Source organism: Pelophylax lessonae (genome assembly GCF_965119305.1).
Source record: "Pelophylax lessonae genome assembly, contig: HAP1_SCAFFOLD_496, whole genome shotgun sequence".
Lineage (NCBI taxonomy): Eukaryota > Metazoa > Chordata > Amphibia > Anura > Ranidae > Pelophylax > Pelophylax lessonae.
This window is the reverse complement of record NW_028119848.1, coordinates 1-104,000: the sequence shown is the minus strand read 5'-3', so window position 1 is coordinate 104,000 and position 104,000 is coordinate 1. Positions and strand designations below refer to the sequence as shown.

The 104,000-nt window shown below is 45.1% G+C and overlaps 3 protein-coding genes across 3 annotated transcripts; all 3 read left to right on the top strand.

Annotated features, from left to right (window-relative positions):
* Nucleotides 1-27,778: 27,778 nt before the first annotated feature.
* LOC309543902 (olfactory receptor 10A7-like) lies at nucleotides 27,779-81,368 on the top strand (the record flags this gene model as incomplete). The annotated part of the gene is made up of 2 exons (XM_082276316.1): nucleotides 27,779-28,437; nucleotides 80,432-81,368. 2 exons carry the CDS (start codon nucleotides 27,779-27,781, stop codon nucleotides 81,366-81,368), a joined length of 1,596 nt encoding a protein of 531 aa, XP_082132442.1.
* Nucleotides 81,369-86,948: 5,580 nt separating this feature from the next.
* Nucleotides 86,949-87,878, top strand: LOC309543901 (olfactory receptor 10A7-like; the record flags this gene model as incomplete). The annotated part of the gene is made up of 1 exon (XM_082276315.1): nucleotides 86,949-87,878. One exon carries the CDS (start codon nucleotides 86,949-86,951, stop codon nucleotides 87,876-87,878), a length of 930 nt encoding a protein of 309 aa, XP_082132441.1.
* Nucleotides 87,879-93,457: 5,579 nt separating this feature from the next.
* Nucleotides 93,458-94,387, top strand: LOC309543900 (olfactory receptor 10A7-like; the record flags this gene model as incomplete). Its single annotated transcript, XM_082276314.1, has 1 exon — nucleotides 93,458-94,387. The coding sequence occupies one exon, from the start codon at nucleotides 93,458-93,460 to the stop codon at nucleotides 94,385-94,387; it is 930 nt and encodes a 309-aa protein (XP_082132440.1).
* Nucleotides 94,388-104,000: the final 9,613 nt, after the last annotated feature.

Below are 104,000 nucleotides of genomic sequence, written 5' to 3'. Positions count from 1 at the left end.
TGGTCAGAGACTGAGGGCATGATACAGGAGATGGTCAGAGACTGAGGGCATGATACAGGAGATGGTCAGAGACTGAGGGCATGATACAGGAGATGGTCAGAGACTGAGGGCATGATACAGGAGATGGTCAGAGACTGAGGACATGATACAGGAGATGGTCAGAGACTGAGGGCATGATACAGGAGATGGTCAGAGACTGAGGGCATGATACAGGAGATGGTCAGAGACTGAGGGCATGATACAGGAGATGGTCAGAGACTGAGGGCATGATACGGGAGATGGTCAGAGACTGAGGGCATGATACAGGAGATGGTCAGAGACTGAGGACATGATACAAGAGATGGTCAGAGACTACAGACGTGATACAGTAGATGGTCAGAGACTGCAGACGTGATACAGTAGATGGTCAGAGAGTGCAGACGTGATACAGTAGATGGTCAGAGAGTGCAGACGTGATACAGTAGATGGTCATAGACTGCAGACGTGATACAGTAGATGGTCAGAGACTGCAGACATGATACAAGAGCTGGTCAGAGACTGCAGACGTGATACAAGCGATGGTCAGAGACTGCAGACATGATACAAGAGATGGTCAGAGACTGCAGACATAGTACAGGAGATGGTCCAGAGACTGCGGATGTGATACAAGAGAAGGTCAGAGACTGCAGACATGATAGAAGATAGAAGGACACTAGGGGGGCTGGAGAGCACAGGGAAAGCAGATAGCACTGGAGGAGCTGAAGGGCAAGGGGGGGGGGGAACTGGAGAGAATTAAGGGGGGGTTTGGAAAGCATTGCAGGGGGGTTGGAAGGCGCAGGGTGTGGATAGCACTGGGGGGGGGGGGTGGTGGTCAGGGAAAACCAGGGGGATGGAAAGCATGGGGGGGGACTGGAAATCACTTAGGGGGGAGCCAGGGAGCACAGGGGGGTGGAGAGCACTGGGGGAGCCAGAGAGCATAGGGGGAGATGAAAAGCACTGTGGGGACTTGAAGAGCACGGGGGGGCTAAAGAGTACAGGGGGTTAAAGAGCACTGGGGGAGGGGGGCTACGATCACTGGGGAGGGGGGCTACGATCACTGGGGAGGGGGGCTATGATCACTGGGGGGGGCTAAGAACACAACACTGGGGGGGGCTAAGATCACGGGGAGGGGCTAAGATCACTTGGGAGGGGGGCTACGATCACTGGGGAGGGGGGCTACGATCACTGGGGGGGGGGCTAAGATCACGGGGAGGGGGGCTACGATCACTGGGGAGGGGGGCTACGATCACTGGGGGGGCTAAGAACACAACACTGGGGAGGGGCTAAGATCACTGGGGAGGGGGGCTACGATCACTGGGGAGGGGGGCTACGATCACTGGGGGGGCTACGATCACTGGGGGAGGGGCTAAGATCACTGGGGGGGCAGTAAAAGAAGTTGAATAGGAGGGGGATGGGACAGCTCAGCTGCATATAGAGAAATTGATGCAGAATGCCTGCAGAAGGGAGGAGAAGAATCCATCCATCCAGCGGCATAAGGAGACATCAAATCCTCTCTATATGCAGCCGAGCCGAGCCGAGCCGCCCCACCCCCCTCCTATTCAGCACAGGCTGCAGTGGCAGTCACTTACCTTCTCTCCTCGCAGCCGCCCCCCGCGAGCAGCCCGAAGTCGGGCTGAAGGAGCTCCCATCTGCAGCGGCTTCAGTGATCATCGGCGGCCGCGAGGGAAGGAACACACAGACACACACTGACTACTTGACTTCCGGACCGGCTCCGCGGCCAATCAGCCTTCTGCTCAGGGGGGGGTGTGACCCACACCCCCCCCTGAACAGAAGGCTGATTGCCCGCGGAGCCGGTGTAGCTGGCAAGTACACCGGCCGGCGGCCGCCCACAGTGAGGGAATGTCTTCTAGTGTCTGTGAGTGAATCTGATGACTCTGAGCGCCGCGGCCCACCGGGACACTGCCCGGTCCGGCCCTGGCTGACAATGACACGGGGCCCCTGGACATTCGGGGCCCTGGGCATTTGCCCAGTTTGCCCCCCCCCTAACGCCGGCCCTGAGCAGACCGACTCTCTGTGGACGGCACCAATGGCTAACCCCACTGGAAGGGTCTCATGAGTCACGTGTGGCGGCAGAAGGGGTCTGCCGTCTATCGCCTCAAGAGCCAGAGGAGAACCTCGAGCCTGCAGAGGAATGGAATTGGCGGCAGCGAACACACTATCAATGAACAAACCACCAGCACCAGAGTCCACCAACGCCTGGGTCGTCACCGAGCCCCCGACCCAGGAGAGGACAACAGTGATCAGTGGTTTGTCAACACGGGAAACCGGGGACGAGGAGACTCCACCCAAGATCTGCCCCTGACAGGATCTCAGGTGCGAGCGTTTCCCGGACGGTTCGGACATGCCAACCGAAAATGCCCACCGAGACCACAGTACATGCATCGGCCCTCGCGTCTCCGGAGTACCCTCTCCCCCTCGGACAGGCGAGCAAAACCCCAGCTGCATGGGTTCACCCCCAGACAAGTCATCCCCAGGAGGCGTGGGAGGAGAGGGAGGCACGGGTGGGACAGCAAAGGTAGGCGCCAATCTGTTAGGAGGCCTCCGCAGACTCTCCTTAAAGGAAGGTCTCTCCCTGAGTCTGGTGTCAATCAAAATCAGGAAAGAAATAAGAGACTCAAGCTCCACTGGTAGGTCCTTAGCTGCAACCTCATCCTTCAAGGCATCCGAGAGACCATGAGAGAAAGCAGCGACCAGAGCCTCATTATTCCAGCCCACCTCTGCTGCCAGGGTACGAAACTCAATGGCGTATTCAGCTACGGATCGTGAACCCTGTCTGATGGACATAAGGAGCTTCGCAGCAGAGGCAGCATGAGCCGGCACATCGAATACCTTCCGAAGAGAAGCAACAAAACCGGAAAACTCGGCAACCACCGGATCGTTGTTCTCCCATAAAGGGCTGGCCCAGGCCAAGGCCTTGTCCGAGAGCAGAGAGATTAAGAAGCCCACCTTTGATCTCTCAGTAGGAAAGGCATGTGGCAGCAACTTGAAATAAATGCCCACCTGGTTAAGGAAACCTCGGCACTGAGTTGGCTCTCCCCCAAAGCGCTGTGGAAGGGGGGCAGAACCGGACATACCCCGAAACACCGCAGGCGCAACAACAGGTGTCGGGGTAGACTCTGGCGCAACAACCGGAGCGGCAGTAGGAGCGGGCCCAGGAGCGACAACCGACCCATCGGCAACAGGAGCGGAATGAGCCGTGCGTTCAAGCAGGGTTTGCAACGCCACGGCGAACTGACCCAACAGGTGATCCTGCTGATCAAGTCTGGCAACCAGCGTGGGTAGTGAGGATGGCCCTGTACCGTCAGAATTCATGGCCTGTGGTACCGTGCGTTCAAGCAGGGTTTGCAACGCCACGGCGAACTGACCCAACAGGTGATCCTGCTGATCAAGTCTGGCAACCAGCGTGGGTAGCGAGGATGGCCCTGTACCGTCAGAATTCATGGCTTGGTCCTAATGTCACGGAACCATGAACCAAACGTACAACAACAGATAAGTGAAAATAAGAAGGCTTTATTGAAAATCAAGCTGTAAAGCAAAAGTCCAAACGGATGGAAACCAAAGCAGAGTCCTTGCGAAGCCAGAGGTCAGGATCCAGGAGGGTAGTCAGACGAAGCCGGAATCAGGAACCAGCAGGGTAGTCAGAAGAAGCCAGGATCAGGAACCAGCAGGATAGTCAGACGAAGCCAGGATCAGGAACCAGCAGGGTAGTCAGACGAAACCAGGATCAGGAACCAGCAGCAGCAGCAGTCTTAGAAGCATGTGAACACAGGAGGACCAAGCAGGGAACTGAAGCCACAGACCACCTATATATAAGAGCTAGGCATCCAGCTCCTCCCAGTGGGAAGGAGGAGCCGCAGGGTGGGAGGCTACAAGAAACCCAGAAACCAAGATGGCCGCCAGCACATGTCAAACGAAGGAGAACAGCAAGAAGGTAAGACCATGACAAATACTACTATGTACATTCGTATTTTTTATGTTTCTTTTTTTTCTTCTGCTTCTAGCCAAAGCGGACGGCCGGCACCCTCTTGTGCTTTTGGTGAAGAAGGGGAGGAGGAGGACTGCCACACTCAAGTATGCCTTACGAGACAGCGAGCCATTTCAGCAGCTGGAAATTGTGGATCGTAAGTAGAAAATAAAAATGGTAGAAATTTCAAATCTCTAATCACATTTTACAGAGCCCCCTTTACATCGGAGTCTCCAGACTTACTACACTGTAAGAGGGAAGTGTGAAGACTCTGATGTAAGGAGAGTTCTGGGAACCATTATTTGAGGGGGGAAGCTGGGGACTCTGGTGTAAAAGGGAACTCTGTGGTCCCCAAAGCTCCCCCATACATCTGAGCTTACAGAGACCCTCTTACACTTCCCTTCCTCAGTCCACCACACTCAAGGGCACAACAAGTCCCACTGCAGAAGGCTACCTGCTTGGACTTGTAATGCTCTCTGTAGGGGAATGAGGAACTACTGCCTGCTATGCTAAGACTTGTAGTGCCCTCTGTTAGGGACTAAGGATTCCTCAGTCCTCAACATTCTAGGGCACTATAAGTCTCAGCATAGTGGGCTGTCATACCTCAGTCCCTCACAGCTCGGGTCAAAAACAACACAGTTAAACATCTAAAGGACAACTCCAAACAAAACTACCAATAATGGACAGAGTCCATATGCTCTATAATGTCAAAGACCCGCTACCACTCACCTTCCACCTCCGGTGCTGTCATTGTGTAGGGCAAAGGGCTCCATCTACACCATGTTTGGCTTTCAGGTCAGATAGGCAGGACTTGCTCAGCTCCACTCTCTTCCCTGGCAATTGACTCTGGCGTCATTGTGGATCTTTCCTCCTCTAGAAAACACCCAGGGGCCCTCTCCTTGTCCCCCAGCCACCCAGGGCCTTCTTCTCCTCCTCCTCCACCAACCATTTTCAGACTCTTCCAACTTCCCTGGGGCTACTCAACCCCTTTGCATAGTGGACACCACAAATCTATGACCAGCCTGCAAAATATCAAGTCTGGGCCTGGTTACCTGTATGTTCCGGGTCCAGGGCGGAGCTCTCCTCCCAGAGCAACAACTGATGATAGCAGAGTGAGTTGACCGGCCAGTCACTTCCTACTGGTGCAGGTACACACCTACCGATTCCTCAACATCTTAGGATAACATGATCAGACGGCCAATCCCCAGTCAGAGAAGGAGGAGTAAGTGTCAGCGGACAACAGACACCTGGCAGACGCAGTGAAGGGACTGCAGCACACTGCTGCAAATTTTAGATCCGAGGATTGAAAGCAATCTTTTACTTGGGAGATTTCCCTGACTGCGCCCTTCGAAATGTTGGTGCTCCGCCACTGGCCGCAAGGCCCCTGTAGGTGCGAGGCCTTAGGCGACCGCTTAATTTGCATGGTGCCCTCCTGTTTTAAAACATGGTCAATGCATCTCATTGGTGTAAGTGCACTTCTATGTTCTGAATTGTAGGGGCATTGAGTATGGTGCTAGCATGATGAGAGGTTACTGCATATTTTTTGTCCATAAATAATATATAATGTTTTTCTTTTATTTTAGAAACCAGTGATGAGGATGTGGAGGCTCAGCCTTCTCAGGCCCACTGTATGTGGATGTGCTGGTGTGTTGTGTATTAGGTCTAACTTGGAGGAATGATTGTTTGTTTTGTTTTCTTTTGTGGTTGATGTCGCTTCAGCAACAGAGGAGCCTCAGGCAGGGCCAAGTCACCTGGATCCGGGCCAGGAGGACGAAGAGGCCAATTTCTCCTGCAATGAGGAGGACCTGGGCTCTCCTCAAATGGGAAGTAAGTATTCTACATGTGTTTGTGTGTTCAATGTGTCCTGGGAAATATAAGGGCTGTAATATATATATTTTGCCATTGGGGTTATGTAGCAGCTGACATTGAGGATGTTTGTTGTGGAGGACTGGGGAAGAGGGGCCGCTGCTTACCCAGTCCAATGTAACTACTACCTTCAATGTTTCCCAACTACTTTCTGTGTGCCTTTATCAAATAGCTTTGGTTCAAGGATTGTATTTGTGTCTTTGTGTTTCTAGGAGATACGACGCCATCCCCCCATGAAGGGACACCATCCCCCCATGAAGGGTCTCCCCCATCCTCCCCCACTCCAGGCTCCCCTGAACTAGTCTGTAAGTACCTAAAATTAGATTCTCACATGAATTGTGTGTGCTAGGATGATGTGTATCTAGGATAATCTAAGTTGGAGTCAAAGCAAGTGTAGTTTTGCTATATGTGACAGGAAGGTTGGTCATGAAACACTCTTGCTTAACCTTCATGTTTGAAAGGTGGTTTTGGGGAGCATTACAGGACATGTTATCTTTTGTAAGTTATCTCAAGCCACCCTATTCTAAATTGGTGTTAGTTTCTCTACATTGGAAATGGTGTGCTTTGTACTTGTAAATTTTTTGGGGACATTGTAATTTAATCATGTCCTGATTTAGTCAACACTGAAAATGTGTGTTTATCAATCTTTCATAAATACTCTTCCTCGGTAATGTACCACATTCCAGTTCACAATTTGTGTTCTTTTTGTGCAGTTTCTCCTGAGCCAGCAACGCCATCCACTTTGGGGGCCCAAAAAAAACCTGATGATGGTAAGTTGTGTACTTTTGCAGTAATGTGTCTACTTAGTAAGTGGAGAAATGCTAACTGTGTATGTTCCCGCTCAGGCTTCAAGTTGTTCTAAAGGCAGCAGGTTCTTTATGTGAATGCATTCTATGCATTAGTATTCCAAGTGATAGGTGTGCATATTCCCCCTAAGACTTACTGGGACCATTTTCTTACTGTCCAAAATTTTGCACAAATACTTGTCTGGAACAGACTCCCCCTCCTCCTTAACTGAGGTGACAGCATGCGAATATTGCCTCCTGATGCTGTCACTCCTAATCATTGAGACCATCGGAAGGGAGGGGGGCAAGGCTGGCTCACAGCCTAGTGCCTAAACAGGTACAGGGTGCTTGGCTTCATCTCATGTGCCTCCATAGCAAGCTGCCTACTGTGGGGTCAACCAACAGGAGGGAGGTGCCTAGAGGTGTGTACAGGGGCCATGTAAAAAGGAGGATTGTGATTTCTCTCGTCCCCAAAAACCTAGAGAGTGTAAGTCTAACCTGATTAGTTTTCCGCAGCCCTCCAAAAATGATATGTTTCCAACACTTAGAACAGGCAGGGCTGAGGCACAAAAAACATCCGAAAAACACAATCAGCACAAAAGCAGGGAGTACGTATCCTTAACGCTACAAGCTTCACCCAGAAGAATGACGCTTGCACTGTACAAATCTGCATCACCACCATATCAAAGTCTAAATAAAACTTTCAGGGAAATGTGGAGGGGTAATGAGTGGGTGTTAGAGCGTTTTCATGACTGCGTAACCTACAGTTAGCGTGATTCGATTTTTAGATAAATTTTTTCTTTTCTCTTAACACAGCTGGGATGGCGGAAAAACAAAAAGGGGAGCAGACACATCTACTCCGGCCACAACTGGCCCTCCGAATTCCAAAGGGTAAGTCTCTACTATGTGTCAGGTTCAATCTATAGACAGTAAGAGGGAGAGAGAACGCTACACAAACTCCAATGGTGATAGAGATAAATGTGTGCACATGTATCGTGTTGACCAATTGAACCCAAAACACCTTACATTCTTCTAAATGATTGCTTGTGTTGACATGAAGAAAAGCCTTTTACTTAGCTTTGGTGGAACTGCTACTAACATTCCAAGCCATCTTATGTAACCTTTTGAACAATTTGCTGTGAAAGTTTGAGTTTAAGGTTTACACCAGCAATTTAGCATATTTGCTTCAGAGTGTTGATAAAAGCCAACCAATAGACTCCTAAGCATATTTGTTGAGGCACATTAATTACAATCGTTGTTTGGATCATTTTGCATAAAACTAATTGTCATGTCTTTTTCTACCCAGGGCACACCCACCTCACCTATGAGGTCCTTTTGGATTATGTGACGTGGTGCATAGACCGCATTTTAGTATTGGAAGACATTTATGGGGTGGATCCAGACCCTGAGGAGCCATTCGTGAGGAATGTGACACCGTTAAAAAGATCTTAGTTTTTATTTTTTAATTTGTTTCGTTAATTTTACACAGAAATGTCACACTTCTCCATTATAAAAAAAAATCTACCAAAAAAAGCAAAATATTAAAAACCCTTGTTTTTGGGATCCAAAAAATTAGAAAAAACAAAAAAAACCCTTTTTTGGGACCAAAAAAATTAGAAAAAACAAAAAAAACCCTTGTTTTTGGGACCAAAAAAATTAGAAAAAACAAAAAAAACCCTTGTTTTTGGGACCAAAAAAATTAGAAAAAACAAAAAAAACCCTTGTTGTTTTTGGCAACAAAAAAATTAGAAAAAACAAAAAAAACCCTTGTTGTTTTTGGCAACAAAAAAAACCAAAAATGTTTACAAAAAAGCCTTGTTGTTTTTGGCAACAAAAAAAACCAAAAATGTTTACAAAAAAGCCTTGTTGTTTTTGGCAACAAAAAAACCCAAAAATGTTTACAAAAAAGCCTTGTTGTTTTTGGCAACAAAAAAAAACAAAAATGTTTACAAAAAAGCCTTGTTGTTTTTGGCAACAAAAAAAAACAAAAATGTTTACAAAAAAGCCTTGTTGTTTTTGGCAACAAAAAAAAACAAAAATGTTTACAAAAAAGCCTTGTTGTTTTTGGCAACAAAAAAACCCAAAAATGTTTACAAAAAAGCCTTGTTGTTTTTGGCAACAAAAAAAAACAAAAATGTTTACAAAAAAGCCTTGTTGTTTTTGGCAACAAAAAAAAACAAAAATGTTTACAAAAAAGCCTTGTTTTTGTGAAAAACTAAAAAAAAATTGTAAAACCAAAAAAAAATGTTTATATAAATAAAATAAAAGTATGTTGCTCCTTGCAACATAAATGTTACATTGGCAATTTAGTTCATTCTATTATATATTTTAATATATTTTTTGTACGCTACAGTTGGTAGACACCCACATGTGTTATTAAAACGTTTATTTTATTACCAAAGTTTTCTTTTTGGTGTACACATCGAATGTCTTTTGTGTTGTATTTGTTTAGTCGAGTGGTGTGGTCTGTAATTGTTAGTATGTTGGCTTTGGTTTATGTTAGCCTTGAGACTTGTTTTGAAGCTACATTTGAAGGGAGACCTTTTCTTGGGGCATTATGTGAACATTGAGTTTTCAAAATTTACATGAAATCATATGTTTGGAGATAGAGAAGCACGTGTGTATAAATGCCTACATTAACCAGGGCCATTACTTGGCCACCAACACTCCTAAAAAACCAAAGATCAAACACAAACTAATCATTTTGCATAAAATTTAATTTCATCCCCAAAAAAAACACTATAATAAATCATATTGTGCCACCCTCAAATTAAACAAAAAAATGGCCCCACAAATTGGCCAATGTAACAATCATTAACAAAACTAACCCAAATAAAACAAATAAAAAAAAATTAAGTTGGTGGTGGTGGTGGTGGTGGTGGTGGTGACTGAAGCAGTGTGGTGAGCACTGTTAAGGTTCCTGCCATCAAATGGTGGGCCAATAGTCCCATCTGGTCTGGGGTTAGCCGTAGAGTTCTGGTCAAGTGGCCCATTAGGATCAGATCTTGTGTCTGAGGCTGCTGATGATGCAGGGTGTTGAACCCTGGAAATGTCCCAGACTGAAGATCTTGTGCCAATAGTCTAATCTGCTCTGTGCTCAGCCTAAGAATTTGGGGAACGTGTGCCATTACCATGAGATGGGATAGTTGCTGCCCCGAGGCTATTTGATGCTGCTGGTGGTGCAAGGGTTGTGAAGATGTGTGGGGAGTGGTGGTTGATTGGTTGTTGTGGTCCACGGTGCGGGGGGAAACGACATGTCGCATTGGTGAGAAAAAAGGAGGACGGCCTGGGGAGGAGTGAAGTGATAAAGGTGTGTAGGGAATGTAGTCAGGTGGAAGGGGTATTGTGGAACCAGTGCGCATTGAGGTTGTGCAGGAGGATTGCTCATTGAGGGGTGTGGGAGTCCGAACGGAGTGTGAAGTGCTAGGAGTGGCTACAGGAGGAATTGTCCCATCCCCAGCTGCCTGAGAAGTGGCCAACACTGGCATTACCCTCCCACTACCACAACCTGCAGTGGCAGGTGAGTGAGATGTTTGGGAGGGCTCTGCCAATGGGGCATCTTCAGATCCAAACAGGCATTGGCGTGTGGCCAGCACCTGAGTGTCAACACTTTGCCGATCCCGTTGATGCTGGTCTGCTAAACTTACCAAGCTGTTACGCATATCCTGTTGAACCTGTACCATTGTTGCTACAGATTCCTGTATGAGCCCGAGCAGATGTACTACCTCAGTAGATTGCTGAGTACGCCTCCTTAACTCATTTTGGATCCGATACTCATCAAGCAGCCTCTCGGCTACATCCAGCATAGATGGACGAGTTTGGGTAGGTGACAATCCCTCTGCATCTAAGGCTACCTGAAAGCAGAAGAAATAGACCAAATCATTATCAAACATCATGACTAAATATTTCAGATTAGTTTGACAAATTAAAGTGAAAATAATCAGCGCAATCCTCAAAATAAAGTGAAAAACACAAAGCTGCAAGCAATCAGTGCCAAACACAAAACACCCTCAGTAATCAATAAAGTAATATTGCTGCGCTAAGTGAATAAAAATATCGCTTAAATATGTGACAAATAATGCTGTGATAATGGTAAATCAATAACACCTGAAAAAGATAACAAATAATATTGTGATAATCATAAATCACTTGAATAAAGTGTCCCAATAAGTGAGCAGTGACTTTGAATAATATAACAAAAGTCCCAATAAACAGTGCAGTTTCAGTGATATAAAGATAAACAAATCTTCATCTGTGCAGAATGTGCTGCATGCTTCACTCTCAGTGCTCCAGTGACAGATAGTGAGATTAGCAGCTCACCTCAAATGGAGACTCAAATGAGTCAAGTCAGGCACATAAAGCAGTATTCACAATCGCCTGGTGATCACCTCTGCCTTCACCTCCAACCAATCTCTCAAACTCCAGGGATGTGGTGGATGAAAAACAAATAAAGGAGATCTAATGCTCTCTGTGTTGATTGGGGGGTTATTTATTATCAGTATATATATTGCACTTACATAGACGGGCACTTCAGCCGTGCCAGCTAGCAATTGCCTCCAAACACTTCCTGGTACCTCTGGACCAGCGTAATGACGTGCAGGCTCCTCCCCCGTACGCGTTGCGTCATCGACTTCGTCAGCGGGGTGGAGCCTAGCGTCACTGGCGGTCCTATATAGTTCAATTGCGGCCATAATCCCGCCCCACTCCTGGCGTGGAGGCCGCGCCGTCACGCGCCATATTTAGTACACTGCCAACACTTGCCATCGCAAATCTGGCTAGTCTCAGACAATCTATGCACTAGAGATCCGATCGATCTATTTAGCAGCGATGCCTGATACTTGTCTTTAACTTTATTCAGAAATATCTTTCCTGAAGAGCCTGCTCGTATCACGCCCTCCGGTGGTCCAAGGAAGTACTACATATATATGGCAATGTTGATTAACACAATACTACAACTTTTAGTAACCTTAATGATGGGTATTTTATATTAAAATAAGTGCATAACCTTTAATCAAAAACGGGTAAATCTAAAATATACCTCAATAAATACCACATATTAAAATTACACATATATTAAAATTACTACATCCTAACACTTAGACATATCAAAATAAACATATTGTTAAAATGAACACATTAATTGTACATTTTAAATGCAGAGGCAGTGTGAATAATATTGTCAGAAGTACCCTACTAAAATCCGTAACTCCAACCTAAGAACACCCCATCATATAGTTGGGTGTGAGATAAATTAATATAAATTCACATAATAATATTACAATAATAAAATTACATAGATTAACTTGTATGGGACAAGTGATCCCTAAATGATCAATAGATAAATACGCATAAATGTTAAAATATTATTAAAAATCTAAAAAATATATATACAAAAATATAAAAAGATAATATATAGTGATCATCAAAATATGGGGGAAATAACGACAGAAAGAGTGACTTTATAAATATGTACATAAAATTATATATGAAATGAGTATAAATAATTTATATAAATATAAATTCATAAAAATTATTTATCGCTGATGAAACAATTTAGGTCGAACTCGATGTTCAAACCTCTTGGCGCCAGGACCTTGGTCTCATATATCCAATAGGACTCCCGTTTACTAAGTTGTCTGATGTAATTGCCTCCCCTCCAGTGTCTAACCACCCGTTCTACACCCCAGAATTTAAGGGACCTGGGGTCCCGATTGTGGACCAATCGGAAGTGTTTTGAAACGTTGTGGTTGATGGAGCCTTTTTTGATGTTTTTCACATGTTCCCCCATCCTAACACTTAGACATCTGGAGGTGCGCCCTATGTACTGCAGTCCACATCCACACTCTAACATGTACACTACTCCTACAGTGCCACATGTTATTAAATCTTTAATTGGATATTTTTTATTCGTGCTGTTAGAGGTAAATTCTTTCCTCTTTTTTTGGTTGTTTACTGCATGCCTACATGCAGGACATCTCCCGCATGCATGAAAACCTGTTAAAAACGAAAAAAGCCCCTCCTTCTTTTGTATAGGTGGATCGATGGCCCCTGGTGCTATCATATCTTTCAGAATAGGGGCCTTTCTATACACGAATTTTGGTCTTTCGGGCAATACTGGTCCTAGTATTCGATCTTTCCTTAAAATGTCCCAATGTCTTCTTACAATCTTCTCGACTTGTTTATATTGGGCATTATAGTCGAGAATAATCCTGAACCCATCCTTGGTTGAATTCTCTCTCCTTTCACTGTCCGTTTTCCTTATCAGGGCATTTCTATCCATTTCTTGGACTTGTTCTCTGGCTCTGTTTACGTCTTCCACTCGGTATCCCTTTTCCACAAATCTTTTGCCCAACAACTCTGATTGGGTGATGTAATCCAATTCTTTGGTACAGTTTCTCCGTAACCTAACGAATTGTCCTTTGGGAATATTGCACAACCACAACTTGTGGTGACAGCTATCTACTGGCAGATAAGAATTTCTATCTGTCGGTTTAAAATGGTTTTTAGTAAAAAGGCATCCTTGATGTTTAAAAATTCCTAAATCTAAAAACACAATATTGTCATCTTTAATATTCCAGGTTAGCTGTATGTTCTTATTGTTTCTGTCCATTTTCTCTTTGAATCTGTTAAAAGAATACTGGTCACCTTTCCAGATGATTAAAAGATCATCGATAAACCTTCTGTAACAAATCAATTCTGATGGCCTATCTTTTAAAATATATTCTTGTTCCCAATGGGCCATAAAAATATTGGCGACGCTGGGGGCAAATCTAGCCCCCATAGCGACGCCTTTCGTTTGAAGGTAATAGTTGTGGTCGTACCAAAAATAATTATGCTGAAGACAAAAAGCCAGACATCTTAAAAGGAACCTTCTGTGTTTAGACGTGAGATCCGATTGGGACAAGGCCCATTTAGTGGATGCTATTGCTTCTTCGTGACTGATGATCGTATATAGGGATCCAACATCCGCTGTTGCCAATATACACCCTTCAGTGTCTTCCAATTCATCAAGACACTGGATAACGTGTTTAGTGTCTTTGGTGAATGCCCACGTATGATTAACTAATGGCTGAAGAAAATTGTCGATGTATTGGCCTAATCGTTTTTAACAGGTTTTCATGCATGCGGGAGATGTCCTGCATGTAGGCATGCAGTAAACAACCAAAAAAAAAAAAAAAAGAGGAAAGAATTTACCTCTAACAGCACGAATAAAAAATATCCAATTAAAGATTTAATAACATGTGGCACTGTAGGAGTAGTGTACATGTTAGAGTGTGGATGCGGACTGCAGTACATAGGGCGCACCTCCAGATGTCTAAGTGTTAGGATGGGGGAACATGTGAAAAACATCAAAAAAGGCTCCATCAACCACAACGTTTCAAAACACTTCCGATTGGTCCACAATCGGGACCCCAGGTCCCTTAAATTCTGGGGTGTAGAACGGGTGGTTAGACACTGGAGGGGAGGCAATTACATCAGACAACTTAGTAAACGGGAGTCCTATTGGATATATGAGACCAAGGTCCTGGCGCCAAGAGGTTTGAACATCGAGTTCGACCTAAATTGTTTCATCAGCGATAAATAATTTTTATGAATTTATATTTATATAAATTATTTATACTCATTTCATATATAATTTTATGTACATATTTATAAAGTCACTCTTTCTGTCGTTATTTCCCCCATATTTTGATGATCACTATATATTATCTTTTTATATTTTTGTATATATATTTTTTAGATTTTTAATAATATTTTAACATTTATGCGTATTTATCTATTGATCATTTAGGGATCACTTGTCCCATACAAGTTAATCTATGTAATTTTATTATTGTAATATTATTATGTGAATTTATATTAATTTATCTCACACCCAACTATATGATGGGGTGTTCTTAGGTTGGAGTTACGGATTTTAGTAGGGTACTTCTGACAATATTATTCACACTGCCTCTGCATTTAAAATGTACAATTAATGTGTTCATTTTAACAATATGTTTATTTTGATATGTCTAAGTGTTAGGATGTAGTAATTTTAATATATGTGTAATTTTAATATGTGGTATTTATTGAGGTATATTTTAGATTTACCCGTTTTTGATTAAAGGTTATGCACTTATTTTAATATAAAATACCCATCATTAAGATTACTAAAAGTTGTAGTATTGTGTTAATCAACATTGCCATATATATGTAGTACTTCCTTGGACCACCGGAGGGCGTGATACGAGCAGGCTCTTCAGGAAAGATATTTCTGAATAAAGTTAAAGTCAAGTATCAGGCATCGCTGCTAAATAGATCGATCGGATCTCTAGTGCATAGATTGTCTGAGACTAGCCAGATTTGCAATGGCAAGTGTTGGCAGTGTACTAAATATGGCGCGTGACGGCGCGGCCTCCACGCCAGGAGTGGGGCGGGATTATGGCCGCAATTGAACTATATAGGCTCCACCCCGCTGACGAAGTCGATGACGCAACGCGTACGGGGGAGGAGCCTGCACGTCATTACGCTGGTCCGGAGGTACCAGGAAGTGTTTGGAGGCAATTGCTAGCTGGCACGGCTGAAGTGCCCGTCTATGTAAGTGCAATATATATACTGATAATAAATAACCCCCCAATCAACACAGAGAGCATTAGATCTCCTTTATTTGTTTTTCATCCACCACATCCCTGGAGTTTGAGAGATTGGTTGGAGGTAAAGGCAGAGGTGATCACCAGGCGATTGTGAATACTGCTTTATGTGCCTGACTTGACTCATTTGAGTCTCCATTTGAGGTGAGCTGCTAATCTCACTATCTGTCACTGGAGCACTGAGAGTGAAGCATGCAGCACATTCTGCACAGATGAAGATTTGTTTATCTTTATATCACTGAAACTGCACTGTTTATTGGGACTTTTGTTATATTATTCAAAGTCGCTGCTCACTTATTGGGACACTTTATTCAAGTGATTTATGATTATCACAATATTATTTGTTATCTTTTTCAGGTGTTATTGATTTACCATTATCACAGCATTATTTGTCACATATTTAAGCGATATTTTTATTCACTTAGCGCAGCAATATTACTTTATTGATAGTTTGACAAATTAACACCCCAAGCAGAACATTGAAAAGTTTGATGTGCTTCTAATAAGTACTTGTTCATTTTAAGATTATACAAGCTAGCAACACTTCTGATAATGGGTACATATTATATTGGTATGACTAATATGACAAAGGCAAAAAAGATTCAACATGAAGGTGTTCCCAATTAACCCTGGTGTGGTAGGTTGTTTATGCTTTTGGTAAATCGGTTACTACACCAATGACTTTATACATCTACGTATGTTGTCTAAAATCTTGCCATCAATCGGCTACAGGACAACCCAACCAAACGATACCCATGAATTTGGACCTGGAAAATCAAAGACTGGCTGGACTTTAAAGATCCTGGATGTTTTTGGAACATTAGTGCCACGCCAAATTATAACATAATTCCCTGATGTTCAAGATAGAACTCTTGTTGTGCTGGTGCATCGTCAGAATGTCATAGCACTAATTTAACACACACAATGTAAGCCACATCTAGCCCAAAATCATTACTACCATTGAAATGTTACATGTGCACCTTGTTCCCTTATATCACATACCACAGCACTGGATGCAGAATCGTCGCCAGCTTCTGATCCAACTCCAGCTGCTACGTCAAGAGGGGCCTGATGTTCTTTTAAAAAAAAAAAAAAAAAAACATGTTTAGTACATAACCTTAGGCAGTAATGATTATGGCCAGATTGCCCTCCTAGCTTCAGGAATGAAGCATTGAGGCCAAACATTCAAAAGTGCTTTCCTGGGCTCATAGGACACTTGCTAAACCCTCCCAAAGGTTAAGAAGGCTTGGTCTGCCTACTAATGACGGCACCCATTAATGCTGTCAACTGTGTTTTGCAGGGTAAACATCTAAAAGGCAACACTCTTTCATAAGAAAAAACATGTGTGTTAATGGGGTTAATAAGATTGCAAAAAACATTATTTGGCTAGACATATCAACACCTTCCTCCAGGCCTTGCTGCACTGGGTGTGTTCCCTGCTGCGGATCTTCTGTAAATGACATAGCAATATGAGCTATCTTGGCAAAAAAAAAAAACATCTACATTGTTTGGCACAGTATGATATTGGACCTACCAGGAGGAGGGTCAGCACTGATGTCAACACCTGTGAGTCCGTCTGGTTCGCCAAGCTGCATGGGCTGTGGAGGGGCTGAGATCCGTGCTACAGATGAACAAATTGCAGGTTGGGGAAAACAAAAAAAGGACAATTGGAAGGGCAAGTATCAAATTCTATTCATGTCACACATAGGATAGTAGTTAATCTTTTCAAAACAACTCACACAATTGACATCCAAGATAATATCCTACCTCGGTGCAAAGCATCCGAATCTAAGTCCTCTCTGGGAAAGATGGTATCGGGTCCTATGATCTTCAAGAAAGGTAATTGATAATCCCAGAGAGAACTTCGTGCACGTTCATCCAGCCGACCTTGTCGGTCATAAAGACCCTCCGCAGCCCATGCAATTAGCTTCTTCCGAACGGACCCACAGATGTCGTTGACCTTCTTCCGCACACTGTTACGGTGGCGAGGTGCTTCACCCAGTGCATTTACAGCATCCCGGATTTCATCCCACAATCTGTTCTTCTCTGTTACTGAGTAAGACGTGGCCCTGGTCCCATGTATCGCCTGATATCTGGCCATATAGGCGTGGACCAGGGCACAGCACTGATTGTGGGTGAAACGGGGAAGCCGGGATAATGTGGACAAGCTGACTCTGGTGGACAGACCCTCTCCAGGACTACTGTCAGAAGAGCCAGCTTGTCCACTTGGTGTGTTACCACCTCCCCCGGCTTCCTCCTCCGGGATGGGGATGGTGGACTCCCTCATGGATACAGCTGGAGCCTCCCTCACACCAGAGCCAGACGATCTGCCCACCCTGCCCCCCCTGGCCACCCTGCCCCCCCTGGCCACCATGGCCACCCTGGCCACCCTGCCCCTTCTCCTCAGCCTTCCAGTGGGTGGGGCCATGGGAGCACGAGGTGGGCAGAGAATCTGGCTGTCCAGCAGCAGCAAAGAGCCCCAAACTCCTAAATCTGAAATGACAAAAGATAAAACAGAAAAAAACATGATTTGCAGATTGCTCTTCATATACAGTATAATTAGTGAACAGTTACAGAACACACTTACCTAATGGCACAAACAGACTTGGTGGTGGTGGTGGTGGTAGTGGGCAAAGAGCAGAAGAGGCTGCAAAGAAATGGAAAAAAAACACATAAGAAAACGCATATGGGTACAAATCACACGAGGCCCTCCAAACACTTACCTAATGGCACAAACACGGTGGTGGTGGTGGTGGTGGCAAAAAAAGCAGAAGAGGCTGCAAAGAAATGGAAAAAAAAAACATAAGAAAACGCATATGGGTACAAATCACACGAGGCCCTCCAAACACTTACCTAATGGCACAAAGACGGTGGTGGTGGTGGTGGCAAAAAAAAAGCAGAAGAGGCTGCAAAGAAATGGAAAAAAAAAACATAAGAAAACGCATATGGGTACAAATCACACGAGGCCCTCCAAACACTTACCTAATGGCACAAAGACGGTGGTGGTGGTGGTGGTGGCAAAAAAAAGCAGAAGAGGCTGCAAAGAAATGGAAAAAAAAAACATAAGAAAACGCATATGGGTACAAATCACACGAGGCCCTCCAAACACTTACCTAATGGCACAAAGACGGTGGTGGTGGCAAAAAAAGCAGAAGAGGCTGCAAAGAAATGGAAAAAAAACCCATAAGAAAACGCATATGGGTACAAATCACACGAGGCCCTCCAAACACTTACCTAATGGCACAAACACGGTGGTGGTGGTGGTGGTGGCAAAAAAAGCAGAAGAGGCTGCAAAGAAATGGAAAAAAAAAACATAAGAAAACGCATATGGGTACAAATCACACGAGGCCCTCCAAACACTTACCTAATGGCACAAACAGACTTGGTGGAGGGGGGGGGGGTGGTGTAATCCTTTATAGGCAAAAGGAGGCTGCAAACATTAAACATACATGAGAAATCGCATGACCTACATACGTGCACATAATAAATTACAGTTATCAGGAAAGCAAAAATGGTGTCTTTGGAAGCTGGGAAGGTAAGGGGGCAGGTTTAGATGCCAAATCTAGACTGCACACCTTTAACAAACATGAGAAAACACATGTCCAAACCACATGCACATGGGGCCAACTGCCAATGATTAAAAGACACTTGAGGGGTTCCCAAGCTATTGTGGGTTGGAGCGGATTCACCATAGACAACTTAAGCACACCCAAGATAAGTACAAATTCTCTCCTTCCTTTTTTTTGGGAGAGAGAGATACAATTGTCTTACCTCCAGATAATGTAGGTTGTGGGTCACAGGGTCTTGCTAGCACATAAGAAACATCGATCTATAACATCCAGCAGCCATATTGGCCATGTGCTCCTTTTATAGCTGGCTCACAGGTGTGATAATTAGCGGCCGTTTCTATATATATCTGCGCATTCGCGAATTTGCGCGTTCAAAATGGAGGACGATATCCCAGACGCATTAGATGGTGCAATGTTGGCATTCATCGGTGCCTTGTTTGAGGAGGCCCTAGCACAGGAGGCAGCAGAAGGTGGGGAAGCTGCAGCAGCAGCACCTCCAGCAGCAGCACCTCCAGCAGCACCTCCAGTCCGTGTGCCCTTACCTCGCCAGCCACGCATTTTTGCTCCAAGGATCTATTTGGACAAGCTGCGGGATTCTGATGTCAGGAGGAAATTCCGGCTCGAGCGAGGAACTATTCTCCACCTCTACCAGCTCATAGCAGACAAAATTGACCCGGACACACAGCGCGGCCATGCGGTGCCCGGCATGGCCAGATTGCTGGCCACTTTGTATATTTTAGGGCGTGGCAGCTTCCAAGCCACTTCGGGAAGTATCATGGGCATTAGCCAGCCCACAGTTTCAAGGTTGTTCATGTTGGTCATTAATGCCCTAGTCGATATAGTGCCCAATTTTATCCACTGGCCACAGAATGAAAATGAGTGGAATGAAGTCAAGTTGGGTTTCTACCTGCGGGCACACATGCCGCAAATACTAGGGGCAATCGATGGCACCCACATAGCCATTAGGCCACCAAGGAGCCACGAAAGTGAGTACCGGAACCGCAAGCAGTACCACTCCGTGAACGTCCAATTAGTTTGTGACGCCAAACAGCGCATCATGAGTGTCAACACTGGTCACCCAGGGTCGTGCCATGATTCCAGTATGTTTAGAACCAGTACTCTGTACGAGGCGTTTGAAAGTGGCCAAATGCCCCAAGGGTGGCTTATTGGTAAAGTATTTTGTCTTAACAACATAAACTGTAAGATTACATAGACATAGGAATAAGCTACATCGGTGTACACCCTGATTTAAGCAAAGCCTACCTAAAATGGATGTGTTAGGAGTTGGCAGACTGTTCACACACAACCAGATCAGCAGCTTAGCAGCTCACAAAAGAAAGATTTGCAAAGTTGTCTTTGAGTCCAATGAAGGTGGTTAACCAATGTGTAAATGGTGTCCTCTAGCCACCCAAAGAAAACCTACAAATGATTCCAATGGTATTGCCATATCCCCAAAATACTTTGCATAAGTGAGTCAATATTGGTTTCCTCATTCTAGTTGCAGATATATTCCAGAAGTAATACCTAGGCTAATGTAATAGGAACAAAATAGGGGCCAAGTTGGAACTTGCAAGAGAAACACACCACTTTGTGTGTCCTTTTTCCCATTTGTATTAGTGATTTAGGCAGTTAGACAGAGTTGAGATGTTTCATATGAGTTTTTGCAAACAGACGAGCAGGTTGTTTAGTAAAATGCCTAATTGTCTCCCATTTTGAGGAGTCATCTAAAGTCACATGATATGAAGAACTAATGTATATTTTTCTTATTTTTCAGGGGATGCTGGTTACCCGCAGCTGACGTGGCTGATGGCTCCAATCAGGTACCCCCAGGGCCGAGCAGAAATGAATTACAACAGGGCCTTGCGGAGAAGCCGGAGTATCATCGAGTTGACCATAGGTCTTCTCAAATCCCGGTTTCTCTGCTTGGCCCGGCCTGGGGGTGAACTCCTGTACTCTCCTACAAAGGCTTCCAAGATCATCATGGCGTGCTGCGTGTTGCACAACATGTGCGTTGCCCGGGATGAATCTTGGGAGCTGACGGAGGAGAGGGAGCCAGAGGTCCGTCAGCCGGCGGCCCCCAGGCGGCGGAGCACCGCTGCAGGTTTTGCCACCCGGAATACCCTGGTTGCTAGCCACTTTACATGTAAGTACTGTAACCGGTCAAGATAGGGCATGTGTATTAATTAGCTAGTTAGCAGAGGTGCCACTCACAGGGAGACAGAGGGTCATTATCATCTGCCAATGATACTTGCCATTGTAGATAAAGTGTAGTCAACATTGGTAAAATTGTGTTACTTGAGCAAAAACATGCACCTCTAACCATAAACATGTTGGTATTGTGAATAGTGTAAAGGGCTGAGAAGAGCTGGCAGGTGTTTATTTGTGTCTATGCCACCTGTGTAGTTATTGATAACATGAACGGCTGCTTGGTATCTTATGGTGTTGTAATTTTCCAGAAAGTGAACATCTTGGAATCATGGCATGTACCATGAGAAGCCTGTGGTGATGGGCTGTCTGGCGTCACAGGTGTGTATTCAAATGTTTACATTAATGATTTCTGGTTTGTGTAAGTTGGCATAAAATGTGTTATTTCACTCGTGATGTCGAAATTAAATGAAGTTCAGAATGAAGCAAACAGGCATTAAGATGTGATTTTCATAATGAAATGTCTTATCCTTTGTTTTATTTTTCCAGGAGTGGTACTGCTTGTGGGTGTAGGTGGTAGAAACCCACCTTGATGGACTCCACTCATCTTCTTTTGTGGTCAGTGGATATTTGGTAAGGCACATGGCCAAAAGCAGCATCGATGACCAACATGAACACCCTGGAACTTCAAAAGTGGCTTGGAAGCTGACCAGCAACCTTGCCATGCCTGTCCCCTATGAGCTGGTAGAGGTGCAGAATGGATTCTGAACTCTGCATGAAGTTGTGGAAGACATCAGAATCCCGTAGCCATGGAGCAAAGATCGTGGTCTGGCGCTGTAAAGGCACACGGACTGGAGAGTGACAATATTATTTTGCTGCATCCCTCCTTATGCTGTCATTCTCAAATAAATAAAGACTTTAGAATTGAACATGTGTTTTTTTGTTTTGTGTGGGTGCCTACAGACAAAAGGGCCATCCACACTGTAAGATTTAGAGAAGACTTTATCCTTCAGATTGACATTTTCTATGTAGTGCAAGGGCCTGCCTGATTGCATCCAAATTGAAAGTGTTGAGGTTTGACCTTATATTATATGGTTTGGTTAAGTCTACAGGAAAAAGTCTAGACAAATTGTTAGTGTATGGCCCATTAAGCTGCCAAGGCCGGAGTTTTGCACTTTGCATGCTGCTTGTACTGGTGATGTGAGGGGTTGTAATGTAGAGTAGGGATGTGACAGTGTTGTGTTGAGGTGTGAGGCAAATGTAGTGTTGGACTATGAGGGTCTGTGTTGTTGAAATATGGAGAGAGTCCAATATCAGACACCTATGTTTATTGGTCAAGAAATTGTAAGAACCATGGTAAATATGTAAAGAATTGCATCTCGAGAAAACTAGGACCACACTCAGAAAATCAAAATTGTGTTGTTTCCATTGATGTGCTTGAAATTTGGGTAGGACACCCCCCCCCCCCAAATTCAAGATAGTTTAAAAAAACTGTTAAAAAAATGAGAGTGAAAAGAGATCCCAAGTATAGTGATGTGATTTGAACCCATGACGTTGTTAACTGCAGTGAAGTTGCAAAGCACTTAGCTATTGTGCAGAATAAAGCTGTATGGTGGAAAAAAAGGAGTGTGTTAAGGCTAAAAAGCACATATAGCTAAAGAACTAAACATTGTATGGAATCTGGGAAGAAGACCATGGTAAAATTGTGTGGTTTCATCTTGCCCTGAAGTAGGGTAGGGGTTTGGTCACTTGCCTTTGGTACTTTCAATCATAAGATCGATTCGACACACAGACAAGATCATAAAACCACTTAAAATGCTGTAAGCTTGCAAGCGCTTCTGAGTGTAACATTATTTAGCAATATATATGATGTAGTCCGTTACATTTTAGCAATATAAACAAAAAAAGAAAATAAAAAAGTTAGGTGGAGATGGTAAGCCTCAAACCTACAGCAGAGGGAGATGAATTACAGACGTGTGATGTGTGCACTAATCCACTAGCCCACATTGCTATGTGAAACTGCTATAAGCACGAAGGCATAAGTTTGCGAATTGGCGAAGCCGCGATCGTAAGTGAATACCGCTGACGGCGGAATTCATTATTGCTGTTTCACTAGCCAATTCGCCGCAGCGCCAGTTAATTGATTTGGACGCGGCAAAACTGAAACACGTCATAGATGTTTGAAGCTGCAGTTTCTTTAAATCCGGCCCCCCATCACACAAAAAAAGTTCTTAAAAATTGTCATTTTTGATAGAGAGCCAATTATTGAAAAAAAAAAATTCTTTGGATTTAGTGTCTGGGGGGTCTAAAAAGTGTACCTGTGAAGTTTCAGCTCTGTGGCATGTGCAGAACCATAAAAAAAAGATTGTTTGTATTAGAACACTTATAGAACAGGTTAGTGGCTTCTCGCTTTTCACACCTTGCCGGTTTAGTAGCAAGCGTTTTTTTGGGCATTTTTTGGGTTCTTTGGAGTCAGGAAAAACATCTGAACTTGTGTATAGTGGTATATATACCACTATACACAAGTTCAGATGTTTTGCCTGCCTCCAAAGAACCCAAAAAAATGCCCAAAAAAACGATAGTGTCAAAAAAAAAAAAAGCCCAGGTATGTTGTTGCAGGCATTTTTTGGGGTTTTTTGGAGGCAGGCAAAACATCTGAACTTGTGTACACACACATACTTATATGTATTTTACACTTAGACATATATAGTTGTTATAGGAGCGTAACCATATTAGTGTAAATGATTTCATTAGCGCAAGCATATATTTCTGCTACTATCACACCTATATATGTCTAGGTGTGTATATACATATAAGTATGTGTGTATATATACCCGTATACACAAGTTCAGATGTTTTGCCTGCCTCCAAAAACCCCCAAAAAAATGCCTGCAACAACACACCTAGGCGTTTTTTTTTTTTGGCGCTAGCGTTTTTTTGGGCATTTTCTTGGGTTCTTTGGAGGCAGGCAAAACATCTGAACTTGTGTATACGGGTATATATACACACATACTTATATGTATATACACACCTAGACATATATAGGTGTGATAGTAGCAGAATTATATGCTTGCGCTAATGAAATCATTTACACTAATATGATTACGCTCCTATAACACCCATATATGTCTAAGTGTAAAATACATATAAGTATGTGTGTGTACACAAGTTCAGATGTTTTGCCTGCCTCCAAAAACCCCAAAAAAATGCCTGCAACAACACACCTGGGCGTTTTTTTTTTTTTTGACGCTAGCGTTTTTTTGGGCATTTTTTTGGGGGTTTTTTGGAGGCAGGCAAAACATCTTGAACTTGTGTATAGTGGTATATATACCACTGTACACAAGTTCAGATGTTTTTCCTGACTCCAAAGAATCCAAAAAATGCCCAAAAAAACGCTTGCTACTAAACCGGCAAGGTGTGAAAAGCGAGAAGCCACTAACCTGTTCTATAAGTGTTCTAATACAAACAATCTTTTTTTTATGGTTCTGGACATGCTACAGAGCTGAAACTTCACAGGTACACTTTTTAGACCCCCCAGACACTAAATCCAAAGACAAGAAAAATATATATCACAGCGCAAACAATAGTGAATCATATATAATAATTAGGTAATTACGTTCTACTCAAAAACTCATAAAGTGCACCGTGCAATTATGTGCAAAAATGGGGCTGGAGTGTAGAAACCATGTAAACATATACTATGTAAATAAAGTGCCAGTCCAGATATAATAGTTCTTTAAGATCTCAGTAGATGCTAAGATATACACAGTCCCAAAAAATGTCCCACGAAAGTGCTGGAGTGCCAGGAAGAAAGTGCACAAAACATGCAATCTTTTGTGGTGCAGTGAGCAAGTGCCGGTCCTCCCCCTTTGGGTGTTCACTTACCGGACAATGGTGACCCCTATGCTGTATAGCTATAGAGATCGACAGGGCTTATGTCCTAGTAAGGAACCGGCTATCACAACTCCTCCAAGGCGAATGTATCTCCACAGATGTAAATGCCCCGATACATGTATTGGAGAAAAGGATGCTCACATAGTGTAAATCCGATATAAGGTTTTTATTGTGCAAATAATAGAAATAAACTCACATTTCGTTGCTATGTTAAAGGCATATATGATAAAATTCTCGTCCTTCCTGGTAGCTGGTGCCGCTAGAACGCCCCGTGGTTTCGGCGTGCGTTCCACCGCACCGGAAGTGACGTATCGCTAAGACGTAGACCGGAAGTGCGTCGACGCGTTTCGCCCTCCTCTTCCAGGCGTTTTCACAGACGTATTTCCGGTCTGCGGCGATGGGCAGTGTTTATGTATTGCTCCATTTGACAAATGACGAACTTCCTGTTCCTGATGGGTGTATGCGGCTTCATCTCCACCCAACAGGAAGTAATGGAGCCGCCATATTTCTATTCCCTCATCAAAATAAACAAATACAAACATACAATAGTTTATAAAATCAATGAAATACGGGCCAAAGTTTTACAAATATGCAGCTTAAATGTACATCAGGACACTTATCAAAAAACATGGTAATGGTTTTTTTTTTGGGGCAACAATCGACCATACATTATCGACATCCAAAAGACACCAAGTGTGTTGATTTCTCAATCCTCATAACACACATTTCCATTTTTTAATACAATTTCCATTACAAATATGTGACAATTGAAGAAGAATGGAATATTATATGAAAAATATATTACACTAATTAAATATTCCATTGTGGATCCCTATTAAAAATACATAAAATATATAAAAAAATATATAAAAAAATATATAAAAAAATGTAAATTCAATAATTATTCCAAAATTAGTTAAAAATCATTTTAAAATATTTTAAAATATTTTAAAACGTAAAGGAGCATGGGGGACTAACTGGAAATTTGTGTTACCAGTTTGACAGAAAACAGTTTAGGTCGAATTCCACATTCAATCCTTCAGGCTGCATAGTTTTTAGTAAAAAAATCCATTTGCCCTCATTCTGTGAAATTCCCTGTTTCATATTACCTCCCCTCCAATTGGGTTTAACTCTGTCAATCCCACAAAATTTTAAAACTGAGGGGTCTTTGTTATGTACCATTCTAAAATGGTTAGACAAACTATGTTTTCTGAAACCGGTTTTGATATTTGTTACATGTTCCCTTAAACGTGTCCTTAGCTCACGGGTTGTACGACCCACATATTGGAGTTTGCATGGACACTCCAATAAATATGTTACGTGGGTAGACATGCACGAAATGAATTTATCTATTTTAAAGTTTTTTCCTCTACTAGTGGATGTGAATTGTGTGGTTTTGCGGGTTCTGTGTTTTGATGTTTTACATATTACACAACGCCCACATGTAAAGAAACCAGTTTGATCTAAAAATGTTTGCATGGTTTTAGGTGGGTTTACTACGTTCTTGGCTAGTTTGTTTCTCAAAGTGGTGGGTTTTGTGTAGATAAAAACAGGCTTTTTGGGTAGTACTTTTTCAAAAATGGGGTCTTTCTGTAAAATATGCCAATGTTTTTTAATTATGTGTTCTAGTTGTTTATGTTGCCTAGAGAAACCAGTCATAAAAGCTGTCCCATACTGTTTGTCCGAACTTTTTGGGCGGGTTTCCAACATTTGTTGTCTGTTGGATTTCTTGACTTCTTCTTTTAGTTTTTTCAAGGCCTTCATCTTGTATCCCTTCTCTTCAAATCTCTTTAGAATCGTGTCAGCCTGGATTTCATAATCCTCATCATTATCACAATTACGTCTAATTCTTATTAGCTGACTTTTTGGAACTGTATTCAGCCATCTTGGATGGTGACAACTGTGTAACGGAATGTATCCGTTCCGATCCACTTCCTTGAAGTAGGTTTTTGTGCACAGTTTTGTATCCTTTTTATATATCACCAAATCCAGGAAGTTTACATGTTCCTTATTCCACTGATCCGAGAAGGAGATATCATATTCATTTGTTCTGATTTCTGACATAAATTCTTGGAATGACTCCATGTTTCCATCCCAAATGATCAGAATATCGTCAATGTAGCGTTTATATAACCGTAATTCCGGTCTGGGTTTGCTAAAAATTACTTCTTCCTCCCATTTACTTAGGAAGATATTAGCCACCGAAGGGGCATATTTTGCCCCCATCGCCACCCCTTTGATCTGCCTGAAATAATCACCACTATGCCAAAAAAAGTTTTCACTCATGGCCAATTCCAATGCCTGTAGTAAAAATTCAACTTGTTCTTGCTCCATGTCTGAGCCTTCCAGGGCCCACCTAATAGCTTGTAATGCATGTTCCTGACAAATGTTCGTATACAATGAGTCCACATCCACACTGGCCAATATCTGTTGGGGATTGGTGTTAACTCCCTGTAGGATCTGTATTACCTCCTTGCTATCTCGCAGGTAGGCTGGGAATTTTTTTGCTAGAGGTTGCAAAAAGCAATCAATGTATTTCCCTAATCTACTAAACAGGGAGTCAATCCCTCTTACAATGGGCCTTCCCGGGGGTTTAACTTGATTCTTATGTAAAATCAAGTTAAACCCCCGGGAAGGCCCATTGTAAGCGGGATTGACTCCCTGTTTAGTAGATTAGGGGAATACATTGATTGCTTTTTGCAACCTCTAGCAAAAAAATTCTCAGCCTACCTGCGAGATAGCAAGGAGGTAATACAGATCCTACAGGGAGTTAACACCAATCCCCAACAGATATTGGCCAGTGTGGATGTGGACTCATTGTATACGAACATTTGTCAGGAACATGCATTACAAGCTATTAGGTGGGCCCTGGAAGGCTCAGACATGGAGCAAGAACAAGTTGAATTTTTACTACAGGCATTGGAATTGGCCATGAGTGAAAACTTTTTTTGGCATAGTGGTGATTATTTCAGGCAGATCAAAGGGGTGGCGATGGGGGCAAAATATGCCCCTTCGGTGGCTAATATCTTTCTAAGTAAATGGGAGGAAGAAGTAATTTTTAGCAAACCCAGACCGGAATTACGGTTATATAAACGCTACATTGACGATATTCTGATCATTTGGGATGGAAACATGGAGTCATTCCAAGAATTTATGTCAGAAATCAGAACAAATGAATATGATATCTCCTTCTCGGATCAGTGGAATAAGGAACATGTAAACTTCCTGGATTTGGTGATATATAAAAAGGATACAAAACTGTGCACAAAAACCTACTTCAAGGAAGTGGATCGGAACGGATACATTCCGTTACACAGTTGTCACCATCCAAGATGGCTGAATACAGTTCCAAAAAGTCAGCTAATAAGAATTAGACGTAATTGTGATAATGATGAGGATTATGAAATCCAGGCTGACACGATTCTAAAGAGATTTGAAGAGAAGGGATACAAGATGAAGGCCTTGAAAAAACTAAAAGAAGAAGTCAAGAAATCCAACAGACAACAAATGTTGGAAACCCGCCCAAAAAGTTCGGACAAACAGTATGGGACAGCTTTTATGACTGGTTTCTCTAGGCAACATAAACAACTAGAACACATAATTAAAAAACATTGGCATATTTTACAGAAAGACCCCATTTTTGAAAAAGTACTACCCAAAAAGCCTGTTTTTATCTACACAAAACCCACCACTTTGAGAAACAAACTAGCCAAGAACGTAGTAAACCCACCTAAAACCATGCAAACATTTTTAGATCAAACTGGTTTCTTTACATGTGGGCGTTGTGTAATATGTAAAACATCAAAACACAGAACCCGCAAAACCACACAATTCACATCCACTAGTAGAGGAAAAAACTTTAAAATAGATAAATTCATTTCGTGCATGTCTACCCACGTAACATATTTATTGGAGTGTCCATGCAAACTCCAATATGTGGGTCGTACAACCGGTGAGCTAAGGACACGTTTAAGGGAACATGTAACAAATATCAAAACCGGTTTCAGAAAACATAGTTTGTCTAACCATTTTAGAATGGTACATAACAAAGACCCCTCAGTTTTAAAATTTTGTGGGATTGACAGAGTTAAACCCAATTGGAGGGGAGGTAATATGAAACAGGGAATTTCACAGAATGAGGGCAAATGGATTTTTTTACTAAAAACTATGCAGCCTGAAGGATTGAATGTGGAATTCGACCTAAACTGTTTTCTGTCAAACTGGTAACACAAATTTCCAGTTAGTCCCCCATGCTCCTTTACGTTTTAAAATATTTTAAAATATTTTAAAATGATTTTTAACTAATTTTGGAATAATTATTGAATTTACATTTTTTTATATATTTTTTTATATATTTTATGTATTTTTAATAGGGATCCACAATGGAATATTTAATTAGTGTAATATATTTTTCATATAATATTCCATTCTTCTTCAATTGTCACATATTTGTAATGGAAATTGTATTAAAAAATGGAAATGTGTGTTATGAGGATTGAGAAATCAACACACTTGGTGTCTTTTGGATGTCGATAATGTATGGTCGATTGTTGCCCCAAAAAAAAACCATTACCATGTTTTTTGATAAGTGTCCTGATGTACATTTAAGCTGCATATTTGTAAAACTTTGGCCCGTATTTCATTGATTTTATAAACTATTGTATGTTTGTATTTGTTTATTTTGATGAGGGAATAGAAATATGGCGGCTCCATTACTTCCTGTTGGGTGGAGATGAAGCCGCATACACCCATCAGGAACAGGAAGTTCGTCATTTGTCAATCAGATGGAGCAATACATAAACACTGCCCATCGCCGCAGACCGGAAATACGTCTGTGAAAACGCCCGGAAGAGGAGGGCGAAACGCGTCGACGCACTTCCGGTCTACGTCTTAGCGATACGTCACTTCCGGTGCGGTGGAACGCACGCCGAAACCACGGGGCGTTCTAGCGGCACCAGCTACCAGGAAGGACGAGAATTTTATCATATATGCCTTTAACATAGCAACGAAATGTGAGTTTATTTCTATTATTTGCACAATAAAAACCTTATATCGGATTTACACTATGTGAGCATCCTTTTCTCCAATACATGTATCGGGGCATTTACATCTGTGGAGATACATTCGCCTTGGAGGAGTTGTGATAGCCGGTTCCTTACTAGGACATAAGCCCTGTCGATCTCTATAGCTATACAGCATAGGGGTCACCATTGTCCGGTAAGTGAACACCCAAAGGGGGAGGACCGGCACTTGCTCACTGCACCACAAAAGATTGCATGTTTTGTGCACTTTCTTCCTGGCACTCCAGCACTTTCGTGGGACATTTTTTGGGACTGTGTATATCTTAGCATCTACTGAGATCTTAAAGAACTATTATATCTGGACTGGCACTTTATTTACATAGTATATGTTTACATGGTTTCTACACTCCAGCCCCATTTTTGCACATAATTGCACAGTGCACTTTATGAGTTTTTGAGTAGAACGTAATTACCTAATTATTATATATGATTCACTATTGTTTGCGCTGTGATATATATTTTTCTTGCATTTGTGAATTTTGGGTCACCACAATTTATGAACAGCTGCATTCTAGAAATTTTAAACATTTTAATATTGTTATCAGTTTTTTCACTTATCTTTGCGCTGTATTTGCACTGCACTTTAACAGATTTGGTCACTACCATTTTGAACAGCTGCATTTAAGTTCACCAATATTTCAGTTAATATTTATTTAATTTTTCCTGAGCGCGGTACACACTTACCTACACACTAAATCCAAAGAATTTTTTTTTCAATAATTGGCTCTCTATCAAAAATTACAATTTTTAAGAACTGTTTTTGTGTGATTTTGTGTCTGGGGGGTCTAAAAGGTGTACCTGTGAAGTTTCAGCTCTGTAGCATGTCCAGAACCAGAAAAAAAGATCATATAGGTGTAAAAGGAGGGTCCCACCATCCCTGCTCTACTGAAAAATTATCTTTTTTTTATGGTTCTGGACATGCTACAGAGCTGAAACTTTACAGGTACACTTTTTATGCCCCCCAGATACTAAATCCAAAGATTTTTTTTTTTTTCAATAATAATTTTTAAGAACTTTTTTTTGTGTGATTTTGTGCCTGGGGGGTCTAAAAGGTGTACCTGTGAAGTTTCAGCTCTGTAGCATGTCCAGAACCATAAAAAAAAGATCATTTGTATTAGTGCAATTATAGAACTGTAATATGGCTTTGCTCTTTTCACACCTTGCCGGTTTAGTAGCAGGCGTTTTTTTGGGCATTTTTTTGGGTTCTTTAGAGGCAGGCAAAACATCTGAACTTGTGTATAGTGGTATATATACCCGTATACACAAGTTCAGATGTTTTTCCTGCCTCAAAAGAACCCAAAAATGCCCAAAAAAATGCCTGCTATTAAACCGGCAAGGTGTGAAAAGCGAGAAGCCACTAACCTGTTCTATAAATGACAAAATACAAACAATCTTTTTTATGGTTCTGGACATGCTACAGAGCTGAAACTTCACAGGTACACTTTTTAGACACACCAGATACTAAATCCAAATACATTTTTTTATTTTTTTTATTTTTTATTTTTTTTTAATTTTTCAAATAATTGGCTCTCTATCAAAAATGACAATTTTTAAGAACTTTTTTGTGTGATTAATAGTCCCTGGGGTATGATCCAGAACCCTAGGCACTTTTTAGGGGCATTTATTGGGTTTTAGGGCTTCAAAATTGTGTTTTTTGATTACTGAAGTTCAGGTCCCATTGATTTCAATGGGGTTCTGAAATCCGGGCCAAACTTTCGGGAAGTTCGGATGTTCTGGCCGAACCGAACATTTGAAAAGTTCGATCATCCCTATCCACGACTGGAACGCATAAAGTGGCTACTTTTTCTGACCTTTCCCAGTAAGCTATCAACATTTTCACATGAAAGATCTGCTAGAATCTTTCATCCAAACATTTAGCCACCATGTATGTAGCGTCGCAGAGCTGTGTCACCACCTGGTAAAGTCCCTGCCAAGCAGCCTGTAACTTGTCCTGCTTGGTCGGCATGGAGGTAAGAACCTTCTGCCCTATCTCCAGAGTGCGGTTCTGGGTGGTACGATCGTACTATGATTTCTGCCGCCTCTGGGCAGCCTGAAAGTTCTCGTGGACAGTGTCTATGAGCTCCTTCAGTCTGTTACTGAACTAAACAACATATGCTACGATAGAGATCCCCTCGAAATCAATCCCTCCTTCCCCTTACCCACCTCCCATACGGTAATTCGAACAGGGAGAATGATAACTGAATGGGAGGTGTGGCAGGTATCTCTTCCAATCCCCGTGAGAGGTTGCGAATGTCCGAAGCAGCTGCTTCAGTGTTCCGTTGATCTGTGGGTGATATTGGTAGCTCTGTAGGGGCTTTATCCCACACAGCCTCCATAACTGCTGAGTGATCGCAGCAGTGAACTGGGTCCCCTGGTTGGAGATGATTTCCTGAGGGAAAGCCAACCTAGCAAAGATCCAGAGCAAGGCATCAGCCACGGTCTCCATGTGAATATTTGCTAGGGGATGGCTTCCAGGTATCTGGTGGCATAAGCCACCATGGTAAGGATATATCTGTTCCAATGGTCCTACTAGGTCCATGGCAACTTGGCTAAAGGGTTCATCAATGATATGTAAAGGGTGTATGGAAGCTTTCAGTTGGTCCCATGCTTACCCACCCACTGGCATGTGTCACAGGTCCAGCAATGCTGCTGAACATCCCCCATAATCCCTGGCCAAAAGAAGTACTTCTATTCCACCCTCTCCCCCTCTAACCCCCCGGGGTCTGATCCCCAGTACAGTCTAGTCCAGGGGTGACAGAACTTACATGGGTCCCGTCCTCAAGGAAACATGCCTCCATCCAGGCTTGCTGGTGTGTGGCAACAGACCAGGTTTCCGAGGATATATCCAGGGAAAAGGCTGAATTTAAATATTGTAAGTCAATGCCCAACAAAACCTCAACAGGTAAGTTCTGCTATATTCCAACTTCCACTTCTTTGGACCCCAAACCCCAATCAAGGTGAAGTCAGGTAATGGGGACCTGCATAACATTTACTGCTTCCACTCTCACTTCACAAACCACCCCCTCTGCTTAGCCGGGGTTATCTTCCGGGGCTGCATCAGGGTAATAGTAGCCCCCATGTCCCGCAGTCCCTTTGCACCCTGACCAATAATCCATACAGCTTGCCGATACTGCAAGTTATTATACTTAGCGGCAGCTTCCACAGGGTCGAAAATCCCAATATTCTCCTAATTTAGGTAAGTGACATCATCTCTTTCCAGACAGTGTGCAGCAGCCTGGGCCAAGGGACTTGCAGTTCCACGTGTCTTTGGAAGGATTTAACAGACAATCCCTCCTAACATGTCCCATTTGGTCACATCTGTAGGAGCAGACTTTTGTCCTCCGTGAAAATGACAGCTGACCGGGGTGGGAGAGCAATAGCTGGTGTGGAGGAGCAGAGCTCCACTGGATGTTGGGGAGCAGCCGAGTGGGGCTCTTAGACTCTGGTTGTATAGTCCGCCTTGAGTAAACATGCTGTATCGGTCGGCTTGGGTGGCAACTTTATCCAGTGTGAGAAGCTGCCAGTCCCATACCCAGTCTCTTACTGCAGGTGGGGCATGATCGTAGAATTGTTCCAGGAGGATTAGCTGGAGCACATCTGCCATGGTAGCTGCTTGGCACCTGGTCATCCAACTCTCCACTGCTTGGGTCATTTGATGAACCCACTCTGTGTAGTTGTCCCACCAGCAAAAAAGCAGCAAAACCTTAAACGGTGAGCCTCTGGAGTAATTTTTTTTCTTTAAGCCCGTGGTGTGTGAACACACTCAAAAGACATACACCCGGTGCATAAAAAGTGCACACACGCAAACGTGGGAAACACAAAAACTGCACAGGGTGTGCGAAATGGTCTAGCCTCCAAAGAGGCTGGACCCTGACCCAGATCCCCCGGGGCGCAAGACTCCTGACAGGGACTGAGGTACTTCCAATGGTCTGCCTGGCCGAAACCAGGCAAACACCGTTCTCTAGGGGGATTGCCAAAACAGCCCTCCCCAAGTACTAGGTGGGGCTCCCCCGAAGGGAGACCCCATGAGAGAGGGAAAACTAAGCCAGAAGGCCATATCCGCCCCTCCCAAGACTTTCAAGGCTGGGCCCGAGGACCCACACCCTACTCGTCATGCAGGAAGAAAAAGGTGAAAGGGAAGTGACGCACAACAAAGAAAACCACACACAAACAAAAAAGTGGGGAAGGGGAGGTGGAGAAGTGCATAGGTGCCAATGTGAAATACAATAGCAGGCCTTCCAGCCGGAATAAAAAATTCCTCTGATCTGAGCCAAAAGGCCTGTCCCAAGAGGCAGGTGTGAATAAAGTGTGTATGGTGCAGTGACCAAGGTGCCGAAAAACTCAAGGCGAGCTGCCCCTCACCAGTGAGAATTAAGGCACCCCTGGGCTACCACCCCAGGGGCACGTATACCACTGGCTTTTTTCGGTCTCGGCCCCCGGCCAGACCTGGTGTAGCCCATCCCTACCAGGTGGCTTGGAACATGGCCAGCTTAGGGAGAGCTTGCCTTCAACTGGGGAAAAAGGCCCCTTATCCTAAGGCCAAGTTCAACCCTAGAGGAAAAAGCCCTCCCACCGCCATCCCAATTTCTTACCAATTACATCCAGGAGCAGTACTCAGGACTTCCGGCTTTCTCGCTCCCTTCAAACTGATAGGGGCGGATCCCATTCAAATCAGAAGGCAATGGACCCATCTGGCTTTCTCTGACAGTGCCTACTTCCCAGTCCCCCAGATTCTCCTGGGTGCCCTGGTTCATTTCAGCCCCTGCCCCTACTAACCTTCAGGGTCCATACCAACTGATAAGAACAGATACTACACTTGATCTTAGCCAAAAGGCCCAGAAGAACCTCTGGAGTAATGTTGAAGCCGACTAACAGTCTTTATTTTACCCAGTCATAGCCCTGGCTGATCTTGTCAGGGACATTTTTGTATGTCACCGCTGCCCTTCCTGTGAGCCAGCTGACCTGGAGCGTCACCCAATCTGCTTCTTCGACAACTTGGAGCCCGCATTACTGCTCAAACATCATCTTGGAACATGCAGAAGGTGGCATAGGGTAGCTTTTTGGGGCCTCTTGAGCTTCCCGGTTGGGTATAACTGGCATGCTTTATTCCCACTGGAGTTCAGTAAGGTCACATTATCCTAAACAATGCACATTTTAAACAGTAATATCAAAAGTACATCTGCAAGTACATTTATTTGACAGCTAGCAGCTAACAGTAACCTAATTAAACAGTGAAAAAAAAAGCAGAATATGATCTGCCACATTGAACGTCTGGTTGCCTCCATGCAAAAAAGAAAAAAAAAACAAAAAGTGGGACTTTGAGTGAGGTCAACCAGGCATATGATTTTAATGAAAGAGTACATGATCAGGTACACTATAAAATATGACAAAAGACATAAGCAGATACATTACAGAGAAATGACATGTGATTGTTTATACAATTCATAATGAGTGCAATTTGTTACAAAATTACAAGGATCAAACAGATCTCTCAGAGGTAATTTCTTGTGTGAATTGTCAATTTTATCCCTGGTGCCCCCCTTTTCGTGTTGGGCCTTTATTCATGCCTCAGCCCCGGGTCAGAATTTTTCTGGGTCTTCTCTGATTTCCCTTTCCAACATTGGACTGTCTTTTGACAATTGACACAAGTTAAGGTAGCGTTCATCCTATCATATACTTTTCCTATCTAACCTTACCTCTCTGATATTATACTGTACTATAATTATTTTTTCCTATCCTCAGATACATAATCTTTTAGCAAGCTCCTGATGAATGGACGGAGGTCCATGAAACGAGCCTACATAAACTCAGATGTCATATCACTATTTTGATACTTTTTAGAGATTGTGAGCATATGATAAATCATGAGGCCCTGTCGAAATTACCTCTGAGAGATCTGTTTGATCCTTATAATTTTGTAACAAATTGCACTCATTATGAATTGTATAAACAATCACATGTCATTTCTCTGTAATGTATCTGCTTATGTCTTTTGTCATATTTTATAATGTACCTGATCATGTACTCTTTCATTAAAATCATATGCCTGGTTGACCTCACTCAAAGTCCCACTTTTTTTTTTCTTTTCTTTTTTTGCATATAATTCAGGGATTGAGGCACTTTTTTGTGTATAAATGGGTGGATAACACACCCGAGTTTTTATGATCTGCCACACTTTTTAATTATCCCTTTTCCAAAATAGTTCATATTTCCCTTTTCAAACTGATTTATACTATTACAATTTTTTATTTATCTTTAGTTAATTATACCCTTCATTATTTTTTACAATACTGTTGTGTCCACCTAGTAATTAATCCTCTGTGATTATATACTGCAGCTCCTTCTTCCTTGTCATCCAGTGTGGAATGGGAGGCATAATGAGATGGGTTGGGAGTCTCACTCCGGGGCTGCGATGGGTGACCGACAGCCTCTTCCCTCTGCCTGTCTCTGCTCAGCATCCAGGCTGGGGGCGGGGCTTCATGTCCCCCATCGGTGCCATGCTCGGGTTACCGGGTGCGTGGCGTTTCTCTACGTCATGCTTCCGGGATAACCCTTCTTTCAATCTACACCGGGGGCGGTCCTCTGTGACCCAGTTCCGGTCTGATTGGCCGGATGTAGGAGGTTCAGCTTCCGTCCCTATATATCGGCGTCCTGCATGGTGTTGGCATGGACTTGCTCTCATGCATCGGGACACCCGGCATCTATGGTAGCGGTTCTGTCAGGAAAGGAATCACCATTCAGCAGCAATAGATCGCTGGATGCAGAGCAGGTGTGTCACCACGCCCATCTCCCCAGCCCTGGCCCTATATAAGACGCTCTTCCGGTGTGCTCAGTGCTGGTTTATCGTCAGCTCCTGTACCCGTGACCTGTCCGTTTACCTGTGTTCCTGTTTTGACCCGGCTTGCTTCTTTGACCTGTCTGCATCTTCTCCCTTGATCGACCTTGGCTTGCCTGACCACTCTTTGCTCTGACACCCCTGCTGGATCTCCTGTGTACCGACCTTGGCTTGGATCTCACGGACTCTCTCTTGTCTTGCCCCTTTGCTACTTTCCACTTGGCTCATTACTTCCGGACTGATTAACTGTGTATGACCCTCGGCCTGGCATTAACCTTGTGTCTTTTTCCACTGAGCACCTTTAGATCTCCTGGAAGCGGTCCTGGGTGTCCATACCATACCATCCATCCATCCAGATTTCACCAGCATCCAGTGCTCCTTGGGACGTGTCATCTCCTGTCTCACCTCCAGGGGTGATCCGCACCGAGCTGCAAGGGAAGCCCTCTCAGCACTTCGGCCTCAACCAAGGTACCTGACAGCATAAACCAGCCATGTCAGAGGCCGACAGAGGTGCTTCCCCGCTCGAGGCTTTATGCCAACAGGTTTCAGCCCTAACCCAAGCCGTACAAAGACTGCAAGATGGCTACTTCCAACTGGAAGGTCGGGTAGTAAACCTAGCCGGCTCATCTCTTCCGAATGATCCTAATCAGCCTGCCACTAGCTCTTTGCCGGCTCCTTCTCAACCGGATCAAGCTAGCTCCGCCCATTCAGCTTCAGCTCCGCCACCAGAGCCACGGGTGCCCACGCCTGAACGCTTCCGTGGGGAGCGAAGGAAATTTAGGGCTTTCAAAAATGCCTGTTTATTATATTTGGCTCTTCAGCCCAGGACCTTCTCCTCGGAATCCATTAAAGTGGGGTTTATAATCTCCTTATTAGATGAAGAACCCCAGACTTGGGCACACAACCTCCTTGAACAGAAGAGTCCTACCTTGAACTCAGTAAGCTCCTTTTTTGAGGCCATGGCCCAGCTATATGAAGATCCTCAGCGCACGGTCACAGCAGAGTCTGCTTTACATGCCTTACAGCAGAATAAACGCCCGGCCGAGGACTACACTGTAGACTTCCGTAGATGGGCAGCCGACACGGACTGGAATGAGGCGGCATTGAAATACCAGTACCGTCATGGCCTCTCTGAAGCTCTAAAAGACGAGCTTGCTCGGATAGAGACACCTGCATCCCTGGAAGACTTGATCTCTCTAGCCATCCAAATGGACAGGCGTCTGCGGGAACGACGCTCAGAACGCCTCCAGGGGGCCCGAGCTTCTTGGGTAATGCCTAAGGTCCCGTTTGCCGCCTCTCCTCCCCCTGCACCAGCTATGAATGCCTCTGCGGACGGTGAACCCATGCAGATTGGACTAATTTGTTCCTCCCTAACAACCGAAGAGAGACAACGTCGCCGCCAGGCTAACCTCTGTCTATACTGTGGAGCCTCCGGCCACTTCCTCCGCAACTGCCCCGTGAGGCCCAGTAAGTGCTATTCACGGTCTGTCTTGAACTGTCAGGTCTCTGAGCCATCCCCTGCTCACCTTATCCTTCCTATCTCCTTACAGGTAGCAGAAGAGAAGATCCAGCTCACGGCAATTGTTGACTCCGGAGCTTGCAGTTGTTTTCTGGATTGTACACTAGCAAGGAAACTGGGGGTCCCCCTACAAATTAAGGAGCAACGGCTTCAAGTCTTTCTGGCCGACGGGTCCCTGCCTAGTTCCGGACCTGTGACCAGAGAAACCTATCCGGTACTCACTACCACAAACTCGGGCCATCAAGAGCTCCTCCGCTTTGATGTCTTGTCCTCTCCCTTATTCCCGGTTATCCTAGGCCTTCCATGGCTCCAGGCTCATAACCCACAAATTGACTGGGTGAAGAAGAGGATTTCCTTCTCGTCCAAATATTGCCTGGACCATTGCTTTCCCCCTGGACCCAACGCTCCTGCCACATGTCTGGCCGTTCAGCCAGCCCTAGACCTTCCTGAAGACATTCCCGCAGCCTATCAAGACTTTAGGGATGTATTCGACAAAAAAAAAGGCTGATGCTCTACCCCCTCACAGGCCCTACGACTGCCCCATTGAGCTTCTTCCAGGAGCCGAGATCCCTTTTGGAAGAATATTTCCCTTATCTGAGAAGGAATTAGAAACTCTTCGGACTTATGTCAACGAGAACCTGGAAAAGGGGTTCATCCGGCCCTCGTCCTCCCCAGCTGGCGCTGGAATCTTCTTTGTTGAGAAAAAAGATGGTACGTTAAGACCCTGTGTTGATTACCGGGAACTCAACAAAGTTACCATCAAAAATCGTTATCCTCTCCCCTTGATTCCAGAATTGTTCCAGCGCTTCCGGTCTGCCCGGGTCTTTACCAAATTAGACCTCCGAGGAGCGTACAACCTTATTCGCATCCGAGAAGGGGATGAGTGGAAAACGGCGTTTAGAACCCGTTTCGGCCACTTCGAATATCTGGTCATGCCCTTGGGGCTATGTAATGCCCCGGCCACATTTCAACATCTGGTCAATGACATTTTTCGAGAGTTCCTGGACAACTTCTTAATCGTGTACCTAGATGACATCTTGGTCTTCTCTTCCACTCTGGAACTCCACCGGATTCATGTCAAAAAAGTATTAACCACCTTAAGGAAACATGGGCTCTATGTGAAACTGGAAAAATGTGAATTTGAGAGGAAGTCCATCCAGTTCCTAGGGCTTATTATTTCAACTGAGGGTGTCTCTATGGATCCACAAAAAGTAAAAGCCATTTTGGAGTGGCCAGCCCCCACTGATAAGAAGGGAGTTCAGCGATTTGTGGGCTTCGCTAACTTCTACAGAAGATTCATAAAGGGATTCTCAACAATTATCGCACCCATCACCCAACTAACGCGCCAGCAGATTCGCTTCCGCTGGTCACCGGAGGCTCAGTCAGCTTTTGATAAATTAAAAAGCCTGTTTGTGACCGCACCTATTCTTCAACACCCCGACCCGGTCTTACCTTATATTCTCAAAGTGGATGCTTCGGAAGTAGCCACAGGGGCTATTCTGTCCCAGCGACAAGGCCCGAAGACCCTGCTACACCCAGTAGCTTTCTTCTCTCGGAAAATGTCACCCCCAGAGAAGAACTACGATGTAGGGGATCGGGAACTTCTGGCTATTAAATGTGCTCTAGAAGAATGGAGGTACCTGCTTGAAGGCGCGGCACACCCTATCATGATATTCACGGATCACAAGAATCTAGAGTATCTTAGGACTGCTAGACGCCTAAGACCTCGGCAAGCCCGGTGGGCTCTATTCTTTTCACGCTTTAATTTCCATATTACCTACAGACCAGGATCTAAGAATGGAAAGGCGGACGCCCTGTCCCGAATGTTTCCGGATACTCCCAGCACGACGGAGCCCAATACCATCCTATCAGCTCAAAACTTTTTTCTAATTCACACTGACCTACAGTCCACAATTCAGCAAGCCTCTACTCAATGTACTGAACTCGAAGCCGGTTCTCTAAATAAACGGGAAGGATTCCTCTGGCACCAGGGAAAAATTTTTGTTCCTACACAAGTGAGATTGTTGGTCCTTAAAACCTTTCACGACCACAAACTCGCTGGACATTTCGGGGTAAAAAAGACCTACGAACTTATCCAACGCCGCTTCTGGTGGCCTAAGCTACATCAGGACTGCAGAAGCTATGTAAATTCCTGCATCACGTGCCAACGTAACAAAGGGGCTAAAGTCAAATCATGGGGCCTGTTAAGACCATTGCCGATTCCCGAGCAGCCCTGGAAAGGTCTGTCTATGGACTTTATAGTTGAGCTACCACCCTCAGAGGGGTTTTCCACCATCTTGGTAGTCGTGGACCGACTCTCAAAAATGGCTCACTTCTTGCCCATGAGGGGCACTCCCTCCGCCCTGGAAACAGCCAACACATTTATCAAAGAGGTGGTCAGGCTACATGGACTTCCAAATAATATAGTGTCAGACCGAGGTGTTCAATTCACCTCTAGATTTTGGAAGGAGCTCTGCAAGTCCTTGTCGGTTGAAGTGTCCCTGTCATCTGCTTACCATCCACAAAGTAATGGGCAAACAGAGAGAACCAATCAAACCCTGGAACAGTACCTCCGATGTTTTTGCACCAGCTCTCAGGACGACTGGACCTCCCTGCTTCCATGCGCAGAATTTGCCTACAATAATTCCATACACTCCGCAACCAACCAAACCCCGTTTTGGGCTAATTATGGCTTTCATCCTTCTTTTTTGCCTAACTTGGATCAGGAAATAACGGTTCCCGCAGTCCATGATCGGCTAGCAGCCATTAAAACTAATTTCCAGTTGTTACAAGACAATATTCATAAAGCACAACAGGACTATAAGAAATTCTTTGACCTCAAACGGAGGGAGAACCCAGTGTACAAAGTTGGAGATCGAGTTTGGCTCTCTTCAATTAATTTGAAATTATCCTGCCCGTCCAAGAAATTGGGGCCAAGATTCATCGGTCCTTTTCAGGTCAAGAGAGTGGTGAATCCTGTGGCCTTTGAATTGGCCTTGCCCGGCTCTTTCAAAATTCATCCAGTATTTCATGCCTCGCTACTTAAGCCAGCGGTACCAAGCCCCTTCCCGGGAAGAGAAGAGGTACCACCTCCTCCAGTTTCAGTAGAAGGGGAGCCTGAATTTGAGGTTGAGAATATCTTGGATTGTCGACAAAGAGGCAACCGTACTCAATACTTGATTAAATGGAAAGGATATCCTCCGGAGGACAATTCATGGGAACCATTGAGTAACATCCACGCCCCTAAACTTTTGAGAGAATTTCACAAAAAATTTCCAGAAAAACATGGTCGTTGGGCATCCAGAGGCTGCCCCTCAGGGGGGGGCACTGTCAGGAAAGGAATCACCATTCAGCAGCAATAGATCGCCGGATGCAGAGCAGGTGTGTCACCACGCCCATCTCCCCAGCCCTGGCCCTATATAAGACGCTCTTCCGGTGTGCTCAGTGCTGGTTTATCGTCAGCTCCTGTACCCGTGACCTGTCCGTTTACCTGTGTTCCTGTTTTGACCCGGCTTGCTTCTTTGACCTGTCTGCATCTTCTCCCTTGATCGACCTTGGCTTGCCTGACCACTCTTTGCTCTGACACCCCTGCTGGATCTCCTGTGTACCGACCTTGGCTTGGATCTCACGGACTCTCTCTTGTCTTGCCCCTTTGCTACCTTCCACTTGGCTCATTACTTCCGGACTGATTAACTGTGTATGACCCTCGGCCTGGCATTAACCTTGTGTCTTTTTCCACTGAGCACCTTTAGATCTCCTGGAAGCGGTCCTGGGTGTCCATACCATACCATCCATCCATCCAGATTTCACCAGCATCCAGTGCACTTGGGACGTGTCATCTCCTGTCTCACCTCCAGGGGTGATCCGCACCGAGCTGCAAGGGAAGCCCTCTCAGCACTTCGGCCTCAACCAAGGTACCTGACAGGTTCTCTCTCAATTTTCTTTGGATTACTTTTCTTTTTATGGCTTTCTAGGACCGGCTAATTCGGTAATACAATCTTTTTATCCCTCACTCTCCCCTATCCTCATTGCTCCTCATTTTAATCACCCCACTTATCCACTCTCGGTATATGGGTTATATTTGTGTAATTTAATACCCACTTTTCGGTGATTTGGCTATACTCTTTCTCTATTCCTCACCCTCAATCATTGCACACCTACTTAGAGCACTCTATCTATCCACCCCTGGTATATGGGTTATATTTCTGTATTTTTTACCATCACCCACTCTCCTCCCCCTTTTCACCTTTTCAAGACAGTACTCAACCTAGAACAATCTTGGTAGAAGGGGTTCGCCCCACTTTATTCACTTTTAAGCACTCACTCTATCCCTCATTTTCCCCTTGTCTGCTTATATACTCTATGGACCTTATCCGTGCAGAATCTCCTGGCACTTTCTATCTGAATATCGCCTTGGCGAAACTACTTCTGATATAATTTGTCTACATGATGTATACTAAACTATATAGTTTCCTAATTTTTACTTTTCCTTATAATGACACATTATATTGTATGTGTTTGTATATCTTTAGATCCCATTGGTCCCTACGTGCCGTACCAGCTTTTGGAGTATCTGTTCATGAAATATGATCCTCATTTCACCTATGAATTTTATCCCTGGTGCCCCCCTTTTCGTGTTGGGCCTTTATTCATGCCTCAGTCCCGGGTCAGACTTTTTCTGGGTCATCTCTGATTTCCCTTTCCAACATTGGACTGTCTTTTGACAATTGACACAAGTTAAGGTAGTGTTCATCCTATCATATACTTTTCCTATCTAACCTTACCTCTCTGATATTATACTGTACTATAATTATTTTTTCCTATCCTCAGATACATAATCTTTTAGCAAGCTCCTGATGAATGGACGGAGGTCCATGAAACATGTCGAGCCTACATAAACTCAGATGTCATATCACTATTTTGATACTTTTTAGAGATTGTGAGCATACGATAAATCATGAGGCCCTGTCGAAATTACCTCTAAGAGATCTGTTTGATCCTTGCAATTTTGTAACAAATTGCACTCATTATGAATTGTATAAACAATCACATGTAGAGTTGAGCGGACACCTGGATGTCCGTGTTCGGCGGGTTTCGGCCGAACTTTAAAAAAAAGTCCGGGTCCGTGTCCCGGACTTTTGCCGAACTTTTCCCGGACACCGAACCCCATTGAAGTCAATTGGGACCCGAACTTTCAGGCACTAAAATGGCTCTAAAACACCAAAGGAAAGAGCTAGAGTGCTGCAAATGGCAGCAAAATGTAATTAAGAGCATGGCAAGTGCTCTGCAAACAAATGTGGATAGGGAAATAACTTAAAACAACAAAAAAAAAACAGAAAAATAAAACAATGTTCTTCATCTCTGAAGGACGATGCCCATATGGAGTAGGAGGGAGGTTGAGGTGGTGGTGGATGTGGCGGTGTCATAGGCGTGCGCACAGGGTGTGCCGGGTGTGCCTGGGCACACCCTAATCACCTAGGGCACATAGCATTATCACTCTGTTTGCCAGTGAGGAGATGGGAAAGATCTACCTCGGACCTGCTCTGCTCTATTTCTCTTTGCCAGCAGGGAGAGTAATGTATCGGGGCCATGTACATGTAGGCAAACACATGCATGTGTATTTCAACTTTGGGGTGCACACCCTAATGCAATAGGCTGCGCACACCTATGGGCGGTGTAGGTGGAAGCGGCGGTGGAGGAGGACCAGGGCCGGATTAAGAGCATCATGGGCTTGGTGCTGAGGATTTTGAAGGGCCTTAAGGGCCGTGCCTTGGCATGCACCCAGAGGAGGAAGGGTGCAGCCATGCATGCCTAATTCAACATGGGATGCTGTCTCTGAAGCCCATAAACACATCCATGCATCGGCAACTGTCCCTCCTTGTCCGGCCTTCGTGCTGTGTGGGGAGGTTCTGAGGGAGCTGCCTGGGGAAGCGAGCATAGAAGCCAGACTTCTGTGTTTACAAGTGACAGAAGAGCGGTAACAGTGAATATGGCCAACCCCGGGCCTATATAAAAGGTAGGGGCCTGGAGCTGCAGCTCCAATAGCCCCTACGTTAATATGGCCCTGAGGAGGAGGACGAGGTAGCCAACACTGCATCTTTTCACAAATTTTAAATGAGGGTACACCCCAAAAGAGTGAGAAAGAGCAAAAATGGAGCAATGGGTGGGTAAGGTCGGTATCCATCGCTATTCTGCACAAGGTACGGAAAAGTCCCGTGGGATCCATGCCTGGTTCATTTTAATGAACGTTAGCTTGTCCACATTGTCTCTGGACAGGCGGCTGCGCTTGTCTGTGATAACGCCCCCAGCCGTGCTAAATACCCGTTCAGATAATACACTGGCTGCAGGGCACGCCAGCACCTCCAAGGCATAAAGGCAAGCTCAGGCCATGTGCCCAACTTGGAGACCCAGAAGTTGAAGGGGGCAGACCCCTCATTCAGTACGTCTAGGCGTGTGCACACATACTGCTCCACCATGTTGGTAAAATGCTGCCTCCTGCTAAGACGTTCCATCTGAGCTTCTGGTGCTGCTGTTTGTTGTGGCATGCTGACAAAGCTTTTCCACATTTCGGCCATGCTAACTCTGCCTTCTGAGGTGCTGGCAGTGCCCTGGTTGCGTTGGCGACCTCTTCCTCCTCCTCCTCTTCCTCCTCCTCCTCTGCCTTGTGCTTCCACTGTGGCCCCGCTGTCAGGTGGGAATGCCAGCAGCATGGCGTCTACCAGCGTGCGCTTGTACTCGCGCATCTTGCGATCGCGCTCCAGTGAGTGAATTAAGGACGGTACGTTGTCCTTGTAACGGGGATCCAGCAGCGTGGCCACCCAGTAATCAGCACAAGTTAGAATGTGGGCAACTCGGCGGTCGTTGTGGAGACACTGCAGCATGTAATCGCTCATGTGTGCCAGGCTGCCCAGAGGCAACGAAAGGCTGTCCTCTGTGGGAGGTGTATCGTCCGTGTCCTCTGTATCCCCCCAGCCACGCACCAGTGATGGCCATGAGCTGGCCTGGGTGCCACCCTGCTGTGAACATGGTTCCATCTCCTCCTCCAGCTCCTCCTCCTCCTCCTCCTCATCCTCCAGAACTGTGCTCCTGCTGGACAATTGTGTCCCTGGCGTTTGTGTGTGCAGGAACCCACCCTCGGAGCCCCTTGCGAATGACTGCCCTGAAAGCCTTGGAAATGTTACCTCCTCATCCTCCTCCTCCTCATCCTGTGCCACATCCTCTTCCATCATCGCCCGAATTGTTTTTTCAAGGAGGCATAGAAGTGGGATAGTTAATCTGAGAACGGCGTCATCGGCACTGGCCATGTTGGTGGAGTACTCAAAACAGCGCAACAAGGCACACAGGTCTCGCATGGAGGCCCAGTTATTGGTGGTGAAGTGGTGCTGTTCCGCAGAGCGACTCACGCGTGCGTGCTGCAGCTGAAACTCCACTATGGCCTGCTGCTGCTCGCACCGTCTTTCCAGCATGTGCAAGGTGGAGTTCCACCTTGTGGGCACGTCACATATGAGGCGGTGAGCGGGAAGGCCGAAGTTATGCTGCAGCGCTGACAGGCGAGCAGCAGCAGGGTGAGAACGCCGGAAGTGCGCACAGACGGCCCGCACTTTCTGCAGCAGCTCTGACATATCGGGGTAGTTTTTAAGGAACCTCTGCACCACCAAATTCAGTACATGCGCCAGGCAAGGGATGTGCGTCAAACCGGCTAGGCCCAGAGCTGCTATGATTTCGCCCGTTATCGCACACCATCAGGCCGGGCTTGAGGCTCGCTGGCAGCAACCACTCATTTGTCTGCTGTTCCATGCTCCTCCACAACTCCTGCGCGGTGTGTGGTTTGTCCCCCAAACAGGCAAGTTGTAAAATTGCCTGCTGTCGTTTACCCCTGGCCGTGCTGAAGTTGGTGGTGAAGGTGTTACGCTGTCCGGATGAGGAGGTGGTAGAGGATGAGGAAGCGGAGTAGGAGGAGTTAGGAACAGGAGGCAAACTGAAGCGCCCTGCAATCCTTGGTGGTGGAAGGACATGCGCCAAATTGCTATCCGCCTCAGGCCCATCCGCCACTGCATTTACCCAGTGTGCCGTTAGGGAGATATAACGCCCCTGACCGTGCTTACTGGTCCACGTATCGGTAGTTAGGTGGACCTTGCCAGAGATGGCGTTGCGCAGTGCACACCTGATTTTTTCCCCCACTTGGTTGTGCAGGGAAAGGATGGCTTGCCTGGAAAAGTAGTGGCGGCTGGGCACGACGTACTGTGGGACAGCCACCGACATAAGGTTTTTAAAACTGTGCGTCTCCACCAGACGGAATGACAGCATTTCAAAGGCCAAGAATTTTGAAATGCTGGCATTCAGGGCCAGGGATCGCGGGTGGGTAGGGGGGTACTTCCTCTTCCTCTCAAGTGTTTGGGAGATGGAAAGCTGAACGCTTTCACGGGACATTGTGGAGAGGGTTGGTGACCCAGGTGGTGGTGTTGCTGACAGATCCTCTGTTTGCGGGTGGCAGGTGCCGGTATCACTACAGATGTGGCTGGAGCGGCCGAGACTGCAGCAGATGAGGAAGCAGGATGAGCCAGAGACGTTTCTTGGTTTTGAAGGTGTCTACTCCACTGCAGCTCGTGCTTTGCACTTAGATGCCTGATCATGCAGGTTGTGCTCAGGTTGAGAAGGTTTATGCCTCGCTTCAGGCTCTGATTGCACAGGGTGAAAACCACTCGTGTCCTGTCATCAGCACATTTTCTAAAGAATTTCCACGCTAGAGAACTCCTTTGAGCTGACTTTGGTGCGCTCGTTCCCTTGCTGCGTTGGGCAGTAGCGGGCGTTGTGTCTAGGGCACGGCCGCTCCGCTTCTGCACCCTGCTCCCTCTTCTGCTGTGCTGGTGGCTCTGTGCGACCACCGCCTCTTCCTCCAAACTTCTCAGGTCACCTGCACGACCTTCATTCCATGTGGGGTCGAGGACCTCATCGTCCTCCACATCATCTTCCACCCAGTCTTCACCCCTGCCCTCCTTGTCGGTCTCCACAATGCTGAACGCCACAGCAGTTGGCACCTGCGTTTCGTCATCATCGGAGACGTGCTGCGATGGTCCTTGCATGTACTCATCTTGAGAAATAAGTGGTTGGGCATCGCTGCACTCAATCTCTTCAACTTCTGGGGCAGGGCTAGGTGGATGGCCCTGGGAAACCCTGCTGACAGAGTCCTCAAAAAGAAGAAGAGACTGCTGTATGGATTGGGGCTCAGACTGCTTGCCTGATTTCCAAGGGGGTGTGGTGAAAGACGGTTGGACATTGGCTGCAGGTGCCAACTCTGACCTTTCTGCAGTAGACTGGGTGGGAGACAATGTGAAGGAACCGGAGGCACTGTCAGCAACCCAATCTACTATCGCCTGTACTTCTTCAGGCCTCATCACGTCTAGAGGTGCATGATGCCCTACCAAATACTGATGCAGGTTCTGTCGCCTACTCACACTTGTGGAAGGTGTTTCACTTGTGCGTGTAGCTGGCACAGATCGACCACGTCCTCTCCTTGCAACAGGAGCTCTACCAGCAGCACCACGACCCAGGCCATGGCCCCTATTTGACGGTCTCCTCATATTTCTGTAATTTATGATCTTGCCCTAGAAAGGTGTTTATTGAATAGCGGAACAAAACAACAACAGTATCGCACGGGTGTATCTCACAGTCAAATATGCAAACTATGCCGCAATTTAATGTTTTTTACCCCAAAAGGGTGTATATTGAATAGCGGAATAGGAAAAAGGATAAAAAAACGGTGTATCTCACACGTACAAACACAGACTAGGCCCGGATTCAAATTTTTTGTACCCTAAAGGTGTATCTCACACGTACCGATACAGACTATGCCGTAATTTAATTTTTTACACTCAAACAGGGTGTATATAGAATAGCGGAATAGGACAAATTTTACAAAACGGTGTATCTCACACGTACAAACACCAACTAGGCCCCGATTACAATTTTTTGTACCCTAAAGGCAGGATGAGGAAGAGGAGTAGGAGGAGTTGGGAACAGGAGGCAAACTGAAGCGCCCTGCAATCCTCAGCGGTAGAAGGAGATGCGCCAAACCAATTTAAAAAGGTGTATCTCACATGTACCGGTACAGACTATCCCGCAATTTAATTTTTTACACTCAAAGAGGATGTATATTGAATAGCGGAATAGGACAAATTTTACAAAACGGTGTATCTCACACGTACAAACACCAACTAGGCCCCGATTACAATTTTTTCTACCCTAAAGGCAGGATGAGGAGTAGGAGGAGTTCAGAACAGGCAGGAGGCAGACTGAAGCACCCTCAAATCCTCGGCAGTATAAGATGCGCCCCAAAAATTGGAAAGGTGTATCTCACACATACCGACACAGACTATCACGCAATTTAATTGTTTATACCCAAAGGTTTTGATTAAATAGCGGAATAGAAAATATGATCCAAAAAAAAGTGTGTGTATATCACACGTACACAACCACACTAGGCCCCAATTACTATTGTTTGTACCCCTAAAGGCAGGATGAGGAGTAGGAGGAGTATGGAACAGGCAGCACCCTCAAATCTTCAGAAGTATGAGATGAACCCCAAAAACTTGGAAAGGTGGATCTCTCCCACACGTACCAACACAGACTATCCCCCAATTTAACTGATCCCCAAAGGTTTTTGATTAAATAGCGGAATAGAAAATATGATCAAAAAAAGTGTATGTATATCACACGTACACAACCACACTAGGCCCCAATTACTATAGTTTGTACCCCTAAAAGGCTGGATGAGGAGTAGGGGGGAGTATGGAACAGGCAGCACCCTCAAATCTTCAGAAGTATGAGATGAACCCCAAAAACTTGGAAAGGTGGATCTCACACGTACCAACACAGACTATCCCCCAATTTAACTGATCCCCAAAGGTTTTTGATTAAATAGCGGAATAGAAAATATGATCCAAAAAAGTGTATGTATCTCACACGTACACAACCACACTAGGCCCCAATTACTATTGTTTGTACCCCTAAAAGGATGGATGAGGAGTAGGGGGAGTATGGAACAGGCAGCACCCTCAAATCTTCAGAAGTATGAGATGAACCCCAAAAACTTGGAAAGGTGGATCTCACACGTACCAACACAGACTATCCCCCAATTTAACTGATCCCCAAAGGTTTTTGATTAAATAGCGGAATAGAAAATATGATCCAAAAAAGTGTATGTATCTCACACGTACACAACCACACTAGGCCCCAATTACTATTGTTTGTACCCCTAAAAGGATGGATGAGGAGTAGGAGGAGTATGGAACAGGCAGCACCCTCAAATCTTCAGAAGTATGAGATGAACCCCAAAAACTTGGAAAGGTGGATCTCCCACGTACCAACACAGACTATCCCGCAATTTAATTGATCCCCAAAGGTTTTTATTGAATAGCGGAATAGGAAATATGATCCAAAAAAGTGTATGTATCTCACACGTACAGAAGCACACTAGGCCCCAATTACTATTGTTTGTACCCCTAAAAGGCTGGATGAGGAGTAGGAGGAGTATGGAACAGGCAGCACCCTCAAGTCTTAAGAAGTATGAGATGAACCCCAAAAACTTGGAAAGGTGGATCTCACACGTACCAACACAGACTATCCCGCAATTTAACTGATCCCCAAAGGTTTTTATTGAATAGCGGAATAGAAAATATGATCAAAAAAAGTGTATGTATCTCACACGAACACAACCACACTAGGCCCCAATTACTATTGTTTGTACCCCTAAAAGGCTGGATGAGGAGTAGGGGGGAGTATGGAATAGGCAGCACCCTCAAATCTTCAGAAGTATGAGATTGTGTTCACTGTACCCCACAAAGATTGTGTTCACTGTACCCCACAAAGATTGTGTTCACTGCACCCCAAAAAGATTGTGTTCACTGCACCCCACAAAGATTGTGTTCACTGTACCCCACAAAGATTGTGTTCACTGCACCCCAAAAATATTGTGTTCACTGCACCCCACAAAGATTGTGTTCACTGCACCCCAAAAGGACTTCGTTCACTGCACCCCAAAAAGATTGTGTTCACTGCACCAAGATTGTGTTCACTGCACCCCACAAAGATTGTGTTCACTGTACCCCACAAAGATTGTGTTCACTGCACCCCAAAAAGATTATGTTCACTGTACCCCAAAAAGATTGTGTTCACTGCACCCCAAAAAGATTGTGTTCACTGCAGCCCACACACAGCAAAATGGATGTGGATCACTGACACCTGCCTATCTCCTATCCCACACCACACAGCAATATCGATTGTAGTTTGTAGAACACACTTTCCCTAAAAATCAGCAGACTCTATCCCTAACAGGATTTATAAGATCGTAGATCGGGACTGCACCCCACCCCACACAGCAATATCGATTGTAGTTTGTAGAACACACTTTCCCTAAAAATCAGCAGACTCTATCCCTAACAGGATTTATAAGATCGTAGATCGGGACTGAGTGCAGACCCCACCCCACACAGCAATATCGATTGTAGTTTGTAGAACACACTTTCCCTAAAAATCAGCAGACTCTATCCCTAACAGGATTGATAAGAGATCGTAGATCGGGTGTCTGCAAACCCTACCCCACACAGCAATGTCTATTGTAGTTTGTAGAACACACTTTCCCTAAAAATCAGCAGACTCTATCCCTAACAGGATTGATAAGAGATCGTAGATCGGGTGACTGCAAACCCCACCCCACACAGCAATGTCGATTGTAGTTTGTAGAACACACTTTCCCTAAAAATCAGCAGACTCTCTCCCTAAAATGCCTACAACTCGCCCTGCCTAACACACTCCGACCTGTCCCTCAATTCTATCCGGACACAAATGTTTTTTTTTTCCTGTCTGTCCCTAATCAGCAGCCAGCACGTTGATGTGTGCTCTCTCCCTGATCTAAGCAGCAGAATGACGCCGTAGCGGCGCTGCCTCGAACTTATAAAGACTTGGTCAAATGCTTCAGACGGCCAATCACAGCTACTGATACATTTGTAGGCATGGCTGGGATGGCTTAAGGCACACCAGTTAAACGCTTGTTGATTGGCTGTTGAAAGCCCGCCATGAAAAGCGCGCCAAAGCATGCAAAACCCAGAAATAAAACGACCGAACACGGATTTTTACCCGAATATACAGTAAAGTGTCCGTGTCCGTGTTCGGCTAAAAAAAATCCAATTATTCGGTACGAACACGAATAATACAGTCCGTGTTCGCTCAACCCTAATTACATGTAATTTCTCTGTAATGTATCTGCTTATGTCTTTTGTAATATTTTATAATGTACCTGGTCATGTACTCTTTCATTAAAATCATATGCCTGGTTGACCTCACTCAAAGTCCCACTAATTAAACAGTGATCTAATTAACAGTAAGCTAATCAACAGCCAGGCACCCAGACAAGCTTTGATTGGTGGAGGATTTCACCCCAGACAGTCTGGTGCCTACATAGGATCCCAGACAGCAAGCAATTAAGCTGCAAGTTTGAAAATGACTTGCTAAGCTATTGCTAGACTTGCCAGACTTCACGAGTTTGTGGCACAATTGCAGCAAGTCCGCATTGCAGACTCCAGATCAACTTTCTTTTGCAGACATTCTGTAAGTCTGCAAGTTCTGGTTCAGTTATGTTGTGCAATAGTCATCCCACTACAGGGGTCACTGTGGCTGATTTTTCATCTTTGCTCCCTGCTGTGTGTAAGATTTTTCTTTAATTGGTGCTGGCAGCCATTTTACAATCACTGTGGTGTGCTGAGAGGTGAGTGGTAACCATAAGATCTGATACAGAGTTCAGGGAGGTTGAAATCAAGGAGTGACTAATATCTCATTGGTGTAGCACAATTTGGAATATTACTGGTCGGATACCCTGGGCGGAACAGTTTATTGTAGGAAGGCGGGGCTCAGGTGAAGTGCTGGCACTTGTAGTGTGCTGTGAAAAGTTTTCTGGGCAACAAGTTTGTGACTTCTGCCGGCTGCGCTACAATGCTGCAGAGCTGCCTACAATGATGTGCCGAGTGCGGTCCTGCACCCGGCACTAGCCTAGGACCCAAGATGGGAGAGGTGAGGTTAATTAATTACCAATGGTATTTAAAATATGCAGCATGAAGGGTTTAATGTATTGCAATTTGCCACTGGCCATTAATGCATTAGTGACCAGTGTCAGTTAATTAACCCCTTTTTGCTGCAGCATGTAGGGGTTTATAAACATTGACACCACTGCCACTAATGCAGCACAAAGGGATTATTTAACTGTCACTGGTCACTAATGCATTAGTGACCAGTGGCAATACATTAATCCCCTTCATGCTGCATATTTCAAACACCATTGGTAATAAACCTCTTCATGCCTGCGCTGTAGCCTTCTTTCGGGCCTAAATTGCCATTCATTTATGTCCTCCCATGCATGAGCTGACTGCACGCTCCTGACCCCTCACCACGTGATCAGTTGTCAGCCAATGACAGCTGATCACGTCAGGTAAACAGAGCCAGTAGATTGCTTTTTCCTCACGCTGACAAAAAAAAAAGCCGATCACCGCAGTTGTCAGAGGGACATCGGCCCTGAAGAGGGAGAGCAACTGCTGCCTCATTTGTGCCCACCAGTGCCACTCACCAGTGCCACCTATCAGTGCCCACCTGTGCCACCTATCAATGCCCATCAGTGCCACCTATCAGTGCTGCCAACCAGTGCTTCATCATCAGTGCTGCCTATTAGTGTCAACTACCAGTGCCAATCAGTGCCTATGAGTGCCACCTATCAGCGCCTATGAGTGCCACCTATCAGTGCCCTTCAGTGCCACCCATCAGTGCCCATCGGTGCCACCCATCAGTGCCCATCGGTGCCGTCTTATCAGTGCCCACCAGTGCCGCCTTATCAGTGCAGCCTATCAGTGCCCATCAGTGTGGCCTATCAGTGCCCATCAGTGCGGCCTCATCAGCGCACATCAATGAAGGTGAACAATTACCTGTTTGCAAAATTTTATAAAAAACTTTAAAAACATTTTTTTTGTTTTTTTTTTTGTTTTTCAAAATTTTCGGTCTTTTTTTGTTTGTTTAGCAAAAAAACAAAACAAAACAAAAAAAAACCCCAGTAGTGATGAAATACCACCAAAAGAAGGCTCTAATTGTGTGAAAAAATGATAACAATTTCATTTGTGTACAGTGTGCATGACCATGCAATTGTCATTGAAAGTGGGACAGCGCTGAAAGCTGATGTAGCAATATTTCCAGGCCTTGGGCCTGATATGGGTCTGCCATTGTTACCGGTGACATTTCCAACACATTTAAGTTGTGAACCCAGGTGTGAAAATTGAGACAATGAGCATTCCGGCATCTTTGGTTTGTTTTGTTTATTGTATTTTGGGGATGGGAGAAGGGAATGAGCGGGATACTCCTCTGGCTCAACTAGGCTTGACTGGGACACTATACATAAAAATGCCTGTTGGCGCTGTCTTGACGCCAGCTGAATGCCGACCAGCGCTTCCTGATGCTTACAGATACTGTGATACTGAACTTGTGCTGGAACCTCGACTTTAACTTGTTTGTTAACTCAACAAGATCCAGGACTGTAGAACACTTGACTCCTGGCACTTGAATTAGCTCAAAAATCACTGAACAACTCCCTCCAGCCCTTCACTGGTTGAGGTAGCTCCTTGTCACTGCCTGTGCTACTGCAACTCTTAACTCTGTACACTGCACACTGTACACTGACTCTTCAGGGCCCAACCACTGGTGTCCCCTTTACACTTCAGGGTCCTCTGACTAGGTACCCCCTCTAACACTTCAGGGTCCTCTGACTAGGTACCCCCTCTAACACTTCAAGGTCCTCTGACTAGGTACCCCCTCTAACACTTCAGGGTCCTCTGACTAGGCACCCCATTTACAGATAGCTGACTCTTGGATCCCTGGGACCTTCACTGGAGTGGTCCCCTCTACACTAGGCAGACCCCCAGGGGCAGTTCACAGTACTCACGACCTTGGCAGGCTTTCTTGGAACTGAACCCCTCCTCCTCCACTGGTCCTCGGCACACTGAATCCCCTCCGCAGCTCAGCTCAGCACTCTCTGGATTCCCAGGCCGCCACCCGAGACACCCTATCCTTCTGACAGGAGGAGAGACAGCTGTACTCTCCCTCCTTGGACTCTGCTTCCCACCAAAGACGCTGCATCATGCGTTCCCTTCAAACTTATACCCACTCCCAGAATCCTCTGCGGCAGAATCTGCCTTCTGGGGTAGAAACAAGCCTGACTGGGCCACTGATTGGGTTTCCTCCACTGCCCAATGAGAATCCTCTCACAGAGCCAGTGGGGAGACTCCCCTCTCAGTAACCACACCTGGGAGACATGACAGTCCAGCTGAAATCATGGCCCTGCTGTTAGGCAGCCAAAGCCCACTATACTTTTACCTAGCACCTACCTGTAGGGTGCTTAGTATAGGTGTTTAGGTTCCCAGTAGGCAAGTGGTTAACCACTTGCTAACCTGCTGCAGTAGATATACTGCGACAGGGCTGTAGCTAGCATACCCATACATCGCTGCCTGTTTTGGGTGCATGCCCTCACCCGTCAGCTTCCCTGTGAGGGTTCTGTACAGAGGGAATGATTGCTTTGTTTCTTCTCCCTACAAAGCAGGAAAATAAACAAATCAATCTATGTTAAAAATCAGCACACAATACATACATTGGTTATTGTTAGGTACACAATTAAGCCCTTGATTGCTCCTCGATGTTAACCCCTTCCCAGCCAGTGCCATTAGTACAGTAATAGTGCATAATATTAGCACTGATCACTGTACTAGTATCACTGGAGATGCCAGTGGCAGTCAGTTCCCACAAAGTGTCAGTTAGTGTCACTATCACAGTCCGACTATAAGTCGCTGATCGCCTCCCCCAGTATATGAAAAAAAAAAAAAAAAAATCCAGTACATACTCCATTGCTTAGTAGACACTAGAGCTTTCTCACAAACTACTTATTATACATTTATTTATTTTTTTAACAAAGACATGTAGCAGAATACATTTTGGTCTAAACTTATGAAGAAGTTGTTTTTGTTTTGTTTTTTTTTATTGGATATGTTTTATAGCAGAAAGTAAAAAATATTGTTTTTTTTTTTTTTCAAAATTTGTAGTATTTTTTTTATTTATATAATAAACAATAAAAACGCAGTGTTGTGCAACAACCATTAAAAAAAAAAAAAAAAAAAAAACCTCTATTTGTGTGAAAAAAAAAATGTATATAAATTTAGTTTGTGTTCAGCATTCCATGACTGCGTAATTTCCAGTTAAAGTAGAGCAGTTCTAAAATGGAGTGGTCATAAAGGAGGTAAAATCTTCCGGAGTTCAAGTAGTTATAAACCCCTCCTCCCCCCAAACAGTTAACCGCTCCAGTCAGTTCACATGGGGGGTCACAGACACTGCCATCAATGCTGGGGGTTATTACATAAGATAGCACTATTGCTCGGGGATTATTGTTGCAGAAACTGACACAAATACTGTGGATTATTATTGCGTAAATTGGCTGCTGTTTCTTAACCACTTGCAGACCGCCCCTACACAGATTTACTGCGGCAGGGTGGCTCGGCTGCACATAATCACATAGATCTACATGATTATGTGCACGTGGTTTCGGCGGCGCGCACGGCCAGACCGCAGGCCGGCCACGGGAGGAGCTGGCTCAATCGCCGCCGGCCTCCTGCGATCTTTGGCAATTCTGACAGGAGAGCCATCTGGAATGTAAACAATGCAAGATGGCTCTCCTGTCAGAGAGGCAGGGAAAGATCCTGTGATTCAGCTAAGCTGAATCACTGATCTCTCTCTGCCTCTGTCCAACCCATCACCCCCGCAGTTAGTAAGCACATATATAGGGAACACATTTATTATTATTATTACTATTATACAGGATTTATATAGCTCCAACAGTTTGCACAGCGCTTAACAAAATGAAGGCAGACATTACAGTTACAATACAATTTGGAACAAAAGGAATCAGAGGGCCCTGCTCGTTAGAGCTTACAATCTAAAAGGGAGGGTCAATTGATACAAAAGGCAATAGCTGTGGGGGATGGGCTGATGGAGCAAGTGAAACAGTGTTATTATATAGTAGCTGGGTAGGCTTCTTTAAAGAGAAGGGTTTTCAGGGATCGTCTAAAGATGGATAGATTAGGGGACAGTCGGACAGATTGGGGTAGAGAGTTCCAAAGAATGGGAGAAGCTCTGGAGAAATCCTGGAGGCGAGCATGGGAAGAGGTGACAAGGGAGCTAGAGAACAGGAGGTCTTGGGAGGACCGAAGAGAGCGGCTTGGTTGATATTTTGAGATCAGGTTAGTGATGTAGCTGGGGGCAGAGTTGTGGATGGCTTTGTAAACTATTGTTAGCACTTTGAATTTTGTTCGTTGGGTGAGTGTGGGCCAGTGAAGGGATTGGCAGAGAGGGGTGGAGGACACTGAACGGTTGGTAAGGTGGATAAGTCTTGCAGCAGCATTCATTATGGATTGAAGGGGGGATAATCTATGTAAGGGTAATCCAATGAGGAGGGAGTTGCAATAGTCGAGGCGAGAGATAACCAGGGCGTGAATTAAAAGCTTGGTGGTGTCATTGGTTAAAAAGGGCCGTATTCTAGCAATGTTGCGGAGGTTAAGGCGGCATGATTTGGACAGGGATTGGATGTGAGCCTGAAAGGACAGTGCAGAGTCCAGGGTTACCCCTAGCACCCTGGCATGTGTGGAAGGACTGATAGTTGTTCCATTGATCTTGACAGAGAATTCTGGGGAAGGGGCATGTGGAGGAGGAAATATTATGAGCTCGGTTTTAGATAGATTCAGTTTGAGGAAGTGGTGAGACATCCAGGCTGATATGTCTGTTAGTAGATCAGTGATGAGGGAGGAGACTGATGGGGTGAGCTGAGGGATAGAGAGGTAGATTTGGGTGTCATCAGCATAGAAATGGTAGTGGAAGCCATGGGAGGCTATTAGCTGACCCAGGGAGGAGGTATAGATTGAGAATAGTAGCGGTCCAAGGACAGAACCTTGGGGGACCCCAACAGTAAGAGGAGTTGCAGGGGAGTAAGCGGAATTGTAAGTGACATTGAAGGTGCGATGAGATAGGTAAGATTCGAACCAATGGAGAGCACAGCCACGGAGACCGAGCAAACTGAGTTTTTTGAGAAGGAGGGGGTGGTCAACAGTATCAAAGGCAGCAGAGAGGTCCAAGAGTAAGAGTATTTAGTAGTGACCATTGGTTTTAGCAGTTAGTAAGTCATTTGTAAGTTTTAGGAGAGAAGTTTCTGTGGAGTGTTGCCGGCGAAATCCAGACTGAAGGGGATCAAGGAGGTTATTCTCAATGAGGTGCTTGCTCAGGCGGTTGTAGACTAAACGCTCAAGGAGTTTGGAAGCAAAAGGGAGTAAGGAGATGGGTCTTAAGTTATTAAGATTGGTGGGGGAGTTACTAGCGCATGTTTTAGAGAGTTGGGGAAGATACCAGTGGAGAGGGAGAGGTTGAAGATATGAGTTAAAGAGTGTAGGATAGAGTCAGAGGGTGACCGTAGTATTTGAGAAGGAACAGGGTCCAGGGGCAGGAAGTTAGGTGGGCATTAGAAAACATTTTAGTGACTTCCTCTACAGTAGTTGGGTTAAACAAGGGAAGTATTGATTGTGCAGGAGGACAAGGTGTGTAAGGTGAGGGAGATATCTGTAGTGTAAAGATCTCTTAACGAATTGTATCAATCTTATTTTTAAAGTGATTGGCAATCTCTTGGGCAGTGAGTAAGTTAGTGGGTGGAAGTAATGGAGGATGGAGTAGAGCGTTGAAGGTAGAAAAGAGTTGACGGGGACTGTGTGAGAGGGTGTTAATGAAAGTGATAAAGTAGGTCTGTTTGGCAGTGTGGAGGCAGGAACTGTATTTTTGGAGGGCAGATTTATATTGGCTGAAATCTTGCTGTGTCTTAGTCTTACACCACAGACGCTCAAGAGCGTGACTATGTTTTTTGAGGCTTCTGGTATTGTCTGTCTGCCAGGGTTGTAGCAGTCGGGGCCTGATTCTGTGTGTAGTGAGGGGGGCCAAAGCATCCAGGGTAGATGACAGTGAACTGTTGTAGACAGAAGTGGCCATGTTGGGGCAGGAAAGGGATGAGATTGTGTTGAAGAGTCAATCTGTTGCAGAAAAAAGAAGTGAAGGGTTAAGATGGCGAAGGTTTCTACGGGTAATTGTTCGGTAGTTGGAAGGTAAGGAGGAGGACAAGGAGAGACTGAAACTAATGAGGTGGTGAGCAGAGAGAGGGAATGGAATGTTGGAGAGGTTGCGAGGAGTGTAGAGAGTTCCATGTACTGTACTGTATATAGAGAGATCTGTGCACTGTACTGTATACAGATTGATGCATGTACTGTACTGTATACATAGAGATCAATGAACTGTATTGTACATAGAGAGATCCATGCACTGTATTGTATATAGAGAGATCTGTGCACTGTACTGTATACAGATAGATGCATGTACTGTACTGTATACAGAGAGATCCATGTAATGTACTGTACACATAGAGATCAATGCACTGTACTGTATACATAGAGATCAATGCACTGTATTGTACATAGAGAGATCCATGCACTGTACTGTATACAGAGAGATTCATGCATTGTGCTGTATATGCAGATCCATGAATTGTTTCCTGCAATCTCTGTATTTATGCACCGGCTGCCCCTTGATCTGAAAACACAGTGATTCCCATCATCGGATGCCCTGTGTATCTGTGTATTTGCTGTGACAAACGGCCCCTGTCAGTTACTGATGGAGTGTATCTGCCATATAGAATCAAATGGGTGGCAGTGAGAGTTCTGTAGGCAGCACTGGCCACACCTTGCTCCCCACCTGGAGTATAATTGGTCTTCCCTGGGTTATGATAAACGACGAATGATATATGATATAATGATATGATATGATGATGAATGATGTGGTATGATAATCCGAAGCACAATAAAATGAAAGATCCGAGGACAGGAGTCATGACACATCAACAAGATGGAGCTCAAAGGCGTGGCCAAGGGGTCACATGTACACATACTTACATCACAATTTACGATTAAACATCCCAAGAAAAAAAGAGATGGGACGAGAAATTTTGTGGCAACATTATGCACTGTCAAATAAAAACGGTTATGGCCGCTGAGCAAGAGCGCGAAAAATCGGACTAAATTTTGTCCGATTTTCATTCAGTGTGTACGAGCCTTTACTCTGGGTTGGTGCTGAGAAACGAGACAAGTAGGCTGGAAAGGAACATGCCTGCAGGCCAGTGAGGTCTGTTTATTAGCCAGGAGGCTAATGTTTTACTGGACTTTTATTTTTGGGACTGTGTTTCCTACCCCTGTGTGGGAATTCTTTTGTTTGATTGTAAATCCTGTCCAATAAACACTGGCAGGAAGCCCTAAACCTTTGATGCGGTTTGGATCACCTCTCTGCAGAGGCATACCTAGGGTCTCCAGCGTCCTTGGCAAAGAACTGTATCGGCGACCCCCCCAGGGAGAGAGAGTTTGACATAGAGAGATGGGGGGGGGGGTTACAGAGAGAGGGGATGAGAGAGAGGGCTGGTGACAGAGAGAGAGAGAGAGAGAGGGGGGGGGGTGAGAGAGAGGGCTGGTGACAGAGAGAGAGAGGGCGGGTGACAGAGAGAGAGAGAGAGAGAGAGAGAGAGCAGGTGACAGGGAGAGAGAGAGAGAGAGGGTGACAGGGAGAAAGAGAGGGGGGTGACAGGGAGAGAGAGAGAGAGGGGGTGACAGGGAGAGAGAGAGAGGGGGGTGACAGGGAGAGAGAGAGGGGGGTGACAGGGAGAGAGAGAAAGAGGGGGTGACAGGGAGAGAGAGAGGGGGTGACAGGGAGAGAGAGAGGGGGGTGACAGGGAAAGAGAGAGGGGGTGACAGGGAGAGAGAGAGGGGGTGACAGGGAGAGAGAGAGGGGGGTGACAGGGAAAGAGAGAGGGGGGTGACAGGGAGAGAGATAGGGGTGACAGGGAGAGAGAGGGGGTGACAGGCAGAGAGAGAGAGAGGGGGGGTGAGAGGGAGGAGAGAGGGGGGTGACAGGGAGAGAAAGAGAGAGGGGAGTAACAGGGAGAGAGAGAGAGAGCGGGGGGGTGACAGGGAGAGAGAGGGAGTGACAGGGAGAGAGAGAGGGGGGTGACAGGGAGAAAGAGGAGGTGATAGGGAGGGAGAGAGAGAGAGGGCAGGTGACAGGGAGAGAGAGAGAGGCAAGTGACAGGGAGTGAGAGGGGGGTGACAGGGAGTGAGAGAGAGGGCAGGTGACAGGGAGTGAGAGGGGGTGTCAGGGAGTGAGAGGGGGTGACAGGGAGTGAGAAGGGGGTGACAGGGAGTGAGAGGGGGTGACAGGGAGTGAGAGGGTGGTGACAGGGAGTACAGGGAGTGAGAGGGGGTGACAGGGAGAGAGAGAGGGGGGTGACAGGGAGAGAGAGAGGGGGTGACAGGGAGAGTGAGGAGGTAACAGGGAGGGAGAGAGAGAGAGGGCAGGTGACAGGGAGAGAGAGGGGGGTGACAGGGAGTGAGAGAGAGGGCAGGTGACAGGGAGTGAGAGGGCAGGTGACAGGGAGTGAGAGGGGGGTGACAGGGAGTGAGAGGGGGGTGACAGGGAGTGAAAAGAGGGCAACAGGGAGTAAAGGGGGGTGACAGGGAGTGAGGGGGGTGACAGGGAGTGAGAAGGGGGTGACAGGGAGTACAGGGAGTGAGAGGGGGTGACAGGGAGAGAGAGAGGGGGTGACAGGGAGAGAGAGGAGGTAACAGGGAGGGAGAGAGAGAGAGAGAGAGAGAGAGGGCAGGTGACAGGGAGAGAGAGAGGGCAGGTGACAGGGAGTGAGAGGGGGGTGACAGGGAGTGAGAGAGAGGGCAGGTGACAGGGAGTGAGAGGGCAGGTGACAGGGAGTGAGAGGGGGTGACAGGGAGTGAGAGGGGGTGACAGGGAGTGAGAAGGGGGCGACAGGGAGTGAGGGGGGGTGACAGGGAGTGAGAAGGGGGTGACAGGGAGTGAGAGGGCAGGTGACAGGGAGTGAGAGGGGGGGTGACAGGGAGTGAGAAGGGGGTGACAGGGAGTGAGAGGGGGGTGACAGTGAGTGAGAGGGCAGGTGACAGGGAGTGAGAGGGGGGTGACAGGGAGTGAGAGGGGGGTGACAGGGAGTGAGAGGGGGTGACAGGGAGTGAGAGGGCAGGTGACAGGGAGTGAGAGGGGGGTGACAGGGAGTGAGAAGGGGGTGACAGTGAGTGAGAGGGCAGGTGACAGGGAGTGAGAGGGGGGTGACAGGGAGTGAGAGGGGGTGACAGGGAGAAAGAGGGGGGGGTGACAGGGAGAGAGAGGGGGTGACAGGGAGAGAGCTGGGGTGACAGGGAGAGAGAGGGGGGTGACAGGGAGAGAGAGAGAGGGGTGACAGGGAGAGAGAGGGGGTGACAGGAAGAGAGAGAGAGAGGGGGGTGACAGGGAGAGAGAGAGGAGTGACAGGGAGAGAGAGAGAGGGGTGACAGGGAGAGAGAGGGAGGCAGGTGACAGGGAGTGAGAGGGGGTGACAGGGAGTGAGAGGGGGGGTGACAGGGAGTGAGAGGAGGTGACAGGGAGAAAGAGGGGGGTGACAGGGCGAGAGAGAGAGGGGGGTGACAGGGAGAGAGAGAGAGGGGGTGACAGGGAGAGAGAGGGGGGTGACAGGGAGAGAGAGAGAGGGGTGACAGGGAGAGAGAGGGGGTGACAGGAAGAGAGAGAGGGGGGTGACAGGGAGAGAGAGAGGGGGGTGACAGGGAGAGAAAGAGAGAGGGGAGTGACAGGGAGAGAGAGAGGGGGTGACAGGGAGAGAGAGAGGGGGGTGACAGGGAGAAAGAGGAGGTGATAGGGAGGGAGAGAGAGAGAGGGCAGGTGACAGGTAGAGAGAGAGAGGCAGGTGACAGGGAGTGAGAGGGGGGTGACAGGGAGTGAGAGAGAGAGCAGGTGACAGGGAGTGAGAGGGCAGGTGACAGGGAGTGAGAGGGGGTGTCAGGGAGTGAGAGGGGGTGACAGGGAGTGAGAAGGGGTGACAGGGAGTGAGAGGGGGAGACAGGGAGTGAGAGGATGGTGACAGGGAGTACAGGGAGTGAGAGGGGGTGACAGGGAGAGAGAGAGGGGGTGACAGGGAGAGAGAGGAGGTAACAGGGAGGGAGAGAGAGAGAGAGAGAGGGCAGGTGACAGGGAGAGAGAGAGGGCAGGTGACAGGGAGTGAGAGGGGGGTGACAGGGAGTGAGAGAGAGGGCAGGTGACAGGAAGTGAGAGGGCAGGTGACAGGGAGTGAGAGGGGGTGACAGGGAGTGAGAGGGGGTTGACATGGAGTGAGAGGGGGGCGACAGGGAGTGGGGGGGTGACAGTGAGTGAGAGTGCAGGTGACAGGGAGTGAGAGGGGGATGACAGGGAGTGAGAGGGGGGTGACAGGGAGTGAGAGGGGGTGACAGGGAGTGAGAAGGGGTGGACAGGGAGTGAGAGGGGGTGACAGGGAGTGAGAAGGGGGTGACAGGGACCGATACACCGGCCCCGGTCACACACGGTCACACAAAGTGGTCCGCACACTCTCCATCCTACCTCACCGCATCTCGGCCCGGCCCGGCTCCCCGCAGACACACACTTTCCCCCCCCTGAACCTGTCACCGGGCGCGCTCCCCCTCACATCCGATCAGCACAGCTGCAGCATCTCACGGGAACGTGCTCCGCTCATCTCAGCAGCCGAGGGCAGCACTTGTCCGCCAACAGCCAGGTGGGCGGGGACAGCCCCACCTTCCAGTAAAGCTGGAAATATGATGGGCGGAAGGCGAGGTGAAGAAAAGGGGGGGGCGGGGGGGCACAGGCTGAACGGAGGAGCGGTATTTCACTGCTACACTACCAATGTTTTTGCGCCCCCCCTCGGCCTGCACCCCTGGCGGGTGCCATTCTAGCCAACCCCACGGTACGCCCCTGCCTCTCTGAGTATCCTCCACTTGAAGCTGAAGCTCACAATATGTATGTGTCATCTGTTGATCAGTGTGTCCGTGTCACTTACCTCCGCTTTTCCCTTTCTCTCTCTATCCTATAGCCAGTCCTAGTCCTAACTGTGTCACTCACTTCAACTCATCCCCTTTGGACCTGGGCAGGCAGAGGGCCACAGTACTGTGGGAGCTGCAGAATGCATGATTCGGAGCTGCACATTGTTCTCTAAGAAGTCAGAAAAATCAAACAATTCAGCTCCCAATCACAAAATGCTAAATTAACCTTAGATTTCTAAGGCCGGCCATAAATGGGTCAAATTCCAAAAGAATTTTCTGCCAAAAATCTTATCTAAGAATTTTTGCTCGAATTTCGCACCATTACCCCCGGTTCACATCAATGCAATGACAGACATCGCATGTCATTCGTGGGCGCACTGCTCTCAAAATCACATACGATGTCTGTGCGATGCAAATTCAGCCATACAGACTGTATGGCTAAATTTGCATCGGATTCAGACACAACATGCACTGGACCCTTTTTTGGGTCCGCAGCGGAATCGGATTGCATGGTGGTTCACACCTATGCGATCCGATTCATGTCCAAACTGACAGTTCGCACTGCGATATATGAAAACTGATCTGGGGATGTTGTTAACTTTCTATTGACACCCCCAGTGATTCACATATGGCAGTGTGAACTGCCTGCGATTTTAATGCAATGCGGGAACCCGCAGTGGATTTGCAGGGTTCCCGCATCGCATATATGTGAACCGGCACTTAGTGGCCAGCAGCAATGGATGATTTTTGTGTGGCCATCGAATCTGAGTGATCGGGCATGTTGGAAATGTATTTCAAAAACAAACGATTTTCTAATCAATCATGGGAGAATTGTGTGAGAAATATAATAGAAAAAGAAATGCGCATGAGCACAAGAAAAGAAAATTCCTAGCCACAAAAATTATTTTCTGTAGCAACATGAGGGCAAGAGCCGTAGACTTACGGGGCTCATACTGTAGACCTGCGGGGCTCTTGTTATAGACTTGTGGGGCTCTTGATGTAGACTTGCGGGGCCTTTGCTGTAGACTTGCGGGGCTCATACTGTAGACTTGCTGGGCTCTTGCTGTAGACTTGCGGGGCTCTTGCTGTAGACTTGCGGGGCTCTTGCTGTAGACTTGCGGGGCTCTTGCTGTAGACTTGCAGAGCTCTTGCTGTAGACATGTGGGGCTCATACTGTAGACTTGCAGAGCTCTTGCTGTAGATTTGCAAGGCTCTTGCTGTAGACTTGCAGAGCTCTTGCTGTAGACATGCGGAGGTCATACTGTAGACTTGCAGAGCTCTCGCTGTAGACTTGCAGAGCTCTTGCTGTAGACTTGCAAGGCTCTTGCTGTAGACTTGCAAGGCTCTTGCTGTAGACTTGCAGAGCTCTTGCTGTAGACTTGCAGAGCTCTTGATGTAGACTTGCAAGGCTCTTGCTGTAGACTTGCAGAGCTCTTGCTGTAGACTTGCAGAGCTCTTGATGTAGACTTGCAAGGCTCTTGCTGTAGACTTGCAGAGCTCTTGCTGTAGACTTGCAGAGCTCTTGATGTAGACTTGCAAGGCTCTTGCTGTAGACTAGCAGAGCTCTTGCTGTAGACTTTCAGGGCTCTTGCTGAGACTTGCGGGGATCATTCTGTAGACATGTAGAGCTCTTGCTGTAGACTTACCACTGCAACTTTGCTCTTGCTAGAGACTTGCTATGTCAACTAGAACTAGTGCTTCAAGTTCTCTGCAAGTGTACAACTTGCCAGTAAAAATGTGCAGCAAGTTAACAAGACTTACAATTCAACAATGCCACAAATGTGTGGCAAGTTGTCCTTGCTATCTAGAAATACATAGAACAGAGACCAATGTGACCAACTCTTTCAACAGACACGTATAGTTCCAAACAAAACAAACCAGGAATGGTCTTTAGGGAAAATAAAAGGAATCAGTCCTTCAAAAATGTAAAAAAAAGGAAATATAACAAATAACAGGATGAATGTGGGCAGAACAGGTCCCTGTAGCCAGTATCCATTACAATTACCCCTATAATGTATTGATGTCTCTTGTTTGCTGTTGCAATGACACCAGGACAAGAAAGAGGGGAAAAGGTGTCACCTGACAGGAAGACGCAGAGAATAATAAAAACCTCAAATGTTCTAATCTTTATGCACACTATTAATGAACAAACATGCCATCAGATAGCAACAATCCGGGCATATATATAGTATTTCAGGTGGTGCCACATCCTCAATAATTATTCAAGAAGGAAGGATTGGGAAGCAAGGATTTTAGGGCACACTGTATCGATAAAATCAGTTTTATTTAGAAAATCAAATAAAAACAAGAGAACACAAAATAACATATATTGAATAAAAAGGACTTGAATATAAAGGACTGGAACCGCCACCATGACACATGACACATGACACATGGTGGCGGTTCCCCATCCGGGGAGGGATTTGTGGAGATAATAGGAGCTCGGTTTTAGCATATATACTGCCGGTCTTACACCTTTGGACCTAAACCATAGTCTATACCTATTACTACGTCCATTGATGACAATCAGGCTATCAGGGTTGCCCCCTAGGCAATTATTCATTAAGCATACAAGTCTCCACTAAATCCACGACAAATCCCCCTCGTTATCTACATTTGATGTTGAGGCATTAGTCTCATCTTACAACAATATACAGAATATTTCAGTATCAGCTCCAGATAAAGCTTTAAAATAAGGCGAAACATGTTGAGCAATAATAAGTGCATTATGATGAATACTTGAATATGACATCAGTTGACCCGGTTGGACGGCACCTCATGTATTTGGGCATCCGTCAGCAGGAATCTCCTGATGTGAAGTATTGTGATTGTACAAATTGTAACATCTTTTCTATTATTCTGTATGAAAACTGTTACCTCAACAACTGCTAATCGATTATATACTACCTTTCGGACTTATATTCAAGTCCTTTTTATTAAATATATGTTATTTTGTGTTCTCTTGTTTTTATTTGATTTTCTAAATAAAACTGATTTTATCGATACAGTGTGCCCTAAAATCCTTGCTTCCCAATCCTTCCTTTATGCACACTAGTAAATACTGTTTTTGTGTTGTTGTCTTTGTCCCTGTGAGAAATATAGTCCATGTTTTTATGACACTTTGTCACTCCGACAGGAAGTGACGTAAAGGACAACACAGACTATTAGAAAAAACTTGCAAATGTTATAACCTATGTCAAATCTGTCCAAAGCAAAAACATGTTTTGGCTAAAGATAGTCTTCAACCTCCCTGGCGGTAATCCCGAGTGTGGCTCGGGGTTAATTTTCAGTACCAAAAGCGGTAACTCCGAGCCACACCCTGTAGGATTACCCTGTAGTGAAAATTACCTTGTCCCACGATCTCTCGATGTCCTCCAGCCGATGCCGTTGTTCTATCAGAATACCGCTACCTATCAGATTCTGCAACTGGAAGTGATGTTTGTACGAGAAATCTTACTGTGCATGCGCCATGCATTCCAACATGGGCACTATGTGCTCCAATAGCTTTCCTAATGTGACAGCAGCAGCAGCAGATATGTTCTTATACCCAATAAACTCTTGAATTTCAGACAGATTTTAGCAGTAAACTCACCTTATATACTGAAATAGACTATTTCACTGCGACTGAGTGAAATAGTCTATTTCACTATCTAATCAGTTTGTTGCTGAGCAGTGTGAGGTGTACCAAGATGGACATCGCGACCTTCTACCTGCAGGTTTCTCGCTATATTTACTATGTTAGAAAATTTATAGAAATGTAATACTGTTATTAAGTCTATAAGGTCAGTTTACTGGTAAAATAAATATAAAATTCAATACTTGCATGGGTGTAAGAAGATGTCCGTAGCTGCTTCGTGTTCTGTCACATTAGGAAAGCTATTGGAACGCATAGTGACCATGTTGTAACACATGGCATGGTAAGTTTTTCTTTCTGATCGTCACATCCAGGTGCAGAATCTGATAGGTAGCCGTATTCTGATAGAACACCGGCATCCATCTTCCAGGTTCTCTTTCCTGTGAGAGCCGCAACACAGGGGGACGGCACTGGGTGGGAAATTTTAAAAAAGTACACAAAACATGACACGATGCATTGTAATCTGTTAGGATTACATTACTTTATCGGTTTTGTCCTGACTCCCTAGTGCTTTGTCCAGTGTCCTGTCTGCACTTTTACTGTTTTATTCCTTTTATTTTTATCAATATTTTTTTATTAATAATTAATTAATTAATTAATTAATTTATTAATTGAATTTATTAATTAATGTATTAATTTTTATTCACTTGTACTGTTTTATTCCTAAGAATTACAGGCCTACAATAAAAAACAACAGATTTCCATGCAAAACAATGTACCGCTTTGACATTTAAAAATAATGACATAATCAGCCTGCCCGGGAGGTTAAAGTCCTAACCATTATTGACAAATCATGTGCAGCATCATTTAGTTAATCTTAGGAATATTCATCATATACCTTGTCATATGGCAGCTTTTAAAAGAGATTAACTGTTCAGTAAATTGGTTTTCTATATGTTTCGTGTGTATAATAAGTTATATGACCATAGATATATGCAACATTGTTAAAATTCAACAAAGTAGGTTGAGTAGTATTACTGTATTATTTAATAGATAGAATTACCCTCATTTCTGTTCTGGTATCAAACTGTTCACCACTAGGGATGATCGAACTTTTCAAAAGTTCGGTTCGACCAGAACACCAGAACTTCCAGAAAGTTCGGCCCGGATTTCAGAACCCCATTGAAATCAATGGGACCCGAACTTCGGTAATCAAAAAAAACAATTTTGAAGCCCTAAAACCCAATTAATGCCCCTAAAAAGTGCCTAGGGTTCTGGGACATGCCCCAGAGACTATTAATCACACAAAAAGTTCTTAAAACTTGTCATTTTTGATAGAGAGCCAATTATTGAAAAAATTATTGAAAAAAAAAATAGATTTCTTTGGATTTAGGGTCTGGGAGCTCTAAAATGTGTACCTGTGAAGTTTCAGCTCTGTAGCATGTCCAAAACCAGAAAAAAAAAAGATTGTTTCTCTTAGGTCACTTATAGAACAGGGATATGGCTCCGCTATTTTCACACCTTGCCGGTTTTGTAGCAAGCGTTTTTTTTGGCATTTTTTGGGGGTTATTGGAGGCAGGCATAACATCAGAACTTCTGTGTAAGGGTATATATACACACACACTTATATGTATTTATACACATACACACATATAGGTGTGAAAATAGCAGAACCCTATGCTTGCACTAATGAAATAATTAACAGGCATATGGCTCCGCTCCTATCACACCTATATATGTGTATGTGTATAAATACATATAAGTGTGTGTGTATATATACCCCTATACAGAAGTTCAGATGTTTTGCCTGCCTCCAAAGACCCCAAAAAAATGCCCAAAAAAAGCCTGCAATAACACACCTGGGCGTTTTTTTTTGGCGCAGGCGTTTTTTTGATCGCAGAGAGATTTGATCGCAGATTATCTCTGCACGATGCAATCAAGCCGACCAATCATTCACAACGTGAGGCCGCCCCGCTGCAACTGCTGGCACAAAATAACTGGAAGTCTGTGCTCTGCTGCAGGAGGATCACACATCCTGTCACTTCTTCACCTCCAGGGATCGGCAAAAGAGGAGCTGCCCGCAGTGCTGGAAAAGTCGGGGTGTCCAGTGTCGGCGTGTCGCCCCCTCATGGCCTGAACCTGCGGAGGGAGCACATGTGGGGTAGCTGTCCCTCCGGACCCAGGAGCGACGTGTCTCCCGTCTTCAGCAGCCCACAGCAGTCGGTCCGGTCGAGTGAGCCAGCCCAAGAGCAGGTAAGTGACATGACCTGTGACCTGACCTGTGACCTGACCTGTGACATGACCTGTGACCTGACCTGTGACATGACCTGTGACCTGACCTGTGACATGACCTGTGACATGACCTGTGACCTGACCTGTGACATGACCTGTGACATGACCGTGACATGCCCTTACCATGACCTGTACCATCACCTGTGCCATACCCTTACCATGACCTGTGCCATGCCTGTACCATGACCTGTGCCATGCCTGTGTCATGACCTGTGCCATGCCCTTACCATGACCTGTGCCATGCCCTTACCATGACCTGTGACATGCCCTTACCATGACCTGTGACATGCCTATACCATCACCTGTGACATGCATGTACCATGACCACCATGATCACGATCACCTTCCGTTCCCATCTGCTGCAGAGAGAGAGAGGACAGGAGAGCGAGAGCCGCGCCCACGTGACTTGAGGTCGGGACTGAGCTGACTAAGGCGATGGAGTCGGAAGTCTGCAGAAGAAGTCGAGTCGGATCGGAAGAAGTCGGAGTCGGATCGGAAGTCCGCAGAAGAAATCGAGTGTGAGTGAGTGACCGTCCCTACCTCTACCTGAAGACTGCCCGGTAACGGGGGGGGGGGGGGGCTTGGCGGCCCACACACTGTCCTGTCAGTCAGTTGTTCTGGTGCTATGAAGGGGGCACGCACGCTGATCTCTGCATTGGGGGCACCACGTATGCTGGTCACTACATTGGGGGCACGCACGCTGATCTCTGCATTGGGGGCACCATGTACGCTGGTCACTGCATTGAAAGGGGGCATGTACGCTGGTCACTGCATTGAAAGGGGGCATGTACTGTGGGGTTTGTGCTAGGGGGCCTGTACTGTGGGGTTTGTGCTAGGGGGTCTGTACTGTGGGATTAGTGCTAGGGGGCCTGTACTGTGGGATTAGTGCTAGGGGCCTGTACTGTGGAATTTATGCTAGGGGATTTGTGCTTGAGGGGTTTGTGCTAGGGGGCCTGTACTGTGGGGTTTGTGCTAGGGGCTTTGTGCTTGAGGGGTTTGTGCTAGGGGGCCTGTACTGTTGGGTTTGTGCTAGGGGGCCTGTACTGTGGGGTTTGTGCTACGGGGGCCTGTACTGTGGGGTTTGTGCTAGGGGGCCTGTACTGTGGGATTAGTGCTAGGGGGCCTGTACTGTGGGATTAGTGCTAGGGGGTCTGTACTGTGGGGTTTGTGCTAGGGGGCCTGTACTGTGGGGTTTTTGCTAGGGGGTTTGTGCTTGAGGGGTTTGTGCTAGGGGGCCTGTACTGTGGAATTTGTGCTAGGGGGTTTGTGCTTGAGGGGTTTGTGCTAGGGGGCCTGTACTGTGGGGTTTGTGCTAGGGGGTTTGTGCTTGAAGGGGGTTTGTGCTAGGGGGCCTGTACTGTTGGGTTTGTGCTAGGGGGCCTGTACTGTGAGGTTTGTGCTAGGGGGCCTGTACTGTGGGGTTTGTGCCACGGGGGCCTGTACTGTGGGGTTTGTGCTAGGGGGCCTGTACTGTGGGATTAGTGCTAGGGGGCCTGTACTGTGGGATTAGTGCTAGGGGGTCTGTACTGTGGGGTTTGTGCTAGGGGGCCTGTACTGTGGGGTTTTTGCTAGGGGGTTTGTGCTTGAGGGGTTTGTGCTAGGGGGCCTGTACTGTGGGGTTTGTGCTAGGGGGTTTGTGCTTGAGGGGTTTGTGCTAGGGGTCTGTACTGTGGGGTTTGTGCTAGGGGGCCTGTTCTGTGGGGGTTTTGCTAGGGGGTTTGTGCTTGAGGGGTTTGTGCTAGGGGGCCTGTACTGTGGGGTTTGTGCTAGGGGGTTTGTGCTTGAGGGGTTTGTGCTAGGGGGCCTGTACTGTGGGGTTTGTGCCACGGGGGCCTGTACTGTTGGGTTTGTGCTAGGGGGCCTGTACTGTGGGGTTTGTGCTAGGGGGCCTGTACTGTGGGGTTTGTGCTACGGGGGCCTGTACTGTGGGGTTTGTGCTAGGGGGCCTGTACTGTGGAATTTGTGCTAGGGGGTTTGTGCTTGAGGGGTTTGTGCTAGGGGGCCTGTACTGTGGGGTTTGTGCTAGGGGGTCTGTACTGTGGGGTTTGTGCTAGGGGGCCTGTACTGTGGGGTTTGTGCTAGGGGGCCTGTATTGTGGGATTAGTGCTAGGGGGTCTCTACTGTGGGGTTTGTGCTAGGGGGCCTGTACTGTGGGGTTTGTGCTAGGGGGCCTGTACTGTGGGGTTTGTGCTTGAGGGGTTTGTGCTGGGAGGGTCTGTACTGTGGGGTTTGTGCCATTCTCAGTCAGTGTATCCCATAATAGGGTGTCTCTCACAGTATATCCCATAATAGGGCCCCTGCTCCCTATTATGGTATATACTAGTACTGATGGACCCCTTAATATGTGATATATTGGGAGAATTTGTTCACGCAAGCAAAATACAGGGGACAAAATGGGTGGAGTCTATAAGGGGTGGAGCTGCTGAGAAATGGGAGGGGTCAAAATGAAAGGGCGGGGTCTTGCGCCCCACCATTTTAAAACTTCACCAGCCGCCACTGGTCTCTATACATTACTCTTGAGAAAACTGATCCTTAAATACCACATGCCTGGACCGCTACTTAATTCGTTTAACACCTTATGTGGTATTTACTGAGCGTTTTCAGTGTTTTGTGGTAAATATCACAAAACAGAATTGTAAATCGACAGTTTCAGGATCGCATACGATATTTAGGGAAAATGTGTTCGGACACCTAAATACTGCATCCGATCTGCTTTAGTGGATGGAGCTTATATAACAATTTGGAAAATTGCACCATCAGTACATAACAAGGACCTCTTGTTCATACAAGAATATTTTCTTTGTAACACATTTATTTTTAAAGTTTTTTTTTTTTTTTTGGGCATTGGGGGGGATGCCTGGAAAGTGAGCCATGCACTTGCATGGAGATCCGATTTAAATCAGTCAGGCAAATAGCATTTTAACAAAGTGAGCAATGCATGTTCCTTTATTTTTCTCATGACCGGTTAACATCATTAAAAAAAAAAAAAAGGGGATACAGTAGATTCAATATGACCTGGAAAAAATATATTTAATACTGGACCTTTTCCTTCACAATGTTTAGTCTGGCCATGGTGACACAGTCCTTTCCCACTTGTTGTTTGTCCCTGCATAGACAATTTACCTTTTTGGCTGCAACAGAGTCAAAGCAGACGTGCAGACTGTACTAGCTTGATGTAGATCATGCTGTATAAGAGTGGACTTCTGGTTTTGTTAGGTACTGGCAAACAAAATGGGAGAAATAGAATTTATGTTATTCAAAGAGGATTTTGACTTTGTGGGAGTCAGAAACCTAGTTGGAAAGCTCACATGACTGGGCAGCTAGTATTCAGGGGTACACTCTGTTTTTAAGGGAAATGATTGGTAGAAGAGGTGAAGGGGTATGCCTGTATGCCAAGAACGATCAGAAAGTGAACATGAGAGATGATATCACTAATGAGAGTTGTGATGGTGCAGAGTCATTATGGTTGGAGCTTCATGTGAGTGCATTAAATAATACATTAATCATTAGAGTATGGTATAGGTCCCTAATATAAATGATGAAGAAGAGATCCAGCCATTTTCACAGATTTAAATGGATGGAAAACATGAAATAGTTATTATTATGGGTGACTTTATATATCTGCATAATAATTGGACAAAAGGAACTGCCCCCTCAACAAAGACCTGACATTTCTCAAACTTATTGCAGAACAATTTCATATGTCAGATGGTAGAAGCCCCAATGTGGAAAAATGCTCTGTTGGATCTATTAAGTTCAAACATCATGTAGCTTATCCGAGATGTGCAAATTAGAGACAACCTCGGTAACAGTGATCATAATGTAATTGCATTTGCTGTAAGTTACAGGAAAGAAAAGCAGGTTGGTTTAGAAAGAACACCACATTTCAAAAGGCTAACTTCACTAAGCTGTACTCCCTACTGTATGATACTAAATGGGACCAAATATTCTTAATAAAGAATACTGAGGACAAGAAATATGGGTTCAGCAAAGGCTAGAAAAAAAAAATAATGTAAATAAGTCACCATGACCAAGGAGCTTAGCTTTGCTACAGTGTTACCACTATTTCTATTTTTTAGGGAAATATTACTGGCTTGAATGGTACAAGCTGATTGATGCAAATAGGGCAAATATAGTACCAGTGTTCAAATAAGGTATGTAATGTACAGTATGTCACTTTCCACTAGTAATGTTTCCAAAAACTGTTGTAATTATTGTCAAAACTTGTACAGTACTAAATTCTGAACATTACTTAACTTTACTAAACATCCATTAGTTTAGTAAAACAATAAAATTATGCTCAGTTTTAATTTAACTAACACAATTGCTTTTAATTCTTTGTGCTCCAGCTGAATCCCCTTTGGGCTTTGAGTGCAAATCTCTTTGGTGTCCTTGCATTAAATAAACTGGATTCTCCTGGCAAGAGCTATACCATTTTTAAAGAGAAACTATGAACAAGGATGCCATCATTTTTTTTATGTTATCCTCAAGTGAGCAATTCTGTAGGAAACGGTATCTCTCTAAACAATATTGACAAGAATGAAAAATGTTTTTTTTTTCATGTTTATATACTGAAACCTCTACTTACACATTTTAGGAAAAAAACGTACTTACGCAGAAAATTGCATTTTCTTTGAAACAGTGTTTTTTATGTAAATCCTGATTATTGTGAATTTTTGTTAAAGGCTGTCCTTGTACATTAGCCATTTTCTGATTTCAATACACAGAAGGTATGGGATACATGATGGCTTAGTGTATTCTTTTTTGTTTAACGTAGATCTTGTTTAGTGTGTAAAGGTACAGGTTTTTGGCTACACTATATACCTTTTAAACTGTTTGAAGTGAATTTTTTTGTTAGGTCATCTCAATCTAATTAACACATTATTTTTGTAGGAATAATATTGCAAAAATGAATGTACTATATACCTCAGTATTTGCATTATTAAAAACGAAGTTGCTAACAACAGGGCACATATAGGAAAGATTACATAAGTAGATGTCCAAATTACCACTGAAAACATTGATAATGAAATATATTTAAAATAATTGCTTTATAAAAGAAAAATATTACGTTAATAAGGGTTCTAAAAGGTTGCGCTTGGCCACAGATACTGTATATTAGAAAAGCAAAATTAAACTGCTGCACCAAAAACTTCCTTGAATACTCGGAAATAACAAATATGTAAAATCATGTAATAGTGCGCTGTTTCTTACAATTCACTTCAAGTGTTTTGATGTAATTATAAAAAATAGCTACATCATGTATCTAACAACATAATGGAGTGACAATCCACTACATAACCCATAATAACTGAATTACGCTCTTTGAAATCTATGCCTTATAAAGTGCTTTTGTGCAATCATCAAAATTGCATATACAGTAAATAGCGCCTGAATACATTTAATATATAATTATTTAATAAAGAATTTTGCTCCACAACCCATATAATAAATGATGAGCTTGAACAGTTCATACGATCTACTTGCATAAACTTGATCTGTAGTTCCAACTTCCCCACATACGAAAAGATAAAAAGAGTCCTTGTGCAAAACAAAAGTATCAAAGGCGCTTGTGTATAACCACCGTGCCTCAAAACAAAAGAATAGCCACTTACCAGATGAATAGATCCCACAGAGGGGATCGTATGTGCAATGTAAACCGAAATGCGCTTACAGAGCCATTGCTTGTATTGTGCAGACAAGTATCGATAATGCACGGCCACCTGAAGAATGGTCTGTGCGTGCTGATGTCACGCTACTGGCTCCTACCCGATGCGTTTCCATTCCCAGTTGACGCCTTCTGAGAGAAAACGCATCGGTAAAAGCCAGTAGCGTGACGTCTGCGTGCAAGGACCGTTCTGCAGGCGGCGGTGCATTATCGATACTTGTCTGCTCAATTCAATGCAACTGCTCTGTAAGTGAATTTAAGTTTCTATTAAAATATGTTTTAAATGTTAATGCACCATGAGTACTCTCTATTGCTTTCGCTATGAAACACTCTGAGTGACATGAGCCTTGATTCATTCTCGATCTTTGAGGCTGGCCAGCAATCAACCTTAGGCTGTGATTTTAAATATGCGCATAAGACCCCCTCTGTGGGATCTATTCATCTGGGAAGCGGCTATCCTTTCCTTTTGAAGCATGGTGGTGATACACAAGCACCTTTGATACTTTTGTTTTGCACAAGGACACTTTTTATTTTCTCGCATTCGGGGAAGTTGGAACTACAGATTAAGTTTATGCAAGGAGATTGTATGAACTGTTCGAGTTCATCATTGATTGTATGGGTTGTGTAGCGCGATGCTTAATCAGTTAATTATATATTAATTGCATTCATGCAAAATTTATGTGCACTTTTGAAGATTGCACATAAGTACTTAATTTAAAAGACATAGATTTCACAGAGTGTAATTGAGTTATTATGAGTTATGTAATGGATTGTTACTCCATTGTGTTGTTAGATCCATGACGTAGCTAATTTTTATAATTTTTTTAAAACACTTGAAGTGAATTGTAAGAAACAGCACACGATTACATGATTTTAAAAATATTACGCTCCAAATTAATAAAAAATGTGTGGGTTTTTCTAGCAAAAACTTCACTTAAAAGAAAGAAAATAAAGTAAGTAGGAATGCATGTTGAGAATCAGTTCCGTAGCCTATGTGTGTTCTCCTTTTGTTATGTCTGTGCCACAGGGCCAACAGTTGTACCTTATGTCTGTATGCCGCCTTGTCAAAATCTCAGATGAGACCGATAACGGTTGTGTCATCTGCTTATTTTGTTAAAAATTCCTTGAGATGTAGTTGTTGGTATAGAGGTAAAAGAGTATATGGGAAAGCATACATCTTTGTAAAATGCCAGTACTGACTGACGTGATGCTGGATAAGATTTTCCACAGATTCACCTGCTGTTTACTCTGTCAGGAAGTTGATAATCTACTTGCGATCTATAGGCAAACTGTAGGGAATGCAGTAGGGAGCCTATAATTTTCTTCAGGGGGGTCACCACTAGTCTCTAAAACACTTCAGGGCTACTGGCATCAGGGCAATGGGCCTGTATTTATTTAGTCCTGTGATGTGGGTTTATGAGGGACAGGTCTGATTGTGGAGCATTTGAAGCAGGAGGTAATTTCAGATTGCTCCAGTGACTTGTTGAAGATCTGTGTACAGATGGGTGCCAACTGATTAGCACAGACCTTTAGACAGGAGGGTGTTATGCCATCGGGCCTGGTTCCTTTATAGTGAGCATTTGGTAATAGGACAAAGTGTTTCTTACAGTATCTGCAGATATTATTACTAAAGTGTAATTTGGATATACCCCGTGGAGTTATGCAACATTTATTTTTCTTGTAAGAGAAACATTAGTAAGGGTTGTAGTCAGTGGTGTATTTTGGTTTTGTGCTGCCCTAGGCAAGACTAAAATTGGGCACCCCCCTCCCCCACCTATGTAACTTTGCCCCACTCCTTCTTTTTTAATGGATGTGGCTCCCTCCAAAATGGAAGGACTACAAGTCCCAGCATGAACCCCTGAGATCTCACGAGAGAGGGGGTGGGTGAGGGAGAGAGAGAGGGGGATGGGTGAGGGGGGGTTGAGAGAGAGGGGGGGATGAGAGAGAGAGACAGAGAGAGGGGGATGAGAGAGCGAGAGGGAGGATGAGAGAGAGAGAGCGAGAGGGGGGATGAGAGAGAAAGAGAGGGGTGAGAGAGGGAGGGTGTGAGAGAGAAGAGGGGTGAGAGAGAGAGAGAGAGAGAAGAGGGGTGAGAGAGAGGGGGGAATGAGAGAGAGAGAGAGCGAGAGGGGGGATGAGAGAGAGAGAGAGAGCGAGAGGGGGGATGAGAGAGAGAGAGGGGTGAGAGAGGGAGGGTGTGAGAGAGAGAGAGAAGAGGGGTGAGAGAGAGAGGGGGGATGAGAGAGAGGGGGGAATGAGAGAGGTGGCTCTAGCAACCAGTGGCCAATAGAGACTCAGGTGGAGGAGGGGCAGTTTCTTTGCTGCCCCCCTGCAAAGTGCCGCCCTAGGCCTGGGCCTTGTTGGCCTAGGCCAAAATACAGCACTGGTTGTAGTTTGTCTTCACCAGAACCAAAACTGTGGGACTTTTCATGAACTGAACCTTACCAAAATGCCAAAATGTGCATTTTTGTCAGCCTAGATAAAAGATATGAAATCATAAAATAACATAGAGACTCACATTAATGATTTCTCCCGAAAAAGCTAATGTCTGGCTTTTATGCTGACCCTCTACATTCAGCATATTAGTCCCTGAACTACAGGAAGCATGTAAATAGGCTTTCCTGCCAGGCAGTCCTAACCCCACCCCCTTACCTGCTCAAACAAAAATATTTACTCATACCTGACTATTGCCACCTGGGATAGCTAAACGCTCAAAATCCCACATAAATATGCCCCAACCCATTGCAGGAGTTCATTCGCATTGGATTTTGAGTGCACAGGAGGCAACAGAGAGACACCCACATTACTCCACTTCGCGAAAGTGTCAGAAGCCAAGACTAAAGTGAATATCTAAAAATATTTTCTTTGTAACATTTTAAATTTTAAAGTATTTGTAAGCTAATTGTGTTTGAGCAAAGGTGGACTTGTCTCATGAAAGGTTAAATTTGCTACAAAACAGCTGGGACACAGTAGATTCAATATGACCTGGAAATAAGTATATGTATTTTCAGACCCCTTCCTTCACAATGCCTAGCCTGAATGGGCAAGTAAAGCATTTACATCCGCTGTGACTCTCCCATATTCATAAGAGGCAGATATCTTTTTATGAATGATGACTGCAGAACATGATCCATGTTGAAATGGTCTGCATTGGTTAAAAGCCATGGTGGCACAACATTTATTATTTGTCCCTACATAGACACCGAATCTTTCTGCCTGCTATAGAGCCAAAATTGATGTGCACATTGAGGAAGTTTAATGCATGTCATTCTGTATAGGACTGCTTGTTTTATTATTTTTTGTAACTGCATTGCATCTATTTTGGTAGTAAACCACATTGATATTTTTAATATGTAGTTTAATGTTATTTTCTTGCCTTTAAAATTAAAGACAAATGTCATGCATGAAGCTAAATACAAAATATGAAGAACAGAAGCGGTATTCAGTGGACTGGAAGACCAGCCATGAAACCACCAAAATGTGGGACTTTAAAGGTGTATGGTAATGACACAGACAGGGCAATTGAAGATGAATAAAAAATCAACTTTAATATTTAACATATTACATTAAAAAAGGTACAATAATTGTACCCGAACATTGATGGTCAAATATATAAGACAGACATTACAGTAGATATACAGATGAATACTACGTTCATTAGAAGCCGAGAAGATGCAGGGGGTTACCGAGGTCCTACATGTTTCGCCATTTCATTGGCTTCATCAGGGACTCAGTGACTTGTGACCTCTCGCAGTGGCTCTAAATGCAAAGCGTAATAAACATAGACACAGCAACTGTAAACTGCATGACTGGACGTGTGCATAACATGGTGCCAGACCTCCCCCCGAAAGTCCCGGATGGACGCGGGGTGGTGAGTACCTTAAGAGGCCAACCAATGCTGGACCGGACTGGGACACAGTAATCGGCTAATTTGTCAAATGCGAAAGGGTAGAATAATAGGTTCCAACCTCATAAGCCTGAATTAGATTTGCATCCGTCCCGCGCAGCGCAGCGTCAGGTAGCAAATCTAATTCAGGCTTATGAGGTTGGAACCTATTATTCTACCCTTTCGCATTTGACAAATTAGCCGATTACTGTGTCCCAGTCCGGTCCAGCATTGGTTGGCCTCTTAAGGTACTCACCACCCCGCGTCCATCCGGGACTTTCGGGGGGAGGTCTGGCACCATGTTATGCACACGTCCAGTCATGCAGTTTACAGTTGCTGTGTCTATGTTTATTACGCTTTGCATTTAGAGCCACTGCGAGAGGTCACAAGTCACTGAGTCCCTGATGAAGCCAATGAAATGGCGAAACATGTAGGACCTCGGTAACCCCCTGCATCTTCTCGGCTTCTAATGAACGTAGTATTCATCTGTATATCTACTGTAATGTCTGTCTTATATATTTGACCATCAATGTTCGGGTACAATTATTGTACCTTTTTTAATGTAATATGTTAAATATTAAAGTTGATTTTTTATTCATCTTCAATTGCCCTGTCTGTGTCATTACCATACACCTTTAAAGTCCCACATTTTGGTGGTTTCATGGCTGGTCTTCCAGTCCACTGAATACCGCTTCTGTTCTTCATATTTTGTATCAGGGATGTGGTGTTTTTGGTTGGCTTTAGGTGCAACTTTGTCAGTCACCCAATTTCAATTTTTTGTATGAAGCTAAATACAATTTTGAAATACACATATATGATATATATACATATATATATATATAAAACATGTCTTGCATGCCCAATGATTTTCAATACTTTTCAGTTTGCTGTTGATCCAGGTACAGTAAATCCCCGCTCCATCATGGTTCAGTTTTTGCGGTCCCGGTATATTGCGTTTTTTTTATGTAATGTTATTTTACTATATAAATCATTGATAATTAAATATTTTTGTGTTTTCCATAGTTCTTGCTCTGTCTCTCAGTATCTTTTATGTGTTTAAATGAGTTTCTATTGTTTTAAAAGTGTGTTTAAAGACCTTGAAATGCTTTTAAAAGTAAAAAAGTAAAAAAACATGCCTATAGTGTATTTTATTAGGGTTTTTCTATTTCGCGGATTTTCACTTTTCGCGTGTTGGTCTGGAACGTAACCCCAGCGTTGGAGGGGGGTTTTACTGTACCCTTTTTTGACATCACAGTCAGGTTCTGCACTGATTCCGATACTTCTCTGCAATAAAGACAACTGTGCTATACCGCGTACTTAAGGAGTACCCTAGCTTGTGACTGGAAAGTAAAGGAGAAATGGTAAACTGATGAAATATTCACTCTGTAGTGTCCTTCTGTCAGTTTTTCTTAATATTAAATGGACAGGGATTTGCAATACAGTAGAATCCCATTCTTTAATTGCATTGTCTTGCTATTCCCCAGTCTGAGTTTTTAGACTACAAGGCACCAATATCACAAGATGAGCTTTATATAAATCATATTTTATTTTTACGAATCAATAACTGGATCAAATAGTAACTTTTTATATTTGCCTGGAGTTCAGCTTTAATATATAATAACAGAAATGAATATTTGTTTTCACACGTTTACTTGTTCTGCACAGTTTTAATATGGGTATTAGAAATGAAACACATCCAACTGAATTCATTCTTCTAGGGCTGTCAACATATCATCAACCATTGCTTTTTGGTATATTACTAATAATTTATTTTTTAACCTTGATGAGCAATATGATGATCATTGTGACTGTGACTGTAGATGCTCAACTTCAGTCTCCTATGTATTTTTTCCTGCGGAGCTTGTCTCTTACAGAAATTTTTTACATATCGGTAACAGTTCCCCGAATGCTCAGAGACTTCTTAAATCTAAATAAAGCAATATCTTTCCTGGGTTGTGCTTCCCAACTTTACTTTTTCTGTTTTCTTGGTACAACAAAGTGCTTTCTGCTTGCATTTATGGCATATGACCGGTATGTGGCTATCTGTCATCCTCTTCACTATATGACCATAATGACCAAAGCCAAGTGTTTAGAGTTTTCACTAGGCTCATGGCTGTCTGGGATTTTATTGTCAATATTCCAGATTTCCTATGTTTTTAGCCTGCCTTTCTGTTCCTCCAATATCATTGACCATTTCTTCTGTGATATTCTTCCAGTGGTGAAGCTAGCTTGTGCTGACACTTTTGCTAATGAGATAGCGATTTTAATATACAGCTCTCTAGTTATACCTCTACCATTCCTGCTTATTCTGGTGTCCTACATATGTATCATTATTGCTATATTAAGAATGCCTTCAGGTGTGGGAAGAAAGAAAGCATTTTCAACATGTTGGTCTCATCTGACATCTGTAACTTTATTCTATGGAACAGCTACAATGACATATCTCAAGATGAAAGCAACCAAAGGGTTTGGAGGTTCAAAAGTTATTTCTCTCCTCTATATTGTAGTTATTCCAATGCTTAATCCTCTAATATATAGTTTGAGAAATTCAATCTTAAAAAATGCCATGAAAAGACTGATACATTTTAACAAGACTTTCTGAAATGACTTCCCTGTGTATACCTCAGATTTTCGAAACGTTTTAAAAGAAACGAAAAAAAATTGATAAAAATGATGTGGATTATTTTAAATGTAAATGTAGAAAAAATGGCTTAATAAAAATGCACTAAAATACTACCCATTCACTAGGATCTCTTTTATCTTTAACAAGTTAATGCAATTTAAAAAATAATTGAAATTCTTCCCAAATTTTCCACTTTCATTAAAAGAATACTTTCTGATCCTGCCATGAAGGTCCTTGTTCAGGAAATTCATGTTAAGGGGTGGCAACACTATGTTCCTGTCTCCCAGTTGCTCGCCAGAATTTGTATCCTGCCACATGTCCTTCCAGTAAACACTACAGGTCAACATTTATTATGCAGGCATATTCTGCATGTAAAAGCTAACCCTGAACAATAGCAAAAATACCAGGATAGGTATCCTGATATATCCTAATAGGCACAGAACTCAATGGCCAGACTTTACGTGAGTCCCATGTCGGCATAGGTGACGGGAATTGTGGGGTCTCGTATAGAAAATGCAAAATCATCGGGGGGGGGGGGTCGTCTAAGGTTTTGGACAGGTGCATGAGGAAGACTTTCCATTTCGCTAGGAAAAGTCCCTTGGCAGCGGGGGACATAGCGTCCATGTTGATGCGGTCAATGGAGAGAAGTGTGGTTAGCTCTGGCTGTAGCATGGAGATGAGGGGAGGGGTAGTTGCAATCCAATGTTTTAAGATCATATGTCTAGCAACCAGCAGAGTAGTAAGGATCCATAGACGGGGAGAGTCGGCTGATGTGCTCGACCATTTTTGCAGGCGTTTGTCCCAGTAGCCGAATAGCAAGAGAAGAGGGTCTTTAGGCATGGTCAGTTTGGTGACGGCTTCAATGTAGGTGATAACTTTGTCCCAAAATGGTGAAATAGATGGACAGACCCAAAACTTATGATAAAGGGACGGGCGTTCTGTAAGGCAGTGAGGACATTTATGGGCGCCCGGGACCGTCTTATCCGAGAGGAACGGAATGTGCGCCCTATGAAAGATTTTGAGTTGGGTTTCCTTCCAGATAGAGTTAGGGGTGAGTCCAAGAGTGGTCCGTAGACCGCTGATGATCTTGGGTAGGTTGTCCTCTCCAGGAAAATCTTTGAGCCAGTTCTTTGCGGATGATGTAAAGATAGCCGGCGGGCATGATTGCAATAATTTATTTTAAGGCCCGAGCATTTCCGAAAGGCGTCGAAGGTAGATACTATTGTGGGTATATCAGCAGCGGGTTGAGATGTGAAAAGGAGGACGTCGTCTGCAAACAGGGAGATCCGGAGTTCTTGGCGTCCTACCTTGACACCATGCAGGGGTGCTTTGGTGGCAAAGTAACGCGACAAGGGTTCCATCGCCAGATTAAAGAGCAGCGGGGATAGGGGGCACCCTTGGCGTGTTCCTTTGTACAGTCTAAAGTCGTCCATCATGGATCCACCTACACACAGTCTAGCCGTCGGGGAAGCGTACATGGCGGTAATCAAGTGTACGAATGGGCCCCTGAACCCCATAGTGTCCAGGACCCTCCGCAACCAGTTGAAGTTCACGTTGTCGAATGCCTTTTCGGGATCCAACGTTACTATGGCCAAGTCTTTGTCAGGATGAGTGTGGGCTCGTTCAAGCACCATTAACACCTTTTGAATGTTTGCCGTAGCCGAACGTCCTTTGGTGAAACCGGATTGGGCTGGGTGTATTAGTGTCGGCATAATACGCGCCAGGCGTGAGGCAATGATTTTTGACAGAATTTTAATGTCGAGATTGAGCAAAGATATAGGACGGTACGATCCTGGCTCCAGAGGGTCTTTCCCTTTTTTCGCAAGCAGTTTATTGATAGCCTGATTCCCCGTCGGCAGGTAAGGTCCACCGTCCCAAATATGGGAGTAGACCGCTACCAGTGTAGGAGCCAAACATGTTATGCCAGATTTGTAAAATTCCCCTGTGAGACCGTCAGGTCCAGGTGATTTGTTAGCCGCTAGGTGACGTATCGTTTGTGTGACTTCCTCGGCCGATATCGGAGCGTTTAGCATGCGTAATTGTGCAGGGTCAATAATAGGAAGCCCTGTATCCGACAAAAACATATTACCTGCCGCTTCCTCAACGTCTTCCTGCCCATATAACGAAGAATAGAAATCCCTCATAATGCGTTGCACGCCTTCTGGAGAGGAGTCTACTAAGCCTGAGGGATCTCGAAGAGAACCTATGTGCGTGGGAGAAGGCCGACCCTTACACATTCTCGCCAACAATTTGCCCGCTTTGTTGCCGAATCTGTGCAAGGACGCTGCTAAATGAGCAGTGTGGATGCGTTCCACCTTGTCCGCCCAGTCATCAAAGGCTGACTTAGCCAGAAGCCAGGCTTCTGTTGCCTTAGGGGTATTCGTGAGAATTAGGTGCCTGTGCGCCGCGCGTAATCGTTCGCTTGCTGCTTTGTAACCGCTTTTGGCGTGTCTTTTGTACGCTGCTGCATATGAAATTATGCATCCCCTTAGGAAGGCCTTGCCCGCTTCCCAGAATAGATGAGGGGAGGTTGAGTGTGCTGCATTGGATGCTGAGTAGTTCTCCCATTCGCGCTCGAGATAAGACTGGAAGTCAGCGTTTTTAGCTAAGAAGGAGGGGAACCGCCAAATAATTGGGACCATCGGGGAGCCCGTGAGATCAATGGACAGGGCTAGGGGAGAGTGGTCAGAAATTGCCATATCATGAATGTCTGCGTCTTGAATCAACGGGAGGAGAGAATCAGAACAGAAAAAATAGTCAATCCTCGTGAAGGTCTTGTGAGGGTGAGAGTAAAAGGTATATTCACGGTCGGTCGGGTGGAAATGTCGCCACACGTCAGTCAGTGATAGAGAATCCACAAGTGTGGTCAGGGGAGTAGGAGTATCCGCTGTGCGGGGGCGGGACGAATGAGGGTGTAGGGATTTATCCATAAATATGTCCATAACCACATTAAAGTCGCCCCCTAGTAGATGTGGAACCTGTGGCAGGGTCAGGGCTCGCGTCGATAGCGACGAGTAAAAGGACTGGTCGAATACATTAGGAGCATACACATTAGATATGACTAATTCCCTACTGTTAATATGAACATGTGCAGAGACATAACGGCCTTCCTCGTCCGTATCCACTGACAGGATCTCCACTGAGAGACGTTTGTGGAAAAGAATGAGGACACCGGCCTTGCGGCCCACTGCAGCCGATCCTATCACCTTACCCACCCAGAGCTTTTCCATGCGGTTCATATCTTCCGCCGGAAGATGCGATTCCTGGAGAAGAGCTATGTCTGCCCGGAGGCGTTTAAGATGCCGCAGGACTTTCATCCTCTTCGCCGGGGATCTGAGACCCTTAACGTTCCAGGATATCAACGTCATTTCTCATACAAAAATGGTCGATATGCATGACAACGATGGTGTACTACGCCCAAATATGTGAGATAATTTCGCTAGAGCGCGTTGGGAGAAGCTAAAGGGTTATTAGAAGGAAGCTCCAAGTGTGAACTAAATCTCAAGAGGTGACGACCGTTGGGGGGGGGGGTAGGCCAAGGGGACAAGGAATAGGAAAACTGGAAGGAACGAAAGCTATAGAACAGATAAACATAGCAAAACAATAGCATCGACTTCACTTTTTTCCGCATGTGTGTGCGATAGAGCACAGCTCCCCAAGTGTGACTCCAGAAACGACACGGGGCGGACGAAGCCCTGTAAACGATCGTGTCTGAAGTGAGAACTGGGTCGCGATGAAGCGAGGTGCAGCCACGGCACAAAATGCGGAACATAGAGAGGAGAGCATAAAACATTAGGGGATTAGAAAACTATAATCGACATGTAATAAACACATTAACTATCTCCAGTTCGTGGAGGGCAGGCTTATGGAATCTGCCGTATGACGGCAGGCATCATCCAGGGACAGGTCACGGAAGAAGATCACCGACGTCCCAGGAAACATAAGGAAGCACCGAGGAGGCAGGAGGAAAATCAGTGAGGGGGTCCAGAGCGGCCAGAGCTAACCACATCCACGTATCGTTGCCTTTGTGGGGATTCCTTCCGTGGGCTATGTTGTAGATCCGGTCTGGGGAAGGAGGACGATTTAGATGCAGTTGACTGACCTGAGTCGCCATGATGTAGGGATCGGACACATTTCTCTGCTTCCGAGGGGTCCTGGAAGGACAGTTGGTTGCCGTTCGGGGCACGAAGGCGTAGCGTCGCCGGATAGGCCAAGGTAAATTTTAAACGTTTGTTGTGCAGTTGGGAACAGACGTTCTGGAAAGCTTTGCGTCTTTTTGCGACGTCGACTGAATAGTCTGCAAAGATAAGTATTTTCATACCTTCTATTTGGAAGTGTGGAGTTTGGCGGAATTTCTGCAAGATGGCTGATTTGTCCGCATAGTTAAGGTATTTCGCGATTATGGGGCGAGGGGTCTTTCTTTCCTCAGAGTAGAGCCCCATCCTGTGAGCCCGTTCCACTACACATATCCCTTGCAGGCCCAAGGCAGCCGGTATTTTGCGTGCGCACAGCTCAGGGATAGCCGAAGGAGCGACGGATTCCGGGATCCCTATGAACCGAAGGTTGCTCCGCCTGGATCTGTTCTCCCAATCCTCAAATTTGTCCATAATCACCCTGTTGAGCTTATTCTGGGACTGTTCAGTTCCCTGCATCTGGTAGATTTCATCCTCTATGCTGGAAATTCTACCTTCAGCCTCATTTAGGCGGTGGGAGTGAGACTCCAGCTCTTTCCTAATGCAGGCCATGCCTGCAGCTACCGCTTGTTCCACCGAGGCTGTGATGGTGGGGGTGAGCAGAGCGACCACTGCCTTAGCAATCCGGTCTGTAGAAGGGTGTGCAGCAGTGGAGGGTGAGGCAGAAGTTGGTTGGATGCCCTCCTCGGGCTGCTTGGAGGTGTCCATGGCAGCAGGATCGGGCGCCTTTCCGGAGCAGGCCGCGACCGTGGCCTCGATTTGGGCCGTACCCGGCGGAGGCCGCGCTGCCGCTTTTTCCAGGAAGCGCTCCATGACGGAGCGAAAGGAACCTCTGTGCCGGGTCCGGGGGGGTCCTCTAGGCAGATGAAGTGCCGATGGTGCGGGCTGGTCTGGAACGTAACCCCAGCGTTGGAGGGGGGTTTTACTGTACCCTTTTTTGACATCACAGTCAGGTTCTGCACTGATTCCGATACTTCTCTGCAATAAAGACAACTGTGCTATACCGCGTACTTAAGGAGTACCCTAGCTTGTGACTGGAAAGTAAAGGAGAAATGGTAAACTGATGAAATATTCACTCTGTAGTGTCCTTCTGTCAGTTTTTCTTAATATTAAATGGACAGGGATTTGCAATACAGTAGAATCCCATTCTTTAATTGCATTGTCTTGCTATTCCCCAGTCTGAGTTTTTAGACTACAAGGCACCAATATCACAAGATGAGCTTTATATAAATCATATTTTATTTTTACGAATCAATAACTGGATCAAATAGTAACTTTTTATATTTGCCTGGAGTTCAGCTTTAATATATAATAACAGAAATGAATATTTGTTTTAACACGTTTACTTGTTCTGCACAGTTTTAATATGGGTATTAGAAATGAAACTCATCCAACTGAATTCATTCTTCTAGGGCTGTCAACATATCATCAACCATTGCTTTTTGGTATATTACTAATAATTTATTTTTTAACCTTGATGAGCAATATGATGATCATTGTGACTGTGACTGTAGATGCTCAACTTCAGTCTCCTATGTATTTTTTCCTGCGGAGCTTGTCTCTTACAGAAATTTTTTACATATCGGTAACAGTTCCCCGAATGCTCAGAGACTTCTTAAATCTAAATAAAGCAATATCTTTCCTGGGTTGTGCTTCCCAACTTTACTTTTTCTGTTTTCTTGGTACAACAGAGTGCTTTCTGCTTGCATTTATGGCATATGACCGGTATGTGGCTATCTGTCATCCTCTTCACTATATGACCATAATGACCAAAGCCAAGTGTTTAGAGTTTTCACTAGGCTCATGGCTGTCTGGGATTTTATTGTCAATATTCCAGATTTCCTATGTTTTTAGCCTGCCTTTCTGTTCCTCCAATATCATTGACCATTTCTTCTGTGATATTCTTCCAGTGGTGAAGCTAGCTTGTGCTGACACTTTTGCTAATGAGATAGCGATTTTAATATACAGCTCTCTAGTTATACCTCTACCATTCCTGCTTATTCTGGTGTCCTACATATGTATCATTATTGCTATATTAAGAATGCCTTCAGGTGTGGGAAGAAAGAAAGCATTTTCAACATGTTGGTCTCATCTGACATCTGTAACTTTATTCTATGGAACAGCTACAATGACATATCTCAAGATGAAAGCAACCAAAGGGTTTGGAGGTTCAAAAGTTATTTCTCTCCTCTATATTGTAGTTATTCCAATGCTTAATCCTCTAATATATAGTTTGAGAAATTCAATCTTAAAAAATGCAATGAAAAGACTGATACATTTTAACAAGACTTTCTGAAATGACTTCCCTGTGTATACCTCAGATTTTCGAAACGTTTTAAAAGAAACGAAAAAAAATTGATAAAAATGATGTGGATTATTTTAAATGTAAATGTAGAAAAAATGGCTTAATAAAAATGCACTAAAATACTACCCATTCACTAGGATCTCTTTTATCTTTAACAAGTTAATGCAATTTAAAAAATAATTGAAATTCTTCCCAAATTTTCCACTTTCATTAAAAGAATACTTTCTGATCCTGCCATGAAGGTCCTTGTTCAGGAAATTCATGTTAAGGGGTGGCAACACTATGTTCCTGTCTCCCAGTTGCTCGCCAGAATTTGTATCCTGCCACATGTCCTTCCAGTAAACACTACAGGTCAACATTTATTATGCAGGCATATTCTGCATGTAAAAGCTAACCCTGAACAATAGCAAAAATACCAGGATAGGTATCCTGATATATCCTAATAGGCACAGAACTCAATGGCCAGACTTTACGTGAGTCCCATGTCGGCATAGGTGACGGGAATTGTGGGGTCTCGTATAGAAAATGCAAAATCATCGGGGGGGGGGGTCGTCTAAGGTTTTGGACAGGTGCATGAGGAAGACTTTCCATTTCGCTAGGAAAAGTCCCTTGGCAGCGGGGGACATAGCGTCCATGTTGATGCGGTCAATGGAGAGAAGTGTGGTTAGCTCTGGCTGTAGCATGGAGATGAGGGGAGGGGTAGTTGCAATCCAATGTTTTAAGATCATATGTCTAGCAACCAGCAGAGTAGTAAGGATCCATAGACGGGGAGAGTCGGCTGATGTGCTCGACCATTTTTGCAGGCGTTTGTCCCAGTAGCCGAATAGCAAGAGAAGAGGGTCTTTAGGCATGGTCAGTTTGGTGACGGCTTCAATGTAGGTGATAACTTTGTCCCAAAATGGTGAAATAGATGGACAGACCCAAAACTTATGATAAAGGGACGGGCGTTCTGTAAGGCAGTGAGGACATTTATGGGCGCCCGGGACCGTCTTATCCGAGAGGAACGGAATGTGCGCCCTATGAAAGATTTTGAGTTGGGTTTCCTTCCAGATAGAGTTAGGGGTGAGTCCAAGAGTGGTCCGTAGACCGCTGATGATCTTGGGTAGGTTGTCCTCTCCAGGAAAATCTTTGAGCCAGTTCTTTGCGGATGATGTAAAGATAGCCGGCGGGCATGATTGCAATAATTTATTTTAAGGCCCGAGCATTTCCGAAAGGCGTCGAAGGTAGATACTATTGTGGGTATATCAGCAGCGGGTTGAGATGTGAAAAGGAGGACGTCGTCTGCAAACAGGGAGATCCGGAGTTCTTGGCGTCCTACCTTGACACCATGCAGGGGTGCTTTGGTGGCAAAGTAACGCGACAAGGGTTCCATCGCCAGATTAAAGAGCAGCGGGGATAGGGGGCACCCTTGGCGTGTTCCTTTGTACAGTCTAAAGTCGTCCATCATGGATCCACCTACACACAGTCTAGCCGTCGGGGAAGCGTACATGGCGGTAATCAAGTGTACGAATGGGCCCCTGAACCCCATAGTGTCCAGGACCCTCCGCAACCAGTTGAAGTTCACGTTGTCGAATGCCTTTTCGGGATCCAACGTTACTATGGCCAAGTCTTTGTCAGGATGAGTGTGGGCTCGTTCAAGCACCATTAACACCTTTTGAATGTTTGCCGTAGCCGAACGTCCTTTGGTGAAACCGGATTGGGCTGGGTGTATTAGTGTCGGCATAATACGCGCCAGGCGTGAGGCAATGATTTTTGACAGAATTTTAATGTCGAGATTGAGAAAAGATATAGGACGGTACGATCCTGGCTCCAGAGGGTCTTTCCCTTTTTTCGCAAGCAGTTTATTGATAGCCTGATTCCCCGTCGGCAGGTAAGGTCCACCGTCCCAAATATGGGAGTAGACCGCTACCAGTGTAGGAGCCAAACATGTTATGCCAGATTTGTAAAATTCCCCTGTGAGACCGTCAGGTCCAGGTGATTTGTTAGCCGCTAGGTGACGTATCGTTTGTGTGACTTCCTCGGCCGATATCGGAGCGTTTAGCATGCGTAATTGTGCAGGGTCAATAATAGGAAGCCCTGTATCCGACAAAAACATATTACCTGCCGCTTCCTCAACGTCTTCCTGCCCATATAACGAAGAATAGAAATCCCTCATAATGCGTTGCACGCCTTCTGGAGAGGAGTCTACTAAGCCTGAGGGATCTCGAAGAGAACCTATGTGCGTGGGAGAAGGCCGACCCTTACACATTCTCGCCAACAATTTGCCCGCTTTGTTGCCGAATCTGTGCAAGGACGCTGCTAAATGAGCAGTGTGGATGCGTTCCACCTTGTCCGCCCAGTCATCAAAGGCTGACTTAGCCAGAAGCCAGGCTTCTGTTGCCTTAGGGGTATTCGTGAGAATTAGGTGCCTGTGCGCCGCGCGTAATCGTTCGCTTGCTGCTTTGTAACCGCTTTTGGCGTGTCTTTTGTACGCTGCTGCATATGAAATTATGCATCCCCTTAGGAAGGCCTTGCCCGCTTCCCAGAATAGATGAGGGGAGGTTGAGTGTGCTGCATTGGATGCTGAGTAGTTCTCCCATTCGCGCTCGAGATAAGACTGGAAGTCAGCGTTTTTAGCTAAGAAGGAGGGGAACCGCCAAATAATTGGGACCATCGGGGAGCCCGTGAGATCAATGGACAGGGCTAGGGGAGAGTGGTCAGAAATTGCCATATCATGAATGTCTGCGTCTTGAATCAACGGGAGGAGAGAATCAGAACAGAAAAAATAGTCAATCCTCGTGAAGGTCTTGTGAGGGTGAGAGTAAAAGGTATATTCACGGTCGGTCGGGTGGAAATGTCGCCACACGTCAGTCAGTGATAGAGAATCCACAAGTGTGGTCAGGGGAGTAGGAGTATCCGCTGTGCGGGGGCGGGACGAATGAGGGTGTAGGGATTTATCCATAAATATGTCCATAACCACATTAAAGTCGCCCCCTAGTAGATGTGGAACCTGTGGCAGGGTCAGGGCTCGCGTCGATAGCGACGAGTAAAAGGACTGGTCGAATACATTAGGAGCATACACATTAGATATGACTAATTCCCTACTGTTAATATGAACATGTGCAGAGACATAACGGCCTTCCTCGTCCGTATCCACTGACAGGATCTCCACTGAGAGACGTTTGTGGAAAAGAATGAGGACACCGGCCTTGCGGCCCACTGCAGCCGATCCTATCACCTTACCCACCCAGAGCTTTTCCATGCGGTTCATATCTTCCGCCGGAAGATGCGATTCCTGGAGAAGAGCTATGTCTGCCCGGAGGCGTTTAAGATGCCGCAGGACTTTCATCCTCTTCGCCGGGGATCTGAGACCCTTAACGTTCCAGGATATCAACGTCATTTCTCATACAAAAATGGTCGATATGCATGACAACGATGGTGTACTACGCCCAAATATGTGAGATAATTTCGCTAGAGCGCGTTGGGAGAAGCTAAAGGGTTATTAGAAGGAAGCTCCAAGTGTGAACTAAATCTCAAGAGGTGACGACCGTTGGGGGGGGGGGTAGGCCAAGGGGACAAGGAATAGGAAAACTGGAAGGAACGAAAGCTATAGAACAGATAAACATAGCAAAACAATAGCATCGACTTCACTTTTTTCCGCATGTGTGTGCGATAGAGCACAGCTCCCCAAGTGTGACTCCAGAAACGACACGGGGCGGACGAAGCCCTGTAAACGATCGTGTCTGAAGTGAGACCTGGGTCGCGATGAAGCGAGGTGCAGCCACGGCACAAAATGCGGAACATAGAGAGGAGAGCATAAAACATTAGGGGATTAGAAAACTATAATCGACATGTAATAAACACATTAACTATCTCCAGTTCGTGGAGGGCAGGCTTATGGAATCTGCCGTATGACGGCAGGCATCATCCAGGGACAGGTCACGGAAGAAGATCACCGACGTCCCAGGAAACATAAGGAAGCACCGAGGAGGCAGGAGGAAAATCAGTGAGGGGGTCCAGAGCGGCCAGAGCTAACCACATCCACGTATCGTTGCCTTTGTGGGGATTCCTTCCGTGGGCTATGTTGTAGATCCGGTCTGGGGAAGGAGGACGATTTAGATGCAGTTGACTGACCTGAGTCGCCATGATGTAGGGATCGGACACATTTCTCTGCTTCCGAGGGGTCCTGGAAGGACAGTTGGTTGCCGTTCGGGGCACGAAGGCGTAGCGTCGCCGGATAGGCCAAGGTAAATTTTAAACGTTTGTTGTGCAGTTGGGAACAGACGTTCTGGAAAGCTTTGCGTCTTTTTGCGACGTCGACTGAATAGTCTGCAAAGATAAGTATTTTCATACCTTCTATTTGGAAGTGTGGAGTTTGGCGGAATTTCTGCAAGATGGCTGATTTGTCCGCATAGTTAAGGTATTTCGCGATTATGGGGCGAGGGGTCTTTCTTTCCTCAGAGTAGAGCCCCATCCTGTGAGCCCGTTCCACTACACATATCCCTTGCAGGCCCAAGGCAGCCGGTATTTTGCGTGCGCACAGCTCAGGGATAGCCGAAGGAGCGACGGATTCCGGGATCCCTATGAACCGAAGGTTGCTCCGCCTGGATCTGTTCTCCCAATCCTCAAATTTGTCCATAATCACCCTGTTGAGCTTATTCTGGGACTGTTCAGTTCCCTGCATCTGGTAGATTTCATCCTCTATGCTGGAAATTCTACCTTCAGCCTCATTTAGGCGGTGGGAGTGAGACTCCAGCTCTTTCCTAATGCAGGCCATGCCTGCAGCTACCGCTTGTTCCACCGAGGCTGTGATGGTGGGGGTGAGCAGAGCGACCACTGCCTTAGCAATCCGGTCTGTAGAAGGGTGTGCAGCAGTGGAGGGTGAGGCAGAAGTTGGTTGGATGCCCTCCTCGGGCTGCTTGGAGGTGTCCATGGCAGCAGGATCGGGCGCCTTTCCGGAGCAGGCCGCGACCGTGGCCTCGATTTGGGCCGTACCCGGCGGAGGCCGCGCTGCCGCTTTTTCCAGGAAGCGCTCCATGACGGAGCGAAAGGAACCTCTGTGCCGGGTCCGGGGGGGTCCTCTAGGCAGATGAAGTGCCGATGGTGCGGGCTGGTCTGGAACGTAACCCCAGCGTTGGAGGGGGGTTTTACTGTACCCTTTTTTGACATCACAGTCAGGTTCTGCACTGATTCCGATACTTCTCTGCAATAAAGACAACTGTGCTATACCGCGTACTTAAGGAGTACCCTAGCTTGTGACTGGAAAGTAAAGGAGAAATGGTAAACTGATGAAATATTCACTCTGTAGTGTCCTTCTGTCAGTTTTTCTTAATATTAAATGGACAGGGATTTGCAATACAGTAGAATCCCATTCTTTAATTGCATTGTCTTGCTATTCCCCAGTCTGAGTTTTTAGACTACAAGGCACCAATATCACAAGATGAGCTTTATATAAATCATATTTTATTTTTACGAATCAATAACTGGATCAAATAGTAACTTTTTATATTTGCCTGGAGTTCAGCTTTAATATATAATAACAGAAATGAATATTTGTTTTAACACGTTTACTTGTTCTGCACAGTTTTAATATGGGTATTAGAAATGAAACTCATCCAACTGAATTCATTCTTCTAGGGCTGTCAACATATCATCAACCATTGCTTTTTGGTATATTACTAATAATTTATTTTTTAACCTTGATGAGCAATATGATGATCATTGTGACTGTGACTGTAGATGCTCAACTTCAGTCTCCTATGTATTTTTTCCTGCGGAGCTTGTCTCTTACAGAAATTTTTTACATATCGGTAACAGTTCCCCGAATGCTCAGAGACTTCTTAAATCTAAATAAAGCAATATCTTTCCTGGGTTGTGCTTCCCAACTTTACTTTTTCTGTTTTCTTGGTACAACAGAGTGCTTTCTGCTTGCATTTATGGCATATGACCGGTATGTGGCTATCTGTCATCCTCTTCACTATATGACCATAATGACCAAAGCCAAGTGTTTAGAGTTTTCACTAGGCTCATGGCTGTCTGGGATTTTATTGTCAATATTCCAGATTTCCTATGTTTTTAGCCTGCCTTTCTGTTCCTCCAATATCATTGACCATTTCTTCTGTGATATTCTTCCAGTGGTGAAGCTAGCTTGTGCTGACACTTTTGCTAATGAGATAGCGATTTTAATATACAGCTCTCTAGTTATACCTCTACCATTCCTGCTTATTCTGGTGTCCTACATATGTATCATTATTGCTATATTAAGAATGCCTTCAGGTGTGGGAAGAAAGAAAGCATTTTCAACATGTTGGTCTCATCTGACATCTGTAACTTTATTCTATGGAACAGCTACAATGACATATCTCAAGATGAAAGCAACCAAAGGGTTTGGAGGTTCAAAAGTTATTTCTCTCCTCTATATTGTAGTTATTCCAATGCTTAATCCTCTAATATATAGTTTGAGAAATTCAATCTTAAAAAATGCAATGAAAAGACTGATACATTTTAACAAGACTTTCTGAAATGACTTCCCTGTGTATACCTCAGATTTTCGAAACGTTTTAAAAGAAACGAAAAAAAATTGATAAAAATGATGTGGATTATTTTAAATGTAAATGTAGAAAAAATGGCTTAATAAAAATGCACTAAAATACTACCCATTCACTAGGATCTCTTTTATCTTTAACAAGTTAATGCAATTTAAAAAATAATTGAAATTCTTCCCAAATTTTCCACTTTCATTAAAAGAATACTTTCTGATCCTGCCATGAAGGTCCTTGTTCAGGAAATTCATGTTAAGGGGTGGCAACACTATGTTCCTGTCTCCCAGTTGCTCGCCAGAATTTGTATCCTGCCACATGTCCTTCCAGTAAACACTACAGGTCAACATTTATTATGCAGGCATATTCTGCATGTAAAAGCTAACCCTGAACAATAGCAAAAATACCAGGATAGGTATCCTGATATATCCTAATAGGCACAGAACTCAATGGCCAGACTTTACGTGAGTCCCATGTCGGCATAGGTGACGGGAATTGTGGGGTCTCGTATAGAAAATGCAAAATCATCGGGGGGGGGGGTCGTCTAAGGTTTTGGACAGGTGCATGAGGAAGACTTTCCATTTCGCTAGGAAAAGTCCCTTGGCAGCGGGGGACATAGCGTCCATGTTGATGCGGTCAATGGAGAGAAGTGTGGTTAGCTCTGGCTGTAGCATGGAGATGAGGGGAGGGGTAGTTGCAATCCAATGTTTTAAGATCATATGTCTAGCAACCAGCAGAGTAGTAAGGATCCATAGACGGGGAGAGTCGGCTGATGTGCTCGACCATTTTTGCAGGCGTTTGTCCCAGTAGCCGAATAGCAAGAGAAGAGGGTCTTTAGGCATGGTCAGTTTGGTGACGGCTTCAATGTAGGTGATAACTTTGTCCCAAAATGGTGAAATAGATGGACAGACCCAAAACTTATGATAAAGGGACGGGCGTTCTGTAAGGCAGTGAGGACATTTATGGGCGCCCGGGACCGTCTTATCCGAGAGGAACGGAATGTGCGCCCTATGAAAGATTTTGAGTTGGGTTTCCTTCCAGATAGAGTTAGGGGTGAGTCCAAGAGTGGTCCGTAGACCGCTGATGATCTTGGGTAGGTTGTCCTCTCCAGGAAAATCTTTGAGCCAGTTCTTTGCGGATGATGTAAAGATAGCCGGCGGGCATGATTGCAATAATTTATTTTAAGGCCCGAGCATTTCCGAAAGGCGTCGAAGGTAGATACTATTGTGGGTATATCAGCAGCGGGTTGAGATGTGAAAAGGAGGACGTCGTCTGCAAACAGGGAGATCCGGAGTTCTTGGCGTCCTACCTTGACACCATGCAGGGGTGCTTTGGTGGCAAAGTAACGCGACAAGGGTTCCATCGCCAGATTAAAGAGCAGCGGGGATAGGGGGCACCCTTGGCGTGTTCCTTTGTACAGTCTAAAGTCGTCCATCATGGATCCACCTACACACAGTCTAGCCGTCGGGGAAGCGTACATGGCGGTAATCAAGTGTACGAATGGGCCCCTGAACCCCATAGTGTCCAGGACCCTCCGCAACCAGTTGAAGTTCACGTTGTCGAATGCCTTTTCGGGATCCAACGTTACTATGGCCAAGTCTTTGTCAGGATGAGTGTGGGCTCGTTCAAGCACCATTAACACCTTTTGAATGTTTGCCGTAGCCGAACGTCCTTTGGTGAAACCGGATTGGGCTGGGTGTATTAGTGTCGGCATAATACGCGCCAGGCGTGAGGCAATGATTTTTGACAGAATTTTAATGTCGAGATTGAGAAAAGATATAGGACGGTACGATCCTGGCTCCAGAGGGTCTTTCCCTTTTTTCGCAAGCAGTTTATTGATAGCCTGATTCCCCGTCGGCAGGTAAGGTCCACCGTCCCAAATATGGGAGTAGACCGCTACCAGTGTAGGAGCCAAACATGTTATGCCAGATTTGTAAAATTCCCCTGTGAGACCGTCAGGTCCAGGTGATTTGTTAGCCGCTAGGTGACGTATCGTTTGTGTGACTTCCTCGGCCGATATCGGAGCGTTTAGCATGCGTAATTGTGCAGGGTCAATAATAGGAAGCCCTGTATCCGACAAAAACATATTACCTGCCGCTTCCTCAACGTCTTCCTGCCCATATAACGAAGAATAGAAATCCCTCATAATGCGTTGCACGCCTTCTGGAGAGGAGTCTACTAAGCCTGAGGGATCTCGAAGAGAACCTATGTGCGTGGGAGAAGGCCGACCCTTACACATTCTCGCCAACAATTTGCCCGCTTTGTTGCCGAATCTGTGCAAGGACGCTGCTAAATGAGCAGTGTGGATGCGTTCCACCTTGTCCGCCCAGTCATCAAAGGCTGACTTAGCCAGAAGCCAGGCTTCTGTTGCCTTAGGGGTATTCGTGAGAATTAGGTGCCTGTGCGCCGCGCGTAATCGTTCGCTTGCTGCTTTGTAACCGCTTTTGGCGTGTCTTTTGTACGCTGCTGCATATGAAATTATGCATCCCCTTAGGAAGGCCTTGCCCGCTTCCCAGAATAGATGAGGGGAGGTTGAGTGTGCTGCATTGGATGCTGAGTAGTTCTCCCATTCGCGCTCGAGATAAGACTGGAAGTCAGCGTTTTTAGCTAAGAAGGAGGGGAACCGCCAAATAATTGGGACCATCGGGGAGCCCGTGAGATCAATGGACAGGGCTAGGGGAGAGTGGTCAGAAATTGCCATATCATGAATGTCTGCGTCTTGAATCAACGGGAGGAGAGAATCAGAACAGAAAAAATAGTCAATCCTCGTGAAGGTCTTGTGAGGGTGAGAGTAAAAGGTATATTCACGGTCGGTCGGGTGGAAATGTCGCCACACGTCAGTCAGTGATAGAGAATCCACAAGTGTGGTCAGGGGAGTAGGAGTATCCGCTGTGCGGGGGCGGGACGAATGAGGGTGTAGGGATTTATCCATAAATATGTCCATAACCACATTAAAGTCGCCCCCTAGTAGATGTGGAACCTGTGGCAGGGTCAGGGCTCGCGTCGATAGCGACGAGTAAAAGGACTGGTCGAATACATTAGGAGCATACACATTAGATATGACTAATTCCCTACTGTTAATATGAACATGTGCAGAGACATAACGGCCTTCCTCGTCCGTATCCACTGACAGGATCTCCACTGAGAGACGTTTGTGGAAAAGAATGAGGACACCGGCCTTGCGGCCCACTGCAGCCGATCCTATCACCTTACCCACCCAGAGCTTTTCCATGCGGTTCATATCTTCCGCCGGAAGATGCGATTCCTGGAGAAGAGCTATGTCTGCCCGGAGGCGTTTAAGATGCCGCAGGACTTTCATCCTCTTCGCCGGGGATCTGAGACCCTTAACGTTCCAGGATATCAACGTCATTTCTCATACAAAAATGGTCGATATGCATGACAACGATGGTGTACTACGCCCAAATATGTGAGATAATTTCGCTAGAGCGCGTTGGGAGAAGCTAAAGGGTTATTAGAAGGAAGCTCCAAGTGTGAACTAAATCTCAAGAGGTGACGACCGTTGGGGGGGGGGGTAGGCCAAGGGGACAAGGAATAGGAAAACTGGAAGGAACGAAAGCTATAGAACAGATAAACATAGCAAAACAATAGCATCGACTTCACTTTTTTCCGCATGTGTGTGCGATAGAGCACAGCTCCCCAAGTGTGACTCCAGAAACGACACGGGGCGGACGAAGCCCTGTAAACGATCGTGTCTGAAGTGAGACCTGGGTCGCGATGAAGCGAGGTGCAGCCACGGCACAAAATGCGGAACATAGAGAGGAGAGCATAAAACATTAGGGGATTAGAAAACTATAATCGACATGTAATAAACACATTAACTATCTCCAGTTCGTGGAGGGCAGGCTTATGGAATCTGCCGTATGACGGCAGGCATCATCCAGGGACAGGTCACGGAAGAAGATCACCGACGTCCCAGGAAACATAAGGAAGCACCGAGGAGGCAGGAGGAAAATCAGTGAGGGGGTCCAGAGCGGCCAGAGCTAACCACATCCACGTATCGTTGCCTTTGTGGGGATTCCTTCCGTGGGCTATGTTGTAGATCCGGTCTGGGGAAGGAGGACGATTTAGATGCAGTTGACTGACCTGAGTCGCCATGATGTAGGGATCGGACACATTTCTCTGCTTCCGAGGGGTCCTGGAAGGACAGTTGGTTGCCGTTCGGGGCACGAAGGCGTAGCGTCGCCGGATAGGCCAAGGTAAATTTTAAACGTTTGTTGTGCAGTTGGGAACAGACGTTCTGGAAAGCTTTGCGTCTTTTTGCGACGTCGACTGAATAGTCTGCAAAGATAAGTATTTTCATACCTTCTATTTGGAAGTGTGGAGTTTGGCGGAATTTCTGCAAGATGGCTGATTTGTCCGCATAGTTAAGGTATTTCGCGATTATGGGGCGAGGGGTCTTTCTTTCCTCAGAGTAGAGCCCCATCCTGTGAGCCCGTTCCACTACACATATCCCTTGCAGGCCCAAGGCAGCCGGTATTTTGCGTGCGCACAGCTCAGGGATAGCCGAAGGAGCGACGGATTCCGGGATCCCTATGAACCGAAGGTTGCTCCGCCTGGATCTGTTCTCCCAATCCTCAAATTTGTCCATAATCACCCTGTTGAGCTTATTCTGGGACTGTTCAGTTCCCTGCATCTGGTAGATTTCATCCTCTATGCTGGAAATTCTACCTTCAGCCTCATTTAGGCGGTGGGAGTGAGACTCCAGCTCTTTCCTAATGCAGGCCATGCCTGCAGCTACCGCTTGTTCCACCGAGGCTGTGATGGTGGGGGTGAGCAGAGCGACCACTGCCTTAGCAATCCGGTCTGTAGAAGGGTGTGCAGCAGTGGAGGGTGAGGCAGAAGTTGGTTGGATGCCCTCCTCGGGCTGCTTGGAGGTGTCCATGGCAGCAGGATCGGGCGCCTTTCCGGAGCAGGCCGCGACCGTGGCCTCGATTTGGGCCGTACCCGGCGGAGGCCGCGCTGCCGCTTTTTCCAGGAAGCGCTCCATGACGGAGCGAAAGGAACCTCTGTGCCGGGTCCGGGGGGGTCCTCTAGGCAGATGAAGTGCCGATGGTGCGGGCTGGGGGTGTCGGGCGGGTTTTATAAGCCGATTTGAGGGGTCACACCGCGGGAGCTGAGTAGTGCTGAACTACTCCATGCGGCGCCGGAACCGGAAGTCCATGTGTTTTAGGTATTGTGTAGAAACCTAAATCTCAAACATCATCAATATTGCATAAGGCATATTATATTCTGTATAATATATACCTCTTCAAATTATATCATCAAGATAGCACTAAATATGTGAAAAGCCTTTTCAAACCTGATTCATCATTTTTTGCCATACTGCAAAAGTTGAGGCCTTTCCACTAGGGATGATCGAACTTTTGAAAAGTTCGGTTCGACCAGAACACCCGAACTTCACGAAAGTTCGGCCCGGATTTCAGAACCCCATTGAAATCAATGGGACCCGAACTTCTGTAATCAAAAAACACCATTTTGAAGCCCTAAAACCCAATAAATGCCCCTAAAAAGTGCCTAGGGTTCTGGGTCATGCCCCATTAACTATTAATCACACAAAAAAAAGTTATTAAAAATTGTCATTTTTGATAAAAAAGCCAATTATTGAAAAATTAAAAAAAAAAAAAGAAAAAAAGAGATTTTTTGATTTTTACTTTGGATTTAGTATCTGGGGGGGGGGGGTCTAAAAGGTGTGCATGTGAAGTTTCAGCTCTGTAGCATGTCCAGAACCATGAAAAAAAAAAAAGATAATTTTTCAGTAGAACAGGGATGTGGGTCGGGACCCTCCTTTAACTTTAACACCTATATGATCTTTTTTTCTGGTTCTGGACATGCTACAGAGCTGAAACTTCACATGTACACCTTTTAGACCCCCCAGACACAAAATCACACAAAAAAAGTTCTTAAAAATTGTCATTTTTGATAAAAAAGCCAATTATTGAAAAATTAAAAAAAAAAAAAAAAAAAAAGAGATTTTTTGATTTTTACTTTGGATTTAGTATCTGGGGGGTCTAAAAAGTGTACATGTGAAGTTTCAGGTCTGTAGCATGTCCAGAACCAGAAAAAAAAAAGATTGTTTGTATTAGAAAACTTTAAGCACAGGAAGTATTAGGCAAAGGCATCTTGCAGTGCATTCCTATGGGAAATAAATTTAGAAGAGACAAAGCCAAACCTGGCTGGCTAAACTGTAGCGTCATAAAACTTATTAGGGGGAAAAAATTGGCCTTCAAGAAGTATAAATCAGAGGGCACAGTATCGGCTTTCGAGCAATACAAGGAGGCAAATAAGAAAAGTAAACAAGAAATCAAGATGGCTAAAATCAACTTTGAGAGACAAATAGCGTAGGATAGTAAAAAAAACCCAAAGAAATTCTTTAAATATATCAACAGCAAAAAAACTAAGGCAGAGCATATTGCACACATAATTAACAATGATGGGAGGATGGTTACAGAGGACACTGAAAAAGCAACCGTGCTAAATGCTTTTTTCTCGTCAGTCTTTACACAGGAAAAGGAGGGGTACACTGACCATGACTGTATGGTTAGTAGTAATAAACAGGACTTGCCACCATGGCTAACAGAGGGGGAAATCAGGGAAAGGCTGGATAAACTTAACACAAACAAATCACCAGGACCGGATGGCATACATCCGAGAGTACTCAAGGAACTCAGTAAAGTTATATCGAGACCACTGTTCCTGATCTTTGCTGACAGTATTAGGACAGGAGATGTACCAGGGGATTGGAAGAAAGCTAACGTGATTCCAATATTCAAAAAGGGCCAGAGGCATATCCCGGGAAATTATAGGCCTGTCAGTTTGACATCAGTAGCATGTAAACTTCTGGAGGGGATGATAAGGGACTATATTGTAGAGTTTGCTAAGGACAACAACATCATCAGCAGTAATCAGCACGGGTTTACAAATGGGCGTTCTTGTCAAACCAATCTCCTTACATTCTACGAGGAGGTGAGCTGTGAGCTAGATAGGGGCAGACCAGTGGATGTGGTGTACTTGGATTTCGCTAAGGCGTTTGATACAGTTCCCCACAAGAGCTTAATTTATAAAATAAGGTCTGCAGGTATCGATAGCAGGGTTTGCTCTTGGATACGGAACTGGCTAAAAAGGCGGGTCCAAAGGGTAGTAATAAACAGCGCATACTCAGACTGGTCTGAGGTGGTAAGCGGGGTCCCCCAAGGCTCAGTCCTGGGACCAACCTTGTTCAATTTATTCATAAACAACATTGAGGTCGGGATCAGTAGTTCGATATCAGTTTTTGCAGATGACACAAAATTGGGCAGGGCAATAACTTCACAACATGAAGCAGATATCCTGCAGAATGACCTGGACAAAATAACAGAGTGGGCAACGACATGGCAAATGAGGTTTAACGTGGAGAAGTGTAAGGTTTTGCACTTGGGGACTAAAAACATAAAATCACAATACACGTTAGGAGGGGAGCCCTTGGGGGAATCAAAAATGGAGAAGGATCTGGGAGTATTGGTTGATGATAGATTAGGAAACAGCATGCAATGTCAAGCGGCAGCTTCCAAAGCCAACAGAATATTAGCATGCATAAAGAAAGGGATGCATTCCAGAGATAAGACTATAATCCTTCCACTTTATAAAACTCTGGTCCGACCGCATCTGGAGTATTCCGTCCAGTTCTGGTCGCCAGTCCTCAGGAGGGATGTGTTGGAGCTGGAGAGAGTCCAGAGAAGGGCAACTAAACTAATTAGGGGATTGGAGGACCTTGACTATGAAGAGCGTCTACAATCGCTCGATTTATTCTCCCTGGAGAAGAGACGTCTGAGGGGGGACATGATAGCAATTTATAAATATCTTAATGGGGATCCCAGCTTAGAAAAAAAGCTGTTCATTCGAAGGGATTGCATGAGGACTCGAGGGCATACAATGCGATTAGAGGAGAAGCGTTTTAACCTCAGGCAACGCGGGGGGTTCTTTACTGTTAGGGCAACAAGATTGTGGAATTCTCTACCACAAGAGGTGGTTTCTGCGGGTAGTATGGTGGCTTTCAAAAGACTCTTAGACTTACATCTCAAGGATCAGAACATTCAGGGGTATGGGAGATGATTACAGCCACACATGCCTACACAGGTTGAACTGGATGGACTATTGTCTTTATTCAACCTCACCTACTATGTAACTATGTAACTATGTAACTATGTAATATGGCTTCTCTGCTGTAACACCTTGCCGGTTTAATAGCAGGCATTTTTTTGGGTTCTTTGCAGTCAGGAAAAACATCTGAACTTGTGTATAGTGGTACTGTGCACAAGTTCTGATGTTTTGCCTGCCTCCAAAACCCCCCAAAAAATACCAGCAAAAACACACCTGGGCATTTTTTTTTTTTTTGACGCTAGCGTTTTTTTGGCATTTTTTGGGGTTCTTTTGAGGCAGGCAAAACATCTGAACATGTGTATAGGGGGGATATATAGACATATATGTCTGAATATATAACCCTAGATATATATAGGTGTGATAGTAGCAGAAATAAATGCTTGCGCTAATGAAATCATTTACAGTAATATATTTCTGCTACTATCACACCTATATATGTCTAGGGGTATATATTCAGACATATATGCCTATATATACACCCTATACACATGTTCAGATGTTTTGCCTGCCTCAAAAGAACCCCAAAAAATGCCAAAAAAACGCTAGCGTCAAAAAAAAAAATGCCCAGGTGTGTTTTTGCTGGCATTTTTTGGGGGGTTTTGGAGGCAGGCAAAACATCAGAACTTGTGCACAGTACCACTATACACAAGTTCAGATGTTTTGCCTGCCTCAAAAGAACCCCAAAAAATGCCAAAAAAAAACGCTAGCGTCAAAAAAAAAATGCCCAGGTGTGTTTTTGCTGGCATTTTTTGGGGGGTTTTGGAGGCAGGCAAAACATCAGAACTTGTGCACAGTACTACTATACACAAGTTCAGATGTTTTTCCTGACTGCAAAGAACCCAAAAATATGCCTGCTATTAAACCGGCAAGGTGTTACAGCAGAGAAGCCATATTCCTGTGCTTAAAGTTTTCTAATACAAACGATCTTTTTTTTTATGGTTCTGGACATGCTACAGACCTGAAACTTCACATGTACACTTTTTAGACCCCCCAGATGTGAAATCCAAAGTAAAAATAAAAAAATCTTTTTTTTTTTTTTTTTTTTAATTTTTCAATAATTGGCTTTTTTTTTTATCAAAAATGACAATTTTTAAGAACTTTTTTTGTGTGATTTTGTGTCTGGGGGGTCTAAAAGGTGTACCTGTGAAGTTTCAGCTCTGTAGCATGTCCAGAACCCCAAAAAAAGATCATATAAGTGTAAAAGAGGGGTCCCACCATCCCTGCTCTACTGAAAAATGATCTTTTTTCTGGTTCTGGACATGCTACAGAGCTGAAACTTCACAGGTACACTTTTTAGACCCCCCAGACACTAAATCCAAAAAAAGTCATGCTTGCCTCCAAAAATGCCCGATAAATGCAAGAAAAAGCGCCGTAGAGAAGCCGTATTCCTGTTCTAATAAAAATTATAAGAAAATGCTAATTTTTGGGGGGTTTTGGA